Genomic DNA, 144,179 nt, shown 5'->3' with positions numbered 1-144,179 from the left:
ACACACTTCAAATCTCGTTTAGCAGCCAGTATTTTCGACGAGATCTCACTTCAAGCAAAAGACACGCCCGCAACAGTCGCCTTCGCGAACATGAACCTCACGCTCATCGTAAAGTAACGAGGTACACGACAGAGCGACTAAAAGCTTCTAACTCCCGTGCTGTTCAAACCACCTGTCGCCACGCAACACCTTTCCCCGATAGCAATCGTGGTAGGTTCGAGACACACAGTAGTGCAATGTTTTCCGACTATTTTATTCGCTGCGTTGACGAAACATGTCCCACCTGTTGCACACCTGCTCGCGCTTATATTCACGAGGACTGTTGTCCGACGGTGAGTTACCTCTCTTCTCCATAAAATCAATCCAGATCTTTTTTTGCCAGTTTCATGCTTCATTCTGCTAAAGCAGCAAAAACATTGCAAACAATTCGCAACAGGTAGTTCGCTAAACATTTGAGGAGGTGTGTTTTTCTAAATACCCGGTGCTGTTATTGTTTATTGTTTTATGTGTGTATGTATGAGTGTGTGTAAAATACAGTCGAGCTGTCAAAGGTTCAAACTTGCCTGTAGTCTCTCCACCTCGCTGTTATACTCTCGCCTCATCAACACCATGGCCGACTGGTGCTCTGAAAAACAGCAACGACACGTTAGTTTCACCTACAATGTACCAGCATAAATGAAGATCACGTTAACAATACCCTCCCTCCCCCTCCTTTCATTTCTGTCTCGACTAGGATACACGACATTATCTTTAATTTCTGTAATTATCGTTAATCTGTATTCAGGATCCAGTCTTTTCCCACGATCTTTCTTCCTCCAAAAGCGTGAATACCACAAACTAATTCTACAAATGTATTCTGTTTTATAATTACTCTACTTCTTAGTGAATTATTCATGTATGTCTGCATTATTTCTCAACATACCCCCAAATTGCTGAGTATAAATCACTTTTTTCATCGGTCATTTATATCATCTGTTTTTGCCTATGTTTGCGCTTTTTAATTGCTAAACAACAACAACAAAAAATGTCCACGTTCTGCTCTGTTCTCTGAGAACAAGCCAGGTCAAGATACTTACCATACTCCATGTCGACACTCATACCTAACAACACTTGCGGCATCATTGCACTTTCATGGAATACCAGCGAACCACTAACAACCATGATGCGGGATGCGAACTCCAGCCTCAGTAGACTGTTAACCACAGCCCAGGGCGAAGTACAGGTTCAGCAACAGTCAAAACTTACAGTGACCACTTCACCCGAAGACAGCAACATGATGCGAGCTTTTAAAGTGACCACTACTTGCGGCCACCTATGTGTTTTACAGAGGAGCCTTTCTCAACAACCATGTCACGTTGAAATCCGCCATACGTCTTACTATATTTGTCTAAACTGACCTATCTGTACACGAAAAAGCTCATTTCTTTTCCTCTCATTTATTATTACTAGTGGTGTGTCTAAATTATTTTGTCCTTGCATGATAGACCAAACCCTTCAGTTTGGGAAAGAAACAACAAAGACCACCAAAAGTGACAGTTTAGCTAGAAAACTGAAGAACTTATCTGGGCAGGCATTCGAAGATCGCAAATTAAAAAGTCAATTATACATTTACACACCCTAACCCTTTGTTTTTATCTTCACGTGAAAAGTAAAACAAACTACAAGATATCTTAAATCAAACCAACCAGCGGTGAAGAGTGTCCCGTCTGTACCCAGTCATCTGCCAACGTCTAGTCTCTGAAGTTCCACCACCACCACACACCGTTCGCCTAGAAAGGTCCCACCAGTGTTTGCGCAAAAGCGCTGCAGCCAGGAGCCAGAACACAACACGTTTGTGAAGGCCAGAACAATTGTAAGTGTGCTGCCCATTTCCTCCCAGCCGGCAGGCGACAGCAATTACTCGTGTTGTTAACATTTCAACTCACCCACTGCGTTTGTAGGCGAGAGGAGCGACAAACAATACCCTGTCATTCAAAGATGCGAGACCGCTGCTGAAACGGTCCCTTCCGCGACCCCAGGAGGTGCAGCAGAGGCGGCGAAGGGTGTGCAGGCACAGAGACGGGTAGGTAGGCACGTGTAGACTGTATAACATGACCTCCTTCTGTATCGCAAATCATGTTAATCCCCGTGGAAGGGTCTACCGCCAAAGGTGCAGTGCTCACTTCCTTCCAGACAAAGCAATCTTCTTCCTCCATGAAAAGCAAGGCGATAGTGAGGAAATGGCGAGTGATAGTACATTTTTAATGCCTCTCCCGTTCCTCGTGATTAGCACGCACCCAGAACGAGCCCCCTCCCTCCTCTTTTGGCTTAGATAGTTCTAAATAACAAAAGAGAGTGACGGGACATAGCTGCAGACCTCCTAAGTTTGTTTTTCGAACATATCCCAAACAGGTAAAAACACTCACACAGCAATATTTTCCTACCACCTAATTGTTATTAGGGTCAACAGTTCTTCGTGATCTTTCACGGTTTTCCTCGACGCGCTTACTCGGGTAGAAGGTCAGACGTCAGGTGAGGTCCTAGCTGTGTATCGCATTTCTTGGCGCCTGTACACAGGTCTCGTGTCCTCATTGCCGTCTGCCTTTACTCTTGTTTACAGACCGACATTACTCTCTCTTACTCCTTACTCTCAGTGAGCTGCACTCACCACACGTCGCTGCCTTCTTCTCCCTAAATACAAGCTCCTCCCTCTATTCCCCTCTTAACTCCTGGATACAGCCGCAGTTGCGTGGGTAAGAGGGTTTGTCTTGTGAAATCTTTTCCTCCCATATGTGGCATCATCCGCCATCACTCCTCAGTGCACAGTCTGTGCAGAATCTCCTTTGGTTTAAGGTGATCACATACAGTCTACCATAAAATTGCCTCGGAGATTTTCCAGCCAGGTTCTACGCATTTAATCTTTAAAACTGTTTTGTACAAGCAAATTTAGAAGCAAATTTTAGTGAGAACGTGTTCTGAAATTCTTATCGACAGCAGTGAGGAGAAACTTAGGGACAACAGTGCCATGTGTGGTGCCTACCCTCTTCTGTGTACTTGGCGGGCCGGACGCTGGTATCCTCTCCCAGGTTGGGTGGCCACGTAGGGTGGAGGCGGCCAGGCAGGTCAGCCGGCGCCTGCGACGGGTCCTGCTTCGTCCAGTAGTAATGACCATTGGGCTGCAAACATGCCAAGCAAAAAAGATAGTGATGAGTCAGGCTACAGTGACAGTAGGAAGACAGCATGACACCCGGTTTATGGTCAAATTATTCTTAGTCGGTATGGGAGGGCCAGATGACTGAGGGGATGGATCTGCTTGAGAATCACTTGGGTTCCTTCGATCAAGCAATAAAACGGGAAGGGGAGGGAAGATTTTGTCACTCGCTATGTGTAATGGGGCGCCAACCCTGGTGGTTAGTGAACCCTACGCCGGCCTGGGCCTGTGACTAACGAGTTGCCACCTAATAAAGAGAGTACCTGACATATCAGGGGAGGTAAACGGAGATTCAGGCTCCTCTCCTCGCACACACCGTATCTTACACACACGGTGAACCTCTAATAACTTATCTGCCTCTTGAGCCACTAGACCGAGACCCTTTACCTAATTTCTATACAGACGATGGGTTCATCATCTTTTTTATTTAGCCCCATATGCAGAAGTCCCATCAAAAGCCTTCTCATCTATGTGTATTCTGTCATCTTGCCTTCTCTAAGTTTATCTGTTGTCCGCACACGTACAAACATTTCTGACATCGCCACCATAAACACTGCTACTTAATAGTAGCCAACTGTCAGCAGCCCTGAAGTATCTGCGAGCAACTTGTTCATGATGCTTAATGCCTGACGGGTTTGTTTCCAGGCTTCACTACACTATGTTACATGCTACCAGTGGGGTACAGAGTGATGGTTAACGTTCGGTTAACAAAATCGGACCATAGGTAATTAACGTTTGAAGGCGCAAGCGAGAACAGGTGTGGGAGTCGTGAAGGTGATAAAACATCGCCCCATCTTTTCGCTACCGTCTTGGGTTTCAATTCGTTGTGACTGCACAGCTGCTCCGAGGAAGGGACACGACTGAAGCGTGTTTCACTGGGTGGGAAGACCTGCCTGCTCGATTCAGCGTGAGGACAATTCAGGATGATGCGCCACTTAGTGGTGTAGCTAACAGCGCCGGATTTCTTTCTGTTCACTTCTGAACATTTGTTTAGTTCGTCGAATTGCGTTTTAAAAAGTGCCGGTTCCTTAAGCACGACGGTGATGCAAACTAAAATGTACCTAATGCATAAAACATTGTTGTTTTCAAAATTAAACGCTTCTCATGTTGAGAAAAATATCAATCAATAATGGTGAGGATCCTACCAGTAAAATAATAAAAGCAAAGAAATACATTTTAAAACAACAATGTTAGCGACGAAGACTGTATTTTTTTAACAGCTATATACGCTTTTACGTGTTTACTATCAATTATCCCTCCACCCTCCTGTTGCGCCATTCCTGTATGATACCCTCAGTCCAGGAGTTCTACAAAAAAAGTGAGGCTGGCTGTTGTACACTATTCGTACAATTCGCCAAAAAACGAAACAACAGAAAAAAAGAGAATGAGAGGGAAAAATGAAATACTGTCTGCTACATAGCTGCAACTCTGCCCCCTCCCCCGCAAGCTTTCTGAATGACTTTCTGCAGACCTACCTTTCTACTAGGAAAGTGGGCAACTAGGCGAAAAGGAAAAAAAATTAAACGCAGGTTGTCTACCATTTCTCTGGAAGGGTCATAGTCTGGGTTAGACCGTGGCGGCTATTTTTGGAGTATGCCTTAACACACGGGTGCAGTCCCCGCTGTGTCTTCTATTGATACCACCTGCTTTATTGTTCCGGTCAAAAGCTGCCTTCCGAACTGTGCAAATGGGAAACAATGGTATCGGTTTGTCCTCTTTCTGTGCCTGGCCAACGTCATCTGAATCAAGTGCACATATTATGGGATTCCTCTTTGGGTTTCGACTAATGGGTGCCAGGTAAGCCTGGTTTTTTGTAATATATTTTTAGCTCTTGTTTGTTATCTGCAATCATGCAATCACGTGCTGTCCACGTCATCTGTGTTGGTGCATCTGCATCGTCTGCTTTCCAGGTGTGGTGATCCCACTCTTCACACACCAAAACTAAAGTGTTACACGCGGGTGTCCATCGTCTAGATGCTACGAGAAAATTTGTCACACCAACTGACCGGTCGCCGTTGCTCATATCTATCAAGACAACAATGTCAGTCTATGATGATACTCTATGATGCGACTTTATGAAGGGACGGTCAGGATACGTTTAATACAGATAATGGCGCCTTGGTGTGAGCCAAAGTCTAGCTACAAACTTGTGAATTCCATCAATTCTGAGCATGGGATATTGTCTTGTTTCAAATAAGCAATCCAGCCATGTTTTCCAGGTACTGTTTGCGTTACTCAAGTACATTTTTGTTGTACTTTTATGATTTTTTTTTTGATTGTGTAAACTTAACAAAGTTCTTTGAAAACTAAAACTAAAGTGTTTGCATGTAAGAAAAACTAGCTCTGTGCAATTTTTGGGGTGATTTGAAGGAACAAAGATAAATAATTCAGTACAATTTTTTAGTTGTAATCTAGTTGTCATATTAATCTTTATTGAAAAATAAAAGACATGGATATAGTTTTCATAATGTTATTTATATTATTATTATTGCCCTTCGCACCTCCTGGTGCATAGGCCATCGACGACAGTTTACTGTTGTCGATGTTTTAGTAGCAAGGATTTGTTTTTACGGGGTGGGGGTGCTGGCCCCACGCCCAACCCTCCTCCTTTTTCAGCCGGGCTTAGGACCGTCCTTGGCGGAGAGCAGCCAGCCCTGTAAACAGGTGCCACGTGCAGAGAAAGAACAGCATGCCCGAGACGAGAAATGAACTCAGGGCAGCCAACCTTCACTGTATTGGTGACAGGCGCTAACAGCGCTAACCGTTGCGCCACCGGGCCGCTTCTTTCATAATGTTAACTTCTAATAATTGTTGTTATTCAGAAAATTTATAGTTCAGAATTTTCGCGCTCAGGTTAGAGAGACTCTTGGATACTCTGTAGGCTGCTGATTAGTGTGCTCAACTGTGTTCAAGGCCTGCGGCTGGAACCCCCCCCCCCCATTCCCGAGTATCCAGCAATTGCCTAATGCAACAAATAGATACCACATGTATCAGAGAAGATAAAGATGTTGGAAGGTAAGGATTGAGAATTACCTCCTACATGCTGTGCCCTACACACAGTAAACCACTCATTACTCTATGGCCACTAGGCTAAGGAACTCTAGATATCAAAAACAAAACGAGTAAAGTACAGCTTCACATGCTGTAGACAAAGGATTTATAATAAGCACCCACCTTGAAAGAAGGCTCACGTAGACTTTGTTGTCCCTGGATTGGGGAGAGAACACCTGCTGCAAGTAGGTGTGTACAGAACTGTGACATGAGCACAGCAATATCATGCTTGGTCAGAATCAAGCTGAGGTAGTGGGATGAGTCAAAGTGACTGGATAACCATTGCAGTAACAGCTGGCCTGATAAATAGAAGTAGGTATAATCTCAATAATCGGATTTTGCAGCTGTTGAAAAATATTATCAAAACTAATGAATGAGTCATCCAATTACTGTTTGTCACACGTATGGTGCTGCAGGCATATATTTCAGCCACATAAAATCTTAAATATGCAACACCTCCAGGCAACAGTCTAAGAGACAGCTCTTCTCAAGGTGCTCACAGAACGGATTTGCTTTGTATAGAGTTTTATTTCACAATTAAGATTCACTTCTGCCCTGTAAATATCTCTGTTCAGTAAAATGGTAACAGAGTTCATCATATTTTATTTTTCAGCTCACCCCTACTACTAAAACACCAGACACAGGTAAGACAAACCACATCTGAAACTCTTTTAACACTGAATGTTGTGGTGGTTGCATGCAGAAGACTTACCATCAAATACCTCTGAGTGGCTGAAGCGTAGCTTGTGAGGCAAGTCCACTGGATGCTTGACAGCATCATCTAAGTTGACATTGGGTGTATATTTCTCACCAGACTGTACTTGGGAGTTCTTTTCTAATGCTCGACCTTCCAGTTTTGACACATTAATGTTGCTCACATACGTGACGTTGACTGGATCATCGAGGTTAGTCTCATCACCTTGCTCTTTGTATTCAAGTTTGGTCCCATAGCTGTTAGGGGTATACCCAAAACTGATATTGCTAAGCATTTGATCCCCAAAAAGTGACCTCAATCTTACTTCATCTAGCTCTTGCATGGCCTGGTCAAGATCGGTAACTGCAACATTCCATTTTCCTGAAGAAGGGCCAGTCCTTGAAGATGGTTCCGTGTCAATAAATGTAGCAGAGCCATCCAAAGAGTAGCTGGTCTTTGTTGGATACCGTGAGCAGTGGGATGAGCTATTAGAGCCCTGTTCGCTCCCTTCGTTAACAGACATGCTTCTTGGGGACTGGCGTAGAGTGTATGCTCCACTCATGGAGGTGGTACTGTGGCGATGGTGATGATGAAAGTGGGGATGATGGAACTGCTGGGGTTGAGCTGATTCAACTTCCTCATGATTTTGATACCGGGAAGCCCTTGTCTCATCTTCCTGCAGGTGAATTTTACGTTGTGGGGTGCCAGGATTGCTTGAGGTCATTCCACCATGCGGCAAATCAGTTCCTTTCATCTGAATGATGCTATCTCTCTCTGTCATTGTATTGTTGCCCTGAGAATAACCCTCAATGGTTCTGTTTTGTTGTATAAACTGGAAATCCTGCTGACCATACTGTGGAAAAGTTTGCCTTGCATTCTTTGTGAACAACATAAAGTTCTCCATCTAATCTTAACCTAAAAATTTTGACAGTTTACAAACGCATGGTTTTCTTCTCGTTTGATACACCATTAGGCAACATCAATAGTCTGCAGCATCTGTAAAGCAGAAAGAAAACTTTCTAAGTGGTCCACAACGAAATGCTCCAATCAAGAAATTCTCACTGCCTACATTATCATCATCAAATTTTTTATGTGATCTGATAAGTAATGCTTTCAACTTTTCTAAATAGGATTTAACAATAGTGCTCATAAGATCACGGAAAGTGTAAGATTAATGAGTTACCCTCCCCACTCTATTTATATAACACAAGATAATAAATAGTAAATGAAATATTTTCATAGCAGCTGAAACGATAGACAAGAAGTAATTTTATTACTATTTACGCCGTGAATTAGAATGCATAAATGTGAAACTGCACATTGTACAGTTATTTGCTCTTCCTGTGCAGTGCGCTGAGCTTCTCTCTTTGACAATGAAGCATGCTATACAAGTGCACTCATATTACTGTAAAGTGAGTCCTGCTGTCACTGGAAAAAGGCACCATAAAAATGAGCTTATTATTATATGACTGGTGTGAATTATAATGTACGAAAAGGTTTATAAACCATGTTGCTGAAAAATAAGCATGCATATATTATGTGAAGAATTAGACTAAACAATGTTTGGACTATGCCAGCAAAATCCTTCACCTGCCTAAAAAGGTGGCCTCCCTTTAATAGGGAATTACTGATTTTTTTTTCCTGGGGTGCCTTTAGATGGTCGGGGTATTAGTTACACTGAGGTTATGATAATGGTCATAGTTTTTAGTTCTTCATCATAAATGTTTATAATATACTTTTTTCAAAACTAATTTTGACTCATTAACAATAGTGGGCAACTGAAGATCATGCAATAAGAATTCTGAATAAACATGATGCATGAGTAGATCTTAAAAAAACTGCAAACACAGCATCAGCTCTGGTAAACTGGATTGCTTGTGTACAAAGAAACTGCATTTTCCTGAATAACCTAAACACATTTTCTTCAGTAGTAAATTACAAAATAACTGCTGCTTACCTTCTTTTATTTTATACTGACCTATTTATTTGATGGATATACAGGTGGTATAAAGTGCATAAATGTTATATAGTGAAAGTTGTGATGATGTTAGGCATTAGACAAGATTATGCAGGATTTCGGTATACTGCAATGAGGTAAAATTATTCTCATCAGAATAATGAAATATGGTTTCCACAAATACTATCATAATATTTGCTATGGGAATGATTTTTTTGGGGTGTGGGAGGGGGAATAAAGTACATTCTGAGGTTCAACTGTACAAACTGCTCTAACATCAATTTTTTAAACCTTTAATCCGTAGTTGCTCTGTGAGTGTGACACTTCTTATTTCACCATTATTCTCTGCGAAGTCTACCAACCCGTCAATTAGATATCTTTGTTGCACATTCTGATATTGGTGCTTACTATACAGTATAGTGGACATTTCATGCAGATATATAATGTAATATGTAACCGCACTGTGCAAACACCGGAGAAAATTATTAGGTACAGATTATATATGGTAAAGTACCTATACATCTTTCGAAAATATTTTATAATTAAAGCATTATCTAGTTAAATCTTTTTTTTTTAAGTATACTGCTTGTGATGAAGTGTTTCCTATTCCAAAACGCATGCATTCATAACATATTGTTAGTTGCATCCTTCTTAATAAACATCTAAAGTGCATAGGCATAAAAACAGATTAAATAAAAGAATTTATCTAAGAACTGAAAGTTTACATATTAGATTTTGCTTCCTGCGTACGACATCCTGTACGACAAACCGTTCAACACAAAAAGTTCGAAGCCGACTGTAACGTACGAGATCAATGACTGATGCAAACGTCAAAGAATTAACATACGTTTAAACACGTGAAGTCTAGGTGGCTAGGAGCAGGATTCCAGTATGTGTTTACATTTTTCTAATATTTTTGGTATCTTTGATCGTCCCTGCACACCCATTGTACTTTTTTTTTTTTTTATGAAGACAAAGTGAAGCTAGCAAAAGCAAGGCAGTCAACTACTTTTCTCTTGCATGATGTGAATGAATGAAGACCGAGACCATTTGAGAATAAGCGTAATGAGAATTTCTCTTCCTTGCTGATGTTACTGTCTTTTGTCTGATGACACGCGAGATTTTAAACTCTTGTGGGTAGACTTGCCAGATCCGCCCCAAAAATACTATAATCCATCCAGCAGTTACGGTAAGATGACAGACATATAAGCTGTATTTTTGTTGTTGTTATTGTTATTGAAAAAGAATTTTTGTTATTATTGAAAACAGAATTTTCTCGATCATCTGGGAATTAATCTTTAAATTAACCTGGACTTACTCCATTTTATCAGAGTGGAAGCTCTCTTTCTCTGAAACACAGACACATCTACACACTCCCCTATCAACCTACACCCACACCTACACATTCTCTCTCTTCATCTCTTTCGCTCGTCACACAGGTATATACGTGTCTCTCTCTCTCTTACGCGCCATAACTATCTCTCACTTCTATTTCTCACATTACCGTTCATCACAGTAGAGTGACGATTTCATCAATAGTGAAATAATTAAAAGACAACTCCAAAGACGGTGCTCTTTAGAACAGTTTTTTTTTTTTAAAGGAACGAGTCCAGTCCCGATCGACCCATTCACAAACACAAGTATTTAGTGGATTGCCTTTTTTTTCGGAAGACAGGTATCAAACAGCGATAGCAGAGTCACTGATTACTTCCGGTGTCGGGCATATAGATGTTTGTGCAAGCCAGATCACTCACTGAAGCAGACAGAAGTAAACCCCGGCTCCATAATATTCAGGTTAAATCGAGAGGGTGGTGTAAAAACCATGCATCAAACAACCAAACATCATCAAAAAAGGCTTCTGGTCAGCCCCACACTGCATGGTCTATTCCGCGAAAGAAGCCCAATCAAATGAAGGAAAATAGTACTCTCAGAGATTACGAGGGACCACTTGGAAACGATGGGAGGGTTTCCAGAATTCTCTAGATTCATTTTGAGGCTGCTTGATGTTTTCTGCTGACTTGGCTGGAAGGATTGCTTGTGGGAGATTGATTACACGGACCACTTCTTTATTGATTCAGAATGCACATGACATAACGATGGTTCCAGAAAAGAGCGTTAAGATTATGACATCTTGCGCATTTCTCATGGTCGAAGTCGTTTTTTAAACTGCAGACCGCCACGCGATGAATTGATATCACGTTGGAGGGAATGAATGAGGGAGTGGAGAGAGAGAGTGTGTAGGAAACCCAAAAAAGGAGACTTTCGATACTTTCTCTTTTTATCTCTCTCTCTCGGAATGCATTTGTGAGACAGAGACACAGAAATCTTCGTCTGTCATTCATAAAAACATAGATACATATATATCTACATATGTGCAGGCGAACATCCGGGTATCCATTTACATGGACACATACACTGATATGCACACACATACATATGCATTGCTGTCACACATTGAAACATCACACACACACACAGTACAAGTAAAGGTGACACGGAGTGAGAGATCAGCATCCACTCTGCTCTGCGCATCCGGCAGCTGTCTGACAGTTCCAGTTCTGCCGGGCGAGGGACGTGAACCCGGCAGCTGTATCTGGCGAGGCCCACACCATCTTGCGCAATCCCGCTTGTCAACGGGATCGAACTTCATTTGACGGCGTAATGGTTCCTCCCAATCCGCTGGGCCAGTGCGGCGCCGCAGGCAAATCACCGGAAGTGACAGCAGCACTGATGTTAGGATGCCAACAGGCTGACTTGCCTGCAGGACCAGCTGCTATTACTTTGTCCTATCAAATCTCGTTATAAAAGAAAAAAAAAGAAAAAGAAAAAACGATTACCTTGTGAAGAAGAGCCTCTAAAAAGGTTTGGCTTACCAACGTTGTTGTGAAACAAAAAATACAAAAATAAAAAGCTCTTTCCTGCAGCTTGTGTTGTTAGGATATGACGACCTGAAAGGCCAGTCGAGCGATGCCGAGCGCCACCTGCAGGATGTGGGTTATCTATTGACATAAAAAACCCCGATACCAGTCAGTCAGGCGTGCTAATTGTCAATACATCGTCACGTCCACTAACGAGTCGGAGACGCACGATTCTTTAGAAGCACACGACCACGAGCTTTCGTCACGTGCGGTCACGTGCACCTTGACGGAGAGCGCTTCCGGTCATCGCATTATCAGCCATTTATTGTGAAATCATCGTCCGTTTTAATGGGACACAGTTTCTTTCTTTACTGGTGTTGTTGTTGACGATGGGAGGATTTAGCTAATCACGTGAATTTACTTACCCACCATCCTCGGTTCCTGTGTGTGGATTATGTGGCTGATCGCTTCATGATTGTACGTGGCAGGGGAAAAAAACACTTAAAAGAAGGAATAGGCTCCGGAATCGATTTAGTGTGGGACTGTTAGTCTAGGACAGCTGTTCCGGAACTATTTTGTCCACTGAGTAGGCAGATCTCGAGATGCTTCGGTGAGGTTTGGAGGCTGGTGGGATGGGGAGTGAACAAGAGGGAAAGAGAGCGTGTGTGTATGGGTGCGTGTGTGGGTGGACTAATGTAACAGTTGCTTTTTACTTTTGGTATGAAAAAAACGCCCTAGCGTTGTAAAAGAAGATAAATGAATCAAATGATTGGAATTTTTTATGGAAAATAATTATGTGGAAGGTCGAGACAGTGTTTCACGGTGACGCTATCGAACTCTTCTGACTACGTCCAAGGAAAGGCATTGATTAATAATGTGAGTGATGGGAGTAGCTAGACGATCGATGTCACGGCACACGATAGCGGAAGCAGGGCTTGATGACGAAGGAGATGATTTGTTGGGTACTTTTGTCGTAACATCCAAACTAAGGTCTGTTGATAGTTTTTAAAGTAAGCAAAGTTAGAAAAATCAGAGACCCATAAAAGAAGCTGCTTTTCACGGTTTTCTAGAAATGTACCGTTGCTACATTTTTTTTAAACTTAGAAGAAGCTAATGCAACTGCAGATGGTAAGTTCATTAAGTTAGCAAACCTCCATCGAAGGCAGATAAAGCGGGACAGGGTCACAGCACTGGCAGCCAAATCTGAGACTACAGCGCCATCTGTGGCGAGTGATCGATGTGGCAGGCTGTGCGGCTCGAAAAAAGCATTGGTGACCCGCTGATAGATAGACAAAAGACTTGACACTCCGATCGACAGAATTTCTTATTCTTTGGTTCTCTTCTAATCTTCCATCCTCATTAGCTAACCGCGTTTAATTTTTCCTCCGTCAGAGTTTCCTGCCATCTCTGATGTCTTCTTGCTGTTGTTTCTTCCGGAGATGAGCGCCGAAAACTTGTCCAAAGTAAAAAAAATCGGAAGTTTAACAATTTATTTGTAAGAAAACTTTTCAGATTAAAGACTCGTAGCATAGGAACGGCGGGAAATAACTAACAAACGACCATTCTGTCCGCCAGATGTCGTGACTGGAGCGGATAGGAAGTGACGTCAACAGATCCTGGAGGGCGGACCGTCATGGCTTCGTCTTGGCAAGCGGCTTACTCGGCTGATGAGGTTCGGGGAGTGGGAGGGACAGGGAGAAGGGGGCCGAGCAATCGCCAGCCCCCGCGTCCCCACCTCACCTCGTGCCTTGTTTCTGTCATATCAGATTAGTCTGTGACTTCCGTCTTCAGACAGATCAGGCAGTCGACTTCTAAGCCAATGGCCAAGACATGGGCCAGCCAATACGCCCGGGTTTAGGGTCGCAGACGCCTTACTACAGGCCCCCATCGATCTTAGCCCTTTTCTTTGGGGTTCAAACGCTGTCGGCACAGAAGGGTAGGACTGTCGCGTGCCGCACACACCGTGAAAAGGACCCGTTGCACGTGGTCGCTGATGGAGTTTAGCTTCTGATGACCCTGGACCACCTCCCATGTGGAGTTGTCCGCGTCTGATAGTTCTGACTTCGGGTTTTGTCTATGTCAAGCAGTTCTGACATTGGCTTCTTCTTATGAGATCAGGTTTTGTCCTCTTCAGCAGCTCTGACATCGGGGTTTATCTACCTCAAGCGCTTTTGTCTTCTGATTTGGGTGAACAGAATAAATAAATAATCAAGCCATATATTAATAAGAGTATACTTACGATAAGGTCATTGTTTATCTTCCTGGTTGTCGCGGTTAAGTCTGAGAAAAGAAAGAAAGGAAGTACACCGCCTTTCAAGAGTAAAAGGAAAACATCCGGGACAGCTGTGACCTGGACACAATGAACCACATCTCACACCGTCGTGCCAAAGAAAACGAAGCTTTTATTTTGAATAAACTTCTCTTTCTTTTCTCAAGATATGTCAAAGCAATGAAAATGTCATCATGCTGAATAATGCCAGCACAGTTATTATGACATGAGAGGAAAGGCAACAGCCCACTAACGGATGATATAGTAAGGTGTCAAAACACCTGTCCCACCGAGTTTTGCTTCGACGGTTTAACGCGCAAAATATGAAGAAAAACAAGGTATGAATAGTGTAATAACTGATTCTCTTTATGTCCACCACCGACTCGACAAAAAGCCACGAAGCATAAAACATTCAGTATGTTCATGCACTGGGATTGGCATTAATGTCTTTACAATAACCCTATCTCCCTCCCCCAGTCGCCTGCCTGACCTCAGGTCTGATAAACTACTTTCCCCCCATGTCTCACCTTTCCCTTCTATCCACTCTCTCATTGTCAGTCGTATTGTCAAGCTAATTCTTCATTCCTTAGCTTGTCTTATCAACAACAAACACATGTCGTTATGAGAGGATCTGCTGGTCCTGCTTGTCTGTATCTAACAAATCAATCTATCTTTCCCACCCGGCTTATTCCGTGTGCATCTGTTCTGCTAAATTATTCAAGGATGTGCGAGCTTGTTAGTCTGTCTGAATTAGGTTTTATTATTAAATAACGGGATCTTAAATACCCGTATGGAGCTAGCTCACGCTCAGTGTGAATAATTTAGTAGAACAAATGTATTATTGTATGTTCATTGTAGGCTGTTCTCTCTCTCCTGTCCTGTCGGGGCTTGTTTGTGAGTGAAGGGTGAAAGCCTGAAATACATGATCTGGGGGTACAATCATGGCGATATCTCTTGGAAGGTAAATTGTAAGGCAGTGTCACACTTGAAAGGCAGTCTTTCAAAAGAACCCCGCCCTTTCCTTTCAACATCTGTTCCTAGGTCTTGATAAAGACCCCTTCCACTCCCTAACGGTAAACATAGAGAACACGTGACTGATATCCTTGCCGTGTTGAGTGGGTTTCTATGACCAGTGTTTGTGGGGTTGAAGTTAAAGTTGGCTGAAATCAGTGGTGTTGTGGTCAAGAATATCATGGGCAAGCCGTGAAGGAAATGACTGAACTATACTGGATTATACTGTAGTCTGTACTAACCCAAGGAACTTGACGGACTTGTAAGGTAGGTTATTGATGTTTACTATCAAATGTTTGTTGTTGTGCCACAGGTCGGTTCATTGTCATTGACAGGAAAAATACCCTGAGACATGAAACTGTTACTGTGAAAAGTGTGAAAATAGATGAGAGAAGGGACGAAAGGAGAAAGTAAAATAAATTGCTTATCAGTATAAGTGAGGACAGTTTGAAAACCTGAAATTATATTTTTTATTACATTTTAGATAAACAAAAATAATTGAAGTTGATCAATAACATAAACACCAACGCAGTAATAGTTTAATTCCTTGGCGAAAATCACTTTATTTAGAGAGCACTTCTCTCTTTTCCTATTTGCGTGCATGTGTGTGCTCGCGCACGCAGTTGAGACAAGTGAAGGCAGCAGAAAGAGAGAAGGAGAGAGAGAAGGAAGGAGAAAGAAGCTGAGGAGTAGAATTTTGACGCCCAAGTAGTAAAGCAAATTGCTTACTCAGAAACGAAAGCGATCGAACTTGTCAGACACAGTCTTATTGATTACACGCTGAGGAATCTTCGAATCGGGTGGGAAGGGGGAGGATATTTGGGTGTGAGAGGGAAAGAATTGACCCTGGTCACGAAGGGCAAGCACGTAAGTACACACGTATGTTGTTCAAAACAATTTGTGCTTCATATGTGTGAGGGCAGATAAAGAATGTTCCGAGTGTGGTTTATCTCATATTAACAAGAGGGAATATTAAAAGACATGGCCGCCGCTTCACAGTCAGTACTCTTCGTTCTAACAGCAGTTGCCCGGGGTATTTTTTTAAACGGGGAACGTGGTTCCTAGCGGACCGATGTTGGAAGGGTATCGGGTTCCGTTTTCTAAGCGGACACGTGAACTTTGCCCCTCATCAAGCGCGTGTGCATGTAGAAACCATACACATCTCCTGATGATTTTATTGACACCATTGTTTATCACCTGCTTCTCGTCGCAAGCCTAACAGTTTCTGGCTGTTTGTCTCACCAAGGTAAATTTCGACATAACAGTTCGAATTTAGCACCGTTGTGTTTGAAAAAAAAAAACAAATGGTTCACATGTCAGAAGAAGGTTTAGCTATTATGACCGGCTTGTTTATATCGACATCTAATTGTGAGCATATTATATACTTCTTGATAAGTGAAAATTCACGTTAGCAGCCCGCAGTCCTCCATCATTAGACTGTCCTGTCAGGCTGCACTTGTGTGGTTAGGGTGGGACAAGGAGGATGATGCCGACAACCAACAACTAAATGACACACGAATCTGAAGCCAGTGGCCATGTAAGACTATTATTTTAGTCCTTTTTTCCTTCACTCTATCTGCATAGGCAGCTTACTTCCAAAGACAGAAGAAGATTTGCCTTATGATGATTTACACATTAGCAATAATGAGAAGCTGAAGACAAGAGGCAGGTTACAAGATAGCGATGTGGACATCATTAAAAAAGCAGAAAGGGTGCGGCAAGTAGGGAGGTTTAGATAGGTACATTATACAAGTTCAAGGGAAGTTTAGCTACAGTGCATTTTAAAAGTTCAAGTATAGTTTAGGTGCGGTACATAATAAAAAGTTGAGAGAGGTTTCGCTACGGTACCGAGTAAAAGATTGAGGGAAATTTTATCCTGCCAAATGTGTTGGGGGATCAGACAAACGAACAAAGAGCCATTCTTTTTTTTTCTTTGTTTACTTGTTTTGTTTCTAAATAGTGTGAGAGACGGAAACAAAGTAACAGAGTCGAAATGAGATCTCACAAAATCCGGAAGATCTTTTTTTTTTTTTTTTTTTTTTTGTTTTTGGCCGAAGCAAGACAAACAAAGCATATGTTTACACCTCAGATAAAAAGAACATTCCAAAGACTAACAAAAATGTTTGCTAAATGCTCTGCATTTTGACGAAGAGAAGAAAAAAAAAGTTGAGCGGCATTGCTGAGCTTTTAGTCAACACCGTCTAGTTGGAGTGAACACTGGTGTAGTGGGGAGGGGATGTCCTTTGTGCCTTTCTGAGCTCGCCACAAGACGCTTTTAAGACAGTCCTCCATGTTTGCCAGGCCTTCATCTCCTTGTGGTCACAGTTTGTTCTTTCCCAAGTTTATACTTCGATCGGCGTTATCAGAGCATGGGGTCTGCATTAGCAAAATCATTAGCGATAATACTTCTTATGAACAGGAAGAAGAGATGGAGAGCAAACGAGGACAGGAGTTGAGAAATGAGAGAGTAAAAGAAAAAAGTGTGAGAGGGAGAGAGAGAGAGGAGGGGAACGAAAGGGACAATTATTTTGATGTGCATCGCACGTGAAGACATGGTTGAACAAGCTCACTACTTCCTTTTTGTCCGGGTAACGGTTCTTGGAGTATGGCGAGGAACTGGCTTCAGTTCCGTTGTTTAGACAAACTGCTTTCTTTTTAAGCACCTTCCAATCAGTTCTTTTCACCAAGCTTTTTGCCGTGTATGGAGGTATGCTTCTAGCACTTTCTGTCTACTATGTGACACATGCCACAGGCCATATTTCTCTAGGCGTCTCTCAGAGGCTGGAGGATCTGGTTACCACGGCATCATAATTCTTTTCAATCAATGCTTTGTGTACTTGTATTAGCCGATACATTGAGATTGGCATGCATATCTTGCCGATATGTCTCACCACATTTCCAGGGGTGACTATTATCTAAAAATTAAAGTGGAGCAGAGGGAATCTTTCAGCAGACAAAAGTTACAGATGGGAGGACAGTTAAAGAATAAGTTACAAAGGGCAATGAGTACTCGATCTTGGAATCGTACAAAACATGAGGGAAAAAACTGTGTGTGAGAGAGAGGGAGAGAGTGAGTGAGTGACGAAGTGCACGCAAGTGCTGAACAGTACTATCTGTATCATACAAAATATGCTCAGTAACACGAACTCCTCATCAGGTTTCAACTTGGGTAAACAGTCGCATGGCTAGTCATGTGCAACCGTTCAGCTCGGTCACACACATTAATTATTTCTGTCAGAAACAGCCTCTCTTATCCAATTATTCCCCGGCCTTCATTTTGAATTCACGAGTTCGTTTGAGGGTTAGATACGGCCCGGTGGGTGAGTGGTCCAGGTTCTCTCTGCCCGGTGCACCACGCCCAGTGATGAGCTAATTACCTACTACGTGTATGGTATTCCATACTTGTAAGTAATATTAGATAAATACTCAGAAGTAAACCCCTAAGGCGAATCGAGATGTTAGCATGGCTTCTCAGATCGAACGCTTTCAATGAAAAAAAAAAAAAAAGAAAAACACCATCAGGACTTAATGCAATCGTGTTCGCAACCAAGGTGAGCCATCGGTTGAAGGATCTCGGGTGTGGATTCACTGCTTAGCCTCTTGCGAAGTTCTCCACTGCTAGTCTCGGCGAGCCTAAACAAAGAATGTGGCTAAACCGGAAGCTTTATTGTCTTTTGCCTCGTTTTAGTAGGTAACTGGAAAAAATCGTCTGCCAGCAGTCCAGTAATACAAGTTCGTGAAATATGTCGGATCGGTTGAGGACCGGATTAACAACGACTGTGCCCACCAGTGACAAGCTCCAGAGAGTTGACAGCAAAAAGTGTTACTGGCTTCTGAGATGGCAAACAACGGCAAAGCAAGAAAAACCAGGATGCAGACAATAAGGCTAGTGTCTATTATCTGCTTCTCTGTTTCAGTGACTGTAAATTTTCAAGGATATTTGAAGAGATTTTTGAAAACAGGAGACTCTTACACGTTTCCTTTTAAAAAAGAAAGGCTAGCGAATCTCACCATTAACACAATGCCAACAACAGCACTGAGCACCTTTTTCTCCTCTTAACTCCCCGTTATCAGCAGCACGCAGGCATACCATGTTTTTATTCGGACATATCTCTTTCCTCCATCTCTCCTACTCTCGCTCTCTCTTTCATGATCGAAGCTTTCACATGTGAGCAAAAAAGACGCATGGAATGGATTGAAAGAAATAAAGGATGATTAGAGATTACATTGGAGTAAGCAGCTGTGGGTTTAACTTCTTAATAAATATTATTGTCATCTAATACAAATATCCGTTCTAACAGAATCTGCTCAGATTCCTGCTCGTCATAAACCTCATGACTATGTGTTCTGTTGGTCAGTCTTCCATTTATGTTTACTGTTAGAATCTACTCCTTGAAAACTCAGAACAAAATGTCTTTAAATCTCGCTGCAAATTATATAATTTTGTCTCAGATAATTTACTACTGCTACCGTTCAACCACACGCCATGATGGCCACCTGGACTCGTTCTCCTTCCTCCTAGTCAGTTGGTGTTTTCGCTCTCAGTTGGACAGGAACTCGCCATTATGGATCCTGTCCACCGTGAGGTCCTGGACGTCAACCACAACTACCTGGTGGAGCGTGTCTGTGCTGCACATGTCTTGCCACGCCTCGTCAGAGACGACATCGTCAATGACGACGATGTCAAGCAGCTGCAAAGGTACCACGTATAGTCCACGTATGGTTCGGTTAAATTTCACGTACAGCCCACGTATACTCATGTATAGCACGGTTATAGTCTACATACGTCCGTGAGTAGTCCGTGTACAGTCCACTTATGGACTTTCTAAAATCCACGAATATTCTAGGTGTGGTCCACTTAGAGACCCCGCATAGCCACTAAAGACTAAGTTGGGGTAGCTGTTTTACCCCTGATGTTGTGTTTTGTGTAAGGTTTATTTTCCATAGAAAAAGTGTTCTGTGTTAATGAGAAAGTGGTCTGGCCGAGGTTTGTCAGTGAACTTATTGATTTGCTTTCTAATTAAATACCACGTGACCTTTGCTGCAAGTAAAATACAAATCCTTGTGCAGAAATTTCCAACTAGATTAACCGATCTTTAAAGCGTGGCTACAAAAGAAAAAAAATCTTTTTACTGAGATTAAATGGGTGTTTATTTGTATACGCGCAGATTGATAAACGTGGGATGCTTTTGTGTTTTAAATATCCATTGAGAGATCAAGTAAATACAGAAATAGATTTCAAGATTGTTTTATTGTTTTTCGCCATTCTATTGAGAAACCATCCATAAACATGAGTTTCCCTTCAGGGCTCTCGTGTTGCATCGATTAACGTGGTCATTCATTGATTTGCTCATCCCTGGATTGATTACAGGACGGAAGGACAAGGGCCTCGAGCCGTTAACCGCTTGATGCTGCTGACACTTCGCCGCAGAGGCAGCTGTGCGTACGCGGCCTTGCACCGTGCCCTCCGAGACGCGGGGTTAGATGACGTGTGCGACACTTTGCTGGACACCGAGCTCGCTCTTCGGGAGGGTCTTGCAGCCGACAGGATCGGATCCATGGTCAGTCTAGGAAGGTGGTGTTAGACAGAAAACACTTATTATCTGCTTGCCTGTACACCTGCACATACTGACAAATAATGGTGAAACACGCTCTTTCCTTCCTTCTTCCCTACAAAATATTTCCCCACTTATCAGCAGCCTCTTATTCCTACCTATCTTCAAATTTCAGTTGGAAGAAGTATTCAAATTTGATCTTTAAATATAAGAACTGATTTGTGACAGATTTCTGGTAAATATGTTTGGTTAGGCAATGATGTCCGTTTTTTTTATACTGATAAGAACGACCGACAGCAGAACAAATTCAAACTTGGGCATTCATATCGCGTGATACAAGTACTTTTCTTTTAGAATACATCTAATCATTTTTTTTTAATTTAATTTTTTCAGCTTTCAGGGACACGAAAAGCTCGATTTATATGCTTTTCTATTTTTTTCTCCTATTAACCTTTTTTTGTTCACATGCAAAAAAAAACAAAAACAAATAAATAAATAAAAATAAAAAATACACTAGAGGAGGGTGGGAAGAACGAATGCTGTTCTTTTCTGATCTGCCACAATGGTAACCCATTTATGACAACGACCCCGGCAGCTCATCCACTCAGCATCCTGCAGCACTCGCCAAACACTCGACACACAATGTTGATTAAACAGCGGCTGCACGACCACCAGATGATCCTCTGGATGATACAGGGAGGCTGGATGGGACGACGGTTGAGGGAAAGGGGATAATTGGGGGTAGAGAAAAATTGTTGATACCTTTATTTGTTCTTATAGTAAGATGTCGGATTACTGTGAACACTAATGAACAGCTGTTTGTCTCTCCCATCCTTCATTATCTCTCTCTCTCTCACACACACACAGACATAAATATTTTACATGTATATGCACACTTGCGTCTAGTTTTGTTTACAACCCTGACACAAGCTTTTATTTCTTCGTTTTTTCCTCCTTCGCAACTAGCTCTCATATAACTTTTAAAAATACTAACACGCACAACCGAAAATACGAGAAGAGCATGACCTGGCCAGCATTTGCCCTCCCCGAGATTAGACATGGACACCAGAGTTGAAAAGGTAAAAACTGTCTGACCTTTCCTCGGCTATCAGTGTCGTTCTCCTCAAATAGAACTGCTGACCCAGGCTGGGGTCAGAGAGGAATAGGGACGGAGGTTGAGTGGGACACTAGGTCGCGATCTGCTGGCCGGCAGTTGCGCAATCTCCACCCCGAGTATCGACCTCACACACGGCGTGAGTCCATCCGCCTTCTTCCACAGAAAACCTGACAAAGAGAAAACTTTGCTAACCTTTGCGACCAGCTAGTCATGAACACAACTCGTGTATCTACTTGATAATTCCTTACACTGGAGATGACCTCCGTTAATGTGGATATGAAACTCCCCCGAAACCAAAAAAAAAAAAAAAAAAAGAAATCAACTTACGGTTCTTTGACGCAGATGTAAATCGTTTCAGTCAAAATATTTTATTCAGGCATCTATGATTCCGATGTGTCATACATTCTGTCACTCCACTTTTTAAAATTCACTTCTCATATTAACCGACCCTAGAAAGATTAAAAATGAAGCAGGGTAGACGCAAAAATTATGAATTAAAATATTTTTGAAAGGATTATCTATTTATTTCATATTCAATCATCATGTATAGTAATCTAAAGTTTATTATAATTTTATTAACTGTGATTACATTTTAGCTGTTCTAACCCGCGGTCAATGTTTGATGAATTTCAAAAGTGTAAACATTGCAAAACAAAAGTCATTTTGAAATGGGCGGTGCATTACTTCTTAAAGTCTTTAACTTTATAATATTATATTATGTACACTAATTGGCTTGGGATCTGCAACACCTGAACAAAATGTCAGAAAATTCGCTCTTGAACAGTTTTGCTGCTTCTGATTTTTTCTAACTCGAATTCTGATTTTTTCTGTGTTTTATGTTTAATCCCATGAGTGCGAGAAATGGTTAGGAGAAAACGCAACAAGCACATAAATTCGAATTCTAGCACTCAGTATTGACAGCCTCCAATCTCGAAATCTCTAAAACAAACACAAAATAAATGTAGTAAATCAAACAATCAAGGAAAGCAAAGAGGCAAAACAAAGAAAGAAACAAAAGGAGTGTAAAACCATGTTTTATTATTTAGCTGATGTTGTTTAAAGTTAAGAATTCTCAGAAATTTATTTGTGGTAACATCGTGCGCAGGAATGCTAACTGCCTGGTTTTTGTGCAGGAAAGAAGCTCGTAACCTTGGAAACAGATGCCCAGATACCAAATGACATGAAGGTGGCCGCCACAACAAAAGTCGAGAGTCCCTCGCCGAGCGCAAGTTCCGAGAGCAGACTGGATCCACCCGTGGACAGTCAGCAGGCACCTGAGTCAGCAGGTACCCCAGTCAGCAGGTCCCCGAGTCAGCAGGTACCCGAGTCAGCCGTCTCCCCTGTCAACTCACAGGAAGATGTGGAGAGAGACCAGCGAATCCGAGACCTGGAACAGGAAGTCAACAAGCTGCGACTCACTCACGACACGATGGAAGCGGAATTTAAAAAGCAACTGGAAAAACTTGAGCAAGGACAAAATGAAAAAGGAAAAGGTGGAGGTTGTTTGGTCATGTGACAACATTTTGCTATCATTTTGCCACAGGATGTTTGCTACCTCCAGTGTAATTGTGCGACCGACGGGTATGTTCTTACTAAAGTGTGATTTGATGAATCTTCCTTTAAAATGTAGAAGTGGCCACCAGAATACAAACATTTCTTCTTCAGAAAATTGTTCTTGGAGACAACATGTGTGTGAAGAGGACTTTACTGAGAACTTACATTTTCAACGGACTGCTCTACTGTGATCACGTGACCCAGGAAACCCGCCTCTGGGGCTGGCACGTCGGCTTGGTTGGCGCATGCGCTTTGACAGATCTGGCCAAAAATTGATTGACTTTCGCCATAAATAAGCAGTTTTTCTTTCAACCGAAATTCTCTTGAGAACAAAGTGTGCATAGAACGCCAGAATTCAATTTATTGGTCAGATTGGCCTCTGCTCGTGTGCAGACCTCGCAGTCGCGTGTTTGTGATCTCGCGACAATCACGTGACCTAGACGGGACGTCTGACGAGGACGAGAAGAAAAAAAGTGAGGACGGGAGAGGTTCAGTTGATTCCCCTTCTTTCTCACATGTGCATTCATGGATTAATTACCACGGGAACAAAGTCTCATATGTGTTCGTGTGTGTGTGTGATTGCATGCCCGTGCTCACACATATACACATGCGCACACACACACACACGCAGATGCATAATTGGATTGCATCGGTGATGGCATTTTGATCCTCATGGGATCTCGCTTCCAAAAAAAAAATGTTCACTAATATATAAGCGTATGACATCTATCCTGAATTATTTTTTAATGGGATGTATGGCGCTGCCTCACACACATTCTAAGAGCGACAAGAATCTTAAACTGTTCCCAAGGTCCACACCTATCCGCCTGCCATTTTGCCATTACCATGCCGCAGACGTGTTGCCATTGTGGAAGCCTGTGTTCTATGCTTCTAAAGTTCCTGGATTTTTGTGGTTTTTTTTTTGTTTTTGTTTGTTTCTTCCCCATCAACACTGACTGCAGCTTTCAGGCAGCCTCGCCTCCGGCGAACTTGCTTTGTTTTGCCGTGCACAGCGTTTACCTCCTCCATTCATGTTTCAGGTTCATTAAGCTGGCATCATACGGTTCGAGCCGTTGGAGGGAAATAAGCAAGAGGCAAGTGCGAAGAAATGACGAAACATTTTCATAAGAAACGTCTGCGACGACAGTTTTTCCCACAATCCCCTCCTCTTAACTGCACCAAGGAGGACGTACAGGGCGGGGAAGCCTTTGTCGTGGATTTGAGAAAATTTTCATAACTGCTCTCTGGCCGCATATTTCATCCGCATTAATCAGATCGTGTGAAGGTGGCTTTACCCATGGCCGATCCAGTGAATTCTGTAGTGAGTGAAATAGTTGGATGTGAAGAATATTGCATCCTTCAAGCCCTCCGTACAATGAAACCTCATTATTCTGAGGATGTTGTGTATTCATTAGGTACTAGACATACTTGATAGTAATATATTATTTTATTATTATTATTATTATTATTATTATTATTATTATTAAAGAGAAAGACTTTGGCTATAGGTCTGGACAAAGAACTGAACAGATCATCGAAGAAGAGTTTACGTTCATCGAAAAAGAAATATAATAATCGCCTTAGCTCGAGTGGATTTCTGCCGCTGACTCTTCCATCTGTGATTTGTATTATTGTGTTTCGATCTGCCGCTTCATTTGAGTTATTAATGCATGCGGCAAAACACTGAAACATGTGTAGCTTGAGGCTCCTTTTAGCTTGACATGTTGACGCCTCATGTCCAGAAACAGTCTGAAAGGGTATTTTGAGTGATAGGGGAGATAAAAAATGTGGAGGCGCCAGCAACTCACTCCCCACATCCCTCCTTCTCTGTTATCTCTGTCTTTTTCTCTACAGTTCTGCCTCCTGCTGGCTTCTTTCGTCTCTCACTACCACCCCTGTCTCCAGGCCATTCCACCTCCCTCTCTGTCGTCCACTCCCTTAGAATACTTTCTCAAATTACCACGTTGTCAAAGCTTCTTCTGCAATGTACATGGCAATGCTTCTGCGTTCTTATTTATCCATTCAGAGCCACCAGAAACATCATTTATCAGAGAATATCAGCATTAAAAAAGTAAAAATACTCCGTAAAACGTTCACAACCCAAATATACCCCAAGACTCTCTTGTAGACAAAAATAATGTTTCTTGCCAAATTTGGTGAGGACTACATTGGCTTTTACATAATTTTCCAAGAAGAAGAGCCCCAACCAACTCCCACACACAAATTTTACCACAATATGTAATATAATCGCCTGGTTTATACCTCCCTCTCTGGAGTTCAATGCACTATTCGTCGAGTCTCGGAAGTTTGCGTGTCCTCTGTCATCCGGTCACCAACCAGTCACCACTGCAACTTCTCATACCCATCATCCGGGCATCGCCAGAGAGGAAAAGCATCGTCGCGTGATGTGAATGCTTTCCGCTTACCTCGGCCGTCTCGTCAGATGATCCTCTTGTTGAAGGTTAGGCGGACCTCAAACCCTCCCACCTCCATGGTGTCAGCCATTTTTACTCTCCCACCATCAGCTTCTGACTCAAATTTCGTGGGTGGGAGAAATAGGATGTTGGTAGTCTTTGCAGCAATCTTCTTCCCTCCCCTTTTGTATATGTTCATCTGCTTCGCTTTTCCAAACCCTGCACTCAAGAGGGTTGAAGGAAGGGAGGAAAGTGAAAGAAAAGGAGAAGAGAGGTGAAATTCCTACTCAAAGGTCGGCGCGAGCTGTGGTGAGGGAAATATCGCAGGCGGTGTCCGCTTTTGTAAATTTTGCTGACATTTTGTGATAGAAGACGGTGGTGAAAGGGCACTGGACAGCTTGAGAAGCAATCGGCCCCCAAACAAACGATCGTGTTTTTCAGAGTTTGAAATGTGCTGCTGTCTGATATTTCCACTTCTTATCTGTTCTCCCGATTTCGACCGCCCATTGCTTGCAGTGGCAGAGAATTTGTGTGAGTGAAACTTATGTAAAAATTTACACAAACACAATCAATAATCAGATTCGCGGGGAGGGAGAGAGAGAGACCTTTTTCCTCCCCTCATCAGAGTGTGATTGCCCAGCCCGAAGGTGACGGGGTATGGATTTTCCTTGGGTTTTTCATACTTTTTTCTTCTTCTTTCTTCTAACAAGACTGATATGAGCATGAAAAAATTCGATGCAGTGCGCATGGGCGAGATACTGCGCCGGAAGTGAGACCGAGATGCGGTGGAACAAACACAGGAAGTGCATTCGGTCATCGTTTCATCACGGCGGCAGGTCGGTGAAGGCAGTGAAGATTAATTCATCACTGGAAGGGTGAAGGGCGGAGCAGGAGACAGGCTACTGAGGCAGCTGTGCAGACTACGAAGAAAAACTTCGCCTTGTAAGACGTGAACCGTTGCCAGGATGACCTTTGTGACAGCTTGTCATCCGGGCACCTGCTGCACGGGCGCTCAAAGACTTTCATGCAGTTCCTGAGGAGATTGGACTTGGCGTTTGTGCACTCAAGAGCAGTAAACCTTACAGCTGTTTACACAAGTTTCTTTTTTTTCTTTTCTTTTGATTCATCATCCTCATCATTTCATTCTCGTCGTCATTATCATTGTAATCGTCACCATGATCCCATGCGCTTTCATTCCTCTTTCTCTCTTTCTCTTTCACACACAAACACGCAAGCACCTACATATCAAAACAAGCAAACATACAAATATGAAACTTTCCTCTCCACCTCACACATGGAAGCGCACACACAAACACACACACGTGCAAAATAAATATGACATTCATATTCATACACAAACCTATTCAGAAGCATAGGGACGCTCATACAAATTCGTTTAGTGTCGACAATCAGTTCTGAGTCCCCTGGTTATGTGTGTTTGTGTCATCTGATTATCTGTTAATGCGTGCTGGAGATGGCGAATTTCCGTCAATCGTTCTTTTCAGTAAAAAAAAAAATTGTTCACCGAAACTTCGTTCAGGGATTCCTACGTTTTTTGACTAAATGGAAGCAAGCTCTCAGATGCACCAAGGCAGCCAAGTATGAAGTTGACAGTGCAAGCGGGACTGTGAGCAGACAAGACCCACTAAACAAGACCGCTAGAGACTTGATTCATTTTGAAAGAACTTGGACTGGGTCACTTTGTTTGAAAGCAGATTTTTTTTTTCGAGTCCTAGTAGAATTGTCTCCTGGCAGATGAATGAGACAGGGCAATGTGTCAAGGTCAAACTGGCCTGCCAATAAGGAATGCTTAGAGCCACTTCCGAGGAGAGCACAGCTTTCTGCTGATTGGAAAATGCAATGCCAGGAACCAACTGATCCTGGAAACAATGTCTTTTTTCAATTCTGGTTTCGGAAGTGCTGCGTTGGCTGCTTTTCCGACGACAAGATGATAGAATGATTTTTGTTTGTTGGGGAACGGTCAATAGGATATGGGCTCGGAAAATTTCATTGTGCTGAAGCAAGCTGTTGGATCCTTCACGAAGCGAAATCCAGAACTTCCGGGGGACTATTCATCACTGAGGTTTTTCTAGATGAATCTCTCCCTGAACACCGTGGCTCTTAGGACACGAGGTTTTCGAAAAATAAGCTCTTCACACTGCTCCTGAAGTTGAAGTAGTTGACGGCCGACACATGTACCTACCAATGTGTTTTTTTATTCCTTTACTTGCTTTATTTCCAGTCGAGACATATCAGTCGTACAGGTAAAAGTATGTACTATTCACAATGGGATTCATGGTTATCGGAGTCAGGGACCAAAGTCCAAGGATCTGTAAAAAGTCCTATAGCTCTATGACAAGAGTCCAGAAGGTACGAAGCGGGCAAGTCTGATGCCGACGAGGTCTTTCTACTTCTGAAGTTTCATAATTGGATACCGGGACTTTACCGAAGCCTATAACTTTGATTTTTCCGCCTCAGACATTACGACCGAGATTTATAGCCATGATATTTCATGATAACATCGCCGATCTTATCGACAGAAAGCCAAAGGCAGATGGAGATGAAGGGTTACAAGGTAGATGGCGTGAAAACGCGAAGGAACGAAAAAGAGAAAACATATTTGTACGTTTGTTTTTAAACATTAGTATCTCCTTCTTTGATCCTGTGACAAAATTGTGTAATTTCTGTCCTGTTTGTAAACAGTCATTCTGCTGTCAGTGTAGATAACAGACCGAGGGCACGAGACCAAAGGGTTATCTATTATTTGGCCATCGATTGCAAGATAAGCACACGAGGAAATGTGGGACATTCAAAGATTTCGATTTATTGATGAGAAAATGTCTTTTCAGATAGGTCTCAGTTCGCCCTAGGCCTCCAGCCCAGTTTACTTAAGAAAGCCGAGCAAGCAACATATACAGAAAATACTTTGAAGACTATACATGAAATAAATGGAAAACAATCAAGGGTGGGGAGAATAATGAAACAAGGAAATAACGACTGAAAAGTAAAATGAACAGAAAACCAACAAAACGTCTGCGAATTGAAATCCCCAAAGGCAAAATAATTAACTACATTTTGTAGTAATTAATATCGAACAGGAGGTGGCATGCTATAAATATTTTTCATTTTGTAACCTTCCTTGATGTACACAAACTGCTTTCTACAGCATATAATAATAATAATAATAATAATAATAATAATAATAATAATAATAATAATAATAATAATAATAATAATAATAATAATAATTTGTGAACAGATATGTTTTCAGAGAGTATTTCAATGAAGCCTTGGAGTCCGAGTGGTGAATGTGATGTGGAAAAGAGTTCCACTGCTTTGTCTTTAATATTTATTTTTTTCTCAAGTATTATGTTTTTCTAATAACTCCCTACTCGTAATCTCAGCGAATTAAAATATCAACAGCAGTCATTTGCTTAATCCTTAAAATACCCCTTTGATTCATCTACAAAATAATTAAATATTTAACTGATGGCGTCCAGTGGGGAGACAGGCGCTTGTTACAAACTCTTGGAAGGCCACTGAAGACATAGTCATTTCCCTTCTTTTGATTACTTTTACTCTTCCGACACCCTTCTGCACTGTTTTCTCCTTGGCTGCGTGGAGTGCCAGGCCCTGTTCTCATCTGCGCAAAGTAGTTTTGACCTTTGGTTGAATGACGAATTCCTCCTGTGGGCATCACGTGCTCGGCGCCAGAGGACCGCCAGCTCCGATCTCGTCTGGAAGTTAGGAAGTTAGGAAATATATAACACCCACCTGGGCGAAATCTTGGCTTTCACGTTCTGACAACATGCAGCGGGCGTGAAGCCTTCGCTGACCTCGAGGTCTGCCGGCGGAAATGAAGTTGTCTTCTCCTGGGATTTTCAAACGTAGCGAACGTTATTATCTCCCTTGCCCTGCGCTCCTCGTCTGTTTTGCTTCAGCGTCGCAGTCTTCCCCAGCATTAATTTATTTTTAAAATCACAAAGTTACTATGTCATGTGGTTTGTACGTGAATTCTGGGGCGGCTTAAATTTGAAGTATACTGTTATTGACGGAAGTCAATGCTAAAGGAAGCAATGAAGAAAAAGGAAGAAGAAGAGAAAACTTCATTGCGAAATAACATATGACAATCCCCACACCTAACAAGCCAGAAGCACCTCCTGACAAAGACCAATGCAGTCACCATGCAGGTCCGTATTGTAGACAGACCTGGGTGGTGAGTACAACTCACCCTTGCTCCATGCCGAGACTGTCACGTGAGCTCATTGTGCTCTGAGCGCGTTAAGACGCCTCCACAGCGCAGTCAGTCCAGGGGGAGATCAATGGATTCTTAGTGCTTGATTTTCTTTCTTCCCCTTTTGCGCTTTAGGGTCCTAGGGAGATCGATTCACTAACACAATTTCTCGCCGCCAAGATCGCTTCATGCACGTCATCCCAACTCCGGCTCTGGGCGACTTTTTTCTGAATGTCCTCCTCGGGACTCTAGCTGTGGAGTGCAGAGCTCGGTGCTTTGTCTAAGGGATTGGTGCCAAAGTGTCAGTCCTCACAGCCGGAGGCACTACTTCCCTAACAGCGTGTTTGACAGCGGCTTAGGCCAACTGCTCTGGCTTATTTCCGCCGAAGAGTTTGAAACCCAAGAGTCGTGAAGCTGCTGATAACTTGCGAGACAACATTGTGGAACCTGTTTTATTGTCGTAGTGTGGGTTGCTGGGGAGGAGTCTGATAGGGCTATTAGGATTGTGACAGATTAGGAAGGAAGTCTCTGTAAGTCAAAGGTTGTAGGTACGAAGCTAGGTGGACGCAGCTGTCTGTGAATGAAAATGAGCGGAGAAAAAGCTGAAACAGCATAGTGGGTGTGGTTTGCAATCATTTTTCTAGGCAGTTTCTTATTGAATGTTCTTTTTCAAGCTGTTAGAACAAAAACAGGATTAATGGGGAAAAGAGTGCACTTCACGGACAAACAAGCACAGAATGACAGACAAGAAGGAGGAAGACTCATTGAAAAAAAAAAAGGAAATAAAGGGGACGATGTTTTAAGCTACGTCAGCCATTATGTCTCGATCTTCTTTACTAGTATATCAGGCATTTCCTCCTCTCAAACATCTCTCAAGTTTCCAGTCACATTATTTTACTCGATATGCTCCGCGCATCATTTGGCGCATCCTCACCCTACAGGAATAACAAAACATTCACGAAAAGTCTCGTCTGCTTTGGCATGTTGACGACCGTCGCCAGAACACCATGCCAGATCCCCGACAAGACCTGCATACAGCGCATGCGCCATGACGTCACTAACGGAAGTGAAGGGAAAGATGGACGAGGAGGGGAAAGAGCGAGCGAGAGAGGAACACGTAAGAAGGATGCTGAGCGTTGTCCCGTCACTTTCTGCTGACAAGAAACATAATTCGATCGAAGTCATCCTGAGTTGTCTCGCACTGCGCCGTGACCATTTTTTTTTTTTTTTGTGGCGAGGGTGCTGGAGCACGTTTGTCTGGTCTCTTCTGATTTGCATGATAATTGAAGGGTCGAGGCAATCATGCGCCCAGTTCGAGGCTTCGGAGGAGGGTTTTGTGCAGCGCCTCATGCTTATGGACTTAATGGCAACAGACGCACCCAGGCATGCGCAGACAAGCTCACTCTCTCAGCACTTTACAGCAACAAAAAACCAACAACAATATAAAACAGGGTTTCATACAGGTTTATATGATAACATAAGAAACAGTTCCAGGGTAATAATTATGCATCAATGCTAATGAACGCCACAGAATAGAGAGAGAGAGAAACTTTTTTTAATATCGTGTGGAAATATTTCTGGAAGGTGCTGGGGGATGTGGATCGTAAGGGATATGAATATGATTGTGTTATTGTTATAGGATAAGTTGATAGCCTGATGGTGTAAAGCAACTGATTCCTAGCCACAAACTGTTTGAAACAGTGAATTTTCCAAAACTGACCCAGCTGTGAGGTGAACACCAGGTCCGTCGAGGGTCAGGGGAAGGTAAGGCAGTGAGAGAGAGAGATATGAGCCCTCCTATAAAATTAACCCCGAGGTAAGTGAGGTCACCAGCACCTCCTGCGATACAACTATAAAGTCTCGGGACTGCTTTGTTTATTATCAGCGATCGCTGGACTGGCTGGTACAAGAAAGAGATTTCAAAACAATCACAGTAAGAAAGATAAAGAGGAGAAAGAAGAAAAGTCTCTACAGGTCAGGGATTGCTTTTAGATGACTATGACTATGGCTAATGATTATCATCCCAGAGCAATTAAAACTGGCAAAGCGGTGTGGTTTGCTGTGATCATGAACAAATACAATTTGTATAGAAAAATTCATTTACATTATCTTCAAAAAGTCAATGAACACTTAACTGATAATAATTATCTAACAGAATTACATCTCTTGTGTGGATGGGGTGGGTGTGTTTTCAATCAAAGGAGCCGTGAGAGAAATTTTATTTCATAAATGCTCAAAGAAAATAAAATGAAAATAATCAGTAATATTAATAAGTCTGTGGATCTGTCTTGGGGAATGGCTTTACCTTATGATGCTTATAGAAAGAGCGGGTATGTGCAGTATAACGGGTACACATGCCGGGTGCATAGAACGCCCCTAGTGACATTTCTTTTGTACTGAGTTCTGCAACACATGCTCAAACCGTCTTTTAATTTGTCCTTTTATGTTATCGAATGAAGTGCACTACATTAAATACATTAAATGGCGAGTGTTTATAGTCAAAGCTACCATAGCATAGTAAATAACACGACGGGTTTTCAGTGCGAATATTGCAGATTTGTTGGGAATTATTTTTTATGGATTTAAAAAAATATGCATGTTTTTTTGTTCTGAGAGTTGTGCGTGTGTGTGTTGTAATATTTTAGCTCAGTATCTATAGTTATGATAGTCCTGGGGTTAGGAATGATCTGGTTTAGGGTTAAGGTTTTGATATACGCTTTTATTGGACAGAGTGAGCCGACAAAACAATCAAGATGGTTGTTAGCTGTGGGACTTAACGATGTTTCAGCAACAGAGATACATCACTTCAAGAGTGCTAAAAAGGAGTTTTATCCCTCGAGACTATGAACTAGGAAACAAAGCTTTGCCTGAAAGCTGCTTCGTGCGCATAAAGCAAGCTTATGTTTTCAAAACATGTTTCAAGAAACGTTTCAAGTCATTTGCCATGATCTTGTTCGTTTTTGTTTGCCGCAAATATTGATGTCTATCTCGACAAAGTGACAAATCTCAATGTACTTATACACATTTTTGTGTTATGATGGTGTTCAAAGAGCTGATTGCAGTAGAATGCAGCATATGGGAGTTATAGCGAGAAGATTTAGAGAGATCGGCAAAAACTTTTTTTTTTTTTTTTTAATGAGGGAGCTTGCACTTTAGAGAACCGCTCGCATCAACGAAGAAACCTCTCAATGCATTCTAAAGATTTCAGTTATTTTGTGATTGCATAATGTGATTGCAGTTTCCACAAAATAGTGCATGCATTCTTGATAATCGCGCAAAAGCTGGAGCATAATGAAGCAGGATTTACACAAGTGTTCGGTTTTGAGTGCTTTTGCAGGAAAGATGTTTGTTTCTATTATGCAACTATTTGATTTTGCAGTTGTGGCGCACATTGCTTCCGGTATAGTCTGCTAAAAAGAATTCTGTCCTCAGGATGCCATAAGCTCAAAATCTACCATCACAAAGTTTTCAAACCGGTTTCCCACGTGCTGTACAAACAAACAAAACTTTGTTCAGTTCTAGCGACTTTCCTGGATCACAATTATTTGTTAAGACATATCAACAAGGCAAAGTGAATAACTTGACAGACGACTGACAGGGTAGCCACTGTTCTACTGCGCATGCGCTGCACGTTTAGTATAAGGGTGACACACAAGGAGCAAGTACAGTTCACTAATAGCTGTTCGAATAAGTTTGATCGTCCTTGTGTCATAGTTTCAAATGGAAATTTATTGACAGAAACTGTTGGACTGGTTATATTCCAACATGGATGTGTATAGGTGGACTGCTGTCTGTCTGCCAAGACCAACTTTTAGCTTCTTGTGAAGTTCTCCGCTGTTAGTCTCGGCGAGCCTAAACAATGAATGTGACTAAACCGGAAGCTTTGTACACACCTGCCTCGTTTTAGTAGTTAATTGGAAAAAAAAAATCATCTGCCAGCAAGTTGTAATTCCATCACAGATTAATCGTGGCGAACCCTGATTCGCTTTTAAACGAAAACCTACGAGTGGATTGACTAAACTATTGAGGAAAAATATCCAGTCAACTTTTACAAAATGATCTATCCCTTTTTTTAAAAAAGCAAACAGAAGAAAAATCGATGCCTAACCCCTGACTTCTTCCATCCGCCTAAGGTTTCACCCAATCAAAAGTCTTTCTGCATTTTGCAGGTTTCCTACCGCTAAAGGCTTTGAGTTATTTTTTCTTGCTTTATACTCCACTCTTGCGAACTTGTCACTATGGACCTAACAGGGAGGATGGGAGGCTGGGTTGCGAGGGTAGGGTAACTGCCCACAAATGAGAGCAATTATACTTTTTTTTCTCTTTTTGCGATTGCCAACAGCCTACTTGTTTAGAGATGGCGGCCCGGGGAATAGGACTCTTCCCTAGCTCTCAGCCATCAAGAGCGATCTCACTTGGAATCGGATTGGGATAGGTCCCAGATGTTGAGTCTGTCACATTCACGATTAATTCATCAAACCTTCTGTTCCTGTTCACATCTAACAATTATTTGATCGATCTGAGTGCAAGCACCTGTTTATGAATTTTTTAGACCCTCGTCTACTATGGTGATAAGACCAGGATTGATGACACTGAAGGAAATCGGTCATAGTTCGTCTTCTTCTCACTGTAACTATGATGAAAATCGTCATCATAACAGAGGATTTATTATCTATTTACGAAATATCATTTGTAATTATTGTTCTAATCTGTTAGGTTCTCTCTTTCAAATACATTAAAAAAACCTAAGTTAGGTGATGGGAAAAGAAAGGACTTATTAGCTTAGTTCTTTCGGTGCTTGCCAGTAAAATGAAAGATTTCTATGGTGTATAGGATGCCACAAGATCAGTTCATCACGAAGGCCCCACGGCATTTGGCTAATCAGGGTAAATTACTATTAATATTAATTACCGACGCCCCCGAGATAATGCCATGGAAACAGTTGCATGTAAATGCGCTCATTATTAGACACTAATATTTGCCAAATGAACTTTTGAACTTTTAGAAACAATTACAATCTCAACCCTAGCTTGAACCCAGAAGCATTTAGCTTTTGTGGGTTATTTTATTTTTCATTAATGTGTTTATGCATTTGATTGCTTCTCTCTTGGTTGAGACTGGGACCTGAGGTAAATTCTTTGCTTGAGTCTTTATTATTGTGTGGCAACCTAAATTTGAATTGCGGGAACGATTGTTTGTTTATTATTAACGGATCCACCAGGGTAGCAGACCTCATCGAACAAAAATTATGAACTGAGAGTGGAGGGTGAAGATGACATATTTATGTAGATGATCGAAATAACGATCTTACGGTTTCTTGACTGAAGGAAGTCATCTGTCTAACCGTCCTGTCAAATAATGGTCTTCTCGCTTGTTTTTTTTTTTTCATTACTTCCCTTGCCGCTTTCTTTCTTCCCTCCTTCCCTTATTAACTTTTTCCTTTCTTGCTAAATATAATGACATTTGTAAGATAAGAAAATAACTTACAATAAACACACCAAACTTTGAAAAGAATTATTTTCTTAAAAATGTGTCTACATTAAGAAATATCAAGTTCCTGAAGGTGTTAAAAGATTGCAATAGAGAAGAGTGTTTGACTAGTCTAGAAATATCCAAGATTTTCGTGAAATAAATTATTGTAAAACGACTAGGAAGTGGGTTTTAAAAAAGTGATAAATGAGTTTTGCTGATTTCTTGTTGCACCAGAACATTCCAGATTCGTCAGCCCGCAATTACACCTGTACTCACCGGTCTCACAGGTAAATGCCACGTAGGTGCAGCGTTTATATACATTCACTGTCGACCAGGCTATGGCCATGACAGACTGGTGTCAGATGACTATGTCAAGTGTACACACCTTTGGTTTTAGTGAACAAAGCAGCTTGTTGCCCTCATGTCCTGCTAGCCAAGACCAGTTTGTCCAAGACACTGTAGATAACATTGTCGCATCCGATGCCAAACTCACTCATGGTTAGGTAATGTACAGTCGTACATGTCATGAACTATGATGCTCATTTGTGACTACCAGTTGAAATGAAATGGTAACTTTTTGAAATCGAATGTCGAGAATGTTCGGAGGACTGCATTCATATCCTATTGAAATATCAGGACAACACATACAAAACTAAAAATTTCTTCATAAAAACAAAAAGAAAATTAGTAACCATTTAGTGTTATTGAAAGTCTAGTAAAGGTAAAAATGTGATGGAAACATAAACTATATTTGTTCGAAAAAAACGAATTGACAGTTTACTCCTCTTTCTACATTACTATGGTAAAGTGGTGAAATGGCGCTTCTAGAAAAAAGAGTAAAAATGACAGTTCTTTCGTCCTTCTGAAGTCCTTATCTGCAGCTCAGTAACTCTCATTTTGGTCGAGGAGAGAGCAAGAGAAGAGGACAGAGAAAGTGATTTTTACAGAGAGGACAGGAAGGACGAGAGAGAAGCTGTCTACGACGAAGTATAATTCGATTTTCTTTCCTTTAGAGTCTTGGTGAGGACCTGGCGTGGAATTAATGTAGGAGCGTCCATAAGCCTGGCCAAGAACCTAGAATGGGATTTAATGGTGTCAGGCTGATTTAGCCCTACCCTAGATTATCTTCTAGGGATGTGACAGTGTCTAGCGGATAGAAAGGCGAGAAAGCCGAGCATCCAAGCTGGAGCCTCGTTGCGATGAAGTGTACCTCGTCCTCGGTACTGCCATCTGGTTGTGTCATGTCACCATGCTCCTCGGCATCATCAGGATCTGTCAGCATCACTGTTTAGTTTTCCAACTACACCGTCCTTCGGTACTTCACACCCAGGCAGTTATACCGAACGGACCTCAAACATCTCGACGTGGTCATGGTTCCATGTTTATGTAATCCTTGTGATGTCCTAAGCTGTTACACCAATATTGGTAAAACTGTAAGTTCTAGATATCTACACAGAAATCCAAATGTTGAAGGCATAAAGACTTAATCCTTTTCCCAAAATGAATAGGCTTGCACTGTTGTGTTGGTGTAAATACATGATATTTTCATGTCCAGGGTTCTCCATGTTCAAAGTTACAACATTCAAGATCCCACTTCTTGGCTTTGTCTTGAAATCTGGAATCGCTGGTTGTCGTGATGTCTTTAGTGGATCCAGTTACACTGGGCAACTTTCTTTGCAGTCAACTTTTTTCAGCTTCTTGATACCACCCCAGAAAGTTCTAAATCATAATTTCAAACGGGTGGTTTATAAAGTTCAGTTAAGTCCTTTTTGCATTCCTTTGTCTCTCTGTCTACCCGCTATCTTTGCCACCTTCACGAGAACTCAGCAGTTTCTGTGTGATCCACGTTTACACAAAGACAATGAAAATTGTAGTAGTGGGCTTGGATGATGCGGCATTATGTAGACAACTTTCAGCTTGAAATAGTTGTGCACCTTTATGATTCATGCACAGCTTTGCTTACACGTCAACAAAACATTGTAAAGATGAAAAGTTTACCTACTGTCAGGGTGCAGTAACGAAAACGGATTACTTTTAAAGATAACAACTTCTTAGAGGCATTTTGGCCATGAAGAAATTGAGTTTGGGTGTGTGCTTAATCCTGTTGTACTCTCGGTATTGCTTGCAAATTCTCTGGGCTGGGAAGCAATGAACACAACAAACCACAGCCTGCAATATGAATAAAGTGACAGACTTTCACATCTCTAGACTAACAGGCTTTATGGTGCATAAAAATGTCCTCGAAACGTGTTGCAATGCCCCAGAATTATCCATCTCAGGCCAAAGTTACCTCTCTCTTTTGTGACAGAGAGAAAGAGGCGTCCATGACTGGTTGAGAGACCGAACTGGGGGCATTGCTGGTCGTGGGATGTGTATTTTAAACACTTAGATTCGTCAGAAAGAACAGTGGAATCAGCTGGTAGGGCCAGACCATATCGCCATGTAACGAGAGTAAGTGTGTGTGGCAGCACGAGCGAGGGCTTTAAGCGCTGGACACGTCCAAAAGTTTCTGGCTGTGAAGTATTTCCGTGCCGGCCGCCGGCCCACTCACGGAGCGTTCGGGGCCCCTACTTCCGCCGCATCTGTCGTCATCTCCGGTGGCCTCAGACACCGCGGGGAGCCAGTCAGTGTCTGGGGACACGCAGGGGGAGTCGCCTCTCCGTCCTGCGCCGTCTTCATGGCTGCTGCCGGCGGAGTCGTCGTCGCCATGGAAATCGTCTTCCTCTTCCTTTTCAGCCTCACAAAGGGGTGCAACTGTTTTTGTCGCGAAGACCGGCGTCTGGCCGCCATCAGTCTTTCTCTCCGTTCCGTTCGTCGCTTTGGGGCTGATGACGATGGCCGTTTTGCACGTTTTTGTTGTCAATGTTGCCGTCCTCTTGAAAACGGTTTTTTGTTGCGGGCTTACCCCATCGCCTTTTCGTCGGAAGGAGAAGTTGCAGATGACTCGGTCAGATTTAAGGCGCGCACTTTGCACCTTAGTTGGCTGCTGGTGTTGTCACCTGGAGGACCGTAGAAACAGTCGCTGGCTGGGGCAGACGAACATCGCTGGGGCAGCTTTGATGTGTCCTCTTGTGTTTCGTCCTCCACGTCGTCGATCATTACTAAATCCGAAGACTCCCCGGAGAAATCGGAACTGAAGTTTTCGTGGTCAGAGTCCTTGGGAGAACTGACGTCACGTCCGCTGAGACCGTTTCCGCTTCCGCTTGACTCTTCGGACGGAAGCTGTTGAACGGAGGCACAATCCACCAGACTGGAGCCCATTTTCTGGAAGGAGTGGTTCAACGTGGGGACATCGATGGTGTGTTGTCGCGGCAGACAAGCGGTGGAGTCGTTGTCAGCACCGAACAACTCCGCGTCCTTCAGCCGCGTGCTGTCCATCACCTGCGACTTGGACCTGCCCAGACAGGCCTTGTTGCCCTGCGTGCGTGCCCGGATGTCGCGCTTGCTGGACATGCCGCTGTCCAGGGACGGAGATGGGAAGAGAAGCGGCAGGACTTGGCAGACGAGTCCTGCGGGTGGCTGGCATGGCTGGCGCACACGCTGCTGCGGCTGCGGGACAGGGACGTTGCCAGCTTGGCCACCCGGTAGAATCTTGTGACCGGCTTCAGGAACTCCACCTCGTCCTTCTGGTAGCCTTGTTGCAGGCACCACTCCAGCGGCGTCAGGTGGCGCTCCTTGTCCTTCAGCACCAGCGAGGCTCGACCCTTCTGGGCCAGGATCTTCGCACAGTTCAGATTCCCGTTGCGCGCGGCCACCAGGATGGCAGTGTTGCCATCTTTGTTGTAATGGTCGACCTGCAGCCCAGACGACGGAAGTTGCGCACAAGCAGCTCAGTAGCCACGTCATTTCCGACGGCAGCGCTGTAGATCAAAGCGGTGTTTCCTGCAACAATATTGAGATATCGCTAATAGAAACACTCATCCTGAAGACAGACTGTTTTACATGAACGACATTGGTTGCTTGTTATTATTTTTCTATTGTTTAAAGTATGTTTTAAGTAAGTGGAGTAGCTCGAGATGCAGATAAATGATTCAAGTAATAAAAAGAAATGATTCACAACATTTTTTGATTAGTCATGCCTCTTATTCTTTCAAATTGCTGTTTGAAAATCGAAATATTTGTGCAGTCTGCAAGTAATAAAAATATTTCCAATGACACTAATTGTTATTCAGACCAAATAGTTTAACTATTTCTGCATACAGGGTTGGAGGCAAGAAGCCAGTTAAGGTAGACAAAATGTTGCCTCATATCTTCACATGAAAGAAATTAACGCAGAAATCAGACAATGTGTTGTAAAGGTCTTGTAGTTTTTTTTTAGGTTTAGTAATGACTAAAGCTCACTAAAAGCAAAGGACACGACATTCATGGAGAAAAATCGAGAATATAGGGAAAACCGAAAATCTTCATTCGTTTTTTCTTTCAGTTACTTAGAAGTATAAATGGATATAATACAAGGAGGGTAATCGGTAAAGTTTTTGCCATCTCAAAACAGAAAGAGCTAACAGGGTGATATTTTTTACCGCAATAATTTAGCAATCCTTAGTCTTACTGAGAGCCAAATAAAATAAACATTTATTGTATACTTATTTAAATCTGTACTCCCCACATAATTATCAGGAATTCATCGGCTCAGTCGTCTTCCCAGTCGTCACTTCTAAAACATAATAGCAGGAAAGCTTCTTAATGGATTACAAAAAATAAAATCTGTCACAATCCATCCATTATGTACATAGCTATTTTTAGCAAACTTCTCATTAAGGCCGTTGCTATGACTTGATTACTTTGGACATTGTGAAGAAACAAGCTAGAGACCCTGGAATGTTCTTAAGTAATCCTGAAATTTAACTTACAGACCACAAATTCCTCATTTATTGAGAAATCATTAGTGGTCTTCGCCAGGGACCCGGTGCGGAGAGAAGAAAAGTGCAGGCGACATCAGAATGTTCTGGAATTTTACTTTCAGAATTAAGGGCAGAGATGGAAGTTAATCATTTCCTGGACCCGACTTTCCCAAAAATACAGAGAAGCAATAACATTACATTATCCGTAATTATTTAATGATAAAATAACTGATTTATTGTAACTGATTCCCGATGTTGGAGGCAGTCTGTGCGACATTACAACTCGGATTCAAGCTTCAGCCCTGGCGGTTGTTGATGCTTTTATTTATTTATTGTGTCTATTGAGTAACCCTTGCAGTTGAAGCTCTTTGTTCAAAGGAAGTTGCACATGATGTCTGATCAGCTTGTATAGAATAATCACTGTTGTCCCAGCATCGACTAAGGACACACAGACTGACGAACATGCATACATGTCCTGTATTCATCATTTTTGCATTGTCATATTATCAGCCGTCCTCAAGCTCCAATCCCTAGATTTTAAACTCTTTAATCATTGGAATCGAAACATCTTCCTTGTTCTGGAAGATTAAACATTTCTTTCCCTTCTCTGTTTCGGAGAGAAGGACGAAACTTTTTAGTTCACTGACTTCTGCGGGGCATGCGCACAGCGACTTCAACGGACCTTTTTACTGTGGCCAATGAAAATGCAGTATTTAAAAACAACTGGGGACTAAATTTCGGTGAAAGGTGCTGAAGGAGATTTAAGAGAAACTTTCCATACAAACGTTGTTGCCAGTCTGGTTTTTTATGGATGTTTTATTAATTTTTATTTGCACATGCAGATAACTTTTTTTAAAGAGATTGTATCTGTCTGTATGTTTGTTTGTCTGTTTGTTTGCCTGTCAGTGTAAAAACAAAAATCACCATTTTCCTCGCAGCTCCTCAGTCAATTAAACTAATTAAAGGCTGACAAAAACATATCAAGCGCATGCTTGTAGCTTTCTTCACTCTTTCTTACTTGTCCTCCCACATGTGTGCTTTAAACTCTCTGACCATCTCATCGATGTTAGAAAATGGGGAGGACAAAAAAAAAAAAAAAAAAAAAAACCCAGGGAAGCAACGGTTTATTTGAAAACGAGCGCATTTCTAGGAATATCACGAGCATCTCGTGACACGACAACCAATCAGCAAGTCGCTGAAATCATGAATATATTTATTTAAAGACAATCAGCAGGCACGCAACGTGTCCTTTTTTTGAAAAACTCCGAAACATTCCCGAAAATGAAGAAAATAAATAAAACAAATCGGTCGCTAATGTTCTTGCAGATTCACGCAAAGATCTGTCTGCGGATATTTATGAATCTTGGCATTCATGAAGATTGTGAAAGCATTATTTTTTGATGATTTGCTCGTTTGTTTGTTTGTTTGTTTGTTTGTTTGTTTGTTTGTTTGTTTGTTTGTTTCTTTCTTTCTTTCTTTCCTTTCCTCTTCGTTATTTCTTTTGTTTGTTATCTTTGTACACACAATATTATACACGCAGGTGTACAGACTCACCTGCTTGTAACTGTTGTAAGGTGGACATCACATTAAATTAATATGAAAGTAAAAATATTTGTGCGAATGTCATCGATTCTTCTTTCGGACAATAGAAGTTCTTGGTGAATGAAAAACACGTTTTCGGTTAGTTCAGGTTGTTGGCCTGCCTTATCATCATGCTCTTACCAACCAGTTACACCGTTTGTTGACAACCCCTGCTATGCCATACTTAATGCAACAGAAAACAACTCACGGGCGTTAATACCTGGAAGACGAGGGTTTGTGACAACTAAGAGGAAAAGACAATTTAACCAGATTAAACCCTTAAGTTTCAGATCCCCTCCAACTGTCGGAGGTAATTTGTTTCACTACATTAAGCTTCCAACATCTCCCAAGACACACCTTAGCTACACAGGCTTTAGCTTCTTTGGGAATACAATGCTGCCAAGGAGTTAGCTAAGAAACTAAGGCAGCATCTAAACTCAAACCCACCCAGACATCAGAATCTTTAACAACATAGCCACAACTACCACGGAGGTTTCTCGGCTATATGTATCATTCATTTTTTTCTTCTTTATGTCGAAGCTGTTCATCCACAAGTGAACTCGAGTCTTCCTCCTTTAATGCACGAGCTTAGAAAGTGGACCAGAAGGTAGAGGACGAGTTCCTTGCCCACATCACGTGTTCACTATTTTGCAGAACTCAGTTTCGTGAACTGGATTTATCATCCAAACCCGATGTGTCCGCTGCTTCCCTCAGCCTCAATATCTTGTCGCCTGCTATGATGATACTTAAAACCTGAATGAAGGCTCTTTGGATTTTCTCATTCACCCGCTGCACGCAAACCCTGGAGAACTCTATAGCAAGCCAGGAGACAAGGAAATGGAGGCGGTCGGGAGGGGTGGAAGGGAAAAAATAATGTAGTCTTGCCTCACATTAAGAAGAGCAGGCTCCTCGGAGGGCTCCCATCTTTGAGTGTGAAAATATGTAGCATGTATCTGCATGCTGCTGGCGGGAGGGCATCACGCAAATGGCCCCTGAAAAATCTCTTGCAGCTAAAATATTGTGCTCGTGTGAGGAAGGACGTCTCGTTGACGCCTCCTATTAACATATTGAGACGATAACAGACGATCCTTTGCCCTACATGTGATGTGTTACGATTAGAAGCAAACATGGCCGTTTGTGAAGTACCTCCGTCTTCGAGCAACAGAGGAAGAATCGGGTAGACTTTGCACGAACATGGATTTACTTGAGAAAAGGGAGTCCTTCTGGTGGACCTTTCACTACACTCCCTGGTCCCTGACCAGTGTTTGAGCTGTGAAAATAAGCGATCAGCAAGTAGGTACCTCGTAGATAACAAGTACAGAAAACATGTAGATAACAGGTAGGCGACAGGTAAGGGTGCCAATTAAAGGTGCCAAGGAAGTCACTAAGAAATGGAAGCAAAGCAGTCGGTAGGCAACACATAGACAACAGGTAGGAAGAGAGTAGACAACAGGTAGGAAGAGAGTGGACAACAGGTAGGAAGAGAGTAGACAACAGGTAGGAAGAGAGTGGACAACAAAGATACACAGAAACAAACACGCAACGAGTAACCAACGTACCCAAGACATCCTCGACGTCGGGCTTGACGTTGTGGTGGTGGATGAGGATGCGCACGATGTCGTTGCAGCGCTTTTCGCAGGCGTGGATGAGGGCCGTGCGGCCCTGGCTGTCCGCCATGTTGACATCAGCGCCGCTCTCCAGCAGAATGTGAACGATCTGGTCTCGCGTCCCTTCCTCCTATCACAAAACAGTTTGAATATCCTTAAATTGTCGTATCTCAAACTCTCTGTTACACACAGAGTTCCACCACGTACTTCGTTGCAACTTTTACCAAAGTGAAATAAAATATTTTATGAATCTGACGCTCCATTGAAAACAAGAACGTCATTGAAAAACCAACTGATAGCTCGAGCATGTTTATGTCCGAACGCTAGCTTTATCAAATTAAAATCAAATTGTAAGTGAAACATGGCAGGTTGAGATTTATATGACAGATTATGACTTTCTGAATGGTTTCCACCCAATACCCCGGGTGTCAAGTAACGAGCTGACGTGCAATCTTGTCTAAAACACAGCTGCGCGCCAGATTTCTGACGCCGCCATGTTTCATACTCTTTGGTGAAGGAAAACAAACTGACCCTAATTCGCGGCGTAGAAGAAGCCATTTGTCAAGAAAGGCTTTAGCTGTCACCCCAGACTCCTCAGCTTTGCGCTGTACTCACGACTACATTTACAGAGACTGGAAGTTAACTGCGGGCGCTGGATGGTCGCCATCAAGTCCCTCGGCAATAAAACACCGCCGCCTCCTTGTACCCACCGACAGCTGTGTTTTCAGTGGGATGGATGTAAACAGCTGGTGTGCATCCACAAGGTTTGAGAGGAAACGATTTTAAACCTCGGTATTTATTATTTGAGATTAACTTGTCATTTCTTTTAGTTTGTTTCCTTTAATAATCGACATATGAACGGAGTCCAAGACCACGCAGTGTACAAGAATTTTCTCTGTCTCTCTCTCACTCACTGACACACTTGATTTACAGTAAAAATAGTCGTTGGAGAATGAAATACATCGCCTGACTGCGAAAACATCGGTGATGGACTCCGGAGGGTGCAAGTGCGTGCAAACGGATGAAAGGCAACAGTCACAGGTGACCAATCAGCGCGCGGCAGACTCCTCCCTGATTGAAGTCTCCTCGGAGCAGCGGCCACCCTGGTACCATCTTCATCTACCGAAAAAATGAAATCAGACCTGAGCCAGACCGCGTTCTCCGACATCACTACCGAGGGACCGAAGCTTTCGATTCATTTTGGCCGCACGGTAACGATATTCTCACTTAACACTGGACCCCTGCCTTCCGTCTCCGAGAGAAATGTGAAAACGAAGGGCCCTTATTTACGGTATCGGTCGAGATACAGCCCGAAGTAGTCTAAAGCAATAAGGTTGATTGTCAGTCGGCAAACCAAAGGACTGGACTGGGAGCAGGACTAATGAAAAAATCGAGAAGAAATATTTTAACTGTCGAAAAGCTCTCATTATTCAATTGAAGCCAGAAGCGGAGACACCATCACCTTTTAGCGATATTGCAGGCGTCTGTTTTTCCGCTGCAGGGGTGGTACACGGGGTGGTTGGCCTCATGCCAGACGGTGCTAATGTATCTCGCATGCTACCTCCTGATACCCCCCCTGAGTTTTCCTGAAAAATATCTTTCAAGAGGAAAGGGTACTACTGCAAGGTAGATTTATATCAGGCCACAAATAAACCCAGGAACTGAATTCCTTCTCGGACTTGTAGTAATGGGTATTGTCGGGATGCTGGTCACAATGGCCGGAAACCTCTGAGGTTCATTTACGACTGATCCACACCCACGGCATGACTGTGCATCTTGGAATTTGGCATCGGAGTAGGACATGAAGAAAAGCTGCGAAACTTTCTTCAATGAATACATTTAGGTCATCTGCAAACCTCCAATATCATCCCCAAACTTTTCCACCTTCACGTTTGTGCCTTCTTTCTGGAAACTATGAAGGAACAAGTTCGCGGATATATGCAAGCTAGGACAGAGAGGAGACAGGGACAGCCAAAGGAAAGACAGAGAAGATCACAATACTTTTATTATTTTTTATAAACTGAAAGTGCATTTGAGATTTAACCACGTTCAGGAAATTATTTCCGCTTTTCAGCCATCGAAATCAGCGTTTTCCCTTGAGGATGCCCCAGTCCGGAGCCAGTCGATATGGTGGGTAATAGATGTCAGTGCCGGAGCACAGCAGACTGCGGTTCCCAACGTGCTTTTACCTCAGAAACTCACATTGTTATTCCTTCATCACTATTCCTCAATTATTTTACTCGAAAACAATGCACAACTGTTTGCTGTTTAAAGCAGACGTGTGTTTCAATATTCTGCTTTTTCTTCTATTTTCATCTTCAGGTTCACTCCTTGAACTTTTCTTGACTTGGAGGTGCTCTGGCAAAGCAAGTTCAATATTTTCGATGTTTTACATTGTAAATAATGAGTCTAATCTTTCAAGCTCGTTGCTGCACGAGTGTTTTGCTTTGTTACTTTTAGGAAGCTCTTCTGTATTGGAGGTTAGAACGGCGTTTCGCAAAAAAAACAACAAAAAAACAAAAACAAAAAAAAAAACCAAAACGAAAGCATCTTCCACTAGTGAGGTGAAGGCAAATAAAGATTTCAGTGCATATTAATTATAATAATTGAGAAGGAATGCTTGTAAACAAGTAGGTACAGTCAGAGGGACCAGCTAATGTACAATATACATAATATTTACGAAGAAAGTGAAAGGAGCCGACTGAAGAACATATTTCCCTGTGGAGGAACAAACTAAAGTTTCCTAAAGATATATTGTGGAGGAATATATAATTTTATATACAATTTTAACACCAAGTTGTAGACATTGCCTTTGAAATTCGAAAATTTGGATCCCTGTAGTGCAGAACTGAGTAGTGGCTATCATCTTGTTCCATTGCTCACTTCTCCTCCTCCTCCGACCCCACCAAACGATTTCAATTTTGGAGAATATGCGGCTGCAGTTCAACAAGAGTCGTTCGTCTAACAGTTTTGGAGGCAATCCATCAATTTTAGCTCGCTCTCTAGCAACCTCCTGACAAATCTTCCTTTCTCGTGCTCCTTGGCGCGTGCGCTACATTCAAGACCATCAGTTTTTTTCCCCAAAGAGGAAGAAATGTTGATGCCTGGGAAAGGTGCACAAAACTACTAAAATATTAACATACTTTTGGGGGTAAAATTTTCACTGGACCTCGTTGTTAGATAGTAATACGAAGAAAAGCGCAAACATGTCGCCATAAATACTCTTCCCACTTTTCTATCTCATTTAAATTATTTATATTTGTTATGTTTTTTAAACAAGCTCTGTTATTTTTGTTTAAAATCATCCTAGCTCCTATGCTTCAAACAGAAAAAAGGAATACACCATTCTTTATACGTATATTAAATACATCACATAGACATGCAACAATCCAATTTAAAGCTGGTTAGAAAAATAATAAGCCACAGAAGCATCAAAGAAAAAACAAACTCCTAAAAACCCTTTCAAGGCACGATGAACAAACGAGGGATTTAATTAAAGACCATGATGTTGATGAATCACATTTCACACCAGTATTCTCTGTTCTCTGGAAGCAATCTTCAGAAGGCAACCCAAGATCCCAGGCTACCTCAAGAGCTGGTCACCGCCGCCGCCTTCCTGTCTCCCTCAGGAAAGCTGATCAAATTCTATTCATGTTCTGAACTAGGTTCTGGTACAAGAGTTTTCTTGTTTATTACCTCTTATTTCTTTTCAAACTTAGCTTTTAAGTCATTCAGTGCGCCTCACTTCACTTTCAAGCTGGAGGTGAAATTGCTGTAACCCCCTTGAACATAGTAGAATGGGGTATAGACACCCTTCCTGAATAAATATCAAAGAGATCCTACTTTCAAAAGCCCAAGAAGTGCTAGACAGACAAAGAAAGTAGAACAAACAAGACTTGGTCAAGAATGACATCCCTCATCTCTGCAACCAAAGGACAACATCGATGAGAGAAAGTGAAAGTAAAGGTGTGAAGTATCTATCAAGTATATTCCAGTGAACTCTGACATCGTGAAGAAGATAAAGGTAGAAAAGGAGAACTGATGTCTGACCATGGAGTAGGGAATGGCACGGGGTGACCAGAAGCAAGGTTCGTTACCTACTGCAGACCCTCACCGAGACAGGTGAATGCAAGACTTCGGTCAATGAAAACAAATAACAGAACCAGCAATCAGATTCTTTTTTTCGCATTGGTACAACAGGATTACAACGACAAAGGACTCCTACAGAATGTATTCAAGCTTAAAGAAATAAAATCTTATCAGTGTCTTGTAAATACATCAAATGTACAGACATACATGCTCCCTAAAGACAAAAGCTCTTTGAGTGCCGTTGGCGGCCAGCCAAATCTTTGTTGGAGAAGTTGGAAAAGTAGGAAGTTTCCAGATGGTTATATCTTGAAAATACTTATTGATTTTGAAAACCATAATTTGAATGAAAACACATTCAAAGGGTACAAAGGCGAGGGTAACACAGGTCAGGATAAACTACGAAAACAAGGAAACAAGGTCGTGGAATGTTCTGGTTGATGGACGCAAAATAGGAACACACGCACAAAAACTCACAAACACACGTGAACGCAAGCACGCACTCCCAGTAAATAAGGTTTATGTAGTTCATTAATAAATATTATTGACTAGCAGCATACATGGATGGCATTAGAAGAAATGGAAAAGGTTGTGTGCCGTGAGAGTCCATCGACTTCCTCTGGAGCAGTTCGAGCGAAATTCTTCTTTGTCATTCCTTTCACCGCTTGGCTCTTGTTCCTAGCGCCCCACAGGCTTCTTCTGTCATCTTCTTCACATCTATAGCCGAGTGCAGGCGGAAGGAACGGTGTGTCTCTGTCTGTGCAGACCTTCTGGCAGAGCATTGACTTCCGGTCCAACTTGTGGCCAAAGCACGGCGAAGTGCAGTCTCTGGCTCCGCGAACCCAAGTTCGGGGCGTTGTTTATGTAACGACCCCCATCTGATGCATGGGTATTGAAGGCTGCTGACGTCAGCATTACCTATCCATCAACGGAATCAAGTAGTGCGCTTCACCTTGCTGCGTGCACAAGGTCGGTGAAAGTCGGTGGACTAGAGTTACGGGGCCTGGCAACCCGTTCTCTCCCCTCCTGCTGCTTCCTTTAACCTTATCAACTCAGTTCGTAGTAATGCTTAGGCCGGACGGCATTTATTTGCCAATAGCTGCTTGAAAGATCCATTTTGGTGATTTTTAAAAAATAAAATAAGTTACTTGATACATTCCGGTGAGTTCAACAGTAAAGGTCAACAGAGTTTCTTGCTTTCTTGTGACTGATGTGGTATACTTGTAGCTGTTGATTGAGCTACAGCTGAAAAAATTTAAACGTTTAAAATTTCTTGTGTATTTGGTGAATCATTTGCAGAAAGAATGCATATTGCGTAATATGCTGCATATTGATTTTAATGAACACAAAATTTAATGTTCTCAAAACGACAGAATGTTGTTTCCAATTCTAAGCTATCGGATATCTTGATATGTCCTCCCGCTATCTCTGAAAAACTACTTCAGCATCATCATAGCACTCCCTCCCATCCAATGTTTTTCTTTTTTGTTGTTAATTCTGTTCTGTTAATTCTTTCAAAAAGAAATCAAACCAAATATTCATTTTATCATACTCGTGACTATGCAAATTATTCTCCAAAAAACCTTCCTTTGACACGAAAAATAACTTTAAACATTTTCACACTCTCGCGCTAACCGTTGCTCAAACTGTCCCATTTGCAGTCGGGCTTACAAGATTTTTGACAAATATAACGATAAAATACTGCAAATGAGTGGCTTAAATTATATGAAATCGATGAAAATATTTGTAAAATATGGTAATTTGTTAAGTGGTGGGAGAAACGAAGTGAGATTAAGAGAAGACAAGAAAAACAATGATGACGATGACATTATCATTATTATTAAATGAAAAAAATGGTAGCAGAAAAGGAGAGAATTAAAGATAGAAAGAAAAAGACAAGATGGAGAAAGAGATTTCAAGATAGAAATAAACTATTGAATAAAGAAAAAAAATTGAAGAAAAGAGACGAAAGGAAAGCAAAAAAGGAGGAAGAATAAATGAAGAAAGAAGAAGGGAAGTAATTTACATGATTTTATGACTTAAAATTTGGCTTAACAGGTTTTTTTAACAAACACGACGATAAAATATTATTAAGTTAAATTTTATGACACACAAGATTAATCAACAGTTGGAAATGGATTGATGGGCGAGTCGATTCAACGTGACGCCCACACGCCATTGTGGACACTCGTGCAGCTCGTCCCTCGCTGGTCCTGGACAAACGCTCTTCACTGAAGGAGGCGACATGATTTCTGCAGGTCACGCAGCAGTCAACAGGACGCTTGTCCTCGAGCACTTCCTGTTGTGGACCTGACTCCACCCACACCACATCCCACAAGTACTTTCCCCGACAACGACCTGGCCCCTGACCGACAATGACCCTTATCTTCGTCTCACGCGATAGTTCGAGGCTCTCGGTTCAATGAACTCGGTGGATTGCTTTTCGAGGACCTGCGTGAATGGATGCTGCTGCTGCTGCTGCTCAACACAATGGAGCCGAGAGAGAACCTGTAGATGACAAGGATTGAAGCGACGATGCCGTGCAACCTCAATGTCCTTGACTACAGGAGTTCACTTCTCAACTTTCTCAAAAAATGTCTTTGTCTCTCTTGGCAAATAAAAAAAATGGACCGAGAACCTTCTTACACCGGTAACCAACTTTAAGGTCGTCCAACAAATGATGATGATTAACATGACTTGTATGCTGTTCCATGTTTGAGAGAGAGGTGGAGAGAGAGATGGGCAGAGTGTGAGAAAACTGTATACGTGCATAAACACATGTACACGGGTAGAACTCGACACTATCTGAAGCCATTAGTATCTGTGGTCTTGGCATACTCGCAGGTGTGTGCGGTACGATTGCGGTCGGAAACAAATATTTCACCTCCTAATGACAGCGCAGAAAGGGAGATAGATTATCTGCCAACTCGTTTCGCTTGAGTGTAAAGTATGATCACAAGGCTAAGGTTTATGCTTCCCAGAAGCCCTTGCAAGTCCGCATACGTAGCCAACGGAAAAATTTGAGTTATCGCATTTCTCTCTAAGGTGCTTCTGGGATTGAGCAGGGCTGCTTGTAAAGAGGGGATGGAAGAGATTGAAGGGATATATTTACGGGCTCTGGAAATGTTGCAGAAATTAGTATTTAGTCAAAAAGTTTTTCTCTTGAGTGCATGTATGTGTGTATACGTGAAGATATATGAGTGAAGGGGGGAGGGGAGAATAATGTTAGCTGGTGAGTGGTTTACAACATGAGTGAGTCGATAAAGAGAGGACATACGGAAAGAGAGAGATGTAGTAAACAAACCAGAAGTTGAGTACTAGACACAGGTACATGCTATACATCAGCCCCTCGATTAGCTGTCCATTAAATTAAAGTGTATCAGGCTGCTTTCAATGGATTTTCTGATAGTAAACAAACTACCTTTGTGTCTGTCGGTCAACGAATGAAATTGCAGCCAAACAGTCAATAGTCTGGACTCGCCACACAATGTCTGCTCGTTAGCAACTAGTTGGTTTACATAATTTGCATCCTTGGTGTTTATCTTTTCCATCCTTTCGGGGATTTTTTGTTTTCATTTGTTTCTGCTCTTCCCGTCTCTCTCTTTTTTTTTTTGGTTCTAATGACTGAGTGTCGTTTCAGATTTGTTTCTTTAGAGCGCAGTTGTTTGCACGACTTGTTGAAACCACAGGACTGGAACTGAAATTGGGGGTTAAAACTAATAGCTTTCTCCATACATCATGGCTTTCACAAACGACAATGTTGTGAAGCGCAGGCCTTCTCCCTCGGGCCTCCACCTAATGAATGAGGAGATAAACAGCTTTTCACATGGTTGTGGTGTAGCGGAAGGCAAAGTTTGTCCTTCCTGTTGTGTCACCGAAATAACTCTGGCACCGTGCAAAGTGCCCCATCAGGCTTTTCCAGACTGGTCTCTCACATTTTGAGTAGCTTTATAATTGTTTGGTTGGAAGTTTGATCGAAAAAAAGTTTGTAAAGCAGTTTATGTTGAAAGACACATACATATAAACAAACAAAGTTTGTGAGATTCGTGCGTGGAAGAAAGGAAGGGGGAAGAGATAAAATATATATATACTGCGGGGGGAGATGAATAACGGGATGGTGTAATAACATGAGAGTCTGAACACGGACAGAGGGGTTAAAGAGTTCATTCAGGCCAGATAGTGGTTAGCATGCCTAGACATAGACTCCAGTATACAACCTCCGGCTGCCATTGCCTAATGGATTTATAATGGTTTGGTGGAAATCCTCCGTGTAATTACCCTCAAACTCACCTCATTGTGGACAACCGATACCACTGCCCATGACCGAGAGTTTGAGACTATGTTACACGATCTGTTCATCGCCCTTCTTCTCCTTTGTTATAATTACTCTTTTTCATTCTATCCCCTTCTCTCTCTCTGTTTCTTTGTTTTCTAAGCAACTGTCGTTTACTTGCACAAAGGTCATGAAACAAAATCGAAGCTACCCGGTAATCTCTTCTTCTCAGTTTGAAATAAAGAAGCCATTTCTTTGACAGTTCCGAACCTGCAATCGTTAGAAATATTTACCCAGCTTCAGGGTCCAAACAAGGCAGACGGTGGATGCAGGATGCTTACCTTTATAAGGTTACTTTCTGAAAGAAAGAAGATTAGAGTTGGTGGCACACTACACCATGAACAGGCGAAAGAAAACAAAATAAATGTATATCAGCGAGAAAAATGTCCTTCCTGATATAAAATAAGACTGTTTCTCGGTAACTAGCCTGTGATGAGTTGTCGAGGAATGTTTTAAGTGTATTTCTACTTTATTTATGGGATTTTCCCCAGAAATGTATTCATTATGTCCGTTTGCTTTTTCTGTGTTTTTATTTTTAATTTATCGTAGAGTTACTCCAGTTTTTGTTTTCTTTAAGTGTCTTCATGATTTCATCCTTTCAGTCATTTATCTCTGCTTAGAATATTTTTATTTTTACAAAGTTCACACACACACACATATCTAAACGAATGAAAAAATGATATCACGTGCACGGACTCCACATTCAACTACACTCACACAAGTACAGACATACAAACACACTGCACACAGACACTCAGGCAAGTGCTTACCACACACCGACACACACACCCACAATCCTCTCCTCTTCCACAGAAAACTTCAATATTTAATGGGACAGAACATTTGTATATCCCTGACAATAACTCCGCCGACCGTGGAAAGTCTCCTAGCCCTATAAACATTTGTGAAAGCCTGGCTGTCTGTGTATAAACCTGTCTCCCATACACAGCATCTACCCCGCCCCTGGTGCAAGGTCGGACAGAACACTTTCAGATTATCAAAGTCGTTAGAATAAAATGCACCAAAGTTGTTTGGCTGTTCCGGGTTACTCGGCGGTTTTTACAGTTCATGAACGGTTTTCTCCATTGATTTCAAGTCCATTTCCACGTTCTTTTGATAGAATTAAATAATCATGGCCTGCGAACGCAGAATCTGCATTTCTCGTGATTTTCTCGTAAAAGCGAATGCTTCCCAACTTTCATAATCCTCAGTTTGTGTAATCACCCATGAGAGAACTCTAGCTCCTGGAGTCTTTTCTTCCGGTTTGAACTCATATTACAACAGGTCGTGAGGCCAGTTACATCTCTGAAATATTGAGCCATTCGCTGGTTTTTCAGTTTAAAAGCAAGGGGTCAACTGTTTGTTTGTTCGTTTTTGGGGGGGGGAAGATTAATTATTTTGTATTCAACATCTCTATATTTCAGCCAAGACATCTAAATAGGTTGGTTTTATATATATATATGTTGTCATTCTTCTGTCGTTCCACATTAAAACTTATTTTATTCGAAGATGTGAGATTGAAGTCTGCACAAGATGACCAAAACATTTTATATATTTCAGTATGCCTTTCAACTGTAAGTATTCAACTAGGGATTCTATGTTTGTTGTTTAGATTAATAGATCGCGATATATGTATGTACACATACATTTTATACATTCACTATGTGGACACTACATAGAAAGAGTTTAGATAAATACACACACACACACAAATACATAAACGAAATGTGACATAAAAATAACTTTTAGCTGAAGAGGGAATGTTTTTATGGCTGAACCGATCTCTACATACTTATATCACTCATATATAAATATAAGTACAAACAAATATCAAATAATTGTTTTATGAAGTGTTCTTTATCATTCAAACATACAAACATTCAAACATCAAATTTTAGTTTAGTATCACCTAAATTGCATGTCATGTATTTTAACCTGCTACTTAGTATGCATAATATGGCAAAAATAAAAAAAAATTGGTGAAAAAAGGCTTAGAAAGTTCTTTGATAGAACATGTCTTTGTGTCCAAGAAGAAGCCCAAAGGGTAAAATTGGCAAAAGCTCTTGCCCTTCAGGTAGAAAAGGTTGCGAGACTGATCATAACACTTGTTGATGATATAGGAAACTCATTCCCTACCCCAGCCATTACCCATTGATCTCCGTGGGACTGGAATAAAAAATGGGAGACTGGAAACGGATACAGTGTCGAGACATCGCACGAGTCCTGCAGACGACGACCCCTGCACTAGACGATTGCTTTTGACATTTGGACAAAGGGAGGGTTCGCTTCTCGACCAGCTTACTTTCTGAAGTATAATTAACCTACTTTTACATTATACAATCGAATTTTCAGGGAATTTTCTTTTCTTGTGCTTCTTTGGTATTTTGAGTTTTGCGTAAAATAAACTCAGCTGAATTGAACACAGAGTCCCATAGCTTTAAGGTTGTGTTTTGTTGTTTGTTTTGGAGAGTTGTTTGGGATAAACAAGGTCACGTGATCTGTTCTCGTGGCGTGGAGAGGGAAGATGCCGGTGAGTGATGTAACTTGGGGATGATGCCATCACATGATTAAGAAACAATGAAAGACAGAACGAAGCAAGTAGGGGAGGGATGTGATAAACGGAGCAAGTTGTCGAGGGAGAGAATAGTTGAGTATTGTGCCTTGTTCTTCGATGTCTTTTCTTTCATTTAATGATGAAGGAAATTCATGTAATCTTATTCATTCCTCGAAAGCAAACAAAAGCAAGAAATCACACACACACACCATGTTTGGAAAGCACTCGGTGTTCCATCTGACTCTACCTCCTCCTTCAACTCTCAAGTCTTCCTAACTCGTGACAAGGTAAACATTACTGTAAAAGCTAGCTTGACAAACAGGTAGTGGTGTCATAGTACACCCCGACTTGTCAGGCCTCTGGACACCAAGAGCTAACACCACAGCAGAAAAAGAGGACAACAACAACAAGTAAACAACATCTGCGGCGTCAAGGAGCAGCGACCTTCCTCCTACTCCTCCCCAACCCCTTCCCTCTCATCCTCTACTCATATTCCCCAGATCCCTACATTTTCCAGATTCCCATACCCCCCATGTCAGTGAGAAATCGCCTTTAGTTGAAAACAGTACTACCTCCCGAAATCAACAACAACAATAGAAAGAGAAGATAGAGAGAGGGGGGAAGCTCCAAAGAAAACAGAGTTTGTGGTGGAGGGGGGCGAGGATTTGGGGAGACAGAAAAGTATGTAAGAAAGAAAAATAACAAAGTTTTAAGACTTTAGGCATTTTCTGGATGAGCATCTCCATCGTCCTAATGTGTTTTTTGTAAAACACGTTTAAATCTTCTTTTCCCTGGATTCTATCCCCTGTTTAATCTTCTTAAGTGTTATTTTCTTTTAAATGAGCAACAGAGTTTTTACACTGAGGCAGAAAAGACAAAGTGTTGTTTAGCAATTAATGCCAGATGCTTCTCTAACTAAAACAATCCCAAACTAGTTCTGTGATTTTGTCTGTGATTTCCCACTGACACGTTGCATGTGTCCGCCTGGTGTATGTGAGTGCGTTCGTGCATGCGCATGCAAATGTTTCATTAGCTCCTGTTTACATACCTGACTTTCAATTTCTCCAATTGTTTTCTTAATATTTTTTGGTGGGTGGGGCGTCTGTTACTTTGACACAAAACTTTGCCAAACTTGTAAAATGTTTACCCAGCTAAGAAAAGCTAACACTCTATACATATGTTGCTGACATTTGACCTATTAAAAGATGCGTACAAGCTTGGACTAGTCCTCGACAAGAATTTCTTCAGAAGACAAAATGTAGCTGTGATACTAAATTAAAATTAAAACAAAATAATAAAAATGGCACGATCAGATGTTAGCAACTAATTGGTTAATGACCTTAGCAATCAGACAGTAAGTTTGCTGACCTTTATGTCGCAGCAAACAATGAGAGGAGTGCGGCCGTCGGGGTCCCAGAGTTCTGGAGTTTGTTGGGGGAGGCCGCGAGGATGAAGCGGGTCAGGTGAATCTTCCCTTTGCGCACGGCATCAAACAAATGGTGACTGTCCGAGAAGCTCGGCGACTTCTTCGTCTTGACAACCTCGGTGGGTGATGCCATCGCGAGCTGCTGGTTGTCTGTCGAGTTGTTGCAACGGTTGTCCTCACATCCGAGGATGGTCTTGTCATCTGACGAAAGATTCCCAACCATCCATTTCTTTGCTTTGCTGGTCATCGACAGGTTATTTTCTCTTCCTACTCTTTTGGTTGAAAAGAAAGTCAGATTCAGGTAGGCCTCCTTCCTGCGCAGATATCACAAAGGAAGAGAGATGCATGAGTGGAACTCAGTAGAAGTGTCTGCTGTGTTTCCTGTCTGTCGATGAGTTTGATGAAGAGCAGAAGAGTGGAGAGCGTGACTAGCTTGTCAAACGTGGCCGGAAGTTATTCACTCTTTGAAACAAAAAATTGTTTTGCAGAATTCAGTGGACATGGAAATCTCACAACCTGCTCCTCAAAAACATGAAAACACTTTTGTGTCTGGAAGAAGAAGTCTGGATGGCTGTCAGGGCGTGGCTTGCAGAACATCAAGGTAAGGTTTACGACATACACCTGACATGTACCTGGTTTGTGTCCTGAAACAGATAGAGTTACTGGTAATGCCAGTAATAAAAAAAAACCTTTAATATAACAGAATATTCATCAGTTAACATTTTATAGATATCAAATTCTCACGATTGATCGTATGATGGACAAAGGGAGCCGTCGTGGACTTCTTAGCCATTGAAATCCAAACTAAGCAAAAGACATTTTAACACATGTTCAATGGGAAGACCGTTAAAAAAAAAATTTCTGTGGAAGTACAATAGAAATTCGGGGGTTTGTGTCCTGTAAGGGATTCTTCTTTACCTAATTGGTTATTTATTTATTTATTTATTTATCATTCCTAGCAAATCTTTACTATTTCTGGAGTACCACATATTATTTTTCTGCCATCTTTGCCAGGATATGTTTAACTGTTTATGGAAATCTTTGTGACAAGTGCAGTCATGCAAACAGAAGGATCACCCCACAAGCATATTCACTGAATGGCATCATAATCACAGCTGTGTAACTTCCTCTCCTGCGTCTCCTACGATCGGTCCTAAGGAGACTGATTTCCATTTTTTAGTGTTCCTTTGTGCCTCAAACACACATTCCCACAGACCACACACACGGCACATGTTGCTGTAATCTAGAAGGGCTGTTCTATAAAATGCTGCCAAAGCTTTATGTCTGTGGTCCAAGCAGGCTCCCTGATGCTCGGGGAAGACAACCCTTTCCAGCAAAACGGCGCCTCAGAAAGGATTTTTTTTTCTCGAATCGCTACCATTGATTGAAATTCGTTGCAAAAGATTCTCCCCCAGGAAACGTTTTTACAATCAAGACCTGCCTGTTTGCATCTTCTTGCCCGCTAAGTTATGTTCGCGAAATTAAGACTTTGACCGCAGTGGTTTAGGCTGTTGAAACTGCTGGCCAGTTGCTTTTTTTTTTAAGGGAGTGGTTGGATGTTCTGGACGATCAGACGTTGGTGGGGAAGAGGAGGCAACGGCATGGAGGGCGTGATTCATCTTAAAGTCAACATATCACTATCGCCAGAAGCTGCAACGATTCCATGGACATGATCCCAGAGTCTGTATGCTAGTGCCGGAGCCCAGCCTCCCAGCCTCCCAGCCTCCCAGCCTGCCGATAATCAAAGCGAGGCCAGGCCATCTTGTCAACGCGTACGAATGTTTGCTTTGCACGCCGGGCGGCGAATTTCTTTAGTGCCCTGGAAATGACACCTGTCTTCTTCAAAATCGAATCCACAAAGTTAAGGAAAAGAAAAGCTTGACCAACAATGACATGCAATTATCCGATTTCGTGGAAATTCACTAGTTAGCTGAACTTCCACTTTCTTAATTTGCTATGTCTACCATACGCCTCGAAAACTAATTGTTTGATGTTTACCTCTTTCTAGAAACTTCTGTGAGCTTTGGCAATGACTGAAGGAATATTTCATGGAATAAATAATAGAAGAGCATCTGATAGAGAGCATTAATACTGAAAATGCAAACTGGACAGTCTCGACGATAGTCCTGTATACATGATATCATTACGTGGTCAATGATAGTTTTGGCTTATTATAAAGGAAACAATATGTATTAATCAGTGAGACAATCCAAATGGCAAAATACAGAATGAAAGACGATGAAAGAAACAATGAAAGACAAAAAATTGGAATAGATTCTGATAAAGTTGACTCTATACACAACAAGAGGATTGTGATTGATTAAACAATAGGATTGGACCTCGCTGTGATCGTAGATAAGAAATGTCCATAATTTGTAGTGTTCTTGCTCAGAAATTATCGTTCAGAAGGAAAGGTACCAATGGAATGATATTTCAGCATCAGGGGCCAGAAGAGCCGAGACTTTGTACTTAAGTTGTTTAGAGAAAATCTGGCTACAGAAGAGCATTATAAGTTCTGGAACTTTCCGGTCGCTTTGAAACGGAATGTGTCTACCGTTAAAATATATATAACTTCGTACAACTTCCAGTTCAGTATTAGTAATAACTTCCATTTTCAACAATTTTAATTTTAATTTTAATCTTGATTAAAGAGAAGAAAACTGAGAAGAAAAATGGCAAACTATACAATAACCACATGTGTTATTTTCTTTCTGGTCTCAAATTACATTTGCTATATTCTTTTGAGAAAATCACATCAATACACGTGACCTGTCAACCTTTATCGAAGAAATATTGTTACAAATAGTACTTTAAATCATCATTCCAGTTAGTAGCCAATTTCAAACACGGAACATAAAGTTTTGAAAAGCATTCTGTTGTGTTCTGTGTTACAGATGATAAGCTAACGAGTGTTATTTTCAGCTTTCATTCAAAGTACAAAGCATCAGTTCTTAAATATCTTTTCCTAAACAAAAATTTCGTGCAAACGCTGTAAAAATATTTTCGCGAAACGATTTCTCTTTTTGAAATACTCGCCGATTAAAAGAGAAATGTAGTATGATCATGATTACGACAATACACCTTTTTTTCGATTATTTCCAGTTATTTAATGTTTTAGTTAAATTTTATTCAGAATACAACTTCATCTTTGTGCTCTAATCAATAAGGAAATCGATTACAGTCTCGGAATTCATTGAAAAATCAGATATTATTATTATTTTTCCTTTCCCCTTTAAAGAGATTTTGCATTAACAAAAAGTTGTCGTCCTTTCCGTACTAGTATTACAATCCGCGAGTGCTTGCCCACTTAAGAAATTATCTTCCCTTCTTTCACCAAGAGATCATTAGTTGTCTGTCCATTTCTTTTTCCTTTTAACGAGTCATTCTGGGTTATTCCTCCGAAGACGATGGCTACATTTAGAAGAACGTATTTGATGATCGTTTTCTGACTGTGTGAATACAAGTATATTTATATTCAAGTAGATTGTCTATGATCTCATAGACTGTTTACTGCTTAGGGCAACGAGACTGCTTCTTTTTTTTTTTAAAAAAAAAAATTTTTTTCCTGGAACGAAGATTTAAGCATGAAATCACCTTCTTGAACAAACCGATGCTCCCGGCGCTTGCAGACACCCCGCGGGAAGAAAGAAGCGAAGAAAAACTGAAACGAAGTCTTTGTCCCAGCCAGGTTCACCGACACATTCTGTCCTGGAAGATAAATAGAACGGAGAAATATCCGGCAGGGTCGTTGTCACAGGGCCCAACCGCTCTTCCCGGAGCCAGCGGATGGCAGACGACACCACGACCAGACGACGACAGCAGACGGGAGGACCGGCACAGTGTTTGAGTCTTGTCCCCCTTCCCCCCCAACACCTCCCGTGTTGCTATATTTAGACAGGCGACGATGACGGCAACACAGGACGCGCCAGCACGCACTCGCGTCCACAACGGGTGGGGAGAGGAGGATGCGGGGTGGGTGACCACGTGGTACAGGCTTGTGTCGAGCCGCGTCGGTTCTTTGCCAGCCTCTGCGACTGTCGTTCCTGCTTCTGGAAGAAGTACTTCCCCCCTTGTCCGAGAACCTCTCTCCTCTTGTAGCGCCAGGCGCCGACCGGGTGCACTTGGTGATACTGAAGCAGGTGATCGTGGCACTTGCCGGAACGAAAAAAAAAGTGGGAGAGAGAGAGGAGGGGAAGGGATGGGGAGGGAGAGAGAGAAGGTAAGAAGGTCTTCTTCTTCATCATCCATGGCTGCGCGTCAGCCAGCGGAGGAAGCAAGCCCCTTCCGAAGGACACGCGCAGAGCGGGGGTTGCACGTGTAAGGGAGGGACACGACGGTTGTCGATCCTCGCGCCACACAAACGCTACGCGTGCGGTTTTCAAACGAGATAAAAAAAAAAAAAAAGTATTGCAACATTTGGCAAGTGAATCATCGGCCAAAAGATGAACCCTGTTAATGCGTGCGTTTAGCCAGAGAAACCCTCGCCACATCCTCCTTGTCTCTCCCCAAATTCCTTTTTTCCTTTCCTACAAGATTATACCTCTTCTTTCGTCCCTTTCTCCGTCAGTACTCTAGTGCCTTCTTTTCGATTATCTTTATTGCTGATTTTTCTCTCTAGTCTTGTCCTTTCTATGACAGACTTATAATAACGTCAGGGTTAATAAAAAAGTTGGTTTATTGAATTTGTTTCTTCTTTTTCACTCACTAGTATTTTTTTCTTTGACTAGTCATTGCTGTTATCTCTCTACCTCTCTAACCTTTATAACTTATGTTCTGTATTTTTAAACATTTTTTCAGCTGCCCACGTGTTGTTTGTTGTCGTGCTCGTGTTAAGTGATGGATGTTGCAAATCTTGAGACACAATTCACCAGCGCAGCAACAATCTCCCAAGAAACCCCGGTTCGTGTCTCTCCGTTTGGTTTCCTAGGAATCCTTTTGGTCTCACCTCAGAATATCAGCTCTCAGAGACCAACAACTCGCTTCCCCTAAATGAAACCGATTTGTTTGACCAGTCTGTTTTCCTGTTTTTAACGGTTACATTAAATGTCATATTGAATGGTGTTGGGAGTTCGCAAACTTTAACATTTTAGGTTCAAAGGGTTCAAGCTTGTTCACGATGTTCGTGTCTCCTTAAGTTACAGATGTCTAGTGTCAGGTTTTGTGGTTACATACATCACTTGTCTAGTCGTATCCTAAAATATATCTTATAAAATAAAGATTATGTTCACTCACACCCGTAAACACACATATGCATCAATATACTCGTGACAGATAACAGAACAGAAAAATTAATGTTTTGTTGTGTGCATGAGAGAGAAAGAAAGAGAAGCGATAATGTAAAGAGGAAGGAAAGGAGTAATTTTTATTCACGATAGATATCGTTCTACTGGTCTTCATTTCTACCCCAGATGACTGCTAAGTCGACTTGAAGAATTTCTCGTCTGCGCTGCATTTCATAAGCTTCCTTCGGAGAAACTTAAGAACACGAAGACAATGGGACTTGGACATTATTCCACTGACTGGAAAATCAGCTTTACAGGCTGTTTGCGTATCTAGAACACACACACACAGACACACACAGACACACACACACACACAGACACACGTACGCACACACACACAACACACACACATCAATATTATTTTATTTATAAATGACAAAAACAGTCATATTTGTCTGTCAGACAGCATTGAATGCCAGCACAAATAGACAATACTTTCATATACCTCCATCTGTCCAATTTTCTTCTCTTGTTGTTCTTTAAATCATTGATTGCAAGTTTATGTCAACAGGCCCCAAAACTCATAATGGGAGGAACTCGGAGACTGGAAGGGACACAACACGAACCCAGGAGTCCTGTGAGATAAAAGGGAGAATTTCTCATTCAGACTGTTGAAGGATGCAAACAGACAGACTGTGCAAACTCTTAAGGAAATGCATATGATTGTGCCAATTATCGCCATGTTTGATGTGTCATCGTTGTCAGCGAGGACCAGGCAGCCGCAAGGAGACTAAATTCACCGACTCTTTATATTCTCCTGGCTGTGTTTCCCCTTTAGATAAGGGTGGTATTCACAACCTAACTCCCTTTTATTCCATGCAAACCCTCTTATTGCAGACATTTTTTTTCAGTCTGAGACTCGCGATGTAGATACGTGCATCGTGCAACGGCACCTTCCACGTCACCACAGGTCACGTGACTCCCTGGCAGGGACTTTTCCGATTTGGCAAAGCGGCTCAAACCCACTGCACTTGGCTTGTTCTTCATTCCTGAGAAGAGTTGGCGTGTGTGTGTGTGTTGCAGAAGGGTTTTGATAATTATGCAAATGCACACCTTCTCTCTGATTTACATCACCTAACCAGACTTGGCAGCAATACTCTTGTCGTCTGTGATTAAGGAGATATATTTAATTTGCTTATGTTTCTCAGAACATGTTTTTCTATCTTTCGTGGTTCTCTCTAAGATGCTTTTGGTGGCTCCAAGTGAAAACAAAAATTATAAACAAAGACAGAGGATGGAAGGAGAAAGAAGCGACCCAACAGGTCACGTGACGTTTTCGCTCAGCAGGAGCTGCAGGAACAACGACGATGTAACAGCAACATCAACATTGTCTTACCGGCTTTCCAGCATGTTCGCTAAGCTTCGGTTGCCATGTTTCTGACAAGGACCATTCACGTATTATTCTAAGTCCATTCTTCACATGTCTACACCTTCCGTTGACGAATGGCGGTTGCAGTGGTTAGGGCGCATTTTAATGGAGTCCATTCAAAGGCACCGGGTGCGTGGAGTGCATGGCTTCACTCTGTAAATTCCTGTTTTTTATTCTCCGCTTTCACTTTTTGCAAAACTGTCCACAGGCCATTGTTTATCCTCTCGCAATATCTTAGTGTTCTTTGAAGGAGGTATGAAAGAATGCATTACTGTCTCACATACATGCAGCAGCTCTCTTCAGGTAAAAAAATCACATAACTAGCAATATGCAAGAACCTGCATTCAACACACCTTTGAAACAAATTACCTTTCCCTTCGCTAACACTTCCCAACATTCCTGTGAAAAGAAGACTTTTTTCTTGTTGCCCTTAGTTTTTTAAAGAAAGAAGGAAGAAGGTTGTTTTATTACAGTAACACTTATCACAGGTGCTGTGTGTACAGACATCCACATCTACACGAAAAGCGTTTTAGAACATTATGCTGCCATGATTTGGAGTTCATTGTTTGACCTGTGGTGATCCTAGCCATGTGCTAGGCTGTGGTTCTTGATGGTTACATTTTGTTTTACTTCTAGCTTCGGTTGATTCGTTGACTAACAGTCCTTCCTTCCTTCCTCGTCGCCATTTTCATCTCAGTGCAGTTTCGTGTTTGTGGACGTGGACAGCGAGATGAAACATGGGCAAGGAGGCTAAACTTCAAACTGTCCACAGTTTGTGTGACCTGCGGAGGTTTATCCTCACCATTCTTCATCTTGTTTTTTTTTTTTCTGCTGACTTCTTCAATGACAAACAATTGCAGGTCTCACCTATAAATCTTCGACGGTGAAATGTGTCGCCAGGCAACACAGACAAATCTTGGTCCTCGATTTTCTTGTCTCCAGGATTTCTTTTTTCTCATAATTTATCCATTTCTTTTAATTCTATAGACTTGATGGATAACGGAGTACTGTATTCGTTCAGATAGCACTACACATTTTTTTCCTGCTCCACGCATTATTTCCTTTTTCTTTCTTGCTGTCTTAGTTGGTTTCTTAAATTTCTCCCTATTATGATTATTATTGTCGTTGTTATAACCTTTACTATTATGACTCAAAGAAATGAGTAGTTAGGTAGATTAGGATTGGATGATTGGTGAGTTGGCATCCTCATCGGGAAGTCTAGCAAGAAGCTCCAGGTATTTCCAGCAAAACAGAAAGTATCACATCGTCTGGTGCCTGCTCTGGACATGAGCACTTTGACCATTCGACCAAACTGGTTTCCACAGCTTGTGTTTCGATCTGGCACATGTCTAGACATTTGGATAATGCAAAGAGACTATGACAGGTGAAACAGTGCTTGTGTTGTAGATGTGAGTGTATTGTCATTGCAAGCAATCATACAAAGTAGTCATACTTCTTGTCTGAGGAATGTGGTTTATGCTCTGTCTACACGCCACCCTGTGGCAGGGAGTACACAGTCTGTACAAACTACACCATTCTGTTGATGTCCTCAGCTTCGTTTTCTACCAGCTGACTGTAGAGTGCCTTGATGTTGCCCGACAGGAACAGACAGGGCGCTGTATCAGCCCCACTTTACTTTCCTGAACTGTGGTATGGGCAGGAACATTTGGATACAGTAATATATATTTTTTGAATTAATTTACCGACAAATTACTCTCCAACTACTTACCCATTATGTCTTCAAAAAAGCCATTGACAACATCTCTACTTTTATGTGTTCACTAACCCAATCAATTAATTCCTTGATCGATCTCAGGTCTGGTGGCTCAATAAGTCAAAACTCAGTCCAGTGTCAGTTGGGTTCTAGCAAAGGTCACATGCGCTTCGCAGACAAAAAGGCTTCGTGCCAAATAAAATCATTTAATTTTCTTTAACCAAGAAAATATGGAGCTAAAAAAAGTTTCTCAAACTTTTGTTTAGATTCACGTGTCGGTAAATACCACAGGGTGTTAGTAATTTTCCTCGGCAGAGAAATTTTTAAGGATTATTTTTCATCTGCTTAATCTTTTCGGTAAGGTTTCTTGGATACCACGCAGGAAGGTTTATCTCATCAGCAAAGACTTTTTGCAATCTGAAGTTTCCAGAGGGAGCTCGTGCAAAGAAAGCAACATGACCCCACGTGCATGGCTTGTGCTACCAAAACAAATTCAGAATGTCACTCAATTCTCTTCACAAACATGGCGCGTGCATTTGTTACTATTGATTGTCTTTAACTGGAACGTCTATAAATAAATACAATATAGACTTTTCATGACACTAAATTATATAAAAATTTATTGTTTACAAACTCTGATTGCAAGACATATTTTATAAGACGAACTATATGAATGAAGTATTCCTTCCCCTCTCTATTATTTTTTTCTCTCTCTCTGTGTAAGGGGCGTGCAGCCAGCTGCAATTCTAACGAGCGTTTCCTGCAGCTGTCCTTACTCTCATACAGCAGCTGTCCCCAACTGGTTATTGAATCTCTTCACTTTGCTCACTGATGTAATGTATCCCAGAATCCTAACAAAATTTTTAAAAAAAAACCAAGCCTGCTGATCCGCTAAATTTAGCTTCAATATAATAGTGAAGGTTGACAACATCTATTTCTAGAAGGACAGCAGCAGAAAGAATACACGCGTGGTCACATCGGATCCATTTAGTGCCTGCAGAAAAAAAAATAAAGATGAGGATTCTTCTGAAGGAGCACGTGACCATGGGTCTTTGGCTTGTAGCCGTCTTGCGGCAGCTGAGAGGACAGCACGAGGCTGATAGAGACAGGCAGGCTTCACGGGACGGAATTAATCACAAGGAGGTCTGAAAATCGCATTAAAGGGCTGACTTAGCAGGTTTCCTCCTCACACACCCACTCAAAAAAAAAAAAAAAAACCTCCACACTCATATTCTCTCTGAAGCACACACATATCTATCTGTGTATCTAAACACCTATGCCTATATGACCTGTGGGTTTTGAGTAGTTTTTCAAAGTTGTCGGAGTATCGAACTTTGAAATTCGAATCTTATGACTTGACACACGACAAGAGTAAAGATCGCTTGTACTACGCACCTTGTATTACAAAATGAAACGAAAAAAGAATTAGAGTCTAATGCCCTGTAGTTAATAAATTTGTTGTAGAGCTGTATAAAATATAAGTTCTATGAAATATTGTATGGTAGGCAGGATAGATTCCTGAGGATAAATTATTGCGTTTAATATTACAAGAACCCAAACTGATATATACGTGTGAGAATAATGCAAGTCGACTTTAAATTCTTCATCAAAATTTTTTTAAATATTGTTTTTATTTTTTAAGTGTTCCATCCCTGTACATTCCATTTTGGATTCGAGGAAGCTAAAGTAAGATGTATATTTATTTGCGAGAGAACAAATCCAGTTGAAACAAATGTAAAAGCAGGGAGAGGAAGAAAAAATAAAATTGCAGGTAAAACAACAAAATATTGGTGGCTTGTTGTGTCTATGAAAAACAGTCTGAATTGAGGAGCTTTAGCAGTCAAGAAGTATAGCTACCCTGCCTCCGACGGGTAGGTGGACAGGTCAAAGATTGATCGAGAACTCGAGACACAAATTAGTGGCAGCAAGTGCGGCTCCTGTAGGGCGGAACTAATGATTCTCGTCAAGCAACTTAAACGCTAGAATATATCAACCATTCGAGCAGACCACCAGACAGACAGTTTGGTTATGACATGTCATTCCCTATCCCCATCCCATTCTAGTCTAACATATCGCCGACACGAGGAGATTAAGGTACACGCGGGGAATTTAAAACTTCTCAAGCTCTTGTTATTTCTATAAGAAGATTTTTTCCCCTTTTGTTGTAATCTTTTGCATTATTGTGTCTGAAAAAAATCATGCACAGCGAGTGGAATTAACTTTTCGACATTGCATAAATAATCGAGTTTATCCTAGGATAAAGACATTGAAGGACAAAATCATCAAGAGTTTGAATAAAAAGATTCTTTTAATTAACCTATTTAAACTCCTTGTCAGATGACGCGCAAATAATACGAGTGTTTAGGATGTCAAAACTGTCATTTATTCTTCATCATCAGTATTTTTCTTTCTTCTTCTTTTTCTCCTCAGTTTGCACCAAAGCTATTGATCATTCATGCTCGGACATTTTTTTCATATCCCAGCTCACATATAGGCAGATGGCAAGCCTAACTCTTTTGTCCACTTGCCGATATCTTGCCCGACTAATTAATTTGTGCTGTGCACTCCAGCACCCTGTTACACACAACTGCCGGAAGAAAAACAACTGGTAGGACACGTCGGAGGATCAATTCCACTTCCCCCTGCCCCCCACCTATGTGGCCCTCCAGACTCTGCCAAACCTGTAATGAGCATGCCGCAATGGGTCTGCGTGCCTTGAAGGAAGACCACTTCAAAAACCTGCGTTCTTGGCATGACAGCGGTCACAACTATTGACAAGAAGCAAAAGAGCCATGGTGGTGGAGACGGTGGTGGAGACGGTGGTGGAGACGGTGGTGGAGAGTGCTTTGTCTGGAGATGCCAGCGGTCCGTACTCTGACATTGTGAGGACGCAGTCCCCTCTGTCTACATTGTCCAGGACAGGATGGTGCAAAGCCGCTTCTTGAAGGAAAGGACGCAGAAGATTGAATAAGGCTGGGTTGGTGTTGACTAGGGCTAATGATGTATAATGGCAAATTAATCATCTTTAAAGTAGTAATTATTGATAAGTTCTGTTATTTAAAGATAGATTTTGAAAATGTTATGTGCGTGCGTGTGTGATAAGTGCCTGTGTGTGTGTGTGGAAAAGAGAGGGGGGAGGGAAAGCTAAATTGTCATTTGTTTGGTTCTAAAAATAGAAGAACTATGCACATTTCAGCTGAATGTTGGTTTTCTTTTTTTTAATATATATTTGTGTGTTGATATTCATCACATGCAGGCGCACGAATTTGTATTACTGGACTGCTGGCAGACGATTTTTTTTCAGTTAACTACTAAAATGAGGCAGGAGTGTACACAGCTTCCGGTTTAGTCATATTGATTGTTACGGCTCGCCGAGACTAGCAGCGGAGAACTTCGCAAGAGGCTAAGCGTTGGTCTCGGCAGACAGACAGCCGTCCACCTACACAGGTTCGTGATTGGAGTAGATGGCCTGTCTTTTGAGACAGCGCACATCGAGAGCAGATCGGGAAGGCGGGAGAAGCCGGCCACTTGTTTGGAAAGGGAGATAAAAACTGCTGGGGTGTGCAAAGCAACTTGCTCGACTGTTCGTTTTCTTCCTGTCGCTCATATGGCGCCCTTCCAAACAACAAACCTTTCAGTTTCGCTTTGTGAGATAAGAATTGTGTCTCGATTTGCTCTAGCTAAGTAGTGGACATTTTTATTTTACTTGAAGCCACTTCTTCACACCTTAGAACGAGAAATTAAACATATAAAAGAAACAGACTCCATATACAAACGGTGTGAATTTTCTCTCTCTCTTTGTCTCACACACAGAGCCTGTCCTTACAGGTTGCAATGACTCGCAACATTGGCTTAGTACCGCTGTCCACGTACCGCGCTCCTCTTGTGTCTGATTGGTCAATGACGACTTGTAATGCCGGTCCTCAGCCACTCGCCTCTGACCTGTCACTCACGTGACGTTACGCCGTTAGTCGTGCTGATCACGTTTTGCAGGCCCTGGTATGCGCGGCGTTGTCTTCAAATCATGTCTGTGGAAGTGAATCATGTCCACTCTCCTTCTCCATTACCTCGCTGTCCCTCCCGCTAGCCCACTGACCGTTGTCCTGTTAGTGCCGGCCGTGATAACAGTCGTCGTCTCTAGTCCTGGCTGCTTCTGTGAGCTTAAGCACATAAAATCCTTTTTATTTAGGGGTCAGGAGGTCATTTAAAGCACCAAAAGGCGAGACTGAGTGGTCTCACGAGATTACAGTTTTTCACGGCAGGTATTCATAGATGCTTTGGGATGTACTCGACCGTTGTTGTGTGCCACCGGATACCATCCACTATAGCATGAACTCGAAATCTTGTAAAAAAACAGCGAGAAGGAGAAAGAGAGTTCACAGTTCCTAAGTGTCCTGACAATCTAAAATCTCTCTTCTTTCCAAAACGTAGTCGTAATACAATTCAAACAAAATTGAAAATAAATGCTAACTCTCACTAGGTGGCACTGCACCGCATCCATCTTCAGATAAAAGCAGCAAACATTATCTGCTGCCACCAGAGTCTGAAATTATCTTGTTTTGAAATTTCCAACACAGATGAGAAACATCTTCGAAATTATCTGCTACTCTTTGCAAACTAGCTGACTCCTGATGGCATTCTCTGGGTCAGTTGCTTGCTAGGTTGTTACACCACTGTGACGTCACCCATTGTCGTTGTGATTGGTCTTAAATGTCATGTCTTTGGCAGCATAATGGTATTTCGTCAGGCTGCAGAACTTGGACATCTCATTCCGCCAGCACTGGAAGTTTCGCTATTCTTTCTACATTTAAACTTATAAAAAAAAAAAAAAAAAAAAAACCTCATCCATTTGCCGAAACCCTACAAAGCTCGCCTGTTGAGACCCACCCAGTATAAACTTCATTCCCTATCCTCCGCTAACTCCCTCACGACAGGCGCAGCAAGTTCGTTGACACTGTCTAAAATGAACTGCCAAAAAACAAATGGAGGGCGGAACTCAATTTTGCGAGGTACGTGCTTATTAAAAGGCCGGAGACGAACGCGGGGGGGCCAAAACTTAATGGGACACATGTGGGTGGCTGTGGTTCGATTCAGAGGGCAAACTTCAGGGCGTTTAATCTGCCATATGTTCACATCCTCTTTTTTGACTACCATCCATTGCAAGAAATAGTTCTCTCTGGCATGCATTCATGTCGATCACCAAGAATGTTTCATTAAAATTCTTGTACTTTATTTTTTTGAGATAATTAAGATCAGAAAGTGTTTTTTTTTTTATCAAACGTAGCGATCTTCTTCTTCTCATCATCATCATCAGCATCACCATCCTCATTCTCATCCTCGTCCTCATCCTCGTCCTTGTTCTCGTCCTCGTCCTTGTCCTTGTCCTCGTCCTCGTCCTCGTCCTCCTCCTCTCATCATCATCATCAGCATCATCATCATCAGACTTTCCGCTGTGTAACCTCCATCCTCAGACACTGACAGGCACCTGAGTGACAGTGTTATGAGGCTAGGCTGGTGTGAGGGCGTACCAAGGCTAGCCACAAATGCCCACTTACTGAAAGGGAAATTGGCTGGGAGGTGTCTAAGATGGTCGTTGGGCGTCTGCCGAGGACCGGGCGCAGAATGTGTGGGAGGCTGAGTGATTCGTGCTCACTCCCTGTAGGGCGGATGTGGCGAAATTTACTAGCAAGGTCACTTCGAATGTGACGGTCATCTCCATACATTATCACTGTTGATGATCAGGTTGCAGGATGTTGTCAAAGTTTTCGAACTTTCTCGTAACTTTGGAATAAAAAGTCTGTAAAATCTCCTTCGCTCTTTTGGGATTAAGGGGACACTAGTCACATCGGATGTGCTGATGATGCTAAAAAAAAAATGTCTTCATAAAGATCGCTTTTGATTATGAAGACTTCACTTCTGATAACAGTTTTTACTCTTTTCGTTCGGATGTGAAATTTTAAAGCGAAAAGCAATGGCTTGCAAAGATGTAGTCTTCATATGGTTTTATTTTGTTGGGTTTTTTTTTTCTTTGTCATTCTTGGCTTGTAAGAGAGATGAACCCCACACTAACACTTTCCTTTCTTTTAAGAAATGTCTGATTTAGACAAGGCATTTCTCTTCAAAGTCATCCATTCGGGAGAAGTAATCAGGTCATGATGACAAAGTTTACTTTGTGAACAAGGTGTGTTCAGACATCTATTGTTGTTTAAACTTCATTGCATGCCTTTGCATTTCCTGTTGATGTCACTGTATGCTTTCTTAAAAGAAACAAGTTTTTAAAAAAACTCAATTTGAATGTTGTCGTTCTTTTCACGCTTTCTTTGTTTCTTTTTTGATCTTTGATATTTTCTTTTTCTTTTTTTTTTGACATTTGAAATCTGCGTGAGTTAAGAGAGGCTCGAGTATCAATACATTTGGTGTCTTTGCCCACCACACCACTCGGTCTGTTCTGTCAGCAAACAGATAGTCTTGAGATCCGTGTAAAGGCCATGTGCATGTCCATGCATTCCTAGGTCCGGGACCAACGAATAAAACAGAAGGCGGCCAACAACAGCCGCCACCGAGGTCCTTCACAACCCTGCAGACACTTGTTGTTCAGTGTAGCGTTCACAACAGTTCACACCTTTGTGAACATAGATACACTGTTTTGTAAAGTTTGCATCAGACCACTCCAGGCGTGTTCATTGTCTCTTAATTAATGAGACATTGCTACAGTGTTTGTATACTAACCATTTTATTTCATCTGTTTGGATGAAATGAATAATTACTAGTGTCATTGTATGTGGAAATATTTATGCACGTGCTGTTGGTTACAGGGTTATATCTACCCCGCTCTAAGTATCAGCATGAGTAAATTTGTTGCAAAGGTTGCGGCATCGCCAATAAAAACTACTTTTCTCTCCAAAGAAAGGATGAGAGAGAGAGAGAGAAAAAAAAATAAAAAAAAAGACAGAGACCGGAGATCACAAAGAAGACGAGGAAAATGAATTTCTAGGTAAACAGAACAAAAGGAATTAATTAGGCCAATCAATAATTAATATTTTCTTTCTCGAGAAATCGTTCAGGCATACAACTAGTCCTTGTTCTGATGCGGAGCTCATTCAAAAGCGGGTGAGGACATGGCGGCATCGATTCTACCCCGTGAAACACAAGGGTACGGGGGTCAATTGTCGGGCTTCATGCAAAGTAAATTGACGAATCCGACTTTGCCAAGACGAGATTTCGCATTCCGAGTAAAATAACATTATAGCCAGTAAAAAACATTGGACCACACAGCAAGCAGGAGAAGCAGAAAACATATTCTTGTTTCTGATGTTTGCAAACTTTTCCTCTTGTATTTGTTTTTGGAAGAGGTAGAGAGACGCACATGCTTATTGGAATGTAGCTGAAACTGCAGACTGTCCCCCTCCCGGACTTGCTTGGCTTGCTGATTAACTGACACAGTGACAAACAGTGGTAATAAATATGAACAGTTTAGTTGTTTAGTCTTGTGGATCGTGTTTTCTTTTTGGAATGAGACTCCGGCAATAGAGTGCAGTAATCCATCATGATCGAGTAAACAAGTTCTGCGACAGGATCCCGATTACATTTTACATTTTGCATACTGCCTCCTGTTTTTTTGTTTGTTTGTGTTTTGTTTGTGTTTTTTGTTTTTGGTTTGTTTTTTGTTTTGTTTTGTTTTTTTTGCCCCCTTTCAAACCTCCAAAGATAGAGAGAATCTGTGGGGATAGGTTCAGATCTTGCCTCTACTCACCTTATTTTTTCTTTGTGCATGGTACCTGTTTCCAGCTCATCATGATAAAGCTCTCATCTGATGATGATGATATGATGATGATGATGATGATGATGATGATTGATGATGATGATGATGATGATGATGAGATGAGATATGAGAGGAGGAGGGGAGGAGGGAAGGGCGCATATTAATGTCGCTCCTCACGGATCTGTGAGTCTACCGTTCTTGGTAAGAAACGGCAGCAGGCTTGTTGTCTGAGGGAAACAGATTAGCAAACGCACAAAGGGAGAACAATAATATGTTCTATTGCTCTGAACCAGATCATTTGAGGAAATAATGTTGCATACATTTTAAACCCTGTTAACATAAGCTCTGCATGCTTTAAATAGAACTCATAACCTTTTCACAGACTGGTGCGTTTTAAAGGTGGATGTCATGCTTGATTAGCTCATATTCATTATCTTTCCTTTATTGTCAGCGATAGAAGCAGGGTTTTGTGGGATCAGCTTCTCAGCAATATGAATTTCACCAAATAAGCAGTATTACTATGTGATTACGTGAGATTCTCCATAATTCACATGGGAATCGAATCAGCAACATCTCCACTCGTCAGCCGCCATCGCCTCCATCACTTGCCTCATCTCCGGTTACCCTCTCCCGCAGCGTGGCCGGGCGCTCTCTGACCTCTCAACGCGTCTGACCTTCCTTAGAAACGATCTGTAATGACTAATAAACTGATAAACAATTAAAATATTAGCACTCACAGCTTTTTAGACTACTGTCGTGTTTGCCTTTTGTATATGTGTTTAGTACAGGAAGAAGCAGCAGTGATTTTTACTACACACTTTTTTTACCTGAATGCTTACTCAAAAGTCGGAGAACATTTTCTTCTTTCTCTCTTTTGGAAATTCTGAGCCGGACTCACCATTTCACAAACGTACTGATACCTACTTCGACTAGATGAATCTTTTTAGCCCTAACATATAAGTTACACTCTCTTGACTTTCATGAAAACAATGTGCAATGATGCGTATAATACCTCTTTTTATTTGTATGTATCCATGTGTATGTATATAGAGAGAAGGATAGTAAGAGAGACAACTCATGTATATATTTTTTATGCGTGTATGAGAGGGAATGAGAGATATTAAATAAAAAATGTAGAGGAATAAAGAGATCGATTACGCATTATTTGTACTTTTATTCCAAGTTAGGAAACCTTGTAATGGAGGCACAATGGATGCGAGATTTATCACTTGTGAGGTCCCGCCGAGGGCCAGACTCTGTACCTGCAAATATTATCGCTAAACCGCGTCTCACTGAAGCATAAATGCCAAAGTGCATTGACAACATTTCAGACAGGCGCCTGGAATTGTAGGTCTTGGATCCAGTCAGCATCCGAGGACTCAGGAACTCTTTTTCTCCAGTGAGGGGCAAAAAAGCCGAGCGTTGACTGAAAGCCACGTGACTCAACGGTCGTGCGCCTCGTGTGAATGGCTGCTGCACTCTCCAGTCGTGGAGTGGACAGAATTCCATGGAGTATGTTCCATTCGATTTTCATCAAGCATTTCACGCCATGCATTTGCACAAACCTGATTGTGTTTAGTCTTCGTGATCAGTCTGGTGAGTGACCAAAAGGGGAAGAAGTTGGGGATGTGAGGGTCGGAGGAAATAGGAGAGCAGATGAAGGAGAGACTCTTCCAACCCAATTATGCATCGTGCGAGGAAGGCAAGCGCACGTGGAGGTCAAAGGAAAAAAAAAGGTTCAGCTGAGTGGGTAATTTCTGATGCGCATGGCTGAGTTTTATGCCGGTTGGGAGATAAAAAGAATTAGGGGAAGGCAGGAATGTTGTGCAAAAGATTGGCGTCTGTATAAGTGACCGTGTCTCGGCGGCCATCATGTTGCTATTTATAGCATACCTACACGCACTCGCTGCCGTGAGGTTTTGAAGAAAAAAATAGACTGACGAAACCCAGATATGACAGGAACGGCGCTCTTGACATCTCAGTCCACATCGGAGCACTCGCAAGCCTCGGCATCTTTACAAAAACATCGACAATCTTGATATTTAGTAGAATCTTAGGTATGCACAAAATCAACACGTTGTCTCGGTTAAACCAAACATCTAGGGATCGAGATTTCTTCAGGAATACGAAGAATGAGTTTGAGTGAGAGAGAAAAAGAAAAAAAATAAACGACCAAGTAGACACAATAGAGGAAGAACTGCTAAAACACTCCCCCATGTATAGCCAGCTGTTCTCTTCATTCTAAAGAAACAGAAAAAAAACATGGCATTCCATTGCCACCTGTGTTGTGAAGACAATATTTTAAACTTATTTTGGGACCAACGTTCATTGTTGACTTTACTGTGCAGACAACAAACACACACACACAAGCAAACAGTATTACGATATTATTCTCTCGGCATGGTTTCTGAGTCCGAGCGTATGGTTCTGGACATCTGGTGTTGCGTGAATTCCTGAGGCAGTACTATTTCCTAGGATTATTTTTGTGGAAATGATTGCCTGTAGAAGATACTTAGCTACATGTAGACAATCCTACATTTGGAGAAACTGATGTTCGAAATGAAATTTATCGGTTCCACCCTTGCTCAGTACTTCTCAGACATAACTCTTGCTACAAAGACATGAGATGGAAGGGTCCCGTGATGAGGACACTGGCCTGGGGTTAAACGGAATTGTACATCTGCTAATTTGACCCACAGTTGTGCATTGTAATCATTGTAATTATCTATGCCCAAGCAGATGTTCCACATCATTGTTAAGTGAATTTGCAGGGTTGTTTTTAGCCACGAGCGGCAAATTTGCGAGCGAGTGCTGGGAACTTACTATGAATTATGGCCAGAGCCGCTGTCATCTGGTTCATATTATTTCCCTAATGTTCCAGATGTTTTTGTTAGAAGTCGTATTGATTACCTCTGTTGTTTCTGTCTGTGTGGTATAGTGAAGAATAGCAGACTACCAGCGAACAGTAGACTGATTCCTCATTGAAAGCTTTCTCATTGTCACTCCCTGACTATCGTACCCACTGTCAAACAAGATAGTGAATAGAAACATATCCTCTAGAGTCTAGAAGTCTTTTCCATCTTTTTGACTTGTTTGAAATAAAGATCGAAAGGATTACTGAATTTGCATGTGCCTGGGAAAGAAAAGGTTTGGGTGAGTATGTGTTCTTTCTCTTCTTGCACGTTTCGGAAAGAATAAAAAATAACCGTTTAACGCTTACTCAAGCTTACAACAGTAAAAACATCTGAATATATTATTTTATATTACTGAATAAATAACAAAACAATTAATTTCGCACCCCTACGTTTTTGTGTACCTATTATAAAGATTAAAATATGTACTACTTTCAAATGCATTGGATGGCATGTGTCAGGTCATTCCCCATGTAAGTCGGCAGCATGTACTCTTGTTCACTTTCCACATAAGTACATAAAGTATATCAATAAAAAATAGTATGCTGCTGCTGCTGCTGGATGATGACCGTACCGAGAGAGAGAACAAACCGAGGGCTTACGACCTTTATTAACAGGGTATGTCTGCAAGCCGCTCAACTGGAGTAAGGACGCAGACCGGTCGAAGCACGAATGACGACAAAAGATGACAAATACCCGGGGCTGAGGCAACCTGGAAATATTGCATTCACTCACGCAGGGATAAAAAGACACAGATGGAACTGACAGAGTGAACCAGTGCCAAGCTTCAGCAGACAAAGGGACGAGAGCAGACCATCACCGTGTGTGAGGAACAATCTGGAACTGCTACCCGTGTGTTGGTTTGAGGGAGGGCATGTGGGAGGGTGTATGCTTTGCACAGAACATATGCTTGTGAGCCCACGTGACTAACCTCATGTTTTGAGATTTTCTATCAATGATTTATCGTATTGTATTACATTTTTCCAACGAAGTTTCCTTTCTGAGTAAGAGTAAACACGACAAAATTAGCTCCCTGACTCCGTGCACCCACCCTACCCCTGCTTACAATGATTCTGAACATGTTTCTATGATAAATTCCCACTCTCCCCTACTTGAAGTGCTTTTGCTAGCGCTGACATTCGCTTCCCAATTTCCGCCAATTTGTCCTCTATTGCTTCTAAAGCGGAAATGATGCCGGTGCAGGTGTGGCTTCAGACGCAGCCATCCTGGGAGGGAGCTGGAGGATGTAGGTGACATTACATGGAAGGAAAGCTGGTCAGTGATTGGCTACAAAAGCCCTCGCAAACTGAAGATGAAACAAAGAGAAACTGGAGTGTAGCGAGGTAGTTGTTTCTCATACATACAAAAGTGTGTCGGTTCGAGTCTAACCATAGTTTGTTTGAATCGGGTGGGTCTGGTATATCCACCAAGTCTACCCATGACGTGTGCAACAAACAGGAGGCAAGTTGTTCCAACACACACACAAACATGCACCTAACTATTCAATTATTATTTGTTTTTAATCCCAGGCCCATGTTCCTGGCTCGTAAGAAACAGAAAATAGAAACGTGCCCGTCTATTTCTTTTTACATTTTCTTTCTTATGCTTCTGATTAAATAATTTTTATATTTGTATTTGTTTACTTTGTTTTTCATCTGCAGCTGGCCGCCTTCTTTTTGACCTTAACAACTCCGCACACATGTGATTACTACTTTTCACCGACTAGCCTTTTTCTTGTAATCTGTTCTTTTGTGATGATTAAAGAGGGAGCCGAAATCCTTTGCGATAAGTGTGTTTTGGTATTGAGGGTGGAATCATGCATACAAAAAAAAAAAAAAAAAAAGAAAGAAAAAAAAGGGAAAAAAAGTTGCTCATTTCGCCTTCGATTGCCTCTAATTCCTATCGATTCTTTGAAAATGCCTGGGATGAAACTTTCCAGTCTACTTTACGTCCACTTCCTTTGACGTCTTTGAATTTCTCCGGCCGTTAGGAATTGATCGATAACCTGGCACGTGACGCTAGTCACAGGCGGTGTGACGTCACAGGGGTGGCGGAGAGTTGCTGGACTGGCTCAGAACGATCACTGGCATCATCCCTTTTATTAACAATGCCGGGTTGATGAAAGCGGGACAGGCGAGGGGCATGCAAATTAGTGATGAGCACGAAGGAAGTCGCGTGATAGCATTAGAATTATGCCCCCTTCCTGTTCTGACTGATCCTCTCTTCTCTGCTGATGCCCGTATTCATCTGCTTAATTTCTATTCGTCTCCTCTTCCTCCGTAATCTGTCTCTAGCCCCACGCCTACCCACACACGCAGACTATTCACTTTCGGTTGCCTTGCGAAAAGTATATGAGGGAACTGTGAAAGTTACTTCGCCAGAAAATAAAGTATGGAGGATGTCTTTGTTTCTTCACAGAAGAGGCGTCGTTTCCAGACTCGAGACATCGCCGAGTCTACCAAGCGAAGTCAATTTATCTCGCACTGCAGTTTCCGACAGCAGGGTGAGTACAGAACATTCAGGCCCTACACCAAGGGAGACTGTCAAGAGGAGACGAAAGGGGACGTGTCCACCAAGTCTGGGCCGCAGCAGACAGACAGACTTAACACAAACACGCCTCCTTCAAAAAGTAGGGCGAAAGCAGTGATGTCCACCCCACCCCTCCAACCCTGCTCCCAATCCCATGTCTACAAGGGAAGAGAAATCTGCTTTTGGTCCCTGGCAGTAACTGTACATTGGCAGATCGACAAAAATGGGCAAATGTCGTGATGTAAGTAATAATGGCGGTGGTTTGATTGACGATGTCGCGGTCACTGGTGATCTCGAACCCTCTCGAGTTTCAGGACAGCGGAGGCGTCGAGTGTCCTGCAAAATGGCCGGTGCCACCATCCGCTGCTGCCTCCATCCTCTCACCTTTAGATGCGGAACACTGGGTGCGGGCACACGGTCGTCGTAGGCAGGATTTCCTCTGATTGAAGCTGATACAGTTTACGGCTGTCCTCATCATGATTCCTCGCTGGGGTCCTGGTGTGAGATTTGTCTGCTGAGGCAGTGCATTGTGGGTATAGTCTCTTGGACTGTGAGCTGACCTTTCCTGTGAACTGGCCACACTGCTGATGCATTCCTATTTATAAAGAACCTACCCTGAGTATACTGAAAGTGTAAATAGGTGTACCAGTAACGGACCTGTTTGTTTCAAAACACTTTTAGCGCACAAACAAACATATATAACTATTATCAAGAGACAGAAGCAGGTAAAAAAAAAATACACATGAACACGTATTTATAAATATGTCACAGCCGTCAAGGATTGCCAACAGTCCACTAGCGACACATAAGTATGAAAAGGTGATAATGAAGCGCAAGTGTAGATAAGTAAAAGAAGAATCAAACAAAACTTTACTTTTCCCTCGAGACAGGTCGTCAGCCGCTCAGAAAACTAAGAGTTCTAAGATCAGTTGTGAAGATTATAAGTTAAAACTGATTTATCCCGGCCTGCTTTATCCTCGCCCTGTATCTAACTTATCTTGATAGATTTATTACTACCCTGTCCACTAAACTACGGACTGGCACATCCACTAGCTTTTTCATCCTCTGGAGGTATAAATCAGCGCCGCGCTGACCAGCCCTGGGATTGACAGTGGCAGTAGTTTGATAGTCTCAGTGGGGGGGTCAAGGCTTTCCTGCTTTGAAGTAGCAAACAGCCACAAAACCCAAAATAATAATGAAATATTAGCGCCGGCAAGATTAAAGGATAGCACCTGCTGGATTTCCACAATCCTTTTCCCAACACACGACAGCCAACAACCACAACCAGACCTGACGAGAAGGGGTCGGGGGTCGGGGCAGGTTGGTTGGTGGGATGATGATGTACCCGACCGCGTTTGTGAAGGGGGCCCGGCCTTGGTCAATCGAATCGTAAGCATATTTTTATATACTTGGAAAATAATTTACGATTACAATTACAAGGGACCGTGCTGGCGGCCCTGGCACTAAGCCCAAGCACAGCGCATGCCCAATGAACTTTGAACCACAAGAGCACATTGCCGAGTAAAACTGACAGAATGTGGTGCTGGAATTTTTTGGTTTTTTGAAACATGGTTTATAGTTTTCTTTTCCTTTTCAAGCTTCAAGGCTATAATGCCTGAACTTTATCTTCTGAAACCCGTATCTTGGAATAACGAATGTGGAAGGTGCGAGTAAATGAGCGCAAAAACTGTCACAGACTTCACGGCAGTCAACGCGCCAGCTGCCAGTAATGTGTGCACATACTCGCTTGTATTTCTTCCCGAGATGTTGGAAAGGTAAAGGAGCATGTAGAAATACGAATTTTGAGCAAATCACTGTAATCACAGAGTAAGCTGCTGCTATTTCAGTGGTTTCTTGTCGACGACAAGCTTTTAAAGATCTAGAGGAGTGCAATTTTGTTTTTTCTAAATGGTTGAGCTTGGAACAAAGTATTAATTCACAAAAAATTTTAATTAAAAATACCTCTCCGTTCGCGAATGTTCACATGCAAACATGACCAAGCACAGATGAAGTAAAAAAAAAAAAAATCGCGAAAAAGAGACATAACATGTACTCCTGTGAATGGAGTGGTGTAAAAGTTTTGAAGAGTATTTTGTATCGAACTCAACCCAGTCATCTGAAAATTAAAGACTGGCCCCCCCTGTCCCTACTAGACCTTTAAATTTATGCGTGTTTGGTTTTAGAAGCTGGCGAACATCAGGCTGCGCAAAAAATTCTTTCCATCTGTCTTTTTTTTAAAATTTAGACTGAATTGTGCGAAAAAAAAAACTTAGTCCCGTTAGAAATGTGGAAACATAATAACTTTTCCTGTAAAGAAAATATTTCCAAGAAAACATCTCAAACCCTGGATCAGTTTTACCTCTTCAACTGTCTCCCGTTCAGATATGAAATAAGATTTGTGCATTCCTCACCGGGATGACCCTTCTCTCGAGTATAAGCATAAGCACAGGTGTTATTTATTTTTTCAGGGAGGCCAACGATCTCTGCGTCACGTTGACAGGCAAAGTCTGCTCAGCAGGTCTGCAATAGGCCTATCGAGCAACTATTTGTGTTTTTCAAAAGGTCAGCGGTACCAAAGAAAGCCATCATCAGCAGCAGCCCCTCGCCATCTCGCACACCCACTGGCAGCCCGCTTGTCTCCTCCGATGGGATAAGATCGATGGTGTTCACGAAAACCAGAGGCAATCAGGTGAATGAAGGCATCCTTGGCTGGAAGACAGATTCTGCAATGACGTGTCAAGCATGCGCGGCGAAAGGTTACGGGGTCACGGGGGGAAAATTCGCTGGCGATTAATTTTGTCGCCGAAGTAGGCGGTGATACTATGACTGTCCTGTGTTTGCTTTGCGGATGAGAGCCGTCGGGGGAAGTTGGGAGGTAGGAGACGTTCCCCACGTTTGAGGCATTATGGAATTACAGGATTATTCTGAAAGAAGATAAAGCCAGTTATGCAGGATTCCTGAACCAAAAGAAGCGAAATGCTAAAGTAATAGGGAGACGGCCAACCTCAAGAAAATCGGAAGGTAATTGCACCGATCGCCGACAGGTCAGGACGTGGACAAAGGAATCACGGAGTTGTCACAACTGTCTCGACTACATCGGCTGAGGGTCCTCCGGCTGAACCATCATAATCTCGGGAGGTTCCCAGGGGTCCCCCTTCCACTTCTTGAGATGCCGCGGAAATTGCGCTGCAGATTTTTCTCCGGCCAGCGGCATTATCAACAGAAAGACCGTTGGCTGTCTGGGATGGCTTGCCTTATTTGCTTTAAAGTCGAGTGCTAAGACATCGTGGAATGGAAACCAATTTTAGTGTGGTCTTTGAGATTTATCGAGAAAACGGTGATGTGGCAAAATCTCTATAGCTGCTTCTCCTTGATCGACGAAAGAAATAGCAAAAACGGGACAATAACAACAAACCTAGCCAAGCCAACGCCAATCTTGGTACGTGTCTGCCGGGATGAGCCTATGATCGACACTCTAGTTGTCGGAAAAAAATAGTTACAAAAACCTTTATACTACTTTAGGATCCATTTATAAAATGTGCATGTGCTTATAAATAAATATAATGACCAGCAATTACTAAGCTGATCATAATGCATGAAGCAACGATGCATACCAACTGTATTTCCGGGATCGCTCGGATAAATGGCTGAATACTTCCTCTGACCACTTCCATATGGACTAAGGTTGTGAGACTTTACCATAACACCCAAACCTTTACAAACAAAATATCAGCTGCGTTTATATAACTTGACCAGCGCACGACATATACTAACACGTATAAGTCTTCTGAACCTTCTCTTGCGTCAGTCAAAGTTTACATATGGGAAGTTCTTTTCTCTGAAATCCTTATTGCTGACGTCAGAAACCATATGGCATTAAAACAATGTTACAGGAAAACTGTTGACACAAAAAAACTGATTTCCTACGATAACTTTTTTGAATGAGTCACCACCAACAAATCATGTTAACTTTAAACAGTATTAAATGGGTTGCAGCTCATCACACTTAAACCATAGACGCTATACAGAACATAATACAGTGTATTATTGTGGTTAAACCAGAAATGATAGACTGTATCAACTTGTCAATTTACCCTCCGGCACAGTCCAGTATCCATATGCTTCAAACTGCAAACAATCATGTAAACTCTGCGACTGGGAAATAAATATTTTTTTAATTTAATTGAAGGCTCTAATAGTTTTCATTTCCTCACAGTGACGGTCGCTTGAATCTCAATTTGTAAATATCTTTGAAATAAACTTGTTCTCAAAAATATCGCTTTCGCTAGCCAATCATCTAACGCCAATTCACGTCTGCTTCAAGATGGCGTCAAGTATTTCATGTACGTGGCGATAACTGATGCTACTACGTATTAATCTAGATACATTTTTTAATTATTGCGTATGTTACTCAGTCAGGCGTGAATATACTCCACGGGCAAATTTGTTATAATGAATTTTGCAGTGCGAGAGCGTAGATTTTCATAACTGCCCTAGCAACGATAGTATCGAGTGTTGTTACTGTGATAATTGATCTAAGTATTCGAAATCATAGACGTTGTTCAATTATACGTCAAGGCTTTAGCGGAATTTACAAATCGCAATGCATTACAGTAAACTGGAGCATTTCACACAACCAGTAGTTTTGTGAGTCGTTTTATTTCACTGGTCTGTTATTCTATTATAAACATTTCTCCAGTTTATGGAATATCAGTGATTGTGGCAGTAGTAATTATTTATAGGCTTCAAACAGCCTAGGCTTTTCTGCGTGTTTGAAAGCATCTGGAAGAATATTTCAGTATTTATTATTGGCGTCATTAGAATTGATGCGATATTTATTTCCTGATGTTATGAGTGCATTGTGTAAATAATCGCCTTTGACAAATCTTCATTTCTGTACTATTTGTTTGCAGAATTAGGAGCAATATTGGAAACAAGTTTGCGGTCATGAAATGGCAAATAGCTCTTGTAGTTCTTGTGCTTCTGTGTCACATGTATTTGCCAAAAGCATGGGCACAGGACACTTCACAACCTCCGCAGACTGATACAACTCAAGAATCTAGTGTAAATGAAGCAGAAGAAAGTAAAAGAAAGAAAACAGTGGAAAGTCAAAAAGAAATTGAAAATGGTGAGGCATTTTCTTTAAATCTTCCTGGCATTAGTCATTAAAAAAATCCAATTTCACCTTTATTGGCTTTTGTTCAAACTGAAGTATCCTAACAATAAAGCAAAAATCTTTTAAAATAATTTGCCAGAACCAATTCTCTGAGAAAACCATTTTCTTTTATCAAGAAGTGCACATTTCTTACATTTTGCAATTCTCCAGGACAAGTTGAGCAAATCACATTTAAAACAAATGAACTTAAACTGGCTTAAAGGAATAGATATGCTACTGAATATCTGTGTAATCATTTTACCAAGTAATTTAAGTAGTAACAAAATTATCAAATCCAAGTTAAGATCAGAGTGTTTGTCATCATTATTTTTAAGCAGAGAAGAAATGAAAGATTCTATGCTTGCATGTGCATATACAGGTGGTGCCCAACCTTTTCTGGCCCAAGGATCGCACTTGACATGATATAAAATCTCAAGGGACAGAGTTGTGTAAACAGCTTTTTTACAGATAAATGTACTTATTTCACTTGCTATCTCATTACTCTCATCTGCATTTCAGATGTTTCAGATAGACAAACAGTCCCACAAGAAGAAAGCCAGATTCCTGAACTGACACCGGAACAAAAGAAAGGTATCCAAAGTCGTTGCTAGAGGAAACTACTAAAGCTTAAATATTGCTACTAACATTGTTGCCAATTTTGCAAAGCAAAACAATGACATCATTGTTTCTTTTTATTCATTACTTTTCAGCTGAAGAATTATTTGTTCAAGGAGAGGCCTTAATTAATGCTACTTTTGTCAAGAAATTTGATGAGTAAGTAACTTTTCTTTTGTGTGTGTGAGAGAGAAAGAGAAAGAATGCATTCCTTGAAGAGGGAACGAATTTGTAGGTATTCCTTACATATTTAGAAATCGCTTCAGGAACAGAAAGATGACAAAGCCTGATAATGAATATGGAGGGGGAAGGGATGAAAGACATAATTAATGCAAATAAGTATAGTATTTAAAGAAGTAAGAATATCTGAGTAAAGCAAAAGGCTAGATAAGAAATAGAAGATAATTTTGAAAGCAGAGAGAATCTCATGCTTTTTTTAGTTGCTTTTAATATTTGTCATTCGCAAGTATTGGTTATGACCATTTCCCTTATTTTTGTGACAGGATTTTGGGGTGCTTTTTAACTTATCTAAAATCATATGTGGTTACATATGTGAGTAGAAAGGGTATACAAGCAATGTTAAATCTCAACTATGGTACAAGAGGAAGTTTTATTTTAATGAGGAAAAAGGTCAAATTTTGGTGGCAGATTACAGATTTTGTTTTATGCTACTAAAATATTCTGCATAATGCAGGGCTCTGCTGCTCTTTGACCAGGCAGCTAAGCTAAACCACACAAAAGCGAAAGAGTATGTTGCTTTTGCACACCTTTTTGGAGATCATTTGCCTCACAATGTCTCCCGGGCCCGTGAATTACTTGAGGAACTGGCAGCCATAGGTTCACCCAGGGCTCAAATGGTATGTAATTAATAACAATAATAACAATAACAACCAACTTTATTAGTCCCAATGGGCAATTTAAAAATTATGTAATTATGTACTCGCTGTATATGTGATTTTCTTGTGGTCAACTTTGAGGTGGTATTTCTTCATTAATTTAATCAAATGACCTGACTTAATCCAGATTGAGGCCTGTGTCTTGTTCCCATGGAATTTGGTCTAAGTTCTTAACTGACTGAACTTCAAATCCCTCACCCATCCTCCCTTTATGTGGACAACAAACAAGACTGCCCTCCTACTAGGCCTAGTCATAGCAGCAAGTGTGTCAGAATTGCAATTCAGAGACAAAAGATTTGTGCACCTACTTCATTTGACAAAAAAAATTGTCTTCATCTTGTGAACCCTCAAATGGTCATGGTCTGATGAATCGTGAATGAGTGCAAGTATGGTTTCTGCTTAGTATACCTTCTGATATTTATTCCCATGATGGTCAGGTTGTCTGCTACAGTTAATGAAGAAATAAAATTTGTCTTATAAATTCTTTCTAGGATACTTTCCAGATATTAAAATACAAGTGCCCTCCCAGTCTTTCCCACCTCTGCACTGGGGGAGGGGATGGAGAGTTGATGAAAAGATGGCTGAGTTCTTTTTATAGAGCTTTATATAGCAGTCAAGGGCAGATGCACATAGGTATGGTGGCCAGGACTGTTAACACGACATGGACAGTAATTCACTTGGCTTGAGCAGTTTGTACCCAAAGCTCCTAATAGTCAGGTTGTCTGGTATCAAAGAAAGAATTTACAAGAAAAATTACATTTTTGTTGTTTTATTTCGGGTCATGATTTGAAGGTTATGAAGCAAAAGTATTGATGTTTTTAAAAATTGTATCAGTCACTGTTGTATTTTTTATGGGACTGGAGGATGCATCTGGCTAACTTTTAAAAAGTGATGATCTTTTGTATCTAATGTGATTAGAGGTTTCAGACAGGGGGAATCTTGTTCTTCTGACATGTATTTAAACTTGAAGGGCAGCCTGATTTCACATTATCATTATATTATAATTTTGCTTTGAAAGTTCTTAGTTACTTTTGAGTGATATTGCAAGTGATTAACGATCTGCTATATCAACAGGGCTTGGCTTACATGTACAGCTCTGGTATCCATTTCAATTCAAGTCAGGCTAAAGTAAGTCACATCTAATTGCATAATTCTTTAATGGTGTAGTATCATTTATATTTTTTTTAAATCCAGATTTTATGAAGACATTAATTTATACTAATTCCATTGAAATTGCAGAGGATTTTGATCCGCTTGATTGTCTTCAGAGACCATTGATTTGGATTTATATATTTATTCGATGTAGTATTAAGTTACTTACTATATTCCTTTTTATCATTTGTGTCTGGGTGTTGTTCATGTCTTCAGGCTTTAGTATATTTAACCTTTGGAGCTCTTGGTGGAGATCCTCTGGCACAGATGGCTTTGGTAAGTCCCACATTTTCTTGTCAATCTTTAGACTGCATCATTTTTAGCCATTTATTGCTGAGAAATAATCACTGTTCAAATTATATGGCATTGATCACAGTAGAAGACATTTTGTCTGAGGGATCAAAGTCCTACTCAAACTGAGCCACCAATCCAGCTTGCATGGGGCTGTTTTCTTGTAAACATTGGTGATTTTTGCTTACATTTGTTTGTTCATTATTATGTGCAATGGTGTCCAGTCACTTAATCCCCAGACACTTCATCCCCGACACTTCATCCCAACATTCATCCCGATTTTAATCCCAGACACTTCATCCCGACATTCATCCCAACTCAAGAAAATTTTCATATCATATTGTTGAAGAACATTAAATTTATAGCTTATATGAACTTTAACTATGTTGTCGATGTTCAAATGATGTTGAAGTTAAAAGCATGATTTGATTTGAATTTCAATTAAATTTTTCGCGCTGACTTCATAATTTTTAGTTAGTTTGTTTAGGGATTGTGCGGGATAAGTGTCTGGGGATTAAGTCTAGGGGATGAAGTGTCGGGGATGAAGTGTCTGGGGATTAAGTGACTGGGAACCATGTGCAATCACTTTAGTTGTATTTCTACAATAAATAATCGAAAATTGTTCTAGACATCTAATATATTGTCTTAATTCTAGGTTAGTTGTTAAAATTTTTCTTGAATTCTTGAACTTCAAAAACATATTTACTTAATAAGGTTGCTTTTTTTTTTTAAATGAGAATTGAATATAGCACTTTACATCAGGACTTGTACTTCATGCGGTTTGCAGGGCTACCGTTACTATGCAGGGGTTGGTGTAGAGATGAAATGTGAATCAGCTCTTACCTACTACAGAAAAGTTAGCAAAACAGGTCAGTTTTCATTCTTCCTTTTGCAAAATTCTATGATGCCAATGCTTACATCAAACGTTTGTTATTTTTATGATTTTTGTTTTAGAATAGGGAGTGGGGAAAGATAAAAAGCATTTCAATACAGAAGTTGTTCACTCTAAGAGCTAGTGACAATATAAAATTATTTATTTAGATGGTATAGTTCAGGCTGTGTGTGTAAGCTTCACAGATTTGTTTCTATGAAATATATAATTGGCATGCACTGAGAAAGGTGTAGTGAAAGACAATTCCATAAAGTCTCCTTTACATTAATACAAACATCACTGTGGTTTGCAGTGGCCGATGGTGTGTCAGTATCAGGAGGTGTTGCTGTGCAAAGGATCAGGCTGCAGGATGAGGCTGAGAGTCAGGGTACCAACAGTCCTCTTCTAGATGAAGATCTGCTACAGTACTACCACTTCCTAGCTGACAAGGGGGACACACAAGCTCAGGTGAGCCTGCATTACACTTTTTAAAAATGCATAGTACCTGCCTGTGATTTTTCTTAAATGTGCTTAGTGTATATTTAAAAGTTTTTGAAGTGCATTTTTTAATAAAGCATTTCATAATTATTAAAATAAATGCTTCTCATCTGCACTGTGATTTTGACAAACCCTGGGTTGTGACATTGCCAACAAGCAAGTTCACAACTTAAATCATTAGAATTAGTTGTAAGTAATGGTATTTATTTTATCTACATCTTAAAACTGGTACATTCCTTAGGTAGATAAATCATCAGAATATCATCACCTAAAAAATACTGTGCTGAATTTTAATCTGTGTTGGTGTTTTAACCCATTGTAATTGTTGAGTCTGAAATGGAATTTCTCAGCCTGAATGGATCTGTGCATGCTATCACAAAAATGACTCACATTTAACTATCACTTATTATTTACTTTAGCAATTCGGTGGTGTAAGGGTAAAACTGTTGTCACCAAGACAGGATTGCAGTGTACCGGTTCAGATTTCACCTCTGACACATTATTCGTCGACAATTTTATCTCATATCTGATTTGGTTCACAGATAGTTCTGGGGCAGCTGTACTATCAAGGAGGAAGAGGCGTGGCTGTTAACCATGAGCAGGCACTCCATTACTTCATGACTGCTGCAGAGTCTGGAAATCCTAATGCTTATGCATATCTGGGCAAGGTGAGAAATGTCGTACCACCATTGAATGATTAACTTCTTCGATTTGATGAGCAGCATTCAGACCATATTGAAGGATCAGAACAGTTAGACCTCTTTGGAGTTTATGCTTTAATAATTGCAGAGTTTTAGTACCTTTGAATTTGCCTAGAGGTTTTACTTCAAGAATGCTGTGTTTTTATAACAGCTCTTCTTTATGCTATTACCGTTGACTTCTTTAAATACCAAGAAAAGCTACCAAAAACTGATAGAAGGGAGATTATTCCTGAATAACTGTACCTTTTTATTGGACTATTCTTCCCTTGACTGAATCTCTGAATAAATGTGTTTAGAATTATGGGCTTCAGATCATTGTTTGCTTATGCATTAATTTTGTTGAGCTATTGATGTGAATCCACTTACCATGTTAAAAATGAATGGACATCTAAAAAATACAAACTTCATAGTTTGGAAACATTTCTTTATAGCAAAAAATATAAGTTCAAATGCAAGAAAGGTGTCCTATCACATTTTCAGAAAGATTCAATAGAAAGACAGAACATGTTGAAGGTTGTAACTACATTCAGTTTATCATTTTTTGCTTTAGATGTATTCAGAGGGAAGTCCACATGTACCACAGAACAACATGACTGCTTTGCAGTATTTTAGAAAAGCAGCTGACAAGGTGGGCATTTTGATACTAATTATTAATATCTGTGATTGATATCATACCTTCAGTGCATTCTTCAAGGCAGACTGTCCATAATCTTGATATTATTAACACTTCATTGTCTTGAATCTCACATCAGTTTTGTCTCTGAGTTCATCTTCCTTGAACCTAGCAGGACCAGTCACAACTAATGTTTCCAGTCAGTTTTTGGCGCCAAAACGCTTGCATCTGCTTTTGTGTTGTTGTCACGGACCAGTCTGTGCCTCCATGCTTTTAAGATTTTTTAATCCCTTTGCGACTTATGGACTTCAAGTGTAGTTAGAATGTATGGGACAATGAATGAGAACATCAGAGGGGAAAGGGTTAACCGTGACACAAAGTATATGGTGAACCCAGTTCAGCAGGAGACTTTTGGCAGGAATGAGATAAAAATGTACTCAGGCCCGGAGTACTGAAGGAAGAGGATGTGCCTGAGTCACGACATGTAAATCTCCCTAGTTAAAATTGGTATATAGTAAAGCAGGGTAGTGTTGATCAATGCTGGTACTGACACCTTTTGGATTAACCTCACCTAGATGAGGTTTTTATTGTAAGGGTTGATTGAACTGGAGCCTTTCTGGGTGAGGAAGAATCGCCTCCCCTGACCGTTCCTTGATCGCCTTTGGTCCAACACCCAGCAGCAATTGGGCTAGTAGCACCATTGGCCCTGTGATGCTACTGGGTAGTACCTCTGCTGTAACCCCAGAAACCGCCTCACTGACATGGCCGGTGTGTATGGCCTTCAAGTTTTGTCAACTGCTGAGTTTCGTCTCCCCTTCCGTGTTGCCTCCCTCCCTCAGCCATGCATCAGATGGAAGAAATTTTGCAGATATTCCTTCTCCTTTTCATGTCCGACTGTTTGGAATTCTCCACCCTTTTTTCTTTAAACTGTGGCTACGTTTGAAGTCTTCAGATCCTTTAAAACACATCTCTGTAAAAAAATATCTTTCATAATCAAGTGTACTATTCTTCTTAGTTCTTCATCCTCATCCATGCACTTCATGTTTGCCATGGTGACATGTATGCTTGTGTTATTTGATTGATTGTCAGTTTATTTGTAGTCTTTTGTGTACAATGCATTGAACTCATATCCACATGGGAAAATGAGCTTTACAGATTTCTTATTATTGTTTTAGTTTTTCCGAGAAATGTATGTATGGACGCCTATGGGAAAAATTCAAGTTTGATGATCCTATGATTGTTTTTAAACAAAACATACTGCCATATAAAAAGTAGACAAAGGAAGCATTAAGATACAGTAACATGGCATAAAATATTCCATCTCTTTTTTTTTCTTTTTTTTTTTTTTATTTCAAGATATTTTAAAACTATATCCACTTTTTTCCTTTAACCAGAACAACCCCATTGGGCAGGCTGGTCTGGGAATGATGTATCTACAAGGCCGAGGTGTAGATAAGGTATACTTTTAACCTCACTCTCTACTTGGTTATGAGATGATTCTGTAATTTATCCAGCTTGTTATATCTGTTAATTGCTTAAATGCACTTTCTTACTCCAATGAGTGTTTTTATTGCTGCATTTACAATTATCTTTTTTTTTATTAAAAGTCTTGTTTCTACATATTAACTAGGATCTGACGAAAGCTTTCCGGTACTTCTCACTTGCTGCAGACCAGGGCTGGGTGGAAGGACAGCTGCAGCTAGGCATAATGTATTTCAGTGAGTACTCACGAATTTGACAAGCGTTCTTCATCAACAGGACAATGGAGTGCTAGCAGTAGTCAAGATACAGGATGAGTATTGCTGTGGGATGCAGACCACTCTCTATATTGTAGCACACTTTAATATTAAATATATGTCCTTTGTCTTAAGTGTATCATAGTGATTTAATTATAATTTAAGGAATCCTTATTTGATGAACTACAGACATTTTGTATATTTAGTTTCAATAGAAATATAAATTTAGTAAGCTCATAACAGATTTTAATAAAATTCACTACTGGGGTAGTTTTTATTTATTTTTAAAATTTTTGAGGAAGAAAGTAAGTTTCTATTTTTATTATATAAATACTAAAATTGTGACTGGCTAAAATTTATTTACGCCTTTAATGGCATTTTGAAAGTTGATTAGCAAATTATTTTTAAGACGATTTGCACTTCTTGAATTATCTCACCAGTTCTGAGCTGGTAATATTTTCATAGAATATTAGAGAGTATGGAGGATATGTCTTGTGCTTAAAGATGTTTTTGTGCAGCCCTATGTTCTTCGAGAAGTGACAAGGAATAAATTAAACTAAATATGGTTTCATGTTAAGTGCATTTTTCTATCTGTTAATATTACTTGAAATAAGGAGTTCCAGATAAGAATGTTTTTTGTAAACTAGTAAATTTCCGACAAGTGGAGAGCCTTAATTAATTGTTGTAATTGGGGTAGGACAAATATTAATACTTCTTCACTTTTTTTTTTTTGGCATGATGTAAGGCTAAGCCAGTCTTCTTGTTCTACTGCTTTTTAGATTCTGCTTCAGAACATACTGGTCATCGGTGAAAACCTTCCTAGTAAATGCATACAAAACATACTTTATGCATGACACAACAAACAAAAGAATTACTTTTGAATCCATGGAAGGAATCCATCATCGATTACTTTCTGTGTCAGAATTATAAACATTGTAGGATGTTCTTTAATAAATCATTTAATATGTTCTTATATGTACATATAAATAGTCCATTAAGCTACCCTTCATCTCAGGTGGACTTGGTGTGCGGCGAGACTATAAAATGGCAGTGAAGTTTTTCAACTTGGCATCTCAGGGAGGTCATGTTCTAGCCTACTACAACTTGGCACAGATGCATGCAACTGGAACTGGTGTCCTTAGAAGTTGCAACACAGCTGTAGAAGTGAGTTCAAAAGTTGATTGTTCCAATCAGCTATAGAAAATACTTTTCTTTAGAAAGAAATGTAAATCAGGAAATATTCTTTTGTGACACAATTAGACTCATTCATTAAAATAATAGTAAATGTGTGATTTTTATAGGTCATAATGATATTCATGGAGGAGCATCCTCTCAGTGCTTAAATACAATATATTGTCCATTTCAATAGGAAAAGAAAATCATGAAGATGAAATTCCTGTTTTTGTTATTTGACGATTCCAGACTGCACTAAAAATTGTTCATATATTAGTGAAGTAACTTGCACTAGATAGAGATTGTCAGAGACGCAATTTCTTTGCAGCTTTATAAGAATGTTGCGGAGAGGGGACGGTGGTCTGAGATGATCATGGATGCTCATCGTCTATACAAAGAGGGACATGTGGATGCAGCTCTCATCAAGTACACATTTCTTGCTGATCTGGGTTATGAGGTGGCCCAGTCCAATGTTGCCTACATTCTTGATAGAGGTTTTTTATTGACTTCTTCTTTACTAAATGTGTTTCATATCATGTTCCCAAAGCAGTCCTGTTTCTTTTGGGTTTCCATGTGTCTTTCACTGTTCGGCATTTTGTTTTTGTTTTTTTTTGACCCTTCTCTTTTCACTAACTCTTATCCTATTATTTACAAAAATGGCCTGTCCTTGTATGCAGGAAGCCCTTGTTGGACTGCTGTTTCATATAATAGCTGATTATTGGGGGGGCCCCTGCATCCAAATTTTCATGCACTATCATGATGATTAGTGCCAGCAGGGCTTGTGTATACAAAGCCTGATGTACTTAATTCTATTTATAGACTTGCATTCTTAGTAGCAATTATTTGATTGTGATTGTTTGTAATTCATAAGATTATGTGGTTAAATTTTCTTCAAAAGTTGCAGTGGTGTTTTCAGTTTCTTTCATCTATTGATGACAGGAGAATCCAATCTGTTTGATCGCCATGAGACATTACAGCGGGCTTTGCTCATGTATGGAAGGGCTGCTTCCCAAGGTGGGTTATCTCCCCACCTGCATGCTCCTTAACACATTCTTGATGAGTTTTCCTCAATGGGGTCTGCAGTGCAAAGGATGTATCACTATGTCAGGGTTGGGCCAAGATTGTACTTTCTTTAGCTTCAATAAGAGTAGGAATGCCAGTTTTAAAGTAGTTTTCTTTCAGACATATATTTAAACCTTGTGAAGGTTTGCTTTTAAATTAGGAAAGTCAATTTGCTGATTGATAGATTCAGTTTAATAGTGTGATGTCAGTAGCTGATTCCATGGACAATTTTAAAGATAAACAGAGATTAGAGAAGGAAACTTTAAGAAAAAAACTTTTTTAAAAAATATTTTTACCTTTAAAATATTTGTTTCATGTGTATTTACCTGTTGTTGAGAGGATGAGGAAACATCTGATTTAGACTGTTGTGTCATGGCATTGCTATGTAAAACTAATACAAACACACAGTTATTGCTTTTTAATTTTGTTGTTTATGTTTTGTTTATTGATAACTGCCATAAATGAATTCATGGTTATTTTAATTGAATTGATTTTTGAGTGGCATTATTTCTTTCTTCCTTGTGCTATTTCTTGTGCTATGTCTTTTCAAGCCTGACTGATTTTGTGCAAAGGTTCAACCACTGCTAGACTCAAAATGGGTGATTACCATTATTATGGATATGGCACTGATGTGGACTATGAGACTGCTGCCACTCACTACCGCCTGGCCTCAGAACAGCAGCACAATGCACAGGCCATGTTCAACCTGGGCTACATGCATGAGATGGGACAGGGTCTCAAAAAGGTTAGAAACTTTGATTCGTTTCCAAGAAATGATCTTATTTTGTGGTGATACAAAGTACAGTGTGTTCTGATATTTACACCTATTCAGTCAAGTCATTGGGGTAAACACATGGATAGATGCGGCAGCTGACAGGGCTCGCCACTCTTGCCTATTTGGGGTCATAATGAGCAGGTCCTGTGCAGGATGACCAGTCCAGTCTTTGACATTTGTGAACCTGTTGCTTCAAGGTGCCTTGAAGGATAGTCTTCAACAAGGTGTCGTGCTGGGTCACATAGCTAAAGAAGACCATCTTACATCACCTGAATTGAAAGTAGAGGTTCCTGGTGTCCTACATGTGTGGCAATCCTGTTGCATGCAAAGTCATTGGTTCTATGCTCTTTGTATGAGATCCTGAGCAGCCTCCTCAGGTACTTGTTCTTGAATGCCTGGATTCTCCTTTATGTTTAGCGAGCAGACTCCAGGTATCACATCTGTTGAGCAGGGTCAGTACTACTAGGGATTTGTACAGCTTGTGCGTGGTAGTGAACCTTATCTAGTCTAGCCATTGCTGCTGTTGCTGTTGCTGTTGCAATCCTGATGCAGACATCTGGCTTGTAGCTGCCATCTTTGTAGAGGGTGGCTCCCAAACATTTGAAGCTACTTACCTCTTCGAGCTGTACCCGTTATATAGATCTATGCTTTGTCGCTGCCATTGATCATAACATTGCTATTTTCAGTGCTGGTCTCCATTCCATGTGCATTTGAACTGTTTGTCAGTCTGTTGGTGAGGTCTTGCAGTTCTTTGTTAGTGCCTGCTAACAGATCTATATCATCTGCATAAATTTCGAAAGATTTATCAAGAAGCAATTAAAGTGGTTGTATATTGACACTGCTAGCCTGTGATATATTTTCACTTGGTTTCCTTCCCTTTTTACTGACTCTTTTCTTGCTCATCTATACATTCCAACATAAATTTGCTTTGTATAAGTACACCTGTGTGACTGTCAGGCTTGTTATTTATTTATCTTTCATTGATCCTGATGATAATATTTGCAGGATATCCATCTTGCAAAAAGGTTCTATGATATGGCAGCAGAAACAAGCATGGATGCGCAGATCCCTGTGGTTCTTGCACTTATCAAACTGGCGCTTTTCTATGGTGTGGCGGATGTTTTCAACAAAGAGGTAAACAGTATTTGAGTGAGTGAGTGAGAGCTCTTTCAATCATCCATATATGAACACAGTATTGCATGCATACCTTCAGGTACAAAGAAAGCTATAAAAAAAGCGAGAAATATTTTTAAGACTACTAGAACACCTTTTCATTAGCATGTTTCATTATTTATTAAAATGTTAAGCTCATCATCTCAGCTATGTTCATGTTTTTAATCATAAAGATCCTAATAGACACAGATCATATGGTTTTAATAAATTGTATGTCTGTGTATGTGTGTGTGTGGTATGTGTGTGCTTTTGTGCACATGTGTGCATGTGTGTGGCTGTTTTTGGTTTTTGGTTTGTTTGTTTTTTGAAGCTGGAAGGTTACAAGTCTATTGCCACCAGCATTGACCCTCGTTTCTTTCTTGGACCTGATTGGGATTTGTATATTGTTACCTTACTGATCCTTCTTTTAGGTATTCTAATAGTTTTACGCAGACACAGATAGTAGGTCTTAACTTAGTTTTCTCAAATAAATGTCCTTTCTTTGTTACTTTTATGGATATTTTGGAGAGTGTGGTATGGATTGAAAAGACTTGTTATCTGCATGTTGAGATTCTTACATTTTCAGTTTGGTCCACCATTAAATGGATGGCAGTTCATTAGGTAGTTTCAAACTTAATTCACAAAATGTTAGGTTCTTTGTTCAATTGAACAGTGGTTAGTTAATGTGACTATAAACACTTTTAGGAGGTTTATTTACAAATGCTTATAAGTTTATAAAAAATTTGTTTTGGTTTCGATGTCAAAGTATTTAAACTCATCTCCATAAAAGAGACTGGTTTATAACTATCAAGCATTCATAATTTGTACATGCCCACTGGGTGTATACGTCAGTGTTTATACTAAAGTGCTTGCACACCTGTAAAGGCTTTTTCAAAGTGATGACTGATGCCATTAACAAAAAATTCCAAATACCAGGAATGTAGATAAATCCCCCTGAGAGATAACAACAAATTGTTTGTTACAGTCTGACTGGTGCTGCATTTATGCTGAATGTAATAATATATGATGTTTGAAGCGGTTTGCATTTGCTGTTTTGTAGTACAGAAAAAAATGAGCAAAAAATCTTTACACCTATATGCTGTCTGTGTGTGTGTACACGTGTGTGTCATTGAGTGAAAGAGGATGTGCATGCACACTGCGTGGTTGTTACCTCACACTGTGGATGATGTGTATGTGTCCTTCATGCTGTAGAATTTCAAAAGTAAACATATTATATGGAAATGATTGTGATTGTGCAAAACCCATTGAATGAAAATTGTAATAAAGTGTCAGATATGTTCAGAATTTGTGTTGTGCATTGTTTATATATCATATGCTAAAACTGTGGTTGTAGTTTATCGCCATCATTACATGTTTCACACCACTTGCCTCAAAGTATTGCATTCTGTTGTCACAAAACATCAGATAAACATTCCACATTAAGCACTTGCTTTTATGTTATCCTGTAGGTCAGCGGTTCTCAACCTTTTACTTGTTACGCCCCCCTGACGAACAAAGGTACCTTCGTGCTAATTTCACTAATACTGGTATAAGAAACTTTTACAAAATTACCACCTTCGCACCCCCCTTGTAAGCACGTCGTGCCCCACCGTTTGAGAACCGAGTCTGTAGGTAATTTTTCCATGCAAGAACTTTTTGTTTAGAACTGTAGAGCTCATCATTTGAGCTTTTCACTCTAATATTGCATACACTTTATTGGTGACAGTTCTGTAGCTTGAATCTTTCCTTACAAAGCCACTAACCAACATTTGTATAGATTTTGTTTAAATAGCTAAGATTTTTAACCTTGTGTGTCTTGCTCACACAGAGGGTTCTGGTAATGAAACAATGTTTTATACTCCTTGAAAATAGCTTTTGTTTGTGTGAAAAAATTCTTTCATGTCTTCATCTAAATTACTTGAAACAAACTTTTAAAACGGAAAAAACTTCAAAAACACTTTGCTTGTGTATGAGAGTGTCCTCATCAGTTGCATGTAGATATATAAATGTTGAATAAAAGCATCTAAGAAATTTAAGATCATTCAGGTTTATCTTGAAACACTAAGATTAGGATGCCTGTTCTGTTCAATCCTATTTTAAGAAATTGTTGACAAATATCCCAGCGCATTTGTAATGATTATCTTTTAATGGGAAAAAAATTGTCTTTCATTTACAGCTGCCTCACCAGAAACTAAGGTGGTCCAGTGGCATCAAGATTTTTAAGTTACCTTCACAGTGAAGGAAGGCTTTATGTCTTTATCTGGCTTCAGCCATGGTTTGATACAGCAAAAGTTGATGGCTTGATGTAAACACAAATGTCCTCCCTACTAAATAGCTTCTTGGAGCAAACCTAAGTAAAGTGCAAACCATAGTGTCTTTAAGGATGGTTGGTGCAAGTGCCTACAAATTTATAAATATACAATGCGATCACAAATTTGTCAAGGCTGCTTTGAGTGTAAAATGGTAACATAAATGCTGGCACAACCTACTTTCATCTCTAGATTTTGTGTGTGCATGCAATTTTTGGGGAGCATGTAGGATTTCAATGTAAATGACAATACCTTTTTGAAATGCAGTTTAATGAACAGGTAAGGCAGAAATCATCATATGATTGAAACGATTCAAGTAAATTCTCTATGCCTTCATGCAAACTCATAATTTCTAAAAACAGTTTCCTTATTCATTTTCTCAAGTTCTTTTCCCACTACCTCCATCAAAATTGTCATAAATTACTCTTCAAAACTGTTGCAGAAGTTATATATTAAAAACTTATATACATTTCTACTGCAAAATAATTGTTTTATGGGATTTTTTAAAATGTATAGTTTATATGCAGACAAGAACAGAAGCAGGTATGGCTACAGTATTTACATTTGCTTTTTCTATTTACAAAAGTGACCTGGTTTTCCTCTTTTTAGTTCATTAGCAAAGTAAAATATATATATGCCAGTTTTTTTTTAATTTATAGTAGAATTGTTTCAGGTACTTTGCAGTTTTGTCCACCAGAAATATTTAGTTAACATTCACTAATCTTTAGGGCAAAATTCCCCCCTCAAATACTCAAAGTAGCCATGGCTTGTTTGGTTGGGCTGCCAGGCACAGGTAGCCTGCTTCCAGAACTACGTCGTCCCACAGATCTGCTGAATCGCTAGACAAGGTTATGGTCACGTGGTACAGCTTCCTGTTGGTGACAGTGTATGACACAGAGCCAAGTCCTTCGACCAAAATGCCTGGAGTGTCTGGATCGTAGGCCTGGAGCCAAGTCTGATTGCTGACTGTGATGTGCACGTCACCTTTCTGGCTTGACGCCTGCATCACAGAAAATGAGAAGAATATAGAAAGAGCATCTCTCTTTTTTAAAAAAAAACTACGTTTTCAACTTATAAACATAAACGAAGAGAGACTAGTTTTTTGTTTTGTTTTGCTTTTGCTTTTTTGTTGTTGTATCCGTTTCTCTGTTTGTGTGTGACCGATGACTACCGATAATGAGGTCAAAAGATACCTTGACCCAGAACTTCGCCGTCCACTCGCCGGGAAGCCCGAAGGTGAAGACGGGGCGCGTGGTGTTGGACACGTGCAGGTTGCGGTAGGTCTGGTTGTTGCGCAGTCCAACCACGTGATCTTCTGTCTCGCACACCTGTATTCCAACGTGCTCGAACACCTGCAACACATGGGCGCCGACACCTCGTGCAACGTCATTGCCACGTTTCTTATGAGGTTGGTCTCTTAACGTGATTGTTAGGTTGATCTTTTAGCGTCCTCACATTTTGGTGTCATCGTCTCAACCATTACAAGGTTGGTCTTTATGTACGAGTAGTTTAAAAAATTACATTTAAGGTGATCTGTTACTACGGCAACGACTACACTTAAAATTCGTCTCGTAATGCAAGAAAGGTATGTCTTCAACCCTCAAAACGACATTCATCCTTCGTCCTTAAATGCAAATCGTGATTTTTTTTTTTTTTTACAGTGGAACCGAGCTTCCGCACATATTCCCCACATTCTGTTAGTCGTGTTTTCATCGATTCAAACATCACATACTTCTTTGTAAATGCCTCCGTTCTGCCCAAGGTCGTACACACTCTTCATCAGTTCGCACACCCGCTCTTGAAGGTGGACATCTGATGCCAGTACATCTGATTGGCGTGCAGGAAGACGCGGTACACCTGCAAACGAAACACGCAGGTAAGAACCTCCAACGACCAGGGCAGCTGCTCACCTGGTCATCGCATTCATCCACTTATGTTTTGTTATTTGTTTTGTTTGTTTTCAATTTCCTTTCTTCTTCATGTTATGCTATATTGAGCAAAGTGTGCCCCTTAGTAAGAATACAAATTTCAAACCTGACAAAATTTAACACAACTTCACGAGCAGCGAAGGAAGTTGTAGTGGTGGTGATATACCTCTCTAATGTCGAGGCTACGGTTCTGCACGAGGAGGTAGAAGCATGGGCCAGCACCCCGCCGCTCTCGTGAGGCCCCATGTAGTCCTCAAAGTTCTGGGCGTTGGAGATGCTGAAGAAGTTCCGTTCAGGTTCATCGAAATACCTTGAAAACAAAAGGACCCACGTTACCAAAAATGCTTCTCCCACCCCAGTCTTCATGAGTTTCACCTCGGAAGTTACTCGGTTTGCTTTCGGTGACAAGCAAGACAAGCACAAGGAACACATGTGCGCGCAGGCAGGCATGCAAACACACACACTGAAGACACTCGCACGCACCTGAAAGCGTCCCTCCACGCACGATGTCCATGCCGACCATCCAGTCATGGCCAGAAATGTAATGCTCGATGACTTCTCCTGTGATGTCGGCGAAAGCCTCGTTGATGGCGCCAGGCTCCTGGTACCAGAGCAAACCTGAGTGTTGTTCGATCAAGGCATGGCCGACCTGAATAAACACGACATCTCTTTTCAGCCGTCTGTTGCTTTGTATTTAAACCTGTCACAGCCAGGTAGCTCAGTTGCACTGTGGTACTTCTTCCACTTTTCAACGAAACAAACGAAATCAAACAAAAAGGAACTAAACACCGGCCAAAAAGAAAAAAAAAACCAAAAAGCGTGGGCTTGGTGGAGATCAGAAAGCTCTCTATGCAATGTTTTCCAACGTACGAGGATTTCATGAAGATGTCCACAGAATTGTTTGTAACTTTGGCCTTTCATAGTGAGTTAGTGTGCTTAGGATCAGTTAGAACAAACATGTATTGCATTCCGTGACAACTTATCCTCGAGTGACAAGGATGCTGACCCGTCCAACCCAGCGTATCATTAGTCACGTGACTCACCTCGTGTCCGACTGTGTCAGGGGCCACGAAGGGAAACAGAAAGCCCATAGAGTCGCCAAAGGTGCAGTTGGCTCCATTCCAGAAAGCGTTGGTGTAGTTGATGCCGTAGTGCACTCTCAGAATGAGCTTGTTATCCTTGATGACGGTTATGTTGAACCACTCTGAGAACATCTTGACTAGCAGAGGGTTCAACATACAAATCAGTTTTGCAGTGTTATACAGAGTTTGATCTTTTAGTTTTTTAATCGCCCAGCATTACATACATACAGTAAAGTCTACACATTGTAGACTGACTTTAGACAGAAATTACAGAGATGTCTAGTCTTAACATTGCGAAACACACATACACGCATACACACACAGAGATGTATAAATATAAAGATCTAAAAATACTTGCAGATGTACCTATTCGAGTTCCGATGAAGAAGGCATCCAGAGCTGGGGAATAGGCACCGTTGATAGAGTCGTTGGCCATGTGACAGTCATACTTCATGGCGTTCGTGATGTTGTAGAGCTTCGAACCGTCCATGTTGACCACTTTGACCCACCGGTTCTCCAACACACACTCTTCACCGTCCTTGGTGACTTCCAGGCAGGGGAACTGCTCCCCGTCAAACACTCGCCGCCCCACCTAGTAGCACAGACAACGGGAGGCAATGGTTGGTAGTGAGGTTTGACATCTTGGAAGGTAGGTTGATAAGGTCAGTACTCCACTTGTTTGTTTGCTTGTTTTCACCGCCGTGCTTTGAAAGCCAAGAGCAGCATCCGCTCCCTTTTCTTTTTGTCATTGTATTTTTCGCCTGTACTTTTTATTTCGTCTGTCCATTGCCCCTGCTACGTGTTTTTTCCCCTTTTCGTCAGTACCAACCTTGGGGAAAGGATCCTTTCATCATCCCCAGCCTACCTTTCCATCTGTCTGTGTATTTATTGTAACAAGTCTGTGCTTTTTACCTTCTCATTGCCCCCGACACCTTGCGCGTCTGGACACAAGGTGGACAAAGAGTTCCACTTCATGACCACTCTCCCATCGCGTCCGTCCACGATAGCAGTGGGTCTTCGAGGCCGAATGTCATCCTCCACCAGGTACTGGACCTGACACAGACGTAGCATAATCATAATAACAGAAGGGGAAAATCAGATGTTTGTGGTAGAAAGAGAAGATCAATTGTAAATCTTTATTGATCATAACATATATTCGGATTTCTCGTGAGTTGTGAATGCAGTTTAGAAACCTTCAGGAATGAAAGAGAAAATAAAGCTTTTAATTCCGAATTATTTTTATCCAGGTAACAATCCTGACAGGTGCTGCGACTATACAAATATGGCGTTTATGCTAACATGGTGCACGTGGGAGGAGGGATGAGGGATGCATCCAGCCGTGTGTCCACCCATCTACCTCCGCTTACACATGTGGTGGTAACAGGAGCAGACCAAGAGCCTCAGTCATTTTCATGGACCCTAGTTTTTCTATTCACAAAAAGAATGTAGAAATCAGGTCCCTCAGATACCACTACTTCGCATCCTGTTCAATAATGCTCTGTGGGGAATGGATAGCTGTCTGCACGGCACCATCACCCACCCATGTAGAACCTCACTGACAGTACCGGGTGGTCTGAGTAACGGGACCCTGCAGTATTGACACGTTCATTCCCGTAAGGCTGGTCCTCAGTTTGCAATCCATTTGGTGCTTTTTAGCTCTTTTTGGTTGTCAGCTGGGAAGAGTGAATCAGGTATTGAGCGATGAAGAAATGTCATCATTCAAAAACTTGACGGAAAAGCGGGACATTGTGTTTCTAGCTGTTTCCGACATTGACTTTTCTGGCTCCACACGTAGTGACATCTTTTTACCTTTGAATGTAAGTGTCGGATTTTTTTTCCACCTTTGTCCAGACTACAACACCATTGTACACGCCAGAAAATGTAGAAACCAGTTTACAAATTACAATACCATTGTTCACAAGGCACCGATTTTCATCCACCCATACTAGTCTACCCCTCCCTACTCAAGAAAAACGCTCATACCCGCCTTTTTCTAAAACCACTTTTATTGACGTGTTTGCAGAGACACGAACCTTGTCAGCCATACCACGTGTGTATTTTCTAGAATCTGGCAGTTTGTTGTTTTATCACTCTCTGGTTGTCATGAATCGTCGACAGTCTAGATTTCTTGCAAGAAATTATGGAGGTGTTACACTTAGTGATTCCTGCGAAAGCTTTCCGCCATTAAACAGCGTGACATACATTCTGAGCATCTACCTAAGGATTTAAATTATATTTCTCGTAATAAAGAGTTAAATGAAAGTCCGATTAAATTTCTATATTTTTGAAATCATCATCCATATGTGGAATCTTATTCTGAGGTAAAGCCACGGGAAGTGGATTTTTAAAATTACAACCTCGGGTGGATGCGCTGTTGCATAGACGACTGCTGCTAGCCTCATCAGTTTAAGGATGCAAAAGATATGTGTATAGGTAGTTAGTAGGAAAATAGGGAATTCATCGTTTGACCAGGTGTTTGAAGTACTTTTAAACACACTTCAGGGTGTGCGTACACTAAACATTTTTATCCGTTAGGTTAACTGGGTTCAGATAAAAGTCATGCTCATATTCTTCAATGAAAAAAACGAGGGAGAAGAAATACCGTTACTTTCACGCACACAAAGAGAGAGAGAGAGACTGGGAGAGTTTATCATCTTACGAAATATCCAGGGAACGCCTGACTGTTTTCGTCAAGAAAGATTTTTATTTCAATCTTGATGTCGTTGGCCTTGTCGCGGTTGTCCCCCATTTCCTGCAGCACTGCGTATAGGGCCTGGTTCGGGTACACACTGGGCTGGCCACCCGTGTCGTCCTCGATATCCTGCACATGAACATACGTCAACAGGCGATAGTTGTATCCTATAATTTGCAACGCGCCTGGGTTTTATTCTGTTAGCAACTTCCGTGAGCAAAATGTGGGAGCTCTGTGGTTAACAAAAGTTTCAATTTTATCAATCAGTTCGCGACACGTCGTAACGATATAGTGGGATGGTGAGTACAAACCGAAACTGATTTTGAGCCCGTAAAACCTATATACATGTGTATATATATATCCTACAATTTCCCTTTTCCCCATGGGACAGAAATTCTGCCCAGTGTGTTTGGCTCAGTGTACAAGTTGACATTTACCTTGACAAACGAGCCTGTGATGTCCACAATCTCCTGCTCCACAGGGTCGGACTCCACGGTGATCTGAGAGTCGAACACCTGGCGACCTCTGTATTTTCTTCCATTTTCACCAGTACCATGCCCTGGGCGTTGCGACTAATGTCTTTTATCTGTGCATTGGACATAAACAGGGATCTGTGCCATTGCATCGTCTTCTTTGTCATTCCTTGAACATTTTCACTGGTCTGTTATGACAGTCTGCTACAAACAGTATGTTCTTAGCATGAGAGAGAGAGACTTAATGGAACACATTGACCTAGCACTGACCTCGAGCTCAGTCTCAGGTCCAGCCCCCAAGAGGTCCCTGACGGACAGACGCCTGGCCTCACGCTTGGCACGATGGGAGGACCCCCCAGCTCCTCCAGGCGCTGCAGCAGATGTCGCTTGGCGTCCACCCTCGTCGCGCCGTCAACACCAGCAGCTTGCAGCAGGCCTGCGACAGTAGGGAGCCACAGCACCACTTTACAATGGAACCAGGTGTCTGACATGGAAGCTGTCTGAAGGGACCCCAGAATGTGGCATCGTTCCCGATACTCACCACTGGTGATTGTGATGGCGGTTGGTGAAACTTTGTGGTGGGGTGGGATGCGATGTGGGTCGACTTGGATGAGGCAGCAATGTTTGACGGTGCAATAATGATAAATGATGCGTTGTAAAACTTGAGAATGAGTGAAAATGCGCCAAAGGGACACATGGTACAGTCAGGTGTTTGAAGGTCGCCATGTGCATCATGCTCAAGAGCGAGGTAGCTCTCTAGAACCTCTCAGTCCTCTAACCTTATTTTAATCTGCAGACTTCGCTTGCAAGATGTCTTTTAAACCTCATTCACCAAATCCCTTCCTTGTGTTTATCAATTCCTACAATATTCTTCAGTAGTGTTTGAACAGTATTAGTCCAAGAAAACAGGTAAACGCGCGCACACACCTCTCCTCACACACGTAAATACACACGCTTGCGCAGAGAGACAGAGAACGATGTGAGTAGCGAGACTGAGATTGGTACTCACCGACAAGTAATGCAACCAGCAGCGTTTTCATTGTGAACATGAAACTGAAGATTCAATCAACGAAGTCACTCCTCAGCAAAATATTTCAGACCCTGGCAGCACCGCCTGCTGGCATAATGCAAGTGAGCCGAGAAGAGGGCGGCGGATTTTATGGGGTGAGTGCAACATGTACAGCCGCCTCGACCTCTCATAGGAGGACAACCTTCACAATGAGCCCCCACTGGCCTCTTGATTAAATGATTGGCTCACAATTCGGGCCATTATACATCGTTTCGTCCTTAATCTGCACCCGGAAAGGGTACCTCGACATTTAGAGGGCTAGCGAGAGTGTAGCTTTGTTTTTCTTGTGTACAATTTTTTTTTTTTTTAGCTCAGGACAAGATGCTACTTTCCTGAATTCTGAATGAATAACCTGTACCCGCGACCTCAACCACCCACACACACACTCTCTCTCTTTCAGTTTCGATCTTGATCTTGAGTAACAAAGAAACACAGAAAATGGTGGTTAAGTGACCTCACAAAAATAATTAGTATACGACTCCACTCGAAACTTAATTTCTGAATACTTTGTGATTGTCAAAAGTTTTTATTTTATATATCCTAAAGGTGAAATACGTCTTAACAGAAACACACATGGTACAGACGAATATATATTTTTGTGTATATACTTAATTTCGAAATTGGACTAGTATTAGAATACCTTTCAACACTGTAGAACACTGTTTAGGATATATAAGGGTGGTCCGTTTTGGTGCGCAGGAAGGGACCATTGTAAGAGTGTCGCCTTGACACTGTAGGTCTTGTTTGAAGGCCAGAATCCCGAGCAAGGAAGGTGGCGTTCATCCAGAATTTAGGAAACACATTAAATTGCGCACAGCCTCCCAGTAATTCGAACACATTTTGTGAACTCTTGCAGACCTTTTAGCTTTTGTGAAGTTCAGGTTCACGGACTGGAAACGAGGCTGTGACGACACACTTTTTTTTTAAAATTTTACCGGGGCATTAAACGTTTGGCGATCGTGGGAAAGAACATTTTATCATTTATTTGTCTCTTTTTCGTCACTGTTTCTTGACCTACGCTCCCCCAAGCCATGACTGTACGTGAACACGAGCGCAAACACATGGGCGCACGCCAGTGATGATGAGTTACTTCGTGCAGCAGAAAGAAAACATCTTAGTGGGGAGAAGTGGAAGGGGGGACCCACCAAAGAGCTAGGGTTGCCTTCGTGTGCATTTTATAGACAAAAATTATCCTTAGTATGCTGCTAGTTTAGTCCAGCAACAAAGCACTTCAACAGGAATATGCTAAACAGGCTTTGGAGGTCAAAGTGCATTTTCTGACCTACCTTCCAGTAATTATCGAAGAACACCCACATTGATTTATGCAAGCTGATCAAATCTGCATATGTCAAACGCGGCTGGTTAAATTACTGGATAGGGTCGGCAGATATAGATGTGAGCGCGAACACACGTACACACGCACTACCCACACGAACACACAGACACGCAATGAGATGGCAACGCGTTTATTAAGAAAAAAAATTTGAAATGATTTTAAATCCATCTGTGGTAAACAATTAAATAAAGGACATCAAACACCAAACTTTAGTCACAAACATTCTCACGCACTCACACACGGTTGTAGCATAGTTTTCCACGTGGCTAGAGTGTATCCAGTGAAATAAACGTGTAATATAAATATTGTTGAAAGTTTAGTGAGTTGTGAGCGCGTGGAATATGCTTGTGAGTGCAAGCTCACTAGACGATGGTTTTTGTGTGAATAGTGTCATTCCCAGCCTCGCTCTCCAAGAGGAGGGACGGTTCGTGTCGTGCTCTAAAGAAAGGAATAGTACTGAGTACAAATATCACCCTGGCAACAGCAAATTGTGATTCTGTTTATGTATCACGATCCATGTTTGTACACCCACACTCATCAGACCGTTAAGGTATGACGTCATGCATGTTGGTATGAAGTCGTCCAATCCTTGTTTACAGGCTTTAAATGTGATAAGTGATGTTAACAGTGTTTTCAGAGGAATTAGCCGTGTATTCTTGTGTCCAACCTTTGTTGAAACTAAACTGTTTGCTGTTGCACGCGGCTGAAATAATTGTTGCTGGTGCTGAACCGCTTTCAAAGGGACGCTATCCAGGTAGTGACGTCATTCGCTCTTTGGCGTCATTACATCTTTGACGTCATTCGCTCTTTGACGTCACCCTGGGTTTGATTAGTCGTCTGCATGGTGGATATATTTTTGCATTTCCACTCTGACGTCTGCCGCTCATTGCAGCAAATGTCTTTGTAGTTTAGCGACTGCAACGGTGGGGACAATCTTCGCAGATGACTTGGCTCTCGGTTGGGTTTCGATGAGTTTGGAAATACACTCAACATTTAAATGGCGCCTTCCTCAAGACACCAATTGATATCGCGTCACTTCCGGCGGTCGGCCAGAGAGTGGTTAACGTCACCAACGTTGTCGTGTCGTCACTTGGTAGATGGTGGTCAAGTCGGTGATGGCCACGTCTTTTTTCTGGGGAGGGGCATTTCGTCTCTTCTTTCTCGAAAGCTGAAGTCCTGAGGTGGAAACGGCCGGAGAGCGTCCCCAGGCCCACCTTAGTCGCTTGAATATCTCTAGTGGGAAAAAATGAAGACAAATTTCATTGTTTGACCAAGTTTTGTCAATAATACTAAGTCATTAAAGGACCTTATTCTAATTATGAAAAAATCGTATGTTAATTACTATTCACAGCTGTGGCAAACTTGGTCAAACGTTCCACATTGACCTTTAAGATGACCCTTTATGCTTCGCCTGTCAGTTCTGTAAACATTAGCATTGTTCAGCCCCATGCAGATGTATTTCGCCTCGTTAACGTCGCTAGTTTTTCTGGAAAACAGTTGGCCCAATGACACATAAAGTTTACCCTTATGCTCCTATCGGAGATTTGTTCAGTCCGCTTGGTGCCCTCCAGGTACAACTGCATGATGGTGTTGATCCCCATAGAGATGTATGCCAAGCCAATAAGTGTCCACATCATGTTGATGCTACGAAGGAATCTTATGAAGACGTCTGTTTCAAAATCGGGACCCTCCAAAACTGTAAAGTAAACAGAATTGACTTTACACATCCAGAATAATTTTGCTCTTTTCCTAAATACCTTTCCTTCTTTCCTAAGAAATATAGAAAACCCACACAACGTTTCATATTTTAAATTCACGTTAACAAATCACAAGAATAGGTAAGATTGTCTTTGTGCAGAGTGCCTAGGATTATTTTGAAGAACAAAATAGGACTTATCGTACAGAATATGTAGCAATGATGTGCAAAATATCTTGGATTTTCATCGTGCAGAATACTCAGGCTTCTTGTTCTGACGACACCATAGAATGCTTGTATTGTTGTCGTTCTGAATATTTGTTGTTTATGGTTGTGGTGCACAATACGTACATCTGCCGGCCACGAAGTCGCCGAAACCCGATGGTCATGAGAGTAATAAAGACGAAATACAGACTCTCCAAAATCGTCCAGCTCTCCAGGTACATGTTGATGGCTGTCGGCAATACGAAGACTATGATGATGCACACGATACCTGAGAGAAACATCGTCAAGACTCGACAGCGTGAAATAACGGCTTTTAACTTGTGCAAAACAGCGTGACACTGGCATAATGCCATGTGTCACATGCACTGCATCATCTACATAGAGAATGTTTGTGTTTTTAGTTGTAGCATGCACAAAGTGATGACTAATCAGCTAAACCTCTGAGCGCCACCTCCAAATATCACGTGACCGTGACGCTGCCTCTTTGTGTTGTAATGCGCGCTGCCGATGTAAATGCAACATTTTTGTAGCGAGAAAACTTGCACGTCACCATTTTTAACTTCCCTCCCATTTGTCAGCCGCCTCTCGTCACCACCTACCCTCTCCTGCCTCCTCACAGGATGTGGCATCATACTCACACTGTAGAAAAACATGGATTCGCCGCTGGGTGGCAGCAGTGCTAAATCCCTCGATTCGACAGTCGCGCCACCTCTTGGACACCTGGCAAAGCTTCTCGCCCACGGCGCTGAGACAGGCCATCATGAGGGGCACGCCCAGCAGCGCGTACACCACGCACGTGAAGCGCCCCAACGTCGTCCGGGGCACGATGTGCCCGTACCCTGCGACAAGCCACAGTTTGCACCTGCATGTTTCAACCTCATCATCTGCATGAGAAGACGTAGGACCAGGTTTGTGGTAGCTTAGAGTGTTCCAGTGGCCTGAGCTGTAATAATGTTTGTCATGCATGGAACTTTTAAAAAACATGCTTCTCTTACATAACAAAGATGAGGATGACAGAAAGTGCATGCAGACGTATTCAAAGAGTGTAGCCTGAAAGTCAGCATAAACAAGTTGGATTCTATAAAAATGTTATTCCAGCCAGAGTCAGCAAGCCGTACCTCGTAATCGATCATTGAAGAGTTCCATCAAGGATTCCCCCGATGAATCAGAGCCTGAGTCTTCGTATTGCAGTTTTGTTAGATGAGTGTCGTGTAAACAAACTCTACAAGGTATGTTTGCAGATTCACATTCTGGAGTGACACACATTTAATGCCCTTCTTAACCGCCGAAGCGTCAAACCTCTAAAGTCCCATCGTGTTGGCAAACAAGTCCGAACTTAGCTCGACATGTTGGTCTAAGGTCGAATGTACCGAACATTCTCCTCTAAAACAATTCGTTTTCTGTGACCTTCAAAGCAATTTTACAAACTTTCTCAAACATTCGTTGATGTTCGTCCGATTTAAAAAAAAATCTTTAGGGTTAGCTACACACAGCTTTCGGTATGTTCTCCGTCGTTGTCAATAATTAGAATTTCAAGTTAGCAGTTCTTCTTATGGATGCTATTTTTCTGAAGATTACTGAGCTTGCCAGTCCAATGGAATATTGTACATTATAAATGAGAGTATAAATAATGATGCATAATGCATCTTTTTCAGAAATCAGATGTGACTGAGTGAAGTTTTCTCGAGCGATCTGTGGACGGAATGTAAGCACAGCATTTGTTCTCCAAAATAAATTTGAAAATCGTGCATACAACAGCTTATATCAATGAAGATCTAAGTTACCTATCGTAGTAACGAGTGATTCCACAAAGGAAAAGGCCCCGGCGAAGTCCCACATGACATTTGCAGTGTGGTTTGCACGCATGACATAGCGCGCGATCTCCAAGTCCTTGTGAATGAAGTCCAGGAACGCCAGCAGGTCGGCCCTTGACGTACACGAGGTTTCTTCAACGAAACGAAAAGGACTCAACAGCTCGACACATGCAATCAGAATTACTTCAAAAACATTTGGCTAAAATCGTTCGTTTCTTTTGAATTATTGAAAACCTTTTATAAACAGTTTCCCTTTAAATGTTATTTCAAGGAAGGAAGCACCAACAAACAAAAGAACTAAGGACATTTTGAATTAATAATAACAACAACAATCAACGGCAAAAATTCTCTACTGATTCACCTTCGCTGCCAACTCACCGAGGAATGCATTCAGTTCATGGAAGGATAAGTGTCTGGCGCTGAATTTCAGCCTGGGACTCGATGGCCATGAAAAGACCAGCCCCTCCTAGCATATACAGAAGGCAAAGCACTAGAATAAACACTAGTGTTCTAATCTCCATGGCGACCGATGTCTACCCTCCTCTTCTCTGTTGCCTGCAACAGCACCGATAGCAAATTGGTTCAAAGTTTTGTGTTTTGGCTTGGATAACGATGGTGAAAAAGACGTTAGTTTTCGTGGCAGTTCGAAGCCTTATTAAAGAAATCAATAGATTTGCCGATTAATCAAGCAGTGGGTCAAACTTAATTACAGGTGCGTTATCCTGAGAGTTTCATATACACAACAACTCGAATTTTCAAGACTTCCAGACACAATGTTGGTGACTGTTTCTTTGTGGTTGGTTTTGTGTGAGGACTGATTGGCCATAAGTTGTGATCTTTCAAGATATTACTCAACCTTTGTTTTCTGTTTGCTGGAGTGATAAAAAAAAAAAAAGTGGCTTTGGCTACGGGAAAAAAACATAGGCAGTGCCAATCCAACTGTTTGGTAGCTAGAAAAGACACAGACTGAGAGTTGGGTACTGTAGAGACAGGAATCTGAGCTGAAATGTTCCGCAAATTTTGGTATAGGTAGAAATTCTTGTGGATTAAAAAAAATGTTTGTGATGAGCTCAGTTTGGGGACATGTATGTCAGTGTAGAAACTTATTTTCAGAGATAATATTTGGAGAAATATTGGGGGTCATAAAAAACAAATCCATTTTAGATACCAAAGGACGTGTTCTTCTGTGTTATGAGTAGTTTGAGTACAATATTAACTCCAAGGTTTTTTCCTAGAAGCGTTCATGCGTATCCGTCTCGCCGTAGAACTGAGCAGCATTCCGCCTGGGGTCCAGTCCATGCTCATTAATCTCTGACAAAACGCTGACAAATTGAGACAGCCTATTAGTTGTGGGACACTTTTAACGAGCGTGGGTCGAGGGTCCATACGTTACCTGACTCTGACTTAATGCCAAGGGCAGCGCCATTGACTCCTGCGACAGGCAATTAGGTCTGTTCACAGAGGTCACAGGGGGTTAATGGTGGGTGTGGAGGGGTTGGGGCAGGCTTTGGTCAAAAAGCTACGTGGGAATTTCATTCATAACCTATGCTTAAAAACCATCGGTTCAGCTGCATAACACTTGCACTTTTCGAAGTCTTTGGTCGCATTGTCGTCATGCGACTTCAGGTTACTGTCAATCCAACATCTGTAGTTGTTATTATTTAGTAACACTGGTTAGAGTGTGCATCAATGGAAAGAAAAGTTAAGATGGATGTCTGTAAAGTCAGTGATGTTATTCTCGGAGAGTCGTTCACCTTGGATGCGTTTATTAGAACAACACTAAACAAATTTCCAAGCAACATTCTATCTCTTAGAACAAAAGGTGTATATAAGTATGAATGACACTATATGCGAGTTTTTTTAATATAAAATTTAAATTTATCCACCCCCACTCCCCACAAAATGTCAATGAACGTAAAGCTTAGGTCAAAATCACATACACTTATTTACTAATTACTATATTTATTGTCCCTTGTTGGAAGTACGTACAAGGCGTGAACCAAACGACCCTCAATTATGGCACGTGTCACAGTTCATTCTATCGTCATACTTACAGCTTCTGCCTTTCAGGGTAGTAAGTAAACGAACGTATATCTCTGGACTGCTGGCTGTCTGCCGTGACCAATTCGATCTGAGACTCTTAAGGTGTCGGCGAACCATTTAACACATGAAACCGCGATACAATTTTTAAGTCAACAACAGATTTGCAAATAGTTTGTTACATTTATACTCCACATCATCAAGCTTGAGCTTTAGTATATACGTCAGTACGAGAGTTCGTATCGTCTGCCTTTCTTCTTTTTCGATGTTAATCGTTAAACCGGAAGCGAATTTGTGTTTTGGCCTCGTTTTAGAAGTTAGTGCGGGGTTTGGGGTGGGAGGAAAATCTGACTGCAAGAAGTCCAGAGATATATACGTGCATGGTATATCTTACCTTCCGCGTTTTCTTTCTTCTGTTCATGCACCTCACACCAGCGTCATACTGCACTCGCCCAGACCACCACCCAGCCTAATCTGTGGGACGTTGTCTTGGACCTGCTGCATCACCCACCGCTTGAAACCGTAGGTTTGCCCATGTAAAACATAGGTATTTACTTATTGTCACACATTCAGCACACGGTAAGGGCGAAACTACGGCGCAAGCCATATCGAGCGTGTCTGGATGCCGGAGTTTTGTAATGTTGTCAATCAGAATTAAAATGTGTCGGGTAGTCCCACGTGCATCGCTTTGGTTACCCTCTCCGCGATGTAGAATGTGGCGGCGTTTATGATCCATGATCTTTTGTGCAATGAGTTTTTTCCACTCCATTTTTCTTTGCATTCTTTGGCTGTCACGTGACTTACAAGAAAGATGACGATGCACGTTTGACTCCCGCGACTGGATTCGCGCGCACGCAGCTATAGCCACCCATCTGAACAGGTAAGACCACAGTTTAGTTCTTGGGTGGACAAAGATTTCTTTTTGCGAGCCGGTCTCTAAATTTTATGCGGCGGGTCGGTAAAATACTAAGCCCAGGGAATCTTGTAATGAATGATTTAATTTCATGGAACTAGTCTGCTAGGGTTATGAACCCTCACAAGGGAGGGTGGGATCGGCACAGAATGGGAGAACGTATTCACGCGCGTGTAGGCCAAGTTTATGAAGGGTTTCCAAAGACCAAATAATATGCAAATTATTCTGTAGTTTAATATACTTTAATACTTATTTGCAAAGTCTATTAAACAGTTCGAAAGCGCGAAATGCTCAGAATCGGACTCAATGGCCATAGAGGAGACTCGATGAATGAAAATCACAGAGGCGTTCTACGACTGAGTGGCAGGATACACCAATCGTTTCTAGTATCGAAACAAAGGTGGCGCTGGTAGCCGAGGCCGCTCAGATGACGTAGCTATAGTACCAGGCAGCGGAACCAGCGTTGGCCACTTCCATCTAGGACAGGGGTGGGCAATTAATTTTCCCTAGGGGCCGCATGAGAAATTGGGATGGTTTTAGAGGGCCGGACTAATATAGTTAACTCAGTTTTACCCAATACTGTATATATAGTATATGTACTGGCGGGCGGGCCAGCGGGCCGGTCAGAGACAGGAGGCGGGCCGGATCCGGCCTTTGCCCAGGTCTGATCTAGGAGCTGACGTGGGGTCTGGTGAAGCATCGCAAGCAAAGCTGCGGAAACCGGACCAACGGTTGTGTAAGAGATATATACTGACGAGGGGAAACATGAGAACAGGGTAGTCAGGCAGTAAGTAAGGATGGGGGTAGACCCTGCTTTACAAACGACAAACCACTTATCAGTTCTCTGTGCGTTGTTGTATTATGCTACGAGAGTTAATCCGCCTCTTACCGGATGTTTAATAGACAAAAAAAAAAAAAAAACCCTATTGTGCTAAACCCGGTTAAAAAAAAAAACCAACTTGATATTAAAGCCATCCAGCAAAAAATGGTTTTGAAAAAATCAGGTGAGCCCTTCCATAGCCTAGTTTATAGTCATAGGGAATGTAGATTGGTTTTCATCTTGAACGGGACTAAGTAATTTTCCACGCATGGTCGACCTTCTGATCCAAGTCGTGTGTGTAGCCATCAGGCTTTTAAATTACCTTCCTCCACCCCCCAAAAAAGTTATTTTTTTCTGTATGTGTCACCATGAATATCAAGAATAGATGCTTTGTGAATGCCCACATTATATTTTTTTTTGCAAAATAGAACTATGACCGGCTGTAATTACCATGGAAACTCACTCTCGGTCATCACTCCTGGCCAACTGAACTCTTGTGTTTAAAAAGGTCTTTACAACAAATCACATTTAATATCCCAAAGGTCTTCCATATTTGTAAAAAGTAGACATTTTCACGTCAAGTATATGTATGTATAAAAATGTTTTACTCATCTTTTGAATAATTTTAAACAGGAACTTTTCAAACTTCATGTCAGCAGTTAAAAAGCTACACCCAAGATGCGTCTTAACAGTCTGGACAAATGTTGTCAAAGGTCTGGTACAGATGTATGAGAAAGTCACCAAAAAAAACCCTACTTTTTTTTTTAAGGTGAATGTTTGGAACACTGGAAAATGACAATACATTTTTCAAACAATGGGACTTTAGGGCACTTTGGAGGTTTGATGCTTCAGTACTCTGTCTGGTTAAGAAACTCTAGTCAGTGTGGTGACAATATTCTTTTTCTCACTCTCGCATCTTCAAAGGACACCTGCAAAACTATGTTGGACACACAATCATCACATATCTACTTGGACACATGCACCACATTTACTTTGTAAAGTACTTTTATTTCCTCTCATTAACAATACTTTGTATTCACAAGACACTCGTGTATTTCACACAAACATCCATAAACACCTTGACCCACACATGTAACATCAAAGCAAGAGCAAGAATTTGTACTACACAATGGGAACTAACTTTCTTGTCATTAAAAAATGTCATTAATGTTGGGGTTTTTTTTAGTCATGAAATCACCAAACTACATTTAATAATTACTGAAATGGCATTGTCCTACAATATCTTCATGGTATTTTAATCTTTCTGTTGATGCTGCCAATTTTGTATCATTTGTCTTCTTTTTTTAGATGCAAATAATATAGGCTTGAGAGAGACTGACAATGTGAGGGAGCAAAAAGGAGTCTAACAACTGTCATTCTGCTAAACTACTTTAAGTGGCAGTTAAGTCTTTAAGGTGCATATGTCAGCCTCGAAGTTGAGCGTCAGTAGCGAGCATGATATGGAAGGAAAGCACAAAAAAAAAAGAAAAAAAGTGGAGCAACCCCCTTTCATCGGTCTTCGTTGCCCAATAATGGATGTGGCCTGTCTCTGGAATGCTGATGAATACAATCGTTACTGTAAATGTTCATGACAGATGCCATGCTTGTCACCACTTGATTCCCAACAGTTTGAATGTGTCTATGTTTGTCCTTTATCTCTTGTCTGTTAAACTTGCTGATACTTTATGCACCTGACTGGCAGGGCAGTGTGGTTAGGAGCAATAAAATATGATCGTCAGGATGGGAAAATTGCAATGACAAATGAAGGCCTACACTATGTTGGAGTTAAATGCATCAAAAGCTACTCTTGTCACATCTACTAACTTGCAGGATGCAACATGATCTGTATGCTGCCTGGTCATGTTTGCTCATGAAGTTTGCCAGTTAGCTGAAGCGACTCCAGCTTAAATGACTCCTCTTTGGCTTCATTTATGTGCTACTAAGCTACGTGATGAGACTGCTAAAATGTCACTTTCCCATTAACACCAGATATGCTGGCCCTCAGTAGCCAGATCTTTATGCACTCAGATGCATTTCAACATACCAAAATATCTTTCAGGATACTATCATACTTCAAGGCATAGCCATACCTGGTGACACCCACCAACAGACTGACAAAATAAAAATTAGTGAAGCAAGTCTGTCACATACTTTCTTCTTAACAAATCTCTACAAATAATGTTATGTAATCATCTTAATGGCTTAAGAAATGTACATTCAAGTGATTTTTCATCAACTGAAATTCCACTGATTAAATGATTCAAGTACATCATTAATATACCTTCCAATTAATTATTCTTAAATAATGGGATTATATATGTACTAAGATTGCAAAGCAAGAATGACAAACACATTTTGTATGTATTGGTATATATGTATTGCACATATTGCCACCGATTTTTTTTAAACTGGTGGAAACTAACTGGACGCTAATACTTTGTGAAAGGAAGCCACAATTTTCCCCACCGATCCCCATATTTTTTTTTTTAAATTAAGCAGTTTGAATGACATGACAAGTTTATGAGAGTTTTTGAAAGCAATAATTCTAAATTCTGGTCTCCAATAAAACGCAATTTATATTATATATATCACAGAAACATTTACTACCCAAAACCCGCTAACCAGTGATTTTATGGAAAATCTGCCAATAAGCAGCATGAAATAATAAAGAACATGAAGCCTGAAATCACAGTTCACCTCAACATGAAAGAAGAATGCTTCAGTTTTTTCCTGGTGTGTAGGGGAGATGGGAGGAAGAAAGGCATTTTAACACAACAAAGCCTTATCCACAAGGGTAAAAAAAAAGCTATTTGTTAGATGTCAGTGCAACTACAATCTCATTTTCAATCTGCTTCAGCACGGAACACATTTTGTCATCACAATCACTATTTTCCCCATCAATATTTTTACAGTCACAGTTCAGAGAACTGTCAAAAAGTGTACTGATTTGCCAATGAGCACAAATGTGCCAGTGTACAAAGTGATGTTTGCTTTTCTTTCAGTAGCTGGTCTTTTCTTGCATCCAGCTGCTGTTACCCAGTCTTCACAAAACCAACAAATACATAATCTGCTTATGTCATCAAAAGGACAGAAAACGCAGCACAGGTGAAACCTATGTCTTCTCTAGGAGGAAAAACCATACTTCTGTCACAAAAAGCACAGTTTTCACAGACTGACACATCTAGGCAGCAGAAGCATTCATTTTAGACAAAAAACAAGCTCCTGATGTATGGAGAAAATAACTTGCTAAATAAATAGCTAGTAGACAAAAAAACATTTTTTCAGAGAAAAAAAAACAAATGTGCATAATCACCAATCTAAACAACAGTGAAACGGGAGGAAGAAATAATGTGCGAACAAAAAGGACTGGCGATCACAGTGACAGCAATGATGGCAGCAAAAGTAGTGAATCAACCAGTGATATTACAGCTGTATTTGGTTGAGGGTGATTAGCTTAACAGCAGACATACAACAGCACACTCCCTTCACTTTTAACACATTATCACAAGTTAATCTCACTAACAAGGTGGATGGAATGCCCCAGGTTTGGCTTCTGAAAAATATCTGTTTTGACACTCGTGTTATTTGAACATTTTGCTCAAGACAAAATAGCAGATATCAGTGCATAGCTTCACTTCTTTGGAAATCCCCACAGACTGAAGCGATGCGGACAATGGATTGTCCAAACATGTCAGTGAATAATGAGTCTAAAGCTTTGACAGTATTATTTTCTGATTTCCTATCAGGATCAGATAGATTGCTCACAGCATCCTCACCTACTCCACTAAGTTTTGCAGGTTTGATGCGTTTATTTTCATGATCTATCATGATAAAGACAAGTTTGACTAATGTCTTATTATTCTAGCATGTATTGTCTTAGGCCTGCCTGTGAATTTCAACAGTCAGTCCTGCACCGTTACAAAACATTCTAAACATGATGCCTTGTACATTCATGAAAATAGCATGAGATGTACTCAGATTTACACCTCTTTATGTCTGCAAACAATGATCATATTTTTATATGATAGCAGATGTGTTACTTAACTGTTTCTCTCATGCACAGACAAGTACAAATGAAATTCCATGCCACAAAAAGATCAGTTTTTGATAGGAAACATGAGTACTTTTGATTGCATGAAAGTCAGATCTGGCAGGTTGGCAATGATGCGCGCTGCCTCGGGGCTCATCTTTGAGGCGGAGCTGCCATCTCTGCGGCTGCGAACACTGGTGGGTTTGACATTCTTCAAAATGTCCTCCAGAGGCTGCAGAGATTTGACACTAGCCCTTGGTGCATCCAGAAGTTCAGATTCAAACACTGGAGAAAAGTGATGAAAAGCTAAATAACCAATTACTATCCTTCCCTGCATGAACAGACTGACTTTTGATTTTTAAAAACACACATGGGATAGCGCCAATAATCTGCCACTGCTCTTTTTAAATGTAACAACACGCATACACAATAACTTACCTTAAATTAGAATCCAAAAGCAAATAAATTCTCTTTCAAAGTGTTATGTTTGGATGTGTGTATACCTTAAGTGTTTTCTTTTGATTTCTTTCAAACATATTTGTCTCCATGTACATTCACACAAGCACACATGCATGCATGAAGAAATAAAGTTCGCCTATGTACACACACATGCAAGTCAAGCTCTTTCTTTTTACTGCACAGAAATGTTGCTTAGTCAAATAGCGTCTGACCAGAAAATTTCTCAATCTTTTCAAAGCTTATTATGTTTATGCAAAATATAGCTGAAAATACTGTTATATATAATTATTAGTTCCTGATGCCAAAGAAGCACAAAATGCAATGGTTTGATATATATATCTATAAAAAATATAAATATATAAAAATAATGAAAAATGCTGAAGTTCATAGCTTGGTATAATAAATTGTCTATTTTAGATGCATTAGATAGCAGTTTGTCTGCACAGAAGTTAAAAAATGCTGCATGCAAACAAAAACTTGCAGAAAAACATTTCCCCAATGCTTTTATATGTACTTTCACTTTAACAAATGTTCATTTCAGATAAATCTGTCTAAACATTATGAGACTGTTTCATCAGATTATGGTAATTCTGTACTGAAACAAACTTGTCAAGTGACATATGCAAACTAAATAATTAGTAGCTCCTGAATAAGATAATGTAACTCATCAACTAGTTCAGAAAATCATTCTGATATGCCACTCAATTCATCTGTATTGTGTGAAAGGCATCAATTCAGGTAGAATTTTGCAATCTTGCTATAAAAATATTTAATAATTTAAAATGTCTACTAAGAAAATTTGCACTTTTTCATCATTATATGCATAAAACTAAAAAAATTCATTATTTTGGAAGAAATAAAATTATATGCATCATAAACGTGCAAACCAATGGAGAATTATCCTTCCTAAACCTCTTCCACTTCCTTCTCTGAACACAGCAGAGAAAGGGTACATCACCGAGTCCAGAAAGAAGGGGTGCTTCATGGTGTCACATCAGAGCACACATAGACACCTCATGCACCGAAAAATAACACTGACCAACCCGTGCAAACTTTTAGTCAATTAGTGAATGAACTCCATCATGAGGTTCACATGCCACTGAGAGAACATTTCACATGCTTTGTGAAAGTGAAAATGGAGAAAACTGAAAATCGGGTGGGAGGGGGACTGGCAGTGGACTTTCTTGGATAAGCTGAATGTTTTATGAAAGAAGAAGAAAAATAACCAAAACACAGACAATGATCCCAACAAGACTTCCTGAACCAGAATAGAATAATGAGTGTTCACTTACCCCAGTCCCACTCATCTATATGGTGAGCACAAGTCAGCACACAAAAGCATTAGTGTTACAAACATGGCAACCATCTACGTCAAGCTCAAAGAATGCTTCTACACTGTTTTAGCTGATGTATCTTCTAGTTCTCTATTAAGTCTCATGTATGCTGTTATTTGCTATAAAGGCAAGAGTAACCTTCTCTTAACCCTGAACAAGAGAGAACACAAGCTATATGACAGAAGTTAAGCTTCCACAGGAAAGTACTTAAAAACTGCACAAAGTCACAAGATTACAAAAAATAATCACAATGTGCATATTTATGATCTGAAAACCAAAAATACAAACAAACAAACAATCATCAGCTACGGTCCTAAAAGAAAATACTTTTTGACTAGCAATCTTAAGACAGAGCCAGCTTGGGTGATATGCTGGATGTTGGTTAGTGGAACATTTATATTTGGTCACAAGCAGAGAGTAAATTTGAAAGTTAGATGAGTAGATCATCTTGTTAACAGGCATTAGAGGTGCAGTGTTAAGATACTATAAGCTTCAGCAGCATTTCACCCATGGTAGTGCAGTTAACTGTCTATGCTAACACAGAGGTGAAAGTTTTCTTTTTCATAATAATAGTTTACTTACCTGAAGGCTTTTCAAAAGTTTCGCTCTCCTGCACAACAAGAAAATCTAAGTCTAGGCTCTTCGCTGGTGACAAAAATAGAAAACACATGATGAGAACCGTTGAGGTATACTGCTGAAGCAACTGGTAACAAAAGTGTTAGCATTATTATCATCATACAGGCAAGCAATCTGCTGGAAAGATTAGTTATATCCCCTTCCTATGGGTTAGGCTTGATCATCTGACATAAAGATTGAAACAATGTGATACATAAAAAAAGGTACAGTTATTCCTGCCCCATAAACATCACACTTTTTGAAATGTCAGGTGAGTCATTTTGCTATGTGTTAATATGTTTTGTCCATTTTTTGTGTAATACCTTATTATTCCTGCCTGATCATTTTTCAGTTGCAATGGTGGTAAATTTTCATGCTAAACATTTTCATTTCAGTTGCTATTAATAAGTACTGGATTAAAAAAGTATCAATATTTGACCTGATTGGCAATCTAATTTGTAATCAGTCAAAACTTGGCCATAATCTAGTATCTCTAAAAAAAATTTACACATTATTCAAAATAGCAAAAATAACCATAGAAGTAAAAATAAAGAAAAAATTATGTTGGGAGAAGTTTGCAATGAAATACTAAAAATCCCAGGAAACACGGTATGAAAATAGTAAATGCTTACTACCCTGTCCAAAGGATTAAATATTTCAACAATAACTGCAATTTCTGAACTAATGTATGAATCTGATGCAGCACTACTGCTACAGATGTAGCACAACATACAGAAAAAATGTCTTTTAAAAAAAAAAAAAGTAACATAATCGGTAAAGACAATCTTAGCTTACATGTCAGTGGGTTGGTTAGACCACTTGAACTCCAGTCAAAATCTACTGCTGGAATCTCCTGTAATATAATTGCCACGGCTCAATTCAAAATTAACCATATCCATAAGCACAGGAGCATGCAGCATTACACTGATGTGCGCTTTCAATTTTCGTAATATACGATATGACAAACATAAGGTTATGAAAAATGAATTAAAATAGAGGCCTTTGAAAATATTAATATCACCAAAATAGCTGAAGTTAAAAACATCTTTATTTAAAATTTTGTCTTTTAAAGGGGTTTTTTATGCCAACAAATTTCTAAGATTCCAGTTCCTTTAAAAATACTACCCCTTAGTTGAGAAACTCATGACAGTTATACAATCAAACACTGACAGTCAAAATTCTGAAAAATGAATGCCTCTGTGCAAAGTCTTCTTTAAATTGGAACTGGCAGGAAAAATTGTAAGTGTACATTTAAGTTACAGTACTCTAATACTGTGGTATCTTTACAGGACTTTTTTGGTTATCAACAAATAAAAAACTTGTTCCTATCTTTATTAGTTTCAAAAATATCTCTTGATCATGTGATAGACGCATGCAAATTACCAAAGAGCATATTTGACAGCAAAGAAATTTAGAAACAAATCATCCTATCCACCTCAGAATCAGCAAAAACAAAGCACCACAATAAAACCTTCCTTCTAACACTTCCTAAAATCCACCAATGTACTGCAAATGAAGGCTAAAGCCTTTCAGCTGAGGACATCATCTGGAAAACTGAAATTTAGTACAGCTAATCTCTACATTTTAATGCAGTTTTTATAATTGTATGATTATATATTTTGTCTATATTTCATATTAATTTTAACTCAGAGCTGAATGTTGGTCAATTTCGGATGATAAAAATTGATTGTTCAGAGAAAGTCAGCAAAAGTGGGAGAGCCGCATGATTAACAAAAATCAAAATACTCTGTACTAACACACAAAAAAAAAAAAAACCAACTGCAAATAAAATGTAACGGGGGATAGTTATGTGACAAAGTATTTCCATACAAAAACTACATCAACACATTTACTGTGCTAAACAAAAATTAGCTTGAAAACCAGTTATTTTAGGGGCATTTTCCCATCTGATGGCAGCGAAGAGCGATAGCTGCGACTACCTACTTGAAATGCTTTTACTGTCAGATACATAAAGGCCCTGAGATATGTTACCTGCTGAAATTTTTCAGGCTCTTGTTGACTTGGATCTACAAGTGTAGATCCCATGGTGCTTGCATGTTGATTTTTGTTTCGCCTTTCTCCACCACTGCCTCTTATAGGCTCCAGCAAGCTGAGACCAGTGGCAAAGATAGGCACAGATGGCTTCTTATGGCCAATCAGCTAACGAAGTGTGACGGGGAGATGCAAAATAGTAAAGCATATTTTAAAAATATGACATGGCTTTCAGCTCTGAAGTTACAGGAAATGACTTGTATATCACACAACAACATTAAGATGGTAACATTTGCAACATAACACATGTTGAAGATGAAATGTATTTCATATATGCAAGCTTAAAATGTAGTATTATTTACTGATAAATGGGTCCCCCCCACCAAATCCTGAGAAAGGTAAGTAAACAGCAAACACACAAGTATCTAAAACTGTCCTCTTATAACACTCTTAGAATTTACTGATAAACTAAATAATTAATACCAATAGTAGTACATAATGTCACTTATTTTGTCCTAATGACTATACTTGCTAGAAAATTCCATTTGTATCTATCACAACGGGCACTGACCATATTTTGTGTATCGATGCATAAAGTCTTGAAAAGATGAGAATTGCATGATGATTTAAGCCACTGGTATACCACTGCTGGTGTTCCATCTATGTCTTTCAAGTGGTTCCAAAGTCGCACCCATGGATCCTTTCTATATCAATATTTTCAAATTTTATACAAATTTATGTTGCCAATTGTAGACATGATTTATAATTAGAAAGATATCTGAATTCTAAAAAAATGTACGAACATTCTCATTTTTATCCTGTTTTATAGGAAAAGGTGGGCAAAACTAGTCTATCCAAGTTATAAAAAAAAAATGGTTACTAACACTGTAACATTAAAACTTTTAAGAAAAGCTTATAAAGAACTGAGAAACTCACTTTGATGGATGTTCCACAACTTCCCATGTCTGCAGGCTGGCTGCTTTGTAGTTAAGTCCAAAGTGTATGATTGTCTCTAGCAACCCAATCCCATCTTTCCCTTGTGTAGTATCTTGAGCATTCTCAGGACTCCCTGCTTCTGATAAGCTTTTTATCGTGCTGGTCTCAGGTCCATTATGAGGGAAGCAACTTGCTAGTGCATGACTAAGTCTGCTCCCTTGAATCTGCAATATTTAGACATGCTGAAATTTATGTTCAACTTCAAGTACTATGGACAATTTCGTTAATGTGGGGAAAGGCACGAATAAAAACTTTGATTCTTAAGAGAAATGTTAAGAAATTTAAAAAATGGTTTTTGACTCAGGATTATTATGAAAATAAAAATTGTAAGAAGTGAATACAGACTATGTTGAATGAAGCCAATGAACAGCTAGATAGGAGGCAAGCATTCATTCTTTAACAAAACACAAATCATATAATGCCATCAGTCCCAAACAGATGTGCTTTAACAATTTATTGCAATTTCTGCTTTGTGATCATGTGAAAATGCTCCTGATAATCTGATACACATTTCTGATTCCTGATGTAGTCTGCTCTAGTCCAATTACTTTCTGACCTGTAACCAAAAAATGACTGGCATTCCCACCAACTTCATAAAGAGAGCCAGAAGAATCTTTTCTGCCTGAGGCTTACAGATATATCTATCACGTATGATATTTTCAAGTCCTGGAATCTAGATAGTTCAAACTTACTTTTGAATGTGCTGTTGTAGAACTGGATTCTGAACCAGTCTGCAGAGCTGAACTGGGGTCCTCCATGGCAAAGTTCCCAAAGTCATCATTACTAGCAAACTTTTCTTCTGCAGGCTTGCTGAAGTCTGCCCAGCCTGCATCATCACTGACTGCTTGGTGCTCACTGGAATTTCCAAAACTAAAGCTGTCTTCATTTAAGTTGTTTTTAGTCTCGCTAGAAAAATCACCAAAATCATCATCTGCTGCTTGATTCTCAAATGACCTCAACTCTGTAAATTCATCATCAGGTTTTATTGTCTCTTCATCAGTTTGAGTAGAGCTGAAATCCAAGGGTTCTTCTGTTGCTGATGTCTTGTGACTACATGGTCCCCTAAAGTCACCAAAGTCATCATTATTGGCATCTTCACCATCTTCAGTTTCTCTGCCAGCTTCTGGCTCAACCTGAACATGATCACTGATCTGTGGACTGTTACACTTCATCTGACGACTAGCATCTATTTTCTTCAATTCTGGTAAATCTGCATCACTAAGAGATGAGAATTGGCCAAAAGTGCCATCATCATCAAAATCTAAATCATCACCATCCTCCTCTTTTAGGTTTTCTGTCTTGAGCACCAAATCTTCAGGCTCTGAATTTTGATGAGAGGAGTGTTGAAAACCTGGCCACTCATCGTTGCTGTCACTATCAAACTGATCATTATCTTCCTCATCATCTCCACCACTACACACATCAACAGATTTATCATCAAATGTCTCAGTCATGCAGCAAGAATCTGGAACAGTTTTGTCTTCATGCTCTGTCAAATCCTTGTATTCTGAAATTTCTGCAACTTTATCTTCAGTACCTTTGGAGTGTTCATATATGGGTGAATTGGAGCCACTTTCAAGTCTGTTACTAGTAATGGTAATTTTGCTGGTTTCTGCATCTGAAACATCAGCTTGGGAAGGAAGATCAGAGCTTAAGGCATCACAACACTCTGCACTGACACTTCTCTGTTTATGTTCTTGAATACACTGTACCTTTGCATTCTCTTGTTCAGGCAAAAGATCAGGAGGATGACAAACAGATGCCTGAATCTCTTCCAGTTCTTGTGAAGATTGTCGAGAAAGTTTTGCCGGCACACCTTCTTCAAGACTAGTGCTGTTGAGCATGGTTTCTGGTGTAGCTGACCTACTGCTGTCACCTAGCCCTGATGTCCCTACACTGAAGGCATCATCAGCTGTAGCTACTAGTTTAAAATCATCCTCTGGGTGAAAACTGTTACTGGCCTGCTGGCCATCTTGTGGTAGGTCCAAAATTGTTTCATCTTCTGAAGGCATGTTTTTGTCACAGTCTGACAGAATGCTGTCAGATTTTGGAACAGGCGACATATCAGTGCTGAACATTCCAGAATCAGTAGTTGACTCTTGCATGACTGGCTCCCCTGTCTGTGAAGTAGCCAAGTTCTTTTCATCACACTCCTCGCTTGCTTTTGGTTCTGTTTGTCCAACTCCATCTGAGTTTTCCTGCTCACATCCTTCAGATATCTCTAAAGGCAGAGACCCACAACATGGTTTGCTATTGTTAACGCTCTGAAAACCTGAGAAATCAGCGAAGTCATCACCTTCAGTTTCATTTCCATTTATACCATTTTCAATTGGATCACATGCAACCATCTCATCTGCTGTCTCAATTCTACCTGCAGCTTTTCCCTCTTCCTCCATGGCATGGATCTTGTCCTCTGCAGGTGTGCATTCTCTACTCTGATCTGACTCTGAAGCAGAATGAAGGTTGACCTGAGACCAGTCAGCATCAAATTCACTTGTAGCCACTGAGTCACCACTGCTTGACACCCCTGCATAAGGAGCACTGGTAAAATTCCCAAAGTCATCATCATCATCATCATCATCCCCCCAGCCATAAGATGGGTGATCATCAAGAGGTGGAGGGCTTGATGACACTATTGGAATAACGTTTGACATAGTTTTCTCTATGGCTAGCTGGTTCTTTTGGCATCAACAAGTGATCATCGGCAGTAAGCCAGATCTGAAAATTATAAATAATATGAAGTTATGCAGCAAGAAGGGTACAATAATCAAGATTTACTTGATTCTTGTCTAAAAAATACATTACAGACTGAATCTCTTGCATGTGTGTGAGAGAGAGAGAGTGTGTTGTGCCCTGAATAACTTTTAACTAAAGTCTGGTGCAATATAAGAGTTATTAATAGATAAAGCATGTGTACAATTTAGTGATTAGGTTTTAACAATTTATGAGTGACAAGAAACGATATCAAAATATTCTACAATATATTTTTTAAATGATGCTTTGTTATTCTCTCTGCTCCACACACACATTGCTATTCTTCACAAATTTTCTTATAAATTTTAGAAACTCGACATTTTTGTAAAACCTAAGAATGGCAAAAAAGAAGAAAATGATGGGGGAGGATGAAGCAGAATCATTTAAAGACACAGTACGCATTCATTCCAGTGTGCAAGACTACTACCAACCGACCATTCTACGTCGTTCGACATTTGTCAATAAAATACAACTTTATTACATCATTGGATGGTAATTACCTGATGGTGAAACACCGCCGTCATAAACTGTTACTAACACACTATGTGTCAGGTGTTTTAGAGTTCTAACACAGTCGATCGCAACCTTTCAGTTCATACGACAGAGAACTCTCATATCGAATAAAACTTGGGCTGATTGGTGCATACAGGCTTAAACCAAATGGCATATCAACCAAAAGCTGAATAAAGGAGATCTGCTGCTATTTTTTAATAAAATATCTTGCTGTTATCTCTCAACATAGCAACTGAATGCCATTCCTACGTGTCAATCCCCCTACAGCCTCCTGCCATTGTTGTGGCACCGCACTGCCCGACGGGATAGCAGGGGAGGCCACTGTCGTATCGAGCATTGGTCGGTTACGTCCCCTGAATCATTAGTAAGAACGGTGCTAATTATTTTTGTAATGAAGTACGTGAGGTGACTGAGGTTCTGCAGAACTCGTAGGTAAACATCCGAATATCTGGCGTCACGTAAACCACGCCTTGCGGGTTTGTGGTTCTAACTATTTTACGTTAGGTCTCTGAGTAATGCGCTTCCATGGCTAGGTAAAGGACTGAAGCACTGTCTCAATGAAAAGAAGATAGCTTTTATGCAAGGAGACAAACAGAAAGTGAAAGAAAAGGAGAAGGAGTTCAGGGCAAAGGCAAGAACGGCTAGGGTGGAATACAGAAAGAAGGTAGAAAAGCAATTAATTGAGGGCAACGCAAGAGATGCTTGGAAGGGCCTGGACACCATGATGGGTAGAGAACGCAAGACACAAAGAGTAAAGTGTTGATGACCCAGTGTCATTTGTTAATGAGGCTCAACACTTTCTACGCGCGGTTTGATGTGAGAGACTTCAGCAATGAAGCAGAAAAATATCTGTTCTTCACTGTCGGCAGCCACTGTCACCATCTGTGAGGGAGATGTTGTCAGAATTCTCTCTCATGTGAACCCACGTAAAGCCCTGGACCTGACCACGTGGAGAGGCAAATATACTCAAAGAGTGTGCTAGTCAGCTGAGTGGTGTTTTTACCAGACTTTTTCAGCTCTCCCTTGACTCTCATAGTGTCCCCCGCGTGTGGAGAACATCCACAATAATACCAGTGCCAAAGAAGCCTCATGCTACCAACTTGAAAGACTTTCGACCTGTGGCTCTCACGTCTGTTGTGGCCAAATGTTTGGAGAGAGTTGTGGGAAGATTGTTAATCCCCACCATGGCTGATCGCCTGGATCCTTTGCAGTTTGCCTACAAGCCACGCAGGGGGGGTGTCTGATGCAACTCTCACGCTTTTAAATACTATCCTACAACACTTGGACACTTCTGGCACCCATGTTCGGGTCCTGTTCATGGACTTTTCCAGCGCTTCAACACGGTCCAGCCACACCTTCTTGTACAGCGCCTACTAGACCTGGATGTCAACACTGGCCTAGTTTCTATGGATCAGATCATTCCTGAAGGACCGACCACAGAGGGTGGGTTTCAGAGTTCCACCGACAGGTACTATAGGGTCCAGCAGCTCGTCTGACGGAGTTTATTTGTCAGTGGATGGAATGATTCTGTCAGATGAGCAGATCCTCAACACGGGTACCTCAGGGATGTGTGCTTTCCCCCATCCTGTTCTCTGTATATACAAATGGGATTAGTATTAACAGTGCTATTCTCAAACTTGTTAAATATGCAGATGACATGGCCTTGTGGGCTGCCTGAAAGACGAGCAGTCCCTGTCACAGTACCTGGCCTGTGTGGGGGAGCTGGAGGAGTGGTTTGACCGCAGCTTTCTGGATCTGAACGTTGACAAAACGGAGGAGATGGCCTTTGAAGAGCCTACGAAGGAAGAGATGGCACAACCCCTCTCTCCCCACCACTCCAAATCAAGGGACAGCAGGTGCAGAGGGCTGCTGTGTTTAGGTACCTTGGTACAGTGATCGACGGGAGGCTCTCATTTAGTGATCACGTGAACCAAGTGTACAAAAAGGCCCAGCAACGGCTGTACCTTCTGAGGAGACTTCGCAGCTTCGACGTCAGCTCTGGGGTGCTGGAGACTGTGTACAGGTCTCTTGTTGAGAGCATCCTCTCATTCAACATCGCTGCCTGGTATGGTCATCTACTAGTCAAAGACAAGGCAAGGCTGGCAGAATCATCCACCAGGCAAATAAAATTATTGGTCAAGCACAGCTGCCACTTTCTGACTTGTACCTTCATGCAGTCAGAAGGATGGCACATAACATCATTTCGGACCTGAAACACCCTCTCCACACTAGCTTCCAGCTGTTTGCCCTCAGGCAGGCGCTATAAGGTACACGCATAAGGAAAGCTGCCTACCAGAGGTCCTTCGTGCCAGCAGCCATCACCATCCTAAATAAAGGCACAAGGACTCAGGAGGAATCAAACAGAGACTGAAGAAGAGTGAGTGCTGACATCTATTGTCAGCCATCACCTCGTGTGTCATTCTTGTCAATGACATTTTCTGGACGCAGCTGCGGTAAAGTTGAAGAAAAATGAACAATTAGCAAAATAAACAACTGATCAATGCGTACGTGTCATCTACGGTGTCACCGATCACCGCAACTAAAAAATATATCCATGGTATTCATATTGCCATGGCATAGCGTCGCACGAACTGTTTCATCCTACACTTTGTGCGAGTTTGTTGCCTGTCTCGCGGTAAGTCGCTGCGATCTGCGCGGTTCGGACACGATAGGGATCATTTCTGGTACTGTCATCTGACACCACAGACACTGTTACTTCTGGCACCACAGGCATTGTCACAAGAGTTCTGTGGTGATGGTTTGGAAGAGTAGCATACCACCCTGGCGTTTCCTCTTCACTGTCGTCATCCTGAAGGTATGGCGCCTCCCAGTTGAATGTCCTTTATCTTGGAGTATACCAAATGATCGTCTAGGTACACAAGAAGGACTGAAATTAAACAGTTCGGCATGGTGGTCTGCATTAACCTCTGGAAAGTGGCTGGTGTGGACGTCAGACCCATTGGCATCCTGGAACGGGCGTGTTGCCAGCGGCCCTAGCCAGTCCTTTTGTTGACAATGTCTTCTCAAGATGAGCTTCATGCACGGCTGCCTGTACTGCCTGCGCCACATCTGCGGTAGAGTCCATTATCTGATCAAGGACGTTCTTCCCTAGTAGAAGCGACACGCGCCTCCTGCGCTCACTTGTGACCACATCGACCAGGTCCTTGACCACCAGGATAGGAACGTCCTCAGACGCTGGCCGTAAACATGTCCACCACCGCCACTCCTGAGTTTGTTTTAGCTGTAAGTCCTGTATGTGCCCTCGTGCCACTCGTCAGTGACCGTCGTTACCTCACTGCGGTGTCGAGCAACGCATCACTCAACTGCCATAAATGACAACCTCCGCCGTCGGACACTTTCCAGTCAGGCCAGCTACACTTTATTTCCCTGTCATCCTGTTACGGACGACGGGGGCAGTCACTTTCCCTGACCGGTCGGGCTGCAGTCCTCCGAGATGGTGTCAATCGCCGCCACTTCGACGCTCTGCGCCGCCTTCTACCTCGCCTGCTTAAATTCTGGAGCTTCGCGGCGTATTCGTCGACCACCTCCTCACGTTGCTGTGGCACTGTTTTTCTTTCCGTTCGCCGTACGTCTTTCCGTTCGCCGTACGCCTCCACTAGGACACCCAAGATCTTTCTCGGCGTATCTCTTGCGTCATGCGGAAGCATCAACACTCGACGTCTGGCAGGTCCCTCCAGAGAGCTCAAGATGTAACCACGAGCCGCATTCTGACACATCGGGTTTATGGCGAGAGCTAACTCGACCTCTGTTTCAATCTCGTCGACACTCGTTGGTCCACCGGCAAACTACTGAAAGCGGACTAACTAGTATGCTCGTAGAGCCTCTGCCCACCCAACGGATAGCATCATGGTCCTCTCTATGTACTAATCTTTGTCGTGGGCTTCTGCCCGTGATGAACAAATGTTTCTTTTTGTTCAGCAGTGCTTTTAGGCCCTTGGTCACCCAAGGTTTGTTGTTAGGATAAACATACACTGCCTTGATGGACTGGTGCAATCAACACTATTTTACTCCTCACTTTTACTCCTAACTGTTTGTTAAATGTCTGTATGGGTATGTGAGCAAAGACAAATTTCTGTCCTCCTGGGCAGACAATAAAGTCTGTTTTGATTTGATTTTGATTTTGATTCCTCTGCTAATCCACTACAGGAAGCACTTCAGTAACCTGGGCGACAGCTTCTGAAATAGTGAAGCCTTCATAAATATACTCATAGGACACTTGTCATCATAATAGTCGGAATAGTAAAGGATGAATCACTTGTCGAAGCTATTGTGCGAAATTACTGTTCGACTATCTTTCATAATTAAATAAAATTAAATAAATCAACAAGATTGAAACAGTAACAAGCGGCAGTGGCTATAGGATGGACGAGGTCCGATCTCGTGGACAAGTTCGTGGTCTGATGAAGCAGTAACATAAAGTTTGTAACAAAACACACTCTGTACAAGTATCTCGTAGTACTGATACTCCTTAACAGATGTGAGACGTGGACTCTGCTTGCCCACAGGGGATTAGATTCCATGCATTCCAGAACAAGTACGTACTGCATGAGGAGGCTGCTTCGGATCTTTCACAGAGAACATAAAACCAAATAGTTCGTATACGAAGCACGATTGTTGCACTCATAGGACACCAGGGACCTCTACTTGCAACAGTCGAACGACGTAAGGTGTTTTGACCAGGCGAGCGGGCACGACACATACCTTGTCGAAGACGGTCCTTCGAGGTACTTTGAAGGGTGGTCGACGTCGATCGAGGTTACCAGAGAAAGAACTGGATTACGAAAGTCAAAGACTGGACTGATCGTCCTGTACAGGACCTGCTGACAATCGCCCACAATAGGCAAGAGTGGCGGCCCTGTCAGCTGCCGTCTATCCGTACGTGCTGCCCCTCAACAGCAGGTACATCAGGGGACGACTGACTGAATTCAATAATTGTCGCCCACAAAAGATCAGAGAAAATGTCTGCGTGGAACTGGTGGATAAATGCAATTGTAGACTTTTTGGAGGACGATTTTTGCGCACAAAATGCTATAAATATTTGATACTTCGGCGCTCGTAAATGCTCAACATTGACAGGATTTCTATTCAGTAAGCACGCCTAATATGAATATTTTAAACAATACTTTTAATCCACCCTATTCCATCTTGTAATCTGTAGTTTTAAAGAAGATAGAGCCGACAGACACAATTAAAACACTAGAATTTCCATGTACTCTTCCTCAACCTCAACATTTTCGGCCCTCTACAGGTCTTTACTCGATTTCATTATTAATTTAATAAGTTTTTTATTGATATTTTTGCGAAAGAAGCCTTTCACTGTCAGCAGTTGTAAGGTCTCACATATCCACTGTTATTAATGGGACATGGATATGTCGACATCGTTTGATATAACATTTACATTTAAGACATTTAAAATTAAGTCCCTTACATTCCAGCATACCTGTTACATACAGTATTTAACTGCAAAAATTCTTATTTTTCCATCTCAATAGTACTTGCAGCTTGTGTTATGGTTCTATATTATCAACTTCATCTTTTTTCTGTATTAGGAAGGTCATCGTAAGGTTCGTTCAAGAATCGAACGATATTCGAGAACAAAGAATCAACCCAGAATGTTTTTCCTAGCAATGGTGAGTCCAGAGAAAGAGATGGAGCTAATTTGAGATTATTCAGTATGTTTATTTTTATAAAAGAAATACAGGCTGTGAATTTCCCTCAGGCTTTGTTTACATTAATAAAAATTTCAATGGGCTGCTAAAACCAGCAAGATCGATGAAGCAGTTAATTAAGCAGTCATTCGATCACCGAGTCCTGCTGACATCATTACAGACTCAGACTGTTGTTAATTTGTTCGACAGACGATGGATTAAAAAAATCAAGTAAACAGAAAACTGAGAATAAATATCCCGTTATTATGAGCATCATACAGAAATTGCATGATGTGTATATAGACTGTGTGTTGTAGGGGAGGAGACACTACATACTTCATCTCGGTCAAGTTGGCTTTGTTTTCTTTATTTACCAGACAGATGAAGGATGACCACTAGCTGTTACCAGCTTCCTGTCAGGACTTAATGCCACCTACTGTCACCGCTGTATCAGTAGGACACAGGAGTTCCTGTCGGTAGGTCTCTCCCTACCGCTGCTCACATCTTGCACCACTTCAACCGTCGTCTGCATGCGAACTCTGACCTTTGTAGAAACAGCTGCTTCATGAAAATGTACTGACTAACATAATACGAACAGTTGTTGATGTCTGCATTAAAAGATGGTTTTCAAGAAAAAGTGGAAGCAGGTAACGAAAGACCTGTCTAATAAACAATATCATTTATTTGCATTGCTTATCACTTTGATGAATCACGATAAATGCATGTTGATCATTGTAAGATAAAATTCTGTCACGAAAACACGAATTAATGACATACTGACAGATAAAATACGACAAAGTTTTCTACACTCTTACTGTTCTAGATGTAATGTGTCAATAATTCTTAGCTGTGAAGAATTTTTAGTGACTTATTTTGGTTGTCTTAATGTTTTCATGGACGAACTGACCACACGCGAGATAATCGACCGATGATAAGAAAGTAAGGGCGGTATTGTCTTGTGGAGAGGACTGTGGGGACACCAGACTCTGGTTCAGATGAACTTGGGGTTCAACTCTGAATAATTTAGATGGCTTCGACGTTTCCGTTTCATGAGGCTGTTGTCGGAACAGTAAAAGAAACAGAGCGACTGCTTCTATTTTCATTCACTTCTGTTTTCTGTCCTGGAGATTGAAGGCACCCTGAAAGTGTTTTTGAGTGCCAAGTGTCACACTTGTTTGTGGTTATTTTGGCACATCAAGCTTGATAGTAAAATGAGCAAGCGAAAAATATATTCAAGACATAAACATTAACGCACGTAAACAGACATGCGTACACATATACAAACACACACGCATGCACTCACACAATACATTTAGACACAAACATACACACGTGCACAGACACACCCCCACATGCAAATACACGCACGCACACACAGACAAGTACGCACGCACACACGGACACATAGAAACATCCACACACACACAGAGGATCAACAGAAGAATAAAAACACAAGAGAGGAAGCGAGATGAGAAAGGATCATGGGGAGAAGGAGGAGAAGACGAAAAGTGTGTTGTTTCTTTGGAGTACTTTCGTGTCTGAACACTCAACTTGCACCAACAGTTTATGAGTTCTATCGACATTCAGACGAGCTAATCATTTTCAGACATGGATTTAATTTAAAAATTATTCATTTACATAAAATTCATATTAGTACAGCAACGATCTCAATGAACAGGCTCGCTCGCAAGTACACACAAAACACACACACATATATATATAAAGAGAGAAACAGTCAGGCAGACAAATCCCTAGGGAAGATGGAGTAAGAAGTATGCACTGAAAGAATAAAATGAGTTCTGAACTAAAGTGACACTAACTATAAAATTGACTCAGAAATACGATGTCAACGTGTTTTCATCACTGCGGTCTTCGTAATTCTTATATATTCCCTACACTGCAGTCTCTCAAAAACTCACATTATTTTGGCTGCTCGTCGAATAAAGGAGAACGTTTTTGAATGAAAAAAGTTGGTTGCTGCTATTGCTGTGTGATGAAACTGTGGAGAAAAAGTTTTTTTTTATTCTTTGGACGGAAGTAAGTACACTCACTGGCTGCGGAACAACTGAAACTTCAGTCACGTGTCCTGGTTGGCTTAAGAAGCTCGTTTGTATACGTAGACTCCACCGTAGTGCTTGCACCCATGAGTAGTGGCTCTCTCAAATTAATCGAATCAAGGAATAAACACAAGGGAACTCGTTTCATTTTGTTTCGTTTCCCTTTTACCCAAGATTCACTGTCCGTGATGATCGGCAAATGTATTTCTGGGAATAATAATACACAGTATACCTGCGTCTTTCAACCACATCTGGAGCCAGAAAGCGGAAAGTACAGACTAGGTAGTCCACTCGTAAAGTAGTTTTCTTTCTCCTTCCCCGAAAGTCCTGTGGAAATCCATATTTCCTCAGCACTGGTCCAGTGAAAGGGAGTGTGACACAGAATGTAATTGTCTTTTGCTTCCAACCGTCGTCGGAGCAGACGTTCATTGTGGCACAAGACACCAGACACAATGGTTCTTTTTATGCTTCTGCTTTCTCAAAAGCGTTCTTAAAGACAGTGAGCTCCGTTATTTAACGATAAAATCATCCCAACAGGTCTGGAAAGCTAAGTTTCCAAAAAAAGAACGGAAATAGGAGATGGGACCACTACACTGTCACCAAAGTACTACTTTCCATGGGAAGAGCCAAGTCATGTGTAGTCACTCCGTATCCACGGAGTCATTGTGTCCATCGTCCTCAGAACTCGAAACTTCCGGCTGCAGAACAGCGTGGTGGAGGTACAGACTCAAGAGGTCCGCGATGAACGCTTTGGAGTCGGCACTGAGGAGACTGGACACGCGCTTCTCTGTGGTGTCCGAAGTCCGTCTCTGCACCAACAGCACGTTGTTGGCGAAACCCTCAACGAACAGCGCCTCGTTGGTGGCGGAAACTGCGTCAACCGGAAGGTGTCCGGTGATAAGTCCTCCCTCCGTCTTCCGATCTGCGCATGTGCTGCCCTCCTCCCGCCCGTTCCCCTCGTGCAGAGCCAGGACACAGGACACGTCTGACAGTCGACCACGAGTGGCGGAGGAGGTCCGACGACTGTGCTGATACAAGCTGGCGGTGGTGGCGACAGTGGCGGTGGAGGAGTTGCGGTAGCCGCTGGCGTCGGACATAGTACTGCAGCGGCGACCCTCCTTCCGGAAGCAGGTGTCGCTACAGCAGCAGCCCCGGCGTGGCAGAGGTCTTGAAAGACCTTCCGGAAGGCCGAACGGAACTCGTTGTTTTTGTAGGCGTAGATCCAAGGGTTGAGGCCGCTGTTGAGGACAGCTAGCAGTGTCAGGTAGTTCCGCAGCCAGGGGCTCACCTGGACGGCGCTCGTCACCTCGGCCAGCAGGCAGGTGAGGTAAGGTAGCCACAATGCCAGGAAGGCACCGATGACCAGCGCCAGAGTCAGAGAGTACTTGGCGTCCTTCATGATGGAGCGGATACGGAGGTTGTGCTGCACCGACGACTCTACGGCGGCGATGGCGCGGGCGTGGTGGCGAGCCACGGTGTAGATGCGGAAGTAGCAGATGGAGATGGCCACGCAGGCTGGTCCAAAGATGGCGCTGAGGAAAAGGATGTGCGCGTTGTCATGAAGTTTGAAGGAGCAGGCGACCCATTCCTCCTCCTCCTGGCGAGGCTGCGAGTACCAGCCGGCCGGAAGCGGAACCCACACAATGGCTGTGGAGTAAAGCCAGGTCAGTGCCACCAGCAGGCCGATCTTGCGCCGGGTCATGACTGACACGTACTCCAGTGGGTTGACCAGCGCCGTGTGGCGATCGTAGGCGATGGTAGCGAGCGTCAGCACCGACACGCCACACGCCGTCAGCAGGATGCGATTGGGCGTCAGGCACAGTACCAGGTTAGAAAACTGCAAGCCAACCGCATTTTATACTTTTAATTATTTTCCATACTGATAAATAAGAATCAAGCACAGACATTTTTCCAGATTAAAAAACCTTTCAGTCTGTAAAGGTATCACGATGCCGACTCCAAGATCACTTTTAGGTGAAAGAAAGAAGAAGGAGTATGGGGAATAAATACCCAACATTCCTGTACTTGTTGCATTAAGATAATCCCCCACTCATCAACTTCATCAAACTACTTTCACTGCTAAACAACTGGTTTGTTTTATTCCTTGATGAAACTAAACTGAAAATATTTTTTTATTGTCTCGAAAGTTTTACAATTACTTCTCTTGATCGCGAAAAACAAATTAAATACAGAGATTGTTTAAAAAGAAAGTATTCTGTGATTACTTCCCCATGTTGTGAGCTGCGACGACACAGCAAAGATAACTATAATGGTAATCACGCTTGAATAGCGGATGGGGGGATGATTTTGAGGGTCTGGAAGCGCCACTCACCTGCATAGGTAAAATCTCCACTAAAATGACGAAGGGGGTGACGAGAGCGACGAAAATGTCGACAGCGGCGAGGGAGACGATGAAATAGTTGGTCGGCACCTGCAGGCGCTTGCACTTGATGACGCTGACGACGACCAGCAGATTGCTGACAAGGATGAAGGGCACGATCACCGCCACGACCGCTACACCGCAGACCTGCTCCACCGTCCACGACGACGGTGTCGTCTCTCCCGGCGTGGTCAGACCCTCCTCGCCTGTGACGTCAGTTCCGCTGAAATCGAAACCGTCCAGCACGTGCGGGATGTTGGTGTTGGCGAAGAGAAACCCCTCTCCACCCGCGCCGGGATCGGGATGGATCCTGGATCCCAAGGCTCCGGACTGGATACCCAACATGCTGACGTGGCTCGACATTTGCAGCCTCGTTGTCAGGCGCCTGCTGGGATCGTTGGGTCTGGACATGGAAACGAAGATCCGCGAGTCTCCAGTGACCATCCCACACCTCTCGGCGCTGTCAGCTCTCTCCCATGTGCGCTCGTCTCAATGAAACGACTGTCCGGTCTCCAGCACTCCACAGGGTGGTATTACTGTCCTGTGTCTATTCTGGGCTTGCTGCACTTATTTATACAGTCTGGCAACGCGGCTCATTATGGCCGGCTCTCGTCCTTCCGCTGGGGCACCGTTTCCGTTATTCTGCTGAAATGGAAACCGTGGAATTTGGACTCCGAGGACACCACCGCGACAATCTTAGTCACTAAAGTAAGACAGACATCATGTAAGCTTTTTACTTCTAAATTAAAGATTCTCTTAAGAAAAGGCATATTAATATTAATTCACCGGATTTCAGGAAGCATAAAGACTGACTTCGTGCATGGCTGAATCAGTTACTGTTTGTTTGTCAGTCGCTCTGTACCTGTAGGTCGGTCTGGCTATCCATCAATTTGTTCTCTTCAGTCAGCATGCAATACAAGCCATTTTAAAACAACACTTATGTTTGTAATCATACATCTGTATGCAGTAACCTATGTTGTCTTTTTATTTATTCATCCTTGTGAACACCTCTGCTTACCAGAAAATCTGACAACAAGTTTATTTGTGACTATCTCAAGATAAACGTCATACGAAATCACTGATGTTCAAAGTTTAAAATATAAACGGACATAAATATAAACAGACATTCACAACAACTAAACATTTAAACAAAACACATTTAAAGCGCAAATTATGATCCTTTTATAACAAAAGGAAATCTTGTTTTCGACAGTAAATTTATTTGAATATTTTGCGCTTATTTCATCAGTTTTTTTGTCTTCGTTCCACTCTGTGTGTCAGAATACACGAACATTGTGGACAGACAACAATGTCAAAGACGCAGTGGACACAAGTGTATTCCTGTAATTTTTATACCTCCGCCCAACTCAAGCACATGACAGAAAAGGCCTTATTATTGTTTGTGTTTACATACTATATTATTTTTCATCAGATAACATTCTTATTTTCTCAATAGCCCATAGATTGTAATATAAATTTGATTTGATAAATCTTCTGCCTATTGCTCCTGTTTGGACTGGCATACTGTACATATGTATACAGAAACATAATAAGACTGAAATACGATGTATTAACACGATTTTCTAAAAAGAAATACAGTTACGCACTTGTTTCACGAATATAGAAATTTTAATATATTTGCATATTTTCGTGGGTTTTTTTTTCATTAGTATATTAATTGTAAAATTACACGTGGATCTTTTTACATTATACAAAAATCCCATTATAAATTTAAATTGTCAAGTTTTAAACTCTTTACTTCATAAAAATAAATTGGACGTAAATAGGAATATCTATACTGCTTTACCACTTATATTTCTTAAAACCTTTTTCACTCAAATTCAAATTAAACTCAAAAAGATATCTTTACCTGCTGTCTTTTATTAGTTTCACAAAGACGGTGCCTAGACGAGCATCCCCATCTAACAACAGCCTTGTCCTCCATGTCTTTGTATTTCATTCATTCGAAGACGAGAGCAGTCACAAATCAAACTGACTTTCACTGCTTTAAATGCACTCATCGTCTGCTTACATTTCAGTTGACTCGCTTCGGTAGGCGCCTGACGACGTCTCAGGCGCGAGGTGACCCAAGAGGTCACTTGACAGCTGTGACGCAATGGGTGCGCGCGCACCACGTGGGTGTGCGTCTGCGGCACCGTTAACTTCGGTTACGAGTGCTAGGTGTTCTTGCAGTTTGGCAGTAGAATGCAGGGTCCAAGCCTGGCATCGTGGTTTTATTTGGGAAGAAATAGCAGGGGTACGATGGGAGGTAAGCGGTTATTTTTACCTCGATCCTTCAATCGAGTTTACCGTGAAACTGTCATTCAAAGACGATCATCTTAATCCTCCAGACATCGTGAAAAGATCACAAAACATTCAGTGGGTGACGTTCAGCTGTGATGTTTTAATAAATAGTATTTATATCTCCAAAACTATTTTCTGAATCTTGCTCTATCCTTATTTGTTTAATGCATAAAGCATTAAAAAATTAAATTTTAAGGAAATTACCACAAACATTTCTTTCACTCTCGCTACCTGCAATGGCGTAGGCCAGGGGTGCAAGGGGGTCAACCACCCTCTTTAAAAGATGACGCTGGAGTTTCTTTATAACTGAGTTATATTTTCCTTTTATTTAACATCATCTTTATGATATAGAAAAATCAGTTTTAAATTTGCTCCCGCTCCACCTCCGCTCATCAGACGAGGTGCAAAGAAAGGTCTCCTTTATCAGTCTTTGATTAGAACGGCTTCACATCAAAGGCTTCTAAACTTTCATCTTCAATCCTTCCTGAACTGAATGTGATGGTGTATGGGGTAAACCTGGCGTGAAGTGCCTGCCTGTTTGGACATCGTTTGGCCGATGCCTGAAGGTGAACGGCGACGGAATAGTCACAGAACCCATATTAGCCGCCGCCACATGGCCGCAATTTCGTCGTCATGGCAGCGCCATCCCCGGCATCTGCATTCAATGGAATACCGACCTGTGTGACCAGAATATTCTCAACGGGATTTCCGGAGGCTGCTCCGCTTTCAACAAGTGCTTCTGTTCCATTTTATTCCTCTCCTGTTGAATGTCTGGTTTCGCTTGGAAATGTTCTTTTTTTAACAAATCGTTTTATTTTTTCTTACATGCCGGTAGGAACTATCCTAGAATGAGGCAGTCTTTTATTTTTTGTAGTTTTGTTTTACACTCATTGTATTTTTCAATATAAACTGTTGTCTTTTCGACCTTCTTATATTCTATTTAATTTAAACAGGAAAACAAATTGTCGAAGAAACAAACACGAATCCCTAGTCAAGCAAATAGATACTCAAGTCAACAAGTAATACCGCAGAAAATGGAGAGAGTAAATAGAAGATAGAATTATAACCAGTGTCCTACATCATGAAGACAATAATTATGACCACGTGATCCCATGGGGGTGCGGTGGGAACGGCAGACAACCGAAAGAAAAAAATTGCACATCTGGAATTTAGATCCTTTAGAGTAAGTTGTAATTGTAAAATCAATTAAATATTTAATTAAAGGGGTTAGGGACAACATAGTTGATTTGTGATTTTTCAGCCAGCAAAGGGTAAAGTGAACGGAGACAGATGTAGGAGTGGGAGTAGGAAAAAAAAACATGAAAGGTGCAGGATTATCGATGCTGAATATAATATTGTGTCAGTTTTCACAACTGCATCATCTGTCCCTACCCACTGAGAATCGGGTCCAGAAAGAGGATTCTAGTACATCGATGGGAAAGTGGAAGCCAGTAAGATGAGACAGATACAATACTGTACTTACATAAATCTCTGAATCACGTATACGAAAATGTCGGGAAAATGTCATGAAATTTACAGATGATATCAGTCTTCTTCTCTCTCTCCCTCCCTTACTCAGTCGATCCCTCGACTGGGATTCAAGATGGATATCTTCATCTGTTCCTCGGTTCTCTCTCTCTTCCCCCTCTCTTTCTCAAATTCACTGAGTGTGAGTATTCACCTTTCCCATCTTCTACCACAGCATAAAATTTACATTTTGTACTCATGCCCTATTGATCACGTTCAAATCTTTTCTTTCATCGTACACCACCTTCGCACACTCCTTTACAGCCGATCGCCCGTGCTGATAATCTGGACCAGATGCCATGACAGCTCTACATCATCTGTATAATCTTCATCGCCACCATAAATCTCCCACTTCTGGCGACTGCTGTTGACAGCCACCTCTTCTGTTTCAAGAGCACTCTTTCAACCTGAATTGACTTTTCGTCAGATTTATTCCTCCCTCAATCGTTTAAGTCTTGTGATGGTGGTCAGGGTAAGGCAGCCACTGAATGCTGAGCAGTGATTTTCCAAGATAATCCTTTTGTAAAGTGTTCAGAGCACGGCGTGTCCACACCACAGCTGTCCAATGTCTACTGACGGAAGTATGTTGCAAATATACGGGTAGACTGGAGTTTTGTAGTCAAGCGTATGTTTGCGCTTTCTCTTAGTTCAACTTCATAGTAAAATTGTCACTGCTATGGATGAGAGGTAACAACCCTACATTATGAGTCATATTGGTGTATGTCACTCTGACCTGAGGCCACAATAAAAACACCGAGTTTATGAATCTATTTCATATAAAAGTAGAGAGTAGAACTCGAAAACCACCCACAAAATGTCAGATAGAGAGAAAGAGAAACATGAACAGAAGGAAGATATGCTAGACATAATAGGCCACCTTGGCAACAGTATCAAGACAATAATTAAGGAATTAGTGCGGTACAAAATTTGTTCTAATAGTTTGTGTTTATATTCTACTTAGGAAACTGACACAATTCTTCCTGTTATATTTATGTTTTTTCTAATTCGGGAAATCCTGCTTTCATAATTCATGATAATCTGAAATTTTGGCGTAGCGGTATACACAAGAGGGCATAACTCTTGTGAAGTGTTCATTCTTATACTTGTATTTCCTGTCATTCAATTTCTCTAATTCATTATGTTTCTTTTTTGTTTTGTCTGTACTTTTATGACATCACCAGACATTTGCTTGTTTCTGGCTATTTAAGGTTCTCAAGCACCCACCAAGTTCTTAATCCTTAAATTCGAGTTGATGGGTTCGTCTCTCACACACGTTTAGTTCTCGAGAACTGGCAAGAGTAGTGGGACGACAGCATTTGCTTTCTACTGGGATCTTTGTTTTTAAATATCAGAGAAACAAAACAAGCAATTACTTACCCCTTCTTAACTGAAGGTGTGGTCAGCGTGAAAACCTGTAAAGCCCTGCAGCTCCGTATCTTCTGGCAGGATGTAGGTTAAAGGTCACCTAGTCAAGTCTTCTTGAAGTCTGGAGTTGATTCTTTCAGTCTTGCCTGGCCAGAGGAATTACTTCTAAATCCCACACTTTATTCTCTCTGCAACCTCAACTGACAGATTTAGCAGTTGTTAGACGATTTCGTGGTTTCAACTTTTAAGAAAAAACAAACTTGATTACATGTAATTATTTACTTTATTGTGCCCTTCAGGCTGTAAGAAAGAAAGCACGAGAAAATAAAAAGATTCCGTAACTTTTTCTCTGTAAAATTTTTTTATTATATTTTATATCTCATAGCATGCAATAGCCTTCAACATTTCTGTGATGACGCATGCATGTTTGTTGATACATACCAGAATATCGAGCGCCCTCTAACGCCGACTTGCACAAGGGAGAGAATTCAACATCTTCTGCTGCTTTTCATTGACGACATGCTGACCTCACTCGCTTGTGACTTATAGGACAGACAAACAGTTCTCCAACAGTATATACTTTTCAAAACAAACCGTAGGTTTGAGGAATTGAGTCATGGGAAGTCATGTCTGAGGCACAAGCGAATTCGATTTTCCACAAGTTCATGTGTTATATAAAAAATAAACTAATGCCCCCTGTATCCCATATAGCAGCATCACTTATTTTCACAAAATACCTTATTTATGTAGATTTTATGATTATTCTTGTCTTTTATTAAGTGCTTGTAGCGTGTTTCTACTTCTAAGATCATGTCAAGAATATTGTCGAACTCTTGCATCAGAAAATGGCACACAGCTACTTCAAATTTCACATTTTGCTAAAATATGCTTATTTTGTAGTCCATCGTCTGATTCCCTTTCCTCCCCAACCATTTAAGCAGACAGCTAATGACAATGAAATTAATTATATAGGTCTCGTAAGTGTGTTTTTGGTGACTGAAGATGGCCACTCACCATTAGCATTGGGGGCAACCATCTAGGGGACTGATGTTGCAGTTAATTGCAGCTGAAAAACGAAAAAAGGAAATCAAACATCATCCACCTGCGTCGTAATAAAGACACTTTTACAAGTTGTAAAGCTGTTTCTAGACTGTTATTGATATTAATACTTTTGTCACAGTTCCAGGAGGACGAGGTCAAGGGTCACGTTGCAGACGCCGAGCACGTGCTGATCAGCGCCAGAACACGTGCAAGTCGCAATGACAAGCTTGTCCCATATTTTGGACTCGGAATTCATGAATAACCGTCTGGCAGGATGGGAAAATCCTTTTTTTTTTTCCTGTCTCGTACACAAACCTAATTCTCGAACAGAGGTTACAGTGGCAGATGCCAGCGACACCGTAACCTGACAAGGGCGGTCACTCTCAGTCGTACGCTTTGAGAGGTCGTGGAGGTCATAAGAGAAGAGACTGTCGATGATTTCACTGGCTGGAGAACCCTGCATGGCAATCCCTGCTTAGGATGTTGAGCACTTCTCACTATCTTCCCACACAAGCTGCCGTCTTCTCCATTTTTCGCTTCAGTCGTCCTGTCTGCCAGCATCCCGACACGTCCACGGTGAAATAAAATCAATTTCTTTCAGTCCACGATCCGTGCTACTTGTCTGTTGTTCCAATCTAATGTGTGGAACACTATTTACCCTGCTTCAGTTTCCAGAACAAGTAATTTATCCTTTGTCAGTCTCCACACATCACTTATCCCGTGTTGTATCCCCAACACAACATTTATCATGCGTCTTTGTTATAGTGCATTCCAAGTAAGTCCAGAATACTTCTACTGTTGTTCAGCAGGAGATGAACTTGAAATCTGTAGTTTGCAGATAGGGTATTAGTTTTATTTCAGTCCATCATACCTTCTGGTATGAAGAAACAGTAAATTGCCCTATAGCTCGGCCCATCCTCCGTGCCAAACATGAATACAAATGAGAACACGAGCTCCAGCAGGACTCTACAAAAATCAGGCAGAAAGTTAGAAAATCGTTTGTGCACAAGAACCCTTACCATATCTACAATTTGTTACATTCTGAACCACGTGTGGAACATTTATACAGCAAGGTCTATGAAACATTCTTTGTAAAAACCTTTTAACAAACGGTTTCAATAGGAGAACTGTATTATTTCACAACGTGAACGAGAAAGCAAAAGAAACATCGCCAACGGCCAACTGTACCTGCATCTGCCAGCATCTTTCAGTAGCTCGACCTTGTTTTGCCAAAAAAGAATGGGGTCGATTGCGGGGTCTCCGTGCGTGGGTCTCGTCCTTTTGTCGGTGTCCGGCCGAGCCGTGACGGTTTCCAAACGGCAAGTGCAGCGTCATGCAGGCACCCAAAGCATGAAAGCACCTGCATGGACTTGACCCTTGTCCAGCGAGTACCATGACGGCTTCTGAAGGAGGGTTCACCACCGTCTACTAAATACACTTCACTTTTTCTTTTTCTTTTGGCGTCCTGCAGTAGCAGTTTGCCAAAGACAATGCTAGAAATAATTTGTTCTTCAAATTATTTAATTGTATCTGTAATTCTTTAAAAGATATTTTAGTTGTTTACTCAAAGAGTTTCTGGGATTTTTTTAAAATTCTGCACTCATATTATTTGAAACGCACCACTTTTTTCTATCTTTACACAGAGCAGGCAGAATGAGCGGTGTATCTCAGACAGCAAGCATACTTATATTGTTCTACTTGCGGACTTTTCTTGTTAGAATAACAATGGAAATAAGCATATTCATAATTTAGGTTTCCTCTAAGTAAAAGAAACTTAAATTCCTAACCTTTATTCTTCATCTCTCAGTGGCTCTATTCTTACACACTACACGTACACATTTTAGGTCAAAATAGAATGACTTCTTACACACCTTTTACATTGTTTAGTCAACAATAGTTAACTTCTCAGACATTGTTTAAATATATTACATATTTAAAATTTAAAAAGTTAGACTTCTCACAGCTATTTAAAATATTCTACATATTTTAAATCAAAATAGGTTGACTTCTCATACATATTTTAATATTTTACTGTCATCGTGCAGCTTTGTTCAGGCAGCACAGCTCCGAGTTCTTCTAGTTCTAGCGACTGTTTACCTGTTTTATGACTGTTATTTTAACGAACTGTCAAAAAAAACCCAAACGTTAATAATTTATTAATGAAAAAATCCCTCATTTTTACTTGTGTCTGTGAGCATAAGAATGTTTTTACTTTACTGAAAAGCTTCTTCAGGATTCTTGATGGATAGAAATAAAATATATTGTGACAAATATAATTGCTTTACAAAATTCTTCGGAATTCTTTAACAAATGTTAAGATGGATGATTATCAATATCGCCGATCGCTCGCAGGGCCTGTCGAAGCATTGTTACAAGACGGTGGTTGACTTCCCAAGCGGAGTCGAACCCCGTGTTGACAATGATCTGTCCTGGGTCCTGGGCGACCTGTTGTGACATTGCACCGAGATGACCCCCGGCTGTGGACAAACTGTCCATGAACCTCAGAGGCTGCCTCCCTGCCCGTGAACGACAGGTAAGGGGAGGAGGGTGCGTGCGTGTCGGGGATGGGAGGAGGGGAACATTCCAATTTTAGTCTTGCGCAGCTTGCGAGTCCCTCACCCGAGGGGAGTCGAAGACAAACGCTGCATTGCGCGACTGTTTGCGCAGCACGGCGCAGATGTTTG

The 144,179-nt window shown here is 41.2% G+C and overlaps 7 protein-coding genes and 1 long non-coding RNA gene across 19 annotated transcripts in view; 2 read left to right on the top strand and 6 right to left on the bottom strand.

Annotated features, from left to right (window-relative positions):
* LOC112570256 (formin-like) overlaps positions 1-9,905 on the bottom strand; it is a 23,526-nt gene extending 13,621 nt beyond the window's left edge. The window contains exons 1-5 of one of the 2 annotated variants that reach the window (XM_025248634.1): positions 9,740-9,905; positions 6,954-7,931; positions 6,365-6,540; positions 3,020-3,155; positions 564-625 (exon numbers count right to left, since the gene is read on the bottom strand). In XM_025248634.1, the coding sequence (XP_025104419.1) occupies positions 564-625; positions 3,020-3,155; positions 6,365-6,540; positions 6,954-7,839 (1,260 nt within the window). In that variant the 5' untranslated portion in view covers positions 7,840-7,931; positions 9,740-9,905. The remainder of the gene's footprint in view (positions 1-563; positions 626-3,019; positions 3,156-6,364; positions 6,541-6,953; positions 7,932-9,739) is intronic. The other variant, XM_025248633.1, reaches the window with a different exon arrangement.
* LOC112570257 lies at positions 1,692-27,187 on the top strand. 5 transcript variants are annotated; one of them, XR_003100615.1, is made up of 5 exons: positions 4,281-5,409; positions 6,855-6,885; positions 19,483-19,729; positions 20,402-20,591; positions 22,836-27,187. It is a non-coding gene; the product is annotated as an uncharacterized LOC112570257 (long non-coding RNA). The 5 variants fall into 5 exon arrangements; XR_003100613.1 differs by lacking the exon at positions 4,281-5,409 and adding an exon at positions 6,015-6,205; XR_003100612.1 differs by lacking the exons at positions 4,281-5,409; positions 6,855-6,885 and adding an exon at positions 1,692-2,062.
* A 5,834-nt stretch (positions 27,188-33,021) lies between these two features.
* Positions 33,022-60,496, bottom strand: LOC112571025 (serine/threonine-protein phosphatase 6 regulatory ankyrin repeat subunit C-like). The gene is given in 6 exon segments (XM_025249804.1): positions 33,022-39,181; positions 39,184-39,258; positions 43,358-43,535; positions 55,747-55,793; positions 55,796-56,448; positions 59,399-60,496. Coding segments are annotated over 5 exon segments (984 nt in total). The 5' UTR covers positions 56,052-56,448; positions 59,399-60,496; the 3' UTR covers positions 33,022-38,753.
* Positions 60,497-81,666: 21,170 nt separating this feature from the next.
* LOC112570687 (protein sel-1 homolog 1-like) lies at positions 81,667-95,367 on the top strand. The gene is made up of 19 exons (XM_025249252.1): positions 81,667-81,715; positions 82,286-82,500; positions 83,047-83,118; positions 83,238-83,301; positions 83,837-83,999; positions 85,113-85,166; positions 85,407-85,466; positions 86,269-86,350; positions 86,666-86,820; positions 87,393-87,518; positions 88,102-88,179; positions 89,559-89,621; positions 89,795-89,882; positions 90,916-91,064; positions 91,402-91,567; positions 92,013-92,087; positions 92,708-92,880; positions 93,916-94,044; positions 94,394-95,367. The coding sequence occupies exons 2-19, from the start codon at positions 82,320-82,322 to the stop codon at positions 94,523-94,525; spliced, it is 2,010 nt and encodes a 669-aa protein (XP_025105037.1). The 5' UTR covers positions 81,667-81,715; positions 82,286-82,319; the 3' UTR covers positions 94,526-95,367.
* Positions 95,368-96,620: 1,253 nt separating this feature from the next.
* LOC112570329 (neutral protease-like) lies at positions 96,621-103,746 on the bottom strand. The gene is given in 13 exon segments (XM_025248716.1): positions 96,621-97,371; positions 97,565-97,723; positions 98,104-98,162; positions 98,165-98,228; positions 98,486-98,609; positions 98,764-98,948; positions 99,343-99,518; positions 99,748-99,973; positions 100,294-100,434; positions 102,041-102,202; positions 102,511-102,659; positions 102,817-102,982; positions 103,556-103,746. Coding segments are annotated over 10 exon segments (1,473 nt in total). The 5' UTR covers positions 102,131-102,202; positions 102,511-102,659; positions 102,817-102,982; positions 103,556-103,746; the 3' UTR covers positions 96,621-97,122.
* A 3,714-nt stretch (positions 103,747-107,460) lies between these two features.
* Positions 107,461-111,593, bottom strand: LOC112570326 (potassium channel subfamily K member 15-like). The gene is made up of 4 exons (XM_025248712.1): positions 111,121-111,593; positions 109,087-109,241; positions 108,657-108,818; positions 107,461-107,711 (listed from the first exon to the last, which is right to left on the bottom strand). Exons 2-4 carry the CDS (start codon positions 109,205-109,207, stop codon positions 107,461-107,463), a joined length of 534 nt encoding a protein of 177 aa, XP_025104497.1. The 5' UTR covers positions 109,208-109,241; positions 111,121-111,593.
* Positions 111,594-113,446: 1,853 nt separating this feature from the next.
* LOC112570125 (aftiphilin-like) lies at positions 113,447-129,989 on the bottom strand. Of its 7 annotated transcripts, none has more exons than XM_025248365.1 (9): positions 129,875-129,989; positions 122,578-124,603; positions 121,826-122,049; positions 121,461-121,593; positions 120,890-121,057; positions 119,693-119,750; positions 118,865-118,927; positions 118,241-118,255; positions 113,447-116,774 (listed from the first exon to the last, which is right to left on the bottom strand). In XM_025248365.1, exons 2-9 carry the CDS (start codon positions 124,537-124,539, stop codon positions 116,557-116,559), a joined length of 2,841 nt encoding a protein of 946 aa, XP_025104150.1. In that variant the 5' UTR covers positions 124,540-124,603; positions 129,875-129,989; the 3' UTR covers positions 113,447-116,556. The 7 variants fall into 7 exon arrangements, with proteins under 7 accessions (XP_025104150.1, XP_025104149.1, XP_025104151.1 ...); XM_025248364.1 differs by lacking the exon at positions 129,875-129,989 and adding an exon at positions 125,140-125,456; XM_025248370.1 differs by lacking the exon at positions 129,875-129,989 and adding an exon at positions 125,140-125,456 and having other exon boundaries at positions 116,727-116,774; positions 118,865-118,892.
* Positions 129,990-132,843: 2,854 nt separating this feature from the next.
* LOC112570907 (octopamine receptor beta-2R-like) lies at positions 132,844-135,741 on the bottom strand. The gene is made up of 2 exons (XM_025249622.1): positions 135,211-135,741; positions 132,844-134,715 (listed from the first exon to the last, which is right to left on the bottom strand). Exons 1-2 carry the CDS (start codon positions 135,700-135,702, stop codon positions 133,606-133,608), a joined length of 1,602 nt encoding a protein of 533 aa, XP_025105407.1. The 5' UTR covers positions 135,703-135,741; the 3' UTR covers positions 132,844-133,605.
* Positions 135,742-144,179: the final 8,438 nt, after the last annotated feature.

The sequence above is a fragment of the Pomacea canaliculata genome, linkage group LG8 (assembly GCF_003073045.1).
Source record: "Pomacea canaliculata isolate SZHN2017 linkage group LG8, ASM307304v1, whole genome shotgun sequence".
NCBI classification, from domain to species: Eukaryota; Metazoa; Mollusca; class Gastropoda; order Architaenioglossa; family Ampullariidae; genus Pomacea; species Pomacea canaliculata.
The sequence above is the reverse complement of the archived record's forward strand: the minus strand, read 5'-3'. Positions and strand labels throughout refer to the sequence as shown.

Coding starts and splice junctions, on each gene's coding strand:
- LOC112570326 (XM_025248712.1), bottom strand. CDS start 109,207: ATGGAGATTAGAACACTAGTGTTTATTCTAGTGCTTTGCCTTCTGTAT. Junction 108,819..109,086: donor GCGCCAGACACTTATCCTTC/CATGAACTGAAT, acceptor GTTTCGTTGAAG/AAACCTCGTGTACGTCAAGG. Junction 107,712..108,656: donor ATCACTCGTTACTACGATAG/GTAACTTAGATC, acceptor GGCTTGTCGCAG/GGTACGGGCACATCGTGCCC.
- LOC112570687 (XM_025249252.1), top strand. CDS start 82,320: ATGAAATGGCAAATAGCTCTTGTAGTTCTTGTGCTTCTGTGTCACATG. Junction 82,501..83,046: donor TCAAAAAGAAATTGAAAATG/GTGAGGCATTTT, acceptor TCTGCATTTCAG/ATGTTTCAGATAGACAAACA. Junction 83,119..83,237: donor GACACCGGAACAAAAGAAAG/GTATCCAAAGTC, acceptor ATTACTTTTCAG/CTGAAGAATTATTTGTTCAA.
- LOC112570907 (XM_025249622.1), bottom strand. CDS start 135,702: ATGGTCACTGGAGACTCGCGGATCTTCGTTTCCATGTCCAGACCCAAC. Junction 134,716..135,210: donor TGGAGATTTTACCTATGCAG/GTGAGTGGCGCT, acceptor GTTGGCTTGCAG/TTTTCTAACCTGGTACTGTG.
- LOC112570125 (XM_025248365.1), bottom strand. CDS start 124,539: ATGTCAAACGTTATTCCAATAGTGTCATCAAGCCCTCCACCTCTTGAT. Junction 121,594..121,825: donor GTTGTGGAACATCCATCAAA/GTGAGTTTCTCA, acceptor ATATTGATATAG/AAAGGATCCATGGGTGCGAC. Junction 119,751..120,889: donor AGCCTGAAAAATTTCAGCAG/GTAACATATCTC, acceptor ATTATATTACAG/GAGATTCCAGCAGTAGATTT.